The sequence below is a fragment of the Lissotriton vulgaris genome, chromosome 2_1, assembly GCF_964263255.1.
Source record: "Lissotriton vulgaris chromosome 2_1, aLisVul1.2, whole genome shotgun sequence".
Lineage (NCBI taxonomy): Eukaryota > Metazoa > Chordata > Amphibia > Caudata > Salamandridae > Lissotriton > Lissotriton vulgaris.
In genome coordinates this window covers 1,306,398,026-1,306,542,204 of record NC_141687.1, presented here as the reverse complement: position 1 = coordinate 1,306,542,204, position 144,179 = coordinate 1,306,398,026, and positions in this window count along the sequence as shown.

Below are 144,179 nucleotides of genomic sequence, written 5' to 3'. Positions count from 1 at the left end.
ACCTCATTCCAGCCTGAAAGATGGTAATTAACTCAGAGGACATATTGCCTGCACTAGTATCTAAAGAAGATTTTGTCAGCCACATAGACAGTCAAAGTCTTTGATAAACTATCATGATGGCCCTAGTGTCATCCATATTGCTACCGTCTTGGAAGATTATATTTATGCGGAAGACCCCACTAAAAGGCACTGAGAGCCATCAGATGCTATGAACTTTTTATTAATGGCACAATGATTGAATGAGATTTTGCCTTACCATATATATTGATCGAGGCATGGAGAAGGCTGAGGAATGAGCTTTCTTTTTTTTTTTTCTCAGCAAGCGGAGAAATATTCCTCTGCAACACTGCCTCTGCTGGCCATTCAGTATAATCTGCAGATGGAAAAGTCCACTGTTAGTCAATTTTTAGAACTTGAATATTTCCAAAGAAATGCAACACTACCAAAAAAATATTTTTATAAAGCGTCAATTAGTACTATGGCGTATAAAATATTGTGAAAATCTAAAGCTCACTAAAAATTATAATCTCAATTTAGATTTCAACCTAGCTGACTTCTTTCAATCCTATGCCTCATTTGCTGGTACTCACAACACAACTCTAGCACCTATATGAGGACTTCGATAGAAAGATCTCTTTGGCGGCCAAGAGATAGCGTACCCTTCTCACAGGAATTATTTGAGGTTATGGTACACTATAGCAATTCAGTGATCTGATAAGTTAAGGGAGGAAGGTTTATGCTATGGTTCGTGGGAATAATAACTACTATGAATAACAGATTCTAACATCTTCATTTTAGCACATCCCTATCAGTTAACCTATAGAGAATTCCAGAATGTTCTTATCAACCACTCCTTCAAACAAATGTATAAGTCTCAAATAATGGCCCAGGTCCTTTCATCTCACCACCTTAGTCTTCAGCTGGGCATCCCGTCTACATTGCTCCCTTTTCTATACCATGAAACATGTATCCTATTGCGTACTAGGCAACTGATTGGCACTCATGTCAGATTACATCCTGCTGTAGCTTTGTGATGTAATGGCACGACTTGACCAATCGCCCTGGGATACTATAACACCGGAGGACCAGACATCAGCAATTACACACTAGGTAAGTATCTGGGAATATGAATTCACAGCGAGTAGGAGGTGTAATGGGAATATACTCTGCACCATTGAAAGCATTGGGCGCCTATTTAAAGAGGTCTAGAGTTAGAAGCAACTGTTTGGCCCTCATGTCAGAAGACATCCTGCTGTAGCTTTGTGATGTAATGGCACCACTTGACCAATCGCCCTGGGAGACGATTACACCGGAGGACCAGACATCAGCAATTACACACTAGGTAAGTATCTGGGAATATGACTCCACAGCAAGTAGGAGGTGTAATGGGAATATACTCTGCACCATTGAAAGCATTGGGCTCCTATTTAAAGAGGGCTAGAGTTAGAAGAAGCAACTGATTGGCCCTCATGTCAGAAGACATCCTGCTGTAGCTTTGTGATGTAATGGCACCACTTGACCAATCGCCCTGGGAGACAAATACACCGGAGGACCAGACATTCGCAATTACACACTAGGTAAGTATCTGGGAAAATGACGCCACAGCAAGTAGGAGGTGTAATGGGAAAGTACTCTGCACCATTGAAAGCATTGGGCGCCTATTTAAAGAGGGCTAGAGTTAAAAGCAACTGTTTGGCCCTCATGTCAGAAGACATCCTGCTGTAGCTTTGTGATGTAATGGCACCACTTGGCCAATCGCCCTGGGAGACGATTACACCGGAGGACCAGACATCAGCAATTACACACTGGGTAAGTATCTGGGAATATGACTCCACAGCAAGTAGGAGGTGTAATGGGAATATACTCTGCACCATTGAAAGCATTGGGCTCCTATTTAAAGAGGGCTAGAGTTAGAAGAAGCAACTGATTGGCCCTCATGTCAGAAGACATCCTGCTGTAGCTTTGTGATGTAATGGCACCACTTGACCAATCGCCCTGGGAGACAAATACACCGGAGGACCAGACATTCGCAATTACACACTAGGTAAGTATCTGGGAAAATGACGCCACAACAAGTAGGAGGTGTAATGGGAAAGTACTCTGCACCATTGAAAGCATTGGGCTCATATTTAAAGAGGGCTAGATTTAGAAGAACACAGTTTCTAAAAAGCAGTCCATCTTGAGTATCAGAGTCCCACTCACAGAGAGCAGGGAAACAGGTTAAATAGCTTCCCTCCATCTAAAAGTAAGTCAATTGCTCTAACCTTAGACACCTCATTCCAGCCTGAAAGATGGTAATTACCTCAGAGGACATATTGCCTGCACTAGTATCTAAAGAAGATTTTGTCAGCCACATAGACAGTCAAAGTCTTTGATAAACTATCATGATGGCCCTAGTGTCATCCATATTGCTACCGTCTTGGAAGATTATATTTATGCGGAAGACCCCACTAAAAGGCACTGAGAGCCATCAGATGCTATGAACTTTTTATTAATGGCAAAATGATTGAATGAGATTTTGCCTTACCATATATATTGATCGAGGCATGGAGAAGGCTGAGGAATGAGCTTTCTTTTTTTTTTTTCTCAGCAAGCGGAGAAATATTCCTCTGCAACACTGCCTCTGCTGGCCATTCAGTATAATCTGCAGATGGAAAAGTCCACTGTTAGTCAATTTTTAGAACTTGAATATTTCCAAAGAAATGCAACACTACCAAAAAAATATTTTTATAAAGCGTCAATTAGTACTATGGCGTATAAAATATTGTGAAAATCTAAAGCTCACTAAAAATTATAATCTCAATTTAGATTTCAACCTAGCTGACTTCTTTCAATCCTATGCCTCATTTGCTGGTACTCACAACACAACTCTAGCACCTATATGAGGACTTCGATAGAAAGATCTCTTTGGCGGCCAAGAGATAGCGTACCCTTCTCACAGGAATTATTTGAGGTTATGGTACACTATAGCAATTCAGTGATCTGATAAGTTAAGGGAGGAAGGTTTATGCTATGGTTCGTGGGAATAATAACTACTATGAATAACAGATTCTAACATCTTCATTTTAGCACATCCCTATCAGTTAACCTATAGAGAATTCCAGAATGTTCTTATCAACCACTCCTTCAAACAAATGTATAAGTCTCAAATAATGGCCCAGGTCCTTTCATCTCACCACCTTAGTCTTCAGCTGGGCATCCCGTCTACATTGCTCCCTTTTCTATACCATGAAACATGTATCCTATTGCGTACTAGGCAACTGATTGGCACTCATGTCAGATTACATCCTGCTGTAGCTTTGTGATGTAATGGCACGACTTGACCAATCGCCCTGGGATACTATAACACCGGAGGACCAGACATCAGCAATTACACACTAGGTAAGTATCTGGGAATATGAATTCACAGCGAGTAGGAGGTGTAATGGGAATATACTCTGCACCATTGAAAGCATTGGGCGCCTATTTAAAGAGGTCTAGAGTTAGAAGCAACTGTTTGGCCCTCATGTCAGAAGACATCCTGCTGTAGCTTTGTGATGTAATGGCACCACTTGACCAATCGCCCTGGGAGACGATTACACCGGAGGACCAGACATCAGCAATTACACACTAGGTAAGTATCTGGGAATATGACTCCACAGCAAGTAGGAGGTGTAATGGGAATATACTCTGCACCATTGAAAGCATTGGGCTCCTATTTAAAGAGGGCTAGAGTTAGAAGAAGCAACTGATTGGCCCTCATGTCAGAAGACATCCTGCTGTAGCTTTGTGATGTAATGGCACCACTTGACCAATCGCCCTGGGAGACAAATACACCGGAGGACCAGACATTCGCAATTACACACTAGGTAAGTATCTGGGAAAATGACGCCACAGCAAGTAGGAGGTGTAATGGGAAAGTACTCTGCACCATTGAAAGCATTGGGCGCCTATTTAAAGAGGGCTAGAGTTAAAAGCAACTGTTTGGCCCTCATGTCAGAAGACATCCTGCTGTAGCTTTGTGATGTAATGGCACCACTTGGCCAATCGCCCTGGGAGACGATTACACCGGAGGACCAGACATCAGCAATTACACACTGGGTAAGTATCTGGGAATATGACTCCACAGCAAGTAGGAGGTGTAATGGGAATATACTCTGCACCATTGAAAGCATTGGGCTCCTATTTAAAGAGGGCTAGAGTTAGAAGAAGCAACTGATTGGCCCTCATGTCAGAAGACATCCTGCTGTAGCTTTGTGATGTAATGGCACCACTTGACCAATCGCCCTGGGAGACAAATACACCGGAGGACCAGACATTCGCAATTACACACTAGGTAAGTATCTGGGAAAATGACGCCACAACAAGTAGGAGGTGTAATGGGAAAGTACTCTGCACCATTGAAAGCATTGGGCTCATATTTAAAGAGGGCTAGATTTAGAAGAACACAGTTTCTAAAAAGCAGTCCATCTTGAGTATCAGAGTCCCACTCACAGAGAGCAGGGAAACAGGTTAAATAGCTTCCCTCCATCTAAAAGTAAGTCAATTGCTCTAACCTTAGACACCTCATTCCAGCCTGAAAGATGGTAATTACCTCAGAGGACATATTGCCTGCACTAGTATCTAAAGAAGATTTTGTCAGCCACATAGACAGTCAAAGTCTTTGATAAACTATCATGATGGCCCTAGTGTCATCCATATTGCTACCGTCTTGGAAGATTATATTTATGCGGAAGACCCCACTAAAAGGCACTGAGAGCCATCAGATGCTATGAACTTTTTATTAATGGCAAAATGATTGAATGAGATTTTGCCTTACCATATATATTGATCGAGGCATGGAGAAGGCTGAGGAATGAGCTTTCTTTTTTTTTTTTCTCAGCAAGCGGAGAAATATTCCTCTGCAACACTGCCTCTGCTGGCCATTCAGTATAATCTGCAGATGGAAAAGTCCACTGTTAGTCAATTTTTAGAACTTGAATATTTCCAAAGAAATGCAACACTACCAAAAAAATATTTTTATAAAGCGTCAATTAGTACTATGGCGTATAAAATATTGTGAAAATCTAAAGCTCACTAAAAATTATAATCTCAATTTAGATTTCAACCTAGCTGACTTCTTTCAATCCTATGCCTCATTTGCTGGTACTCACAACACAACTTTAGCACCTATATGAGGACTTCGATAGAAAGATCTCTTTGGCGGCCAAGAGATAGCGTACCCTTCTCACAGGAATTATTTGAGGTTATGGTACACTATAGCAATTCAGTGATCTGATAAGTTAAGGGAGGAAGGTTTATGCTATGGTTCGTGGGAATAATAACTACTATGAATAACAGATTCTAACATCTTCATTTTAGCACATCCCTATCAGTTAACCTATAGAGAATTCCAGAATGTTCTTATCAACCACTCCTTCAAACAAATGTATAAGTCTCAAATAATGGCCCAGGTCCTTTCATCTCACCACCTTAGTCTTCAGCTGGGCATCCCGTCTACATTGCTCCCTTTTCTATACCATGAAACATGTATCCTATTGCGTACTAGGCAACTGATTGGCACTCATGTCAGATTACATCCTGCTGTAGCTTTGTGATGTAATGGCACGACTTGACCAATCGCCCTGGGATACTATAACACCGGAGGACCAGACATCAGCAATTACACACTAGGTAAGTATCTGGGAATATGAATTCACAGCGAGTAGGAGGTGTAATGGGAATATACTCTGCACCATTGAAAGCATTGGGCGCCTATTTAAAGAGGTCTAGAGTTAGAAGCAACTGTTTGGCCCTCATGTCAGAAGACATCCTGCTGTAGCTTTGTGATGTAATGGCACCACTTGACCAATCGCCCTAGGAGACGATTACACCGGAGGACCAGACATCAGCAATTACACACTAGGTAAGTATCTGGGAATATGACTCCACAGCAAGTAGGAGGTGTAATGGGAATATACTCTGCACCATTGAAAGCATTGGGCTCCTATTTAAAGAGGGCTAGAGTTAGAAGAAGCAACTGATTGGCCCTCATGTCAGAAGACATCCTGCTGTAGCTTTGTGATGTAATGGCACCACTTGACCAATCGCCCTGGGAGACAAATACACCGGAGGACCAGACATTCGCAATTACACACTAGGTAAGTATCTGGGAAAATGACGCCACAGCAAGTAGGAGGTGTAATGGGAAAGTACTCTGCACCATTGAAAGCATTGGGCGCCTATTTAAAGAGGGCTAGAGTTAAAAGCAACTGTTTGGCCCTCATGTCAGAAGACATCCTGCTGTAGCTTTGTGATGTAATGGCACCACTTGGCCAATCGCCCTGGGAGACGATTACACTGGAGGACCAGACATCAGCAATTACACACTGGGTAAGTATCTGGGAATATGACTCCACAGCAAGTAGGAGGTGTAATGGGAATATACTCTGCACCATTGAAAGCATTGGGCTCCTATTTAAAGAGGGCTAGAGTTAGAAGAAGCAACTGATTGGCCCTCATGTCAGAAGACATCCTGCTGTAGCTTTGTGATGTAATGGCACCACTTGACCAATCGCCCTGGGAGACAAATACACCGGAGGACCAGACATTCGCAATTACACACTAGGTAAGTATCTGGGAAAATGACGCCACAGCAAGTAGGAGGTGTAATGGGAAAGTACTCTGCACCATTGAAAGCATTGGGCTCATATTTAAAGAGGGCTAGATTTAGAAGAACACAGTTTCTAAAAAGCAGTCCATCTTGAGTATCAGAGTCCCACTCACAGAGAGCAGGGAAACAGGTTAAATAGCTTCCCTCCATCTAAAAGTAAGTCAATTGCTCTAACCTTAGACACCTCATTCCAGCCTGAAAGATGGTAATTACCTCAGAGGACATATTGCCTGCACTAGTATCTAAAGAAGATTTTGTCAGCCACATAGACAGTCAAAGTCTTTGATAAACTATCATGATGGCCCTAGTGTCATCCATATTGCTACCGTCTTGGAAGATTATATTTATGCGGAAGACCCCACTAAAAGGCACTGAGAGCCATCAGATGCTATGAACTTTTTATTAATGGCAAAATGATTGAATGAGATTTTGCCTTACCATATATATTGATCGAGGCATGGAGAAGGCTGAGGAATGAGCTTTCTTTTTTTTTTTTCTCAGCAAGCGGAGAAATATTCCTCTGCAACACTGCCTCTGCTGGCCATTCAGTATAATCTGCAGATGGAAAAGTCCACTGTTAGTCAATTTTTAGAACTTGAATATTTCCAAAGAAATGCAACACTACCAAAAAAATATTTTTATAAAGCGTCAATTAGTACTATGGCGTATCTAATATTGTGAAAATCTAAAGCTCACTAAAAATTATAATCTCAATTTAGATTTCAACCTAGCTGACTTCTTTCAATCCTATGCCTCATTTGCTGGTACTCACAACACAACTCTAGCACCTATATGAGGACTTCGATAGAAAGATCTCTTTGGCGGCCAAGAGATAGCGTACCCTTCTCACAGGAATTATTTGAGGTTATGGTACACTATAGCAATTCAGTGATCTGATAAGTTAAGGGAGGAAGGTTTATGCTATGGTTCTTGGGAATAATAACTACTATGAATAACAGATTCTAACATCTTCATTTTAGCACATCCCTATCAGTTAACCTATAGAGAATTCCAGAATGTTCTTATCAACCACTCCTTCAAACAAATGTATAAGTCTCAAATAATGGCCCAGGTCCTTTCATCTCACCACCTTAGTCTTCAGCTGGGCATCCCGTCTACATTGCTCCCTTTTCTATACCATGAAACATGTATCCTATTGCGTACTAGGCAACTGATTGGCACTCATGTCAGATTACATCCTGCTGTAGCTTTGTGATGTAATGGCACGACTTGACCAATCGCCCTGGGATACTATAACACCGGAGGACCAGACATCAGCAATTACACACTAGGTAAGTATCTGGGAATATGAATTGACAGCGAGTAGGAGGTGTAATGGGAATATACTCTGCACCATTGAAAGCATTGGGCTCCTATTTAAAGAGGGCTAGAGTTAGAAGCAACTGTTTGGCCCTCATGTCAGAAGACATCCTGCTGTAGCTTTGTGATGTAATGGCACCACTTGACCAATCGCCCTGGGAGACGATTACACCGGAGGACCAGACATCAGCAATTACACACTAGGTAAGTATCTGGGAATATGACTCCACAGCAAGTAGGAGGTGTAATGGGAATATACTCTGCACCATTGAAAGCATTGGGCTCCTATTTAAAGAGGGCTAGAGTTAGAAGAAGCAACTGATTGGCCCTCATGTCAGAAGACATCCTGCTGTAGCTTTGTGATGTAATGGCACCACTTGACCAATCGCCCTGGGAGACAAATACACCGGAGGACCAGACATTCGCAATTACACACTAGGTAAGTATCTGGGAAAATGACGCCACAGCAAGTAGGAGGTGTAATGGTAAAGTACTCTGCACCATTGAAAGCATTGGGCTCATATTTAAAGAGGGCTAGATTTAGAAGACCACAGTTTCTAAAAAGCAGTCCATCTTGAGTATCAGAGTCCCACTCACAGAGAGCAGGGAAACAGGTTAAATAGCTTCCCTCCATCTAAAAGTAAGTCAGACACCTCATTCCAGCCTGAAAGATGGTAATTACCTCAGAGGACATATTGCCTGCACTAGTATCTAAAGAAGATTTTGTCAGCCTCATAGACAGTCAAAGTCTTTGATAAACTATCATGATGGCCCTAGTGTCATCCATATTGCTACCGTCTTGGAAGATTATATTTATGCGGAAGACCCCACTAAAAGGCACTGAGAGCCATCAGATGCTATGAACTTTTTATTAACGGCAAAATGATTAAATGAGATTTTGCCTTACCATATATATTGATCGAGGCATGGAGAAGGCTGAGGAATGAGCTTTCTTTTTTTTTTTTCTCAGCAAGCGGAGAAATATTCCTCTGCAACACTGCCTCTGCTGGCCATTCAGTATAATCTGCAGATGGAAAAGTCCACTGTTAGTCAATTTTTAGAACTTGAATATTTCCAAAGAAATGCAACACTACCAAAAAAATATTTTTATAAAGCGTCAATTAGTACTATGGCGTATCTAATATTGTGAAAATCTAAAGCTCACTAAAAATTATAATCTCAATTTAGATTTCAACCTAGCTGACTTCTTTCAATCCTATGCCTCATTTGCTGGTACTCACAACACAACTCTAGCACCTATATGAGGACTTAGATAGAAAGATCTCTTTGGCGGCCAAGAGATAGCGTACCCTTCTCACAGGAATTATTTGAGATTATGGTACACTATAGCAATTCAGTGATCTGATAAGTTAAGGGAGGAAGGTTTATGCTATGGTTCGTGGGAATAATAACTACTATGAATAACAGATTCTAACATCTTCATTTTAGCACATCCCTATCAGTTAACCTATAGAGAATTCCAGAATGTTCTTATCAACCACTCCTTCAAACAAATGTATAAGTCTCAAATAATGGCCCAGGTCCTTTCATCTCACCACCTTAGTCTTCAGCTGGGCATCCCGTCTACATTGCTCCCTTTTCTATACCATGAAACATGTATCCTATTGCGTACTAGGAAACTGATTGGCACTCATGTCAGATTACATCCTGCTGTAGCTTTGTGATGTAATGGCACGACTTGACCAATCGCCCTGGGAGACTATAACACCGGAGGACCAGACATCAGCAATTACACACTAGGTAAGTATCTGGGAATATGAATTCACAGCGAGTAGGAGGTGTAATGGGAATATACTCTGCACCATTGAAAGCATTGGGCGCCTATTTAAAGAGGGCTAGAGTTAGAAGCAACTGTTTGGCCCTCATGTCAGAAGACATCCTGCTGTAGCTTTGTGATGTAATGGCACCACTTGACCAATCGCCCTGGGAGACGATTACACCGGAGGACCAGACATCAGCAATTACACACTAGGTAAGTATCTGGGAATATGACTCCACAGCAAGTAGGAGGTGTAATGGGAATATACTCTGCACCATTGAAAGCATTGGGCTCCTATTTAAAGAGGGCTAGAGTTAGAAGAAGCAACTGATTGGCCCTCATGTCAGAAGACATCCTGCTGTAGCTTGACCAATCGCCCTGGGAGACGATTACACCGGAGGACCAGACATCAGCAATTACACAATTACACACTAGGTAAGTATCTGGGAATATGACTCCACAGCAAGTAGGAGGTGTAATGGGAATATACTCTGCACCATTGAAAGCATTGGGCTCCTATTTAAAGAGGGCTAGAGTTAGAAGAAGCAACTGATTGGCCCTCATGTCAGAAGACATCCTGCTGTAGCTTTGTGATGTAATGGCACCACTTGACCAATCGCCCTGGGAGACAAATACACCGGAGGACCAGACATTCGCAATTACACACTAGGTAAGTATCTGGGAAAATTACGCCACAGCAAGTAGGAGGTGTAATGGGAAAGTACTCTGCACCATTGAAAGCATTGGGCTCATATTTAAAGAGGGCTAGATTTAGAGGAACACAGTTTCTAAAAAGCAGTCCATCTTGAGTATCAGAGTCCCACTCACAGAGAGCAGGGAAACAGGTTAAATAGCTTCCCTCCATCTAAAAGTAAGTCAATTGCTCTAACCTTAGACACCTCATTCCAGCCTGAAAGATGGTAATTACCTCAGAGGACATATTGCCTGCACTAGTATCTAAAGAAGATTTTGTCAGCCACATAGACAGTAAAAGTCTTTGATAAACTATCATGATGGCCCTAGTGTCATCCATATTGCTACCGTCTTGGAAGATTATATTTATGCGGAAGACCCCACTAAAAGGCACTGAGAGCCATCAGATGCTATGAACTTTTTATTAATGGCAAAATGATTAAATGAGATTTTGCCTTACCATATATATTGATCGTGGCATGGAGAAGGCTGAGGAATGAGCTTTCAAGCGGAGAAATATTCCTCTGCAACACTGCCTCTGCTGGCCATTCAGTATAATCTGCAGATGGAAAAGTCCACTGTTAGTTAATTTTTAGAACTTGAATATTTCCAAAAAAATGCAACACTACCAAAAAAATATTTTTATAAAGCGTCAATTAGTACTATGGCGTATCTAATATTGTGAAAATCTAAAGCTCACTAAAAATTATAATCTCAATTTAGATTTCAACCTAGCTGACTTCTTTCAATCCTATGCCTCATTTGCTGGTACTCACAACACAACTCTAGCACCGATATGAGGACTTAGATAGAAAGATCTCTTTGGCGGCCAAGAGATAGCGTACCCTTCTCACAGGAATTATTTGAGGTTATGGTACACTATAGCAATTCAGTGATCTGATAAGTTAAGGGAGGAAGGTTTATGCTATGGTTCGTGGGAATAATAACTACTATGAATAACAGATTCTAACATCTTCATTTTAGCACATCCCTATCAGTTAACCTATAGAGAATTCCAGAATGTTCTTATCAACCACTCCTTCAAACAAATGTATAAGTCTCAAATAATGGCCCATGTCCTTTCATCTCACCACCTTAGTCTTCATCTGGGCATCCCGTCTACATTGCTCCCTTTTCTATACCATGAAACATGTATCCTATTGCGTACTAGGCAACTGATTGGCACTCATGTCAGATTACATCCTGCTGTAGCTTTGTGATGTAATGGCACGACTTGACCAATCGCCCTGGGATACTATAACACCGGAGGACCAGACATCAGCAATTACACACTAGGTAAGTATCTGGGAATATGAATTCACAGCGAGTAGGAGGTGTAATGGGAATATACTCTGCACCATTGAAAGCATTGGGCGCCTATTTAAAGAGGGCTAGAGTTAAAAGCAACTGTTTGGCTCTCATGTCAGAAGACATCCTGCTGTAGCTTTGTGATGTAATGGCACCACTTGACCAATCGCCCTGGGAGACGATTACACCGGAGGACCAGACATCAGCAATTACACACTAGGTAAGTATCTGGGAATATGACTCCACAGCAAGTAGGAGGTGTAATGGGAATATACTCTGCACCATTGAAAGCATTGGGCTCCTATTTAAAGAGGGCTAGAGTTAGAAGAAGCAACTGATTGGCCCTCATGTCAGAAGACATCCTGCTGTAGCTTTGTGATGTAATGGCACCACTTGACCAATCGCCCTGGGAGACAAATACACCGGAGGACCAGACATTCGCAATTACACACTAGGTAAGTATCTGGGAAAATGACGCCACAGCAAGTAGGTGGTGTAATGGGAAAGTACTCTGCACCATTGAAAGCATTGGGCTCATATTTAAAGAGGGCTAGATTTAGAAGAACACAGTTTCTAAAAAGCAGTCCATCTTGAGTATCAGAGTCCCACTCACAGAGAGCAGGGAAACAGGTTAAATAGCTTCCCTCCATCTAAAAGTAAGTCAATTGCTCTAACCTTAGACACCTCATTCCAGCCTGAAAGATGGTAATTACCTCAGAGGACATATTGCCTGCACTAGTATCTAAAGAAGATTTTGTCAGCCACATAGACAGTCAAAGTCTTTGATAAACTATCATGATGGCCCTAGTGTCATCCATATTGCTACCGTCTTGGAAGATTATATTTATGCGGAAGACCCCACTAAAAGGCACTGAGAGCCATCAGATGCTATGAACTTTTTATTAATGGCAAAATGATTGAATGAGATTTTGCCTTACCATATATATTGATCGAGGCATGGAGAAGGCTGAGGAATGAGCTTTCTTTTTTTTTTTTCTCAGCAAGCGGAGAAATATTCCTCTGCAACACTGCCTCTGCTGGCCATTCAGTATAATCTGCAGATGGAAAAGTCCACTGTTAGTCAATTTTTAGAACTTGAATATTTCCAAAGAAATGCAACACTACCAAAAAAATATTTTTATAAAGCGTCAATTAGTACTATGGCGTATAAAATATTGTGAAAATCTAAAGCTCACTAAAAATTATAATCTCAATTTAGATTTCAACCTAGCTGACTTCTTTCAATCCTATGCCTCATTTGCTGGTACTCACAACACAACTCTAGCACCTATATGAGGACTTCGATAGAAAGATCTCTTTGGCGGCCAAGAGATAGCGTACCCTTCTCACAGGAATTATTTGAGGTTATGGTACACTATAGCAATTCAGTGATCTGATAAGTTAAGGGAGGAAGGTTTATGCTATGGTTCGTGGGAATAATAACTACGATGAATAACAGATTCTAACATCTTCATTTTAGCACATCCCTATCAGTTAACCTATAGAGAATTCCAGAATGTTCTTATCAACCACTCCTTCAAACAAATGTATAAGTCTCAAATAATGGCCCAGGTCCTTTCATCTCACCACCTTAGTCTTCAGCTGGGCATCCCGTCTACATTGCTCCCTTTTCTATACCATGAAACATGTATCCTATTGCGTACTAGGCAACTGATTGGCACTCATGTCAGATTACATCCTGCTGTAGCTTTGTGATGTAATGGCACGACTTGACCAATCGCCCTGGGATACTATAACACCGGAGGACCAGACATCAGCAATTACACACTAGGTAAGTATCTGGGAATATGAATTCACAGCGAGTAAGTGGTGTAATGGGAATATACTCTGCACCATTGAAAGCATTGGGCGCCTATTTAAAGAGGGCTAGAGTTAGAAGCAACTGTTTGGCCCTCATGTCAGAAGACATCCTGCTGTAGCTTTGTGATGTAATGGCACCACTTGACCAATCGCCCTGGGAGACGATTACACCGGAGGACCAGACATCAGCAATTACACACTAGGTAAGTATCTGGGAATATGACTCCACAGCAAGTAGGAGGTGTAATGGGAATATACTCTGCACCATTGAAAGCATTGGGCTCCTATTTAAAGAGGGCTAGATTTAGGAGAACACAGTTTCTAAAAAGCAGTCCATCTTGAGTATCAGAGTCCCACTCACAGAGAGCAGGGAAACAGGTTAAATAGCTTCCCTCCATCTAAAAGTAAGTCAATTGCTCTAACCTTAGACACCTCATTCCAGCCTGAAAGATGGTAATTACCTCAGAGGACATATTGCCTGCACTAGTATCTAAAGAAGATTTTGTCAGCCACATAGACAGTCAAAGTCTTTGATAAACTATCATGATGGCCCTAGTGTCATCCATATTGCTACCGTCTTGGAAGATTATATTTATGCGGAAGACCCCACTAAAAGGCACTGAGAGCCATCAGATGCTATGAACTTTTCATTAATGGCAAAATGATTGAATGAGATTTTGCCTTACCATATATATTGATCGAGGCATGGAGAAGGCTGAGGAATGAGCTTTCAAGCGGAGAAATATTCCTCTGCAACACTGCCTCTGCTGGCCATTCAGTATAATCTGCAGATGGAAAAGTCCACTGTTAGTCAATTTTTAGAACTTGAATATTTCCAAAGAAATGCAACACTACCAAAAAAATATTTTTATAAAGCGTCAATTAGTACTATGGCGTATCTAATATTGTGAAAATCTAAAGCTCACTAAAAATTATAATCTCAATTTAGATTTCAACCTAGCTGACTTTTTTCAATCCTATGCCTCATTTGCTGGTACTCACAACACAACTCTAGCACCGATATGAGGACTTAGATAGAAAGATCTCTTTGGCGGCCAAGAGATAGCGTACCCTTCTCACAGGAATTATTTGAGGTTATGGTACACTATAGCAATTCAGTGATCTGATAAGTTAAGGGAGGAAGGTTTATGCTATGGTTCGTGGGAATAATAACTACTATGAATAACAGATTCTAACATCTTCATTTTAGCACATCCCTATCAGTTAACCTATAGAGAATTCCAGAATGTTCTTATCAACCACTCCTTCAAACAAATGTATAAGTCTCAAATAATGGCCCAGGTCCTTTCATCTCACCACCTTAGTCTTCAGCTGGGCATCCCGTCTACATTGCTCCCTTTTCTATACCATGAAACATGTATCCTATTGCGTACTAGGCAACTGATTGGCACTCATGTCAGATTACATCCTGCTGTAGCTTTGTGATGTAATGGCACGACTTGACCAATCGCCCTGGGATACTATAACACCGGAGGACCAGACATCAGCAATTACACACTAGGTAAGTATCTGGGAATATGAATTCACAGCGAGTAGGAGGTGTAATGGGAATATACTCTGCACCATTGAAAGCATTGGGCGCCTATTTAAAGAGGTCTAGAATTAGAAGCAACTGTTTGGCCCTCATGTCAGAAGACATCCTGCTGTAGCTTTGTGATGTAATGGCACCACTTGACCAATCGCCCTGGGAGACGATTACACCGGAGGACCAGACATCAGCAATTACACACTAGGTAAGTATCTGGGAATATGACTCCACAGCAAGTAGGAGGTGTAATGGGAATATACTCTGCACCATTGAAAGCATTGGGCTCCTATTTAAAGAGGGCTAGATTTAGAAGAACACAGTTTCTAAAAAGCAGTCCATCTTGAGTATCAGAGTCCCACTCACAGAGAGCAGGGAAACAGGTTAAATAGCTTCCCTCCATCTAAAAGTAAGTCAATTGCTCTAACCTTAGACACCTCATTCCAGCCTGAAAGATGGTAATTACCTCAGAGGACATATTGCCTGCACTAGTATCTAAAGAAGATTTTGTCAGCCACATAGACAGTCAAAGTCTTTGATAAACTATCATGATGGCCCTAGTGTCATCCATATTGCTACCGTCTTGGAAGATTATATTTATGCGGAAGACCCCACTAAAAGGCACTGAGAGCCATCAGATGCTATGAACTTTTCATTAATGGCAAAATGATTGAATGAGATTTTGCCTTACCATATATATTGATCGAGGCATGGAGAAGGCTGAGGAATGAGCTTTCAAGCGGAGAAATATTCCTCTGCAACACTGCCTCTGCTGGCCATTCAGTATAATCTGCAGATGGAAAAGTCCACTGTTAGTCAATTTTTAGAACTTGAATATTTCCAAAGAAATGCAACACTACCAAAAAAATATTTTTATAAAGCGTCAATTAGTACTATGGCGTATCTAATATTGTGAAAATCTAAAGCTCACTAAAAATTATAATCTCAATTTAGATTTCAACCTAGCTGACTTCTTTCAATCCTATGCCTCATTTGCTGGTACTCACAACACAACTCTAGCACCGATATGAGGACTTAGATAGAAAGATCTCTTTGGCGGCCAAGAGATAGCGTACCCTTCTCACAGGAATTATTTGAGGTTATGGTACACTATAGCAATTCAGTGATCTGATAAGTTAAGGGAGGAAGGTTTATGCTATGGTTCGTGGGAATAATAACTACTATGAATAACAGATTCTAACATCTTCATTTTAGCACATCCCTATCAGTTAACCTATAGAGAATTCCAGAATGTTCTTATCAACCACTCCTTCAAACAAATGTATAAGTCTCAAATAATGGCCCAGGTCCTTTCATCTCACCACCTTAGTCTTCAGCTGGGCATCCCGTCTACATTGCTCCCTTTTCTATACCATGAAACATGTATCCTATTGCGTACTAGGCAACTGATTGGCACTCATGTCAGATTACATCCTGCTGTAGCTTTGTGATGTAATGGCACGACTTGACCAATCGCCCTGGGATACTATAACACCGGAGGACCAGACATCAGCAATTACACACTAGGTAAGTATCTGGGAATATGAATTCACAGCGAGTAGGAGGTGTAATGGGAATATACTCTGCACCATTGAAAGCATTGGGCGCCTATTTAAAGAGGTCTAGAATTAGAAGCAACTGTTTGGCCCTCATGTCAGAAGACATCCTGCTGTAGCTTTGTGATGTAATGGCACCACTTGACCAATCGCCCTGGGAGACGATTACACCGGAGGACCAGACATCAGCAATTACACACTAGGTAAGTATCTGGGAATATGACTCCACAGCAAGTAGGAGGTGTAATGGGAATATACTCTGCACCATTGAAAGCATTGGGCTCCTATTTAAAGAGGGCTAGAGTTAGAAGAAGCAACTGATTGGCCCTCATGTCAGAAGACATCCTGCTGTAGCTTTGTGATGTAATGGCACCACTTGACCAATCGCCCTGGGAGACTATTACACCGGAGGACCAGACATCAGCAATTACACACTAGGTAAGTATCTGGGAATATGACTCCACAGCAAGTAGGAGGTGTAATGGGAAAGTACTCTGCACCATTGAAAGCATTGGGCTCATATTTAAAGAGGGCTAGATTTAGAAGAACACAGTTTCTAAAAAGCAGTCCATCTTGAGTATCAGAGTCCCACTCACAGAGAGCAGGGAAACAGGTTAAATAGCTTCCCTCCATCTAAAAGTAAGTCAATTGCTCTAACCTTAGACACCTCATTCCAGCCTGAAAGATGGTAATTACCTCAGAGGACATATTGCCTGCACTAGTATCTAAAGAAGATTTTGTCAGCCACATAGACAGTCAAAGTCTTTGATAAACTATCATGATGGCCCTAGTGTCATCCATATTGCTACCGTCTTGGAAGATTATATTTATGCGGAAGACCCCACTAAAAGGCACTGAGAGCCATCAGATGCTATAAACCTTTTATTAATGGCAAAATGATTAAATGAGATTTTGCCTTACCATATATATTGATCGAGGCATGGAGAAGGCTGAGGAATGAGCTTTCTTTTATTTTTCTCAGCAAGCGGAGAAATATTCCTCTGCAACACTGCCTCTGCTGGCCATTCAGTATAATCTGCAGATGGAAAAGTCCACTGTTAGTCAATTTTTAGAACTTGAATATTTCCAAAGAAATGCATCACTACCAAAAAAATATTTTTATAAAGCGTCAATTAGTACTATGGCGTATCTAATATTGTGAAAATCTAAAGCTCACTAAAAATTATAATCTCAATTTAGATTTCAACCTAGCTGACTTCTTTCAATCCTATGCCTCATTTGCTGGTACTCACAACACAACTCTAGCACCTATATGAGGACTTAGATAGAAAGATCTCTTTGGCGGCCAAGAGATAGCGTACCCTTCTCACAGGAATTATTTGAGGTTATGGTACACTATAGCAATTCAGTGATCTGATAGGTTAAGGGAGGAAGGTTTATGCTATGGTTCGTGGGAATAATAACTACTATGAATAACAGATTCTAACATCTTCATTTTAGCACATCCCTATCAGTTAACCTATAGAGAATTCCAGAATGTTCTTATCAACCACTCCTTCAAACAAATGTATAAGTCTCAAATAATGGCCCAGGTCCTTTGATCTCACCACCTTAGTCTTCAGCTGGGCATCCCGTCTACATTGCTCCCTTTTCTATACCATGAAACATGTATCCTATTGCGTACTAGGAAACTGATTGGCACTCATGTCAGATTACATCCTGCTGTAGCTTTGTGATGTAATGGCACGACTTGACCAATCGCCCTGGGAGACTATAACACCGGAGGACCAGACATCAGCAATTACACACTAGGTAAGTATCTGGGAATATGAATTCACAGCGAGTAGGAGGTGTAATGGGAATATACTCTGCACCATTGAAAGCATTGGGCGCCTATTTAAAGAGGGCTAGAGTTAGAAGCAACTGTTTGGCCCTCATGTCAGAAGACATCCTGCTGTAGCTTTGTGATGTAATGGCACCACTTGACCAATCGCCCTGGGAGACGATTACACCGGAGGACCAGACATCAGCAATTACACACTAGGTAAGTATCTGGGAATATGACTCCACAGCAAGTAGGAGGTGTAATGGGAATATACTCTGCACCATTGAAAGCATTGGGCTCCTATTTAAAGAGGGCTAGAGTTAGAAGAAGCAACTGATTGGCCCTCATGTCAGAAGACATCCTGCTGTAGCTTTGTGATGTAATGGCACCACTTGACCAATCGCCCTGGGAGACAAATACACCGGAGGACCAGACATTCGCAATTACACACTAGGTAAGTATCTGGGAAAATTACGCCACAGCAAGTAGGAGGTGTAATGGGAAAGTACTCTGCACCATTGAAAGCATTGGGCTCATATTTAAAGAGGGCTAGATTTAGAGGAACACAGTTTCTAAAAAGCAGTCCATCTTGAGTATCAGAGTCCCACTCACAGAGAGCAGGGAAACAGGTTAAATAGCTTCCCTCCATCTAAAAGTAAGTCAATTGCTCTAACCTTAGACACCTCATTCCAGCCTGAAAGATGGTAATTACCTCAGAGGACATATTGCCTGCACTAGTATCTAAAGAAGATTTTGTCAGCCACATAGACAGTCAAAGTCTTTGATAAACTATCATGATGGCCCTAGTGTCATCCATATTGCTACCGTCTTGGAAGATTATATTTATGCGGAAGACCCCACTAAAAGGCACTGAGAGCCATCAGATGCTATGAACTTTTTATTAATGGCAAAATGATTAAATGAGATTTTGCCTTACCATATATATTGATCGAGGCATGGAGAAGGCTGAGGAATGAGCTTTCAAGCGGAGAAATATTCCTCTGCAACACTGCCTCTGCTGGCCATTCAGTATAATCTGCAGATGGAAAAGTCCACTGTTAGTCAATTTTTAGAACTTGAATATTTCCAAAGAAATGCAACACTACCAAAAAAATATTTTTATAAAGCGTCAATTAGTACTATGGCGTATCTAATATTGTGAAAATCTAAAGCTCACTAAAAATTATAATCTCAATTTAGATTTCAACCTAGCTGACTTCTTTCAATCCTATGCCTCATTTGCTGGTACTCACAACACAACTCTAGCACCGATATGAGGACTTAGATAGAAAGATCTCTTTGGCGGCCAAGAGATAGCGTACCCTTCTCACAGGAATTATTTGAGGTTATGGTACACTATAGCAATTCAGTGATCTGATAAGTTAAGGGAGGAAGGTTTATGCTATGGTTCGTGGGAATAATAACTACTATGAATAACAGATTCTAACATCTTCATTTTAGCACATCCCTATCAGTTAACCTATAGAGAATTCCAGAATGTTCTTATCAACCACTCCTTCAAACAAATGTATAAGTCTCAAATAATGGCCCAGGTCCTTTCATCTCACCACCTTAGTCTTCAGCTGGGCATCCCGTCTACATTGCTCCCTTTTTATACCATGAAACATGTATCCTATTGCGTACTAGGCAACTGATTGGCACTCATGTCAGATTACATCCTGCTGTAGCTTTGTGATGTAATGGCACGACTTGACCAATCGCCCTGGGAGACTATAACACCGGAGGACCAGACATCAGCAATTACACACTAGGTAAGTATCTGGGAATATGAATTCACAGCGAGTAGGAGGTGTAATGGGAATATACTCTGCACCATTGAAAGCATTGGGCGCCTATTTAAAGAGGTCTAGAGTTAGAAGCAACTGTTTGGCCCTCATGTCAGAAGACATCCTGCTGTAGCTTTGTGATGTAATGGCACCACTTGACCAATCGCCCTGGGAGACGATTACACCGGAGGACCAGACATCAGCAATTACACACTAGGTAAGTATCTGGGAATATGACTCCACAGCAAGTAGGAGGTGTAATGGGAATATACTCTGCACCATTGAAAGCATTGGGCTCCTATTTAAAGAGGGCTAGAGTTAGAAGAAGCAACTGATTGGCCCTCATGTCAGAAGACATCCTGCTGTAGCTTTGTGATGTAATGGCACCACTTGACCAATCGCCCTGGGAGACGATTACACCGGAGGACCAGACATCAGCAATTACACACTAGGTAAGTATCTGGGAATATGACTCCACAGCAAGTAGGAGGTGTAATGGGAATATACTCTGCACCATTGAAAGCATTGGGCTCCTATTTAAAGAGGGCTAGAGTTAGAAGAAGCAACTGATTGGCCCTCATGTCAGAAGACATCCTGCTGTAGCTTTGTGATGTAATGGCACCACTTGACCAATCGCCCTGGGAGACGATTACACCGGAGGACCAGACATCAGCAATTACACACTAGGTAAGTATCTGGGAATATGACTCCACAGCAAGTAGGAGGTGTAATGTGAAAGTACTCTGCACCATTGAAAGCATTGGGCTCATATTTAAAGAGGGCTAGATTTAGAAGAACACAGTTTCTAAAAAGCAGTCCATCTTGAGTATCAGAGTCCCACTCACAGAGAGCAGGGAAACAGGTTAAATAGCTTCCCTCCATCTAAAAGTAAGTCAATTGCTCTAACCTTAGACACCTCATTCCAGCCTGAAAGATGGTAATTACCTCAGAGGACATATTGCCTGCACTAGTATCTAAAGAAGATTTTGTCAGCCACATAGACTGTCAAAGTCTTTGATAAACTATCATGATGGCCCTAGTGTCATCCATATTGCTACCGTCTTGGAAGATTATATTTATGCGGAAGACCCCACTAAAAGGCACTGAGAGCCATCAGATGCTATGAACTTTTCATTAATGGCAAAATGATTAAATGAGATTTTGCCTTACCATATATATTGATCGAGGCATGGAGAAGGCTGAGGAATGAGCTTTCAAGCGGAGAAATATTCCTCTGCAACACTGCCTCTGCTGGCCATTCAGTATAATCTGCAGATGGAAAAGTCCACTGTTAGTCAATTTTTAGAACTTGAATATTTCCAAAGAAATGCAACACTACCAAAAAAATATTTTTATAAAGCGTCAATTAGTACTATGGCGTATAAAATATTGTGAAAATCTAAAGCTCACTAAAAATTATAATCTCAATTTAGATTTCAACCTAGCTGACTTCTTTCAATCCTATGCCTCATTTGCTGGTACTCACAACACAACTCTAGCACCTATATGAGGACTTCGATAGAAAGATCTCTTTGGCGGCCAAGAGATAGCGTACCCTTCTCACAGGAATTATTTGAGGTTATGGTACACTATAGCAATTCAGTGATCTGATAAGTTAAGGGAGGAAGGTTTATGCTATGGTTCGTGGGAATAATAACTACTATGAATAACAGATTCTAACATCTTCATTTTAGCACATCCCTATCAGTTAACCTATAGAGAATTCCAGAATGTTCTTATCAACCACTCCTTCAAACAAATGTATAAGTCTCAAATAATGGCCCAGGTCCTTTCATCTCACCACCTTAGTCTTCAGCTGGGCATCCCGTCTACATTGCTCCCTTTTCTATACCATGAAACATGTATCCTATTGCGTACTAGGCAACTGATTGGCACTCATGTCAGATTACATCCTGCTGTAGCTTTGTGATGTAATGGCACGACTTGACCAATCGCCCTGGGATACTATAACACCGGAGGACCAGACATCAGCAATTACACACTAGGTAAGTATCTGGGAATATGAATTCACAGCGAGTAGGAGGTGTAATGGGAATATACTCTGCACCATTGAAAGCATTGGGCGCCTATTTAAAGAGGGCTAGAGTTAAAAGCAACTGTTTGGCCCTCATGTCAGAAGACATCCTGCTGTAGCTTTGTGATGTAATGGCACCACTTGACCAATCGCCCTGGGAGACGATTACACCGGAGGACCAGACATCAGCAATTACACACTAGGTAAGTATCTGGGAATATGACTCCACAGCAAGTAGGAGGTGTAATGGGAATATACTCTGCACCATTGAAAGCATTGGGCTCCTATTTAAAGAGGGCTAGAGTTAGAAGAAGCAACTGATTGGCCCTCATGTCAGAAGACATCCTGCTGTAGCTTTGTGATGTAATGGCACCACTTGACCAATCGCCCTGGGAGACAAATTCACCGGAGGACCAGACATTCGCAATTACACACTAGGTAAGTATCTGGGAATATGACTCCACAGCAAGTAGGAGGTGTAATGGGAATATACTCTGCACCATTGAAAGCATTGGGCTCCTATTTAAAGAGGGCTAGAGTTAGAAGAAGCAACTGATTGGCCCTCATGTCAGAAGACATCCTGCTGTAGCTTTGTGATGTAATGGCACCACTTGACCAATCGCCCTGGGAGACGATTACACCGGAGGACCAGACATCAGCAATTACACACTAGGTAAGTATCTGGGAATATGACTCCACAGCAAGTAGGAGGTGTAATGGGAAAGTACTCTGCACCATTGAAAGCATTGGGCTCATATTTAAAGAGGGCTAGATTTAGAAGAACACCGTTTCTAAAAAGCAGTCCATCTTGAGTATCAGAGTCCCACTCACAGAGAGCAGGGAAACAGGTTAAATAGCTTCCCTCCATCTAAAAGTAAGTCAATTGCTCTAACCTTAGACACCTCATTCCAGCCTGAAAGATGGTAATTACCTCAGAGGACATATTGCCTGCACTAGTATCTAAAGAAGATTTTGTCAGCCACATAGACAGTCAAAGTCTTTGATAAACTATCATGATGGCCCTAGTGTCATCCATATTGCTACCGTCTTGGAAGATTATATTTATGCGGAAGACCCCACTAAAAGGCACTGAGAGCCATCAGACGCTATGAACTTTTCATTAATGGCAAAATGATTAAATGAGATTTTGCCTTACCATATATATTGATCGAGGCATGGAGAAGGCTGAGGAATGAGCTTTCAAGCGGAGAAATATTCCTCTGCAACACTGCCTCTGCTGGCCATTCAGTATAATCTGCAGATGGAAAAGTCCAGTGTTAGTCAATTTTTAGAACTTGAATATTTCCAAAGAAATGCAACACTACCAAAAAAATATTTTTATAAAGCGTCAATTAGTACTATGGCGTATCTAATATTGTGAAAATCTAAAGCTCACTAAAAATTATAATCTCAATTTAGATTTCAACCTAGCTGACTTCTTTCAATCCTATGCCTCATTTGCTGGTACTCACAACACAACTCTAGCACCTATATGAGGACTTAGATAGAAAGATCTCTTTGGCGGCCAAGAGATAGCGTACCCTTCTCACAGGAATTATTTGAGGTTATGGTACACTATAGCAATTCAGTGATCTGATAAGTTAAGGGAGGAAGGTTTATGCTATGGTTCGTCGGAATAATAACTACTATGAATAACAGATTCTAACATCTTCATTTTAGCACATCCCTATCAGTTAACCTATAGAGAATTCCAGAATGTTCTTATCAACCACTCCTTCAAACAAATGTATAAGTCTCAAATAATGGCCCAGGTCCTTTCATCTCACCACCTTAGTCTTCAGCTGGGCATCCCGTCTACATTGCTCCCTTTTCTATACCATGAAACATGTATCCTATTGTGTACTAGGAAACTGATTGGCACTCATGTCAGATTACATCCTGCTGTAGCTTTGTGATGTAATGGCACGACTTGACCAATCGCCCTGGGAGACTATGACACCGGAGGACCAGACATCAGCAATTACACACTAGGTAAGTATCTGGGAATATGAATTCACAGCGAGTAGGAGGTGTAATGGGAATATACTCTGCACCATTGAAAGCATTGGGCGCCTATTTAAAGAGGGCTAGAGTTAGAAGCAACTGTTTGGCCCTCATGTCAGAAGACATCCTGCTGTAGCTTTGTGATGTAATGGCACCACTTGACCAATCGCCCTGGGAGACGATTACACCGGAGGACCAGACATCAGCAATTACACACTAGGTAAGTATCTGGGAATATGACTCCACAGCAAGTAGGATGTGTAATGGGAATATACTCTGCACCATTGAAAGCATTGGGCTCCTATTTAAAGAGGGCTAGAGTTAGAAGAAGCAACTGATTGGCCCTCATGTCAGAAGACATCCTGCTGTAGCTTTGTGATGTAATGGCACCACTTGACCAATCGCCCTGGGAGACAAATACACCGGAGGACCAGACATTCGCAATTACACACTAGGTAAGTATCTGGGAAAATGACGCCACAGCAAGTAGGAGGTGTAATGGGAAAGTACTCTGCACCATTGAAAGCATTGGGCTCATATTTAAAGAGGGCTAGATTTATAAGAACACAGTTTCTAAAAAGCAGTCCATCTTGAGTATCAGAGTCCCACTCACAGAGAGCAGGGAAACAGGTTAAATAGATTCCCTCCATCTAAAAGTAAGTCAATTGCTCTAACCTTAGACACCTCATTCCAGCCTGAAAGATGGTAATTACCTCAGAGGACATATTGCCTGCACTAGTATCTAAAGAAGATTTTGTCAGCCACATAGACAGTCAAAGTCTTTGATAAACTATCATGATGGCCCTAGTGTCATCCATATTGCTACAGTCTTGGAAGATTATATTTATGCGGAAGACCCCACTAAAAGGCACTGAGAGCCATCAGATGCTATGAACTTTTCATTAATGGCAAAATGATTAAATGAGATTTTGCCTTACCATATATATTGATCGAGGCATGGAGAAGGCTGAGGAATGAGCTTTCTTTTATTTTCCTCAGCAAGCGGAGAAATATTCCTCTGCAACACTGCCTTTGCTGGCCATTCAGTATAATCTGCAGATGGAAAAGTCCACTGTTAGTCAATTTTTAGAACTTGAATATTTCCAAAGAAATGCAACACTACCAAAAAAATATTTTTATAAAGCGTCAATTAGTACTATGGCGTATCTAATATTGTGAAAATCTAAAGCTCACTAAAAATTATAATCTCAATTTAGATTTCAACCTAGCTGACTTCTTTCAATCCTATGCCTCATTTGCTGGTACTCACAACACAACTCTAGCACCTATATGAGGACTTAGATAGAAAGATCTCTTTGGCGGCCAAGAGATAGCGTACCCTTCTCACAGGAATTATTTGAGGTTATGGTACACTATAGCAATTCAGTGATCTGATAAGTTAAGGGAGGAAGGTTTATGCTATGGTTCGTGGGAATAATAACTACTATGAATAACAGATTCTAACATCTTCATTTTAGCACATCCCTATCAGTTAACCTATAGAGAATTCCAGAATGTTCTTATCAACCACTCCTTCAAACAAATGTATAAGTCTCAAATAATGGCCCAGGTCCTTTCATCTCACCACCTTAGTCTTCAGCTGGGCATCCCGTCTACATTGCTCCCTTTTCTATACCATGAAACATGTATCCTATTGCGTACTAGGAAACTGATTGGCACTCATGTCAGATTACATCCTGCTGTAGCTTTGTGATGTAATGGCACGACTTGACCAATCGCCCTGGGAGACTATAACACCGGAGGACCAGACATCAGCAATTACACACTAGGTAAGTATCTGGGAATATGAATTCACAGCGAGTAGGAGGTGTAATGGGAATATACTCTGCACCATTGAAAGCATTGGGCGCCTATTTAAAGAGGGCTAGAGTTAGAAGCAACTGTTTGGCCCTCATGTCAGAAGACATCCTGCTGTAGCTTTGTGATGTAATTGGCACCACTTGACCAATCGCCCTGGGAGACGATTACACCGGAGGACCAGACATCAGCAATTACACACTAGGTAAGTATCTGGGAATATGACTCCACAGCAAGTAGGATGTGTAATGGGAATATACTCTGCACCATTGAAAGCATTGGGCTCCTATTTAAAGAGGGCTAGAGTTAGAAGAAGCAACTGATTGGCCCTCATGTCAGAAGACATCCTGCTGTAGCTTTGTGATGTAATGGCACCACTTGACCAATCGCCCTGGGAGACAAATACACCGAAGGACCAGACATTCGCAATTACACACTAGGTAAGTATCTGGGAAAATGACGCCACAGCAAGTAGGAGGTGTAATGGGAAAGTACTCTGCACCATTGAAAGCATTGGGCTCATATTTAAAGAGGGCTAGATTTAGAAGAACACAGTTTCTAAAAAGCAGTCCATCTTGAGTATCAGAGTCCCACTCACAGAGAGCAGGGAAACAGGTTAAATAGATTCCCTCCATCTAAAAGTAAGTCAATTGCTCTAACCTTAGACACCTCATTCCAGCCTGAAAGATGGTAATTACCTCAGAGGACATATTGCCTGCACTAGTATCTAAAGAAGATTTTGTCAGCCACATAGACAGTCAAAGTCTTTGATAAACTATCATGATGGCCCTAGTGTCATCCATATTGCTACCGTCTTGGAAGATTATATTTATGCGGAAGACCCCACTAAAAGGCACTGAGAGCCATCAGATGCTATGAACTTTTCATTAATGGCAAAATGATTAAATGAGATTTTGCCTTACCATATATATTGATCGAGGCATGGAGAAGGCTGAGGAATGAGCTTTCTTTTATTTTCCTCAGCAAGCGGAGAAATATTCCTCTGCAACACTGCCTTTGCTGGCCATTCAGTATAATCTGCAGATGGAAAAGTCCACTGTTAGTCAATTTTTAGAACTTGAATATTTCCAAAGAAATGCAACACTACCAAAAAAATATTTTTATAAAGCGTCAATTAGTACTATGGCGTATCTAATATTGTGAAAATCTAAAGCTCACTAAAAATTATAATCTCAATTTAGATTTCAACCTAGCTGACTTCTTTCAATCCTATGCCTCATTTGCTGGTACTCACAACACAACTCTAGCACCTATATGAGGACTTAGATAGAAAGATCTCTTTGGCGGCCAAGAGATAGCGTACCCTTCTCACAGGAATTATTTGAGGTTATGGTACACTATAGCAATTCAGTGATCTGATAAGTTAAGGGAGGAAGGTTTATGCTATGGTTCGTGGGAATAATAACTACTATGAATAACAGATTCTAACATCTTCATTTTAGCACATCCCTATCAGTTAACCTATAGAGAATTCCAGAATGTTCTTATCAACCACTCCTTCAAACAAATGTATAAGTCTCAAATAATGGCCCAGGTCCTTTCATCTCACCACCTTAGTCTTCAGCTGGGCATCCCGTCTACATTGCTCCCTTTTCTATACCATGAAACATGTATCCTATTGCGTACTAGGCAACTGATTGGCACTCATGTCAGATTACATCCTGCTGTAGCTTTGTGATGTAATGGCACGACTTGATCAATCTCCCTGGGATACTATAACACCGGAGGACCAGACATCAGCAATTACACACTAGGTAAGTATCTGGGAATATGAATTCACAGCGAGTAGGAGGTGTAATGGGAATATACTCTGCACCATTGAAAGCATTGGGCGCCTATTTAAAGAGGGCTAGAGTTAAAAGCAACTGTTTGGCCCTCATGTCAGAAGACATCCTGCTGTAGCTTTGTGATGTAATGGCACCACTTGACCAATCGCCCTGGGAGACGATTACACCGGAGGACCAGACATCAGCAATTACACACTAGGTAAGTATCTGGGAATATGACTCCACAGCAAGTAGGAGGTGTAGTGGGAATATACTCTGCACCATTGAAAGCATTGGGCTCCTATTTAAAGAGGGCTAGAGTTAGAAGAAGCAACTGATTGGCCCTCATGTCAGAAGACATCCTCCTGTAGCTTTGTGATGTAATGGCACCACTTGACCAATCGCCCTGGGAGACGATTACACCGGAGGACCAGACATCAGCAATTACACACTAGGTAAGTATCTGGGAATATGACTCCACAGCAAGTAGGAGGTGTAATGGGAAAGTACTCTGCACCATTGAAAGCATTGGGCTCATATTTAAAGAGGGCTAGATTTAGAAGAACACAGTTTCTAAAAAGCAGTCCATCTTGAGTATCAGAGTCCCACTCACAGAGAGCAGGGAAACAGGTTAAATAGCTTCCCTCCATCTAAAAGTAAGTCAATTGCTCTAACCTTAGACACCTCATTCCAGCCTGAAAGATGGTAATTACCTCAGAGGACATATTGCCTGCACTAGTATCTAAAGAAGATTTTGTCAGCCACATAGACAGTCAAAGTCTTTGATAAACTATCATGATGGCCCTAGTGTCATCCATATTGCTACCGTCTTGGAAGATTATATTTATGCGGAAGACCCCACTAAAAGGCACTGAGAGCCATCAGATGCTATGAACTTTTCATTAATGGCAAAATGATTAAATGAGATTTTGCCTTACCATATATATTGATCGAGGCATGGAGAAGGCTGAGGAATGAGCTTTCTTTTATTTTCCTCAGCAAGCGGAGAAATATTCCTCTGCAACACTGCCTTTGCTGGCCATTCAGTATAATCTGCAGATGGAAAAGTCCACTGTTAGTCAATTTTTAGAACTTGAATATTTCCAAAGAAATGCAACACTACCAAAAAAATATTTTTATAAAGCGTCAATTAGTACTATGGCGTATAAAATATTGTGAAAATCTAAAGCTCACTAAAAATTATAATCTCAATTTAGATTTCAACCTAGCTGACTTCTTTCAATCCTATGCCTCATTTGCTGGTACTCACAACACAACTCTAGCACCTATATGAGGACTTAGATAGAAAGATCTCTTTGGCGGCCAAGAGATAGCGTACCCTTCTCACAGGAATTATTTGAGGTTATGGTACACTATAGCAATTCAGTGATCTGATAAGTTAAGGGAGGAAGGTTTATGCTATGGTTCGTGGGAATAATAACTACTATGAATAACAGATTCTAACATCTTCATTTTAGCACATCCCTATCAGTTAACCTATAGAGAATTCGAGAATGTTCTTATCAACCACTCCTTCAAACAAATGTATAAGTCTCAAATAATGGCCCAGGTCCTTTCATCTCACCACCTTAGTCTTCAGCTGGGCATCCCGTCTACATTGCTCTCTTTTCTATACCATGAAACATGTATCCTATTGCGTACTAGGAAACTGATTGGCACTCATGTCAGATTACATCCTGCTGTAGCTTTGTGATGTAATGGCACGACTTGACCAATCGCCCTGGGAGACTATAACACCGGAGGACCAGACATCAGCAATTACACACTAGGTAAGTATCTGGGAATATGAATTCACAGCGAGTAGGAGGTGTAATGGGAATATACTCTGCACCATTGAAAGCATTGGGCGCCTATTTAAAGAGGGCTAGAGTTAGAAGCAACTGTTTGGCCCTCATGTCAGAAGACATCCTGCTGTAGCTTTGTGATGTAATGGCACCACTTGACCAATCGCCCTGGGAGACGATTACACCGGAGGACCAGACATCAGCAATTACACACTAGGTAAGTATCTGGGAATATGACTCCACAGCAAGTAGGATGTGTAATGGGAATATACTCTGCACCATTGAAAGCATTGGGCTCCTATTTAAAGAGGGCTAGAGTTAGAAGAAGCAACTGATTGGCCCTCATGTCAGAAGACATCCTGCTGTAGCTTTTGTGATGTAATGGCACCACTTGACCAATCGCCCTGGGAGACAAATACACCGGAGGACCAGACATTCGCAATTACACACTAGGTAAGTATCTGGGAAAATGACGCCACAGCAAGTAGGAGGTGTAATGGGAAAGTACTCTGCACCATTGAAAGCATTGGGCTCATATTTAAAGAGGGCTAGATTTAGAAGAACACAGTTTCTAAAAAGCAGTCCATCTTGAGTATCAGAGTACCACTCACAGAGAGCAGGGAAACAGGTTAAATAGATTCCCTCCATCTAAAAGTAAGTCAATTGCTCTAACCTTAGACACCTCATTCCAGCCTGAAAGATGGTAATTACCTCAGAGGACATATTGCCTGCACTAGTATCGAAAGAAGATTTTGTCAGCCACATAGACAGTCAAAGTCTTTGATAAACTATCATGATGGCCCTAGTGTCATCCATATTGCTACCGTCTTGGAAGATTATATTTATGCGGAAGACCCCACTAAAAGGCACTGAGAGCCATCAGATGCTATGAACTTTTCATTAATGGCAAAATGATTAAATGAGATTTTGCCTTACCATATATATTGATCGAGGCATGGAGAAGGCTGAGGAATGAGCTTTCTTTTATTTTCCTCAGCAAGCGGAGAAATATTCCTCTGCAATACTGCCTTTGCTGGCCATTCAGTATAATCTGCAGATGGAAAAGTCCACTGTTAGTCAATTTTTAGAACTTGAATATTTCCAAAGAAATGCAACACTACCAAAAAAATATTTTTATAAAGCGTCAATTAGTACTATGGCGTATCTAATATTGTGAAAATCTAAAGCTCACTAAAAATTATAATCTCAATTTAGATTTCAACCTAGCTGACTTCTTTCAATCCTATGCCTCATTTGCTGGTACTCACAACACAACTCTAGCACCTATATGAGGACTTAGATAGAAAGATCTCTTTGGCGGCCAAGAGATAGCGTACCCTTCTCACAGGAATTATTTGAGGTTATGGTACACTATAGCAATTCAGTGATCTGATAAGTTAAGGGAGGAAGGTTTATGCTATGGTTCGTGGGAATAATAACTACTATGAATAACAGATTCTAACATCTTCATTTTAGCACATCCCTATCAGTTAACCTATAGAGAATTCCAGAATGTTCTTATCAACCACTCCTTCAAACAAATGTATAAGTCTCAAATAATGGCCCAGGTCCTTTCATCTCACCACCTTAGTCTTCAGCTGGGCATCCCGTCTACATTGCTCCCTTTTCTATACCATGAAACATGTATCCTATTGCGTACTAGGCAACTGATTGGCACTCATGTCAGATTACATCCTGCTGTAGCTTTGTGATGTAATGGCACGACTTGATCAATCTCCCTGGGATACTATAACACCGGAGGACCAGACATCAGCAATTACACACTAGGTAAGTATCTGGGAATATGAATTCACAGCGAGTAGGAGGTGTAATGGGAATATACTCTGCACCATTGAAAGCATTGGGCGCCTATTTAAAGAGGGCTAGAGTTAAAAGCAACTGTTTGGCCCTCATGTCAGAAGACATCCTGCTGTAGCTTTGTGATGTAATGGCACCACTTGACCAATCGCCCTGGGAGACGATTACACCGGAGGACCAGACATCAGCAATTACACACTAGGTAAGTATCTGGGAATATGACTCCACAGCAAGTAGGAGGTGTAGTGGGAATATACTCTGCACCATTGAAAGCATTGGGCTCCTATTTAAAGAGGGCTAGAGTTAGAAGAAGCAACTGATTGGCCCTCATGTCAGAAGACATCCTGCTGTAGCTTTGTGATGTAATGGCACCACTTGACCAATCGCCCTGGGAGACGATTACACCGGAGGACCAGACATCAGCAATTACACACTAGGTAAGTATCTGGGAATATGACTCCACAGCAAGTAGGAGGTGTAATGGGAAAGTACTCTGCACCATTGAAAGCATTGGGCTCATATTTAAAGAGGGCTAGATTTAGAAGAACACAGTTTCTAAAAAGCAGTCCATCTTGAGTATCAGAGTCCCACTCACAGAGAGCAGGGAAACAGGTTAAATAGCTTCCCTCCATCTAAAAGTAAGTCAATTGCTCTAACCTTAGACACCTCATTCCAGCCTGAAAGATGGTAATTACCTCAGAGGACATATTGCCTGCACTAGTATCTAAAGAAGATTTTGTCAGCCACATAGACAGTCAAAGTCTTTGATAAACTATCATGATGGCCCTAGTGTCATCCATATTGCTACCGTCTTGGAAGATTATATTTATGCGGAAGACCCCACTAAAAGGCACTGAGAGCCATCAGATGCTATGAACTTTTCATTAATGGCAAAATGATTGAATGAGATTTTGCCTTACCATATATATTGATCGAGGCATGGAGAAGGCTGAGGAATGAGCTTTCTTTTTTTTTTTCTCAGCAAGCGGAGAAATATTCCTCTGCAACACTGCCTCTGCTGGCCATTCAGTATAATCTGCAGATGGAAAAGTCCACTGTTAGTCAATTTTTAGAACTTGAATATTTCCAAAGAAATGCAACACTACCAAAAAAATATTTTTATAAAGCGTCAATTAGTACTATGGCGTATCTAATATTGTGAAAATCTAAAGCTCACTAAAAATCATAATCTCAATTTAGATTTCAACCTAGCTGACTTCTTTCAATCCTATGCCTCATTTGCTGGTACTCACAACACAACTCTAGCACCTATATGAGGACTTAGATAGAAAGATCTCTTTGGCGGCCAAGAGATAGCGTACCCTTCTCACAGGAATTATTTGAGGTTATGGTACACTATAGCAATTCAGTGATCTGATAAATTAAGGGAGGAAGGTTTATGCTATGGTTCGTGGGAATAATAACTACTATGAATAACAGATTCTAACATCTTCATTTTAGCACATCCCTATCAGTTAACCTATAGAGAATTCCAGAATGTTCTTATCAACCACTCCTTCAAACAAATGTATAAGTCTCAAATAATGGCCCAGGTCCTTTCATCTCACCACCTTAGTCTTCAGCTGGGCATCCCGTCTACATTGCTCCCTTTTCTATACCATGAAACATGTATCCTATTGCGTACTAGGCAACTGATTGGCACTCATGTCAGATTACATCCTGCTGTAGCTTTGTGATGTAATGGCACGACTTGACCAATCGCCCTGGGATACTATAACACCGGAGGACCAGACATCAGCAATTACACACTAGGTAAGTATCTGGGAATATGAATTCACAGCGAGTAGGAGGTGTAATGGGAATATACTCTGCACCATTGAAAGCATTGGGCGCCTATTTAAAGAGGGCTAGAGTTAAAATCAACTGTTTGGCCCTCATGTCAGAAGACATCCTGCTGTAGCTTTGTGATGTAATGGCACCACTTGACCAATCGCCCTGGGAGACGATTACACCGGAGGACCAGACATCAGCAATTACACACTAGGTAAGTATCTGGGAATATGACTCCACAGCAAGTAGGAGGTGTAATGGGAATATACTCTGCACCATTGAAAGCATTGGGCTCCTATTTAAAGAGGGCTAGAGTTAGAAGAAGCAACTGATTGGCCCTCATGTCAGAAGACATCCTGCTGTAGCTTTGTGATGTAATGGCACCACTTGACCAATCGCCCTGGGAGACGATTACACCGGAGGACCAGACATCAGCAATTACACACTAGGTAAGTATCTGGGAATATGACTCCACAGCAAGTAGGAGGTGTAATGGGAAAGTACTCTGCACCATTGAAAGCATTGGGCTCATATTTAAAGAGGGCTAGATTTAGAAGAACACAGTTTCTAAAAAGCAGTCCATCTTGAGTATCAGAGTCCCACTCACAGAGAGCAGGGAAACAGGTTAAATAGCTTCCCTCCATCTAAAAGTAAGTCAATTGCTCTAACCTTAGACACCTCATTCCAGCCTGAAAGATGGTAATTACCTCAGAGGACATATTGCCTGCACTAGTATCTAAAGAAGATTTTGTCAGCCACATAGACAGTCAAAGTCTTTGATAAACTATCATGATGGCCCTAGTGTCATCCATATTGCTACCGTCTTGGAAGATTATATTTATGCGGAAGACCCCACTAAAAGGCACTGAGAGCCATCAGATGCTATGAACTTTTCATTAATGGCAAAATGATTAAATGAGATTTTGCCTTACCATATATATTGATCGAGGCATGGAGAAGGCTGAGGAATGAGCTTTCTTTTATTTTCCTCAGCAAGCGGAGAAATATTCCTCTGCAACACTGCCTCTGCTGGCCATTCAGTATAATCTGCAGATGGAAAAGTCCACTGTTAGTCAATTTTTAGAACTTGAATATTTCCAAAGAAATGCAACAAAACCAAAAAAATATGTTTATAAAGCGTCAATTAGTACTATGGCGTATCTAATATTGTGAAAATCTAAAGCTCACTAAAAATTATAATCTCAATTTAGATTTCAACCTAGCTGACTTCTTTCAATCCTATGCCTCATTTGCTGGTACTCACAACACCACTCTAGCACCTATATGAGGACTTAGATAGAAAGATCTCTTTGGCGGCCAAGAGATAGCGTACCCTTCTCACAGGAATTATTTGAGGTTATGGTACACTATAGCAATTCAGTGATCTGATAAGTTAAGGGAGGAAGGTTTATGCTATGTTCGTGGGAATAATAACTACTATGAATAACAGATTCTAACATCTTCATTTTAGCACATCCCTATCAGTTAACCTATAGAGAATTCCAGAATGTTCTTATCAACCACTCCTTCAAACAAATGTATAAGTCTCAAATAATGGCCCAGGTCCTTTCATCTCACCACCTTAGTCTTCAGCTGGGCATCCCGTCTACATTGCTCCCTTTTCTATACCATGAAACATGTATCCTATTGCGTACTAGGAAACTGATTGGCACTCATGTCAGATTACATCCTGCTGTAGCTTTGTGATGTAATGGCACGACTTGACCAATCGCCCTGGGAGACTATAACACCGGAGGACCAGACATCAGCAATTACACACTAGGTAAGTATCTGGGAATATGAATTCACAGCGAGTAGGAGGTGTAATGGGAATATACTCTGCACCATTGAAAGCATTGGGCGCCTATTTAAAGAGGTCTAGAGTTAGAAGCAACTGTTTGGCCCTCATGTCAGAAGACATCCTGCTGTAGCTTTGTGATGTAATGGCACCACTTGACCAATCGCCCTGGGAGACGATTACACCGGAGGACCAGACATCAGCAATTACACACTAGGTAAGTATCTGGGAATATGACTCCACAGCAAGTAGGAGGTGTAATGGGAATATACTCTGCACCATTGAAAGCATTGGGCTCCTATTTAAAGAGGGCTAGAGTTAGAAGAAGCAACTGATTGGCCCTCATGTCAGAAGACATCCTGCTGTAGCTTTGTGATGTAATGGCACCACTTGACCAATCGCCCTGGGAGACAAATACACCGGAGGACCAGACATTCGCAATTACACACTAGGTAAGTATCTGGGAAAATGACGCCACAGCAAGTAGGAGGTGTAATGGGAAAGTACTCTGCACCATTGAAAGCATTGGGCTCATATTTAAAGAGGGCTAGATTTAGAAGAACACAGTTTCTAAAAAGCAGTCCATCTTGAGTATCAGAGTCCCACTCACAGAGAGCAGGGAAACAGGTTAAATAGCTTCCCTCCATCTAAAAGTAAGTCAATTGCTCTAACCTTAGACACCTCATTCCAGCCTGAAAGATGGTAATTACCTCAGAGGACATATTGCCTGCACTAGTATCTAAAGAAGATTTTGTCAGCCACATAGACAGTCAAAGTCTTTGATAAACTATCATGATGGCCCTAGTGTCATCCATATTGCTACCGTCTTGGAAGATTATATTTATGCGGAAGACCCCACTAAAAGGCACTGAGAGCCATCAGATGCTATGAACTTTTTATTAATGGCAAAATGATTAAATGAGATTTTGCCTTACCATATATATTGATCGAGGCATGGAGAAGGCTGAGGAATGAGCTTTCTTTTTTTTTTTTCTCAGCAAGCGGAGAAATATTCCTCTGCAACACTGCCTCTGCTGGCCATTCAGTATAATCTGCAGATGGAAAAGTCTACTGTTAGTCAATTTTTAGAACTTGAATATTTCCAAAGAAATGCAACACTACCAAAAAAATATTTTTATAAAGCGTCAATTAGTACTATGGCGTATCTGATGGAGCTGGGATTCGCGTGCAAGCGCCCTGCTCTCATACAAAACCCTTGCCTAAATCGTATAATCATATTAACACTATTGTTCGTCATTTATTAAGTGTTCTCCCAAACACGCGGGTGTCCCCAGGATGCTTGCTTGTATGTCTTTTTTCATACTAACGAAGCTTGCACTAAAAACGGCTGCTTCGCTGAAATTCAGTCTGCGCATGCGTCGGTCATACCCATGTGATGTGACGCACTCGCATTCTGGAGGGAGTTTGTGCTCATGCGCACTGTTGCAAACATGGCCGCTTGTCTCTCACCTCGCTCTCCGCTTGCCACCGCTGCTTCAGCCTATCTGTCTTTTCGCATTAAACCAATAATGCTATAGTCATTATAAAATAAGGGTTGGTTAGTATTTTATCATGGTATACAGTGTAATCGTTTTATATGTGATTTTAATTCGTTCTCGCTTACTTTTCATGTACCGCGTCTTTGGGGCTGGGAAATCGGGAGCGGAGCCATACTTGAGGCTCTGCTGGGCACCGTCACATGACCGGAGAAAAACCTCCACTGCGCAGAAGCTGAAACAAGCCAGCTGGCTCCTGAAGCACAATACGCCTGGGAACATCTCTGGGAAGACGAAATCTTACCTTGGAAGAAGCAATACTGTTGCTACCTATTGTGAACTTTTTCTATATTGCTGTATTCTATGCATGGGAACGTGAACCCAAGGGGCGGGTAGGAAAATTTTAATATTTGGGATGAGAAAATTGAATTCTAGGAGGTGGTAATGACCGCACCACCTCTCCTGACCTATCATAATGTGGGAAACTGTCACTTGCAACATTAGTGGGTGGTCTAAGGGCCCCCAAAACAGTATAATTGCCCTAGTTTAGCTTAGGAAAATTGTCCGACTTGTCCGAGTAGCAGACCTGTCACTGACCCTACGAACTCTATAGGTGCTCAATCTGAAGTGCTGCGGAGCACTCTGTCCATACTTTCCACAAACTCCTAAGGGGTGGAAATAATCCTAAGTGCTGGCGAAGCACTTTGCTGGGGAAATTCGAAAACCCAATCGGGGTTATTGGCGGATTACTTGCAGAGAGGGGTAACGCTGGCGTTGCTTCTGAAACTGTGGGTGTTGGTCGTACCTTGGTGAGCCCAGTCCTGATCCCAAATCCTGAGGGGTATCCCGTCCTTACTGTCCGTGAGCTGTACCTGCTCGCATTCTGGCATTCCTTCCTGAGGGCCCTTGTCCCCGTCCTTCCAACTGACCCGTGGCCAGGGTTAGTCTTTTCTCAGACCTAGGTAAATATTAACCTGTGGGTTTGCGTCTCTCTCTCTCCCTCTCCTCTCTCTATTTCCTTAATAAAGCACTCTTGCCTGTGATATTGCTCTATCACCTTGAGAACGAGTTATATGCAATTGTTTTAGAATTGTTCCACTTCTCTCCCCTCCCTTAGAAAATTACTAACTGTTATATTGTATTAGTATGTTCCAATTTTTCCCTTACCTTTAGCCTGATTGCGGTGAACACAGTAAGAATAGTTTAATCACTTAGGTTAAGTACGTGTTCTAGGTCCCATCCACATCCTATGTTCTAGTATAACGTTGCAGTGACTAGTTTTGTTCTAAAATTCCTACCTTCTAGTCTTCCCATATACCCAAATGGTCATGGCATTAATCTATAGCTATTTTATGGTGTTGATTTTGATGTTAGACGCATTATTCTGCCTATCACTTATTACCTTGTCATATTCTCTCTGAACTTTACATAAAGTTTTAAACATCCTCAGGTGTCTGGTCATTTTACAGAAATTGTGGATAAGTATTGTACTGATTATAAAGAGTATCTGATTTTAGGCCTGTCTGCTATTTCCCTTATAGCTCCAGATCCGTCATAAGAATTGTGCCTGTGGTAAGTCGGGTACATGGTATGCAGAGATGAAACCAAACCTTAATTACTCATAGCAGCGTGCAGGAGGAGAAATCAAGTAATCCTCTCCCGGCTCACCCAAATTATTAGTGTGGTATTTGGAAAATTCGCACGACAGGGCCCAGTGCGTGTAAAGAATTGGTAACCCAGGTGGCCCGGGAGAATTGCGCGCTCTATCATATCTAATATTGTGAAAATCTAAAGCTCACTACAAATTATAATCTCAATTTAGATTTCAACCTAGCTGACTTCTTTCAATCCTATGCCTCATTTGCTGGTACTCACAACACAACTCTAGCACCTATATGAGGACTTAGATAGAAAGATCTCTTTGGCGGCCAAGAGATAGCGTACCCTTCTCACAGGAATTATTTGAGGTTATGGTACACTATAGCAATTCAGTGATCTGATAAGTTAAGGGAGGAAGGTTTATGCTATGGTTCGTGGGAATAATAACTACTATGAATAACAGATTCTAACATCTTCATTTTAGCACATCCCTATCAGTTAACCTATAGAGAATTCCAGAATGTTCTTATCAACCACTCCATCAAACAAATGTATAAGTCTCAAATAATGGCCCAGGTCCTTTCATCTCACCACCTTAGTCTTCAGCTGGGCATCCCGTCTACATTGCTCCCTTTTCTATACCATGAAACATGTATCCTATTGCGTACTAGGCAACTGATTGGCACTCATGTCAGATTACAGCCTGCTGTAGCTTTGTGATGTAATGGCACGACTTGACCAATCGCCCTGGGAGACTAGAACACCGGAGGACCAGACATCAGCAATTACACACTAGGTAAGTATCTGGGAATATGAATTCACAGCGAGTAGGAGGTGTAATGGGAATATACTCTGCACCATTGAAAGCATTGGGCGCCTATTTAAAGAGGTCTAGAGTTAGAAGCAACTGTTTGGCCCTCATGTCAGAAGACATCCTGCTGTAGCTTTGTGATGTAATGGCACCACTTGACCAATCGCCCTGGGAGACGATTACACCGGAGGACCAGACATCAGCAATTACACACTAGGTAAGTATCTGGGAATACGACTACCCAGCAAGTAGGAGGTGTAATGGGAATATACTCTGCACCATTGAAAGCATTGGGCTCCTATTTAAAGAGGGCTAGAGTTAGAAGAAGCAACTGATTGGCCCTCATGTCAGAAGACATCCTGCTGTAGCTTTGTGATGTAATGGCACCACTTGACCAATCGCCCTGGGAGACAAATACACCGGAGGACCAGACATTCGCAATTACACACTAGGTAAGTATCTGGGAATATGACTCCACAGCAAGTAGGAGGTGTAATGGGAAAGTACTCTGCACAATTGAAAGCATTGGGCTCATATTTAAAGAGGGCTAGATTTAGAAGAACACAGTTTCTAAAAAGAAGTCCATCTTGAGTATCAGAGTCCCACTCACAGAGAGCAGGGAAACAGGTTAAATAGCTTCCCTCCATCTAAAAGTAAGTCAATTGCTCTAACCTTAGACACCTCATTCCAGCCTGAAAGATGTTAATTACCTCAGAGGACATATTGCCTGCACTAGTATCTAAAGAAGATTTTGTCAGCCACATAGACAGTCAAAGTCTTTGATAAACTATCATGATGGCCCTAGTGTCATCCATATTGCTACCGTCTTGGAAGATTATATTTATGCGGAAGACCCCACTAAAAGGCACTGAGAGCCATCAGATGCTATGAACTTTTTATTAATGGCAAAATGATTAAATGAGATTTTGCCTTACCATATATATTGATCGAGGCATGGAGAAGGCTGAGGAATGAGCTTTTTTTTTTTTTTTTTCTCAGCAAGCGGGGAAATATTCCTCTGCAAAACTGCCTCTGCTGGCCATTCAGTATAATCTGCAGATGGAAAAGTCCACTGTTAGTCAATTTTTAGAACTTGAATATTTCCAAAGAAATGCAACACTACCAAAAAAATATTTTTATAAAGCGTCAATTAGTACTATGGCGTATCTAATATTGTGAAAATCAAAAGCTCACTAAAAATTATAATCTCAATTTAGATTTCAACCTAGCTGACTTCTTTCAATCCTATGCCTCATTTGCTGGTACTCACAACACAACTCTAGCACCTATATGAGGACTTAGATAGAAAGATCTCTTTGGCGGCCAAGAGATAGCGTACCCTTCTCACAGGAATTATTTGAGGTTATGGTACACTATAGCAATTCAGTGATCTGATAAGTTAAGGGAGGAAGGTTTATGCTATGGTTCGTGGGAATAATAACTACTATGAATAACAGATTCTAACATCTTCATTTTAGCACATCCCTATCAGTTAACCTATAGAGAATTCCAGAATGTTCTTATCAACCACTCCTTCAAACAAATGTATAAGTCTCAAATAATGGCCCAGGTCCTTTCATCCCACCACCTTAGTCTTCAGCTGGGCATCCCGTCTACATTGCTCCCTTTTCTATACCATGAAACATGTATCCTATTGCGTACTAGGCAACTGATTGGCACTCATGTCAGATTACATCCTGCTGTAGCTTTGTGATGTAATGGCACGACTTGACCAATCGCCCTGGGAGACTAGAACACCGGAGGACCAGACATCAGCAATTACACACTAGGTAAGTATCTGGGAATGTGAATTCACAGCGAGTAGGAGGTGTAATGGGAATATACTCTGCACCATTGAAAGCATTGGGCGCCTATTTAAAGAGGTCTAGAGTTAGAAGCAACTGTTTGGCCCTCATGTCAGAAGACATCCTGCTGTAGCTTTGTGATGTAATGGCACCACTTGACCAATCGCCCTGGGAGACGATTACACCGGAGGACCAGACATCAGCAATTACACACTAGGTAAGTATCTGGGAATATGACTACCCAGCAAGTAGGAGGTGTAATGGGAATATACTCTGCACCATTGAAAGCATTGGGCTCCTATTTAAAGAGGGCTAGAGTTAGAAGAAGCAACTGATTGGCCCTCATGTCAGAAGACATCCTGCTGTAGCTTTGTGATGTAATGGCACCACTTGACCAATCGCCCTGGGAGACAAATACACCGGAGGACCAGACATTCGCAATTACACACTAGGTAAGTATCTGGGAAAATGACGCCACAGCAAGTAGGAGGTGTAATGGGAAAGTACTCTGCACCATTGAAAGCATTGGGCTCATATTTAAAGAGGGCTAGATTTAGAGGAACAAAGTTTCTAAAAAGCAGTCCATCTTGAGTATCAGAGTCCCACTCACAGAGAGCAGGGAAACAGGTTAAATAGCTTCCCTCCATCTAAAAGTAAGTCAATTGCTCTAACCTTAGACACCTCATTCCAGCCTGAAAGATGGTAATTACCTCAGAGGACATATTGCCTGCACAAGTATCTAAAGAAGATTTTGTCAGCCACATAGACAGTCAAAGTCTTTGATAAACTATCATGATGGCCCTAGTGTCATCCATATTGCTACCGTCTTGGAAGATTATATTTATGCGGAAGACCCCACTAAAAGGCACTGAGAGCCATCAGATGCTATGAACTTTTTATTAATGGCAAAATGATTAAATGAGATTTTGCCTTACCATATATATTGATCGAGGCATGGAGAAGGCTGAGGAATGAGCTTTCTTTTTTTTTTTTTCTCAGCAAGCGGGGAAATATTCCTCTGCAACACTGCCTCTGCTGGCCATTCAGTATAATCTGCAGATGGAAAAGTCCACTGTTAGTCAATTTTTAGAACTTGAATATTTCCAAAGAAATGCAACACTACCAAAAAAATATTTTTATAAAGCGTCAATTAGTACTATGGCGTATCTAATATTGTGAAAATCTAAAGCTCACTAAAAATTATAATCTCAATTTAGATTTCAACCTAGCTGACTTCTTTCAATCCTATGCCTCATTTGCTGGTACTCACAACACAACTCTAGCACCTATATGAGGACTTAGATAGAAAGATCTCTTTGGCGGCCAAGAGATAGCGTACCCTTCTCACAGGAATTATTTGAGGTTATGGTACACTATAGCAATTCAGTGATCTGATAAGTTAAGGGAGGAAGGTTTATGCTATGGTTCGTGGGAATAATAACTACTATGAATAACAGATTCTAACATCTTCATTTTAGCACATCCCTATCAGTTAACCTATAGAGAATTCCAGAATGTTCTTATCAACCACTCCTTCAAACAAATGTATAAGTCTCAAATAATGGCCCAGGTCCTTTCATCTCACCACCTTAGTCTTCAGCTGGGCATCCCGTCTACATTGCTCCCTTTTCTATACCATGAAACATGTATCCTATTGCGTACTAGGCAACTGATTGGCACTCATGTCAGATTACATCCTGCTGTAGCTTTGTGATGTAATGGCACGACTTGACCAATCGCCCTGGGAGACTAGAACACCGGAGGACCAGACATCAGCAATTACACACTAGGTAAGTATCTGGGAATATGAATTCACAGCGAGTAGGAGGTGTAATGGGAATATACTCTGCACCATTGAAAGCATTGGGCGCCTATTTAAAGAGGTCTAGAGTTAGAAGCAACTGTTTGGCCCTCATGTCAGAAGACATCCTGCTGTAGCTTTGTGATGTAATGGCACCACTTGACCAATCGCCCTGGGAGACGATTACACCGGAGGACCAGACATCAGCAATTACACACTAGGTAAGTATCTGGGAATATGACTACCCAGCAAGTAGGAGGTGTAATGGGAATATACTCTGCACCATTGAAAGCATTGGGCTCCTATTTAAAGAGGGCTAGAGTTAGAAGAAGCAACTGATTGGCCCTCATGTCAGAAGACATCCTGCTGTAGCTTTGTGATGTAATGGCACCACTTGACCAATCGCCCTGGGAGACAAATACACCGGAGGACCAGACATTCGCAATTACACACTAGGTAAGTATCTGGGAAAATGACGCCACAGCAAGTAGGAGGTGTAATGGGAAAGTACTCTGCACCATTGAAAGCATTGGGCTCATATTTAAAGAGGGCTAGATTTAGAGGAACAAAGTTTCTAAAAAGCAGTCCATCTTGAGTATCAGAGTCCCACTCACAGAGAGCAGGGAAACAGGTTAAATAGCTTCCCTCCATCTAAAAGTAAGTCAATTGCTCTAACCTTAGACACCTCATTCCAGCCTGAAAGATGGTAATTACCTCAGAGGACATATTGCCTGCACAAGTATCTAAAGAAGATTTTGTCAGCCACATAGACAGTCAAAGTCTTTGATAAACTATCATGATGGCCCTAGTGTCATCCATATTGCTACCGTCTTGGAAGATTATATTTATGCGGAAGACCCCACTAAAAGGCACTGAGAGCCATCAGATGCTATGAACTTTTTATTAATGGCAAAATGATTAAATGAGATTTTGCCTTACCATATATATTGATCGAGGCATGGAGAAGGCTGAGGAATGAGCTTTCTTTTTTTTTTTTTCTCAGCAAGCGGAGAAATATTCCTCTGCAACACTGCCTCTGCTGGCCATTCAGTATAATCTGCAGATGGAAAAGTCCACTGTTAGTCAATTTTTAGAACTTGAATATTTCCAAAGAAATGCAACACTACCAAAAAAATATTTTTATAAAGCGTCAATTAGTACTATGGCGTATCTGATGGAGCTGGGATTCGCGTGCAAGCGCCCTGCTCTCATACAAAACCCTTGCCTAAATCGTATAATCATATTAACACTATTGTTCGTCATTTATTAAGTGTTCTCCCAAACACGCGGGTGTCCCCAGGATGCTTGCTTGTATGTCTTTTTTCATACTAACGAAGCTTGCACTAAAAACGGCTGCTTCGCTGAAATTCAGTCTGCGCATGCGTCGGTCATACCCATGTGATGTGACGCACTCGCATTCTGGAGGGAGTTTGTGCTCATGCGCACTGTTGCAAACATGGCCGCTTGTCTCTCACCACGCTCTCCGCTTGCCACCGCTGCTTCAGCCTATCTGTCTTTTCGCATTAAACCAATAATGCTATAGTCATTATAAAATAAGGGTTGGTTAGTATTTTATCATGGTATACAGTGTAATCGTTTTATATGTGATTTTAATTCGTTCTCGCTTACTTTTCATGTACCGCGTCTCTGGGGCTGGGAAATCGGGAGCGGAGCCATACTTGAGGCTCTGCTGGGCACCGTCACATGACCGGAGAAAAACCTCCACTGCGCAGAAGCTGAAACAAGCCAGCTGGCTCCTGAAGCACAATGCGCCTGGGAACATCTCTGGGAAGACGAAATCTTACCTTGGAAGAAGCAATACTGTTGCTACCTATTGTGAACTTTTTCTATATTGCTGTATTCTATGCATGGGAACGTGAACCCAAGGGGCGGGTAGGAAAATTTTAATATTTGGGATGAGAAAATTGAATTCTAGGAGGTGGTAATGACCGCACCACCTCTCCTGACCTATCATAATGTGGGAAACTGTCACTTGCAACATTAGTGGGTGGTCTAAGGGCCCCCAAAACAGTATAATTGCCCTAGTTTAGCTTAGGAAAATTGTCCGACTTGTCCGAGTAGCAGACCTGTCACTGACCCTACGAACTCTATAGGTGCTCAATCTGAAGTGCTGCGGAGCACTCTGTCCATACTTTCCACAAACTCCTAAGGGGTGGAAATAATCCTAAGTGCTGGCGAAGCACTTTGCTGGGGAAATTCGAAAACCCAATCGGGGTTATTGGCGGATTACTTGCAGAGAGGGGTAACGCTGGCGTTGCTTCTGAAACTGTGGGTGTTGGTCGTACCTTGGTGAGCCCAGTCCTGATCCCAAATCCTGAGGGGTATCCCGTCCTTACTGTCCGTGAGCTGTACCTGCTCGCATTCTGGCATTCCTTCCTGAGGGCCCTTGTCCCCGTCCTTCCAACTGACCCGTGGCCAGGGTTAGTCTTTTCTCAGACCTAGGTAAATATTAACCTGTGGGTTTGCGTCTCTCTCTCTCCCTCTCCTCTCTCTATTTCCTTAATAAAGCACTCTTGCCTGTGATATTGCTCTATCACCTTGAGAACGAGTTATATGCAATTGTTTTAGAATTGTTCCACTTCTCTCCCCTCCCTTAGAAAATTACTAACTGTTATATTGTATTAGTATGTTCCAATTTTTCCCTTACCTTTAGCCTGATTGCGGTGAACACAGTAAGAATAGTTTAATCACTTAGGTTAAGTACGTGTTCTAGGTCCCATCCACATCCTATGTTCTAGTATAACGTTGCAGTGACTAGTTTTGTTCTAAAATTCCTACCTTCTAGTCTTCCCATATACCCAAATGGTCATGGCATTAATCTATAGCTATTTTATGGTGTTGATTTTGATGTTAGACGCATTATTCTGCCTATCACTTATTACCTTGTCATATTCTCTCTGAACTTTACATAAAGTTTTAAACATCCTCAGGTGTCTGGTCATTTTACAGAAATTGTGGATAAGTATTGTACTGATTATAAAGAGTATCTGATTTTAGGCCTGTCTGCTATTTCCCTTATAGCTCCAGATCCGTCATAAGAATTGTGCCTGTGGTAAGTCGGGTACATGGTATGCAGAGATGAAACCAAACCTTAATTACTCATAGCAGCGTGCAGGAGGAGAAATCAAGTAATCCTCTCCCGGCTCACCCAAATTATTAGTGTGGTATTTGGAAAATTCGCACGACAGGGCCCAGTGCGTGTAAAGAATTGGTAACCCAGGTGGCCCGGGAGAATTGCGCGCTCTATCATATCTAATATTGTGAAAATCTAAAGCTCACTACAAATTATAATCTCAATTTAGATTTCAACCTAGCTGACTTCTTTCAATCCTATGCCTCATTTGCTGGTACTCACAACACAACTCTAGCACCTATATGAGGACTTAGATAGAAAGATCTCTTTGGCGGCCAAGAGATAGCGTACCCTTCTCACAGGAATTATTTGAGGTTATGGTACACTATAGCAATTCAGTGATCTGATAAGTTAAGGGAGGAAGGTTTATGCTATGGTTCGTGGGAATAATAACTACTATGAATAACAGATTCTAACATCTTCATTTTAGCACATCCCTATCAGTTAACCTATAGAGAATTCCAGAATGTTCTTATCAACCACTCCATCAAACAAATGTATAAGTCTCAAATAATGGCCCAGGTCCTTTCATCTCACCACCTTAGTCTTCAGCTGGGCATCCCGTCTACATTGCTCCCTTTTCTATACCATGAAACATGTATCCTATTGCGTACTAGGCAACTGATTGGCACTCATGTCAGATTACAGCCTGCTGTAGCTTTGTGATGTAATGGCACGACTTGACCAATCGCCCTGGGAGACTAGAACACCGGAGGACCAGACATCAGCAATTACACACTAGGTAAGTATCTGGGAATATGAATTCACAGCGAGTAGGAGGTGTAATGGGAATATACTCTGCACCATTGAAAGCATTGGGCGCCTATTTAAAGAGGTCTAGAGTTAGAAGCAACTGTTTGGCCCTCATGTCAGAAGACATCCTGCTGTAGCTTTGTGATGTAATGGCACCACTTGACCAATCGCCCTGGGAGACGATTACACCGGAGGACCAGACATCAGCAATTACACACTAGGTAAGTATCTGGGAATACGACTACCCAGCAAGTAGGAGGTGTAATGGGAATATACTCTGCACCATTGAAAGCATTGGGCTCCTATTTAAAGAGGGCTAGAGTTAGAAGAAGCAACTGATTGGCCCTCATGTCAGAAGACATCCTGCTGTAGCTTTGTGATGTAATGGCACCACTTGACCAATCGCCCTGGGAGACAAATACACCGGAGGACCAGACATTCGCAATTACACACTAGGTAAGTATCTGGGAATATGACTCCACAGCAAGTAGGAGGTGTAATGGGAAAGTACTCTGCACCATTGAAAGCATTGGGCTCATATTTAAAGAGGGCTAGATTTAGAAGAACACAGTTTCTAAAAAGAAGTCCATCTTGAGTATCAGAGTCCCACTCACAGAGAGCAGGGAAACAGGTTAAATAGCTTCCCTCCATCTAAAAGTAAGTCAATTGCTCTAACCTTAGACACCTCATTCCAGCCTGAAAGATGTTAATTACCTCAGAGGACATATTGCCTGCACTAGTATCTAAAGAAGATTTTGTCAGCCACATAGACAGTCAAAGTCTTTGATAAACTATCATGATGGCCCTAGTGTCATCCATATTGCTACCGTCTTGGAAGATTATATTTATGCGGAAGACCCCACTAAAAGGCACTGAGAGCCATCAGATGCTATGAACTTTTTATTAATGGCAAAATGATTAAATGAGATTTTGCCTTACCATATATATTGATCGAGGCATGGAGAAGGCTGAGGAATGAGCTTTTTTTTTTTTTTTTTCTCAGCAAGCGGGGAAATATTCCTCTGCAACACTGCCTCTGCTGGCCATTCAGTATAATCTGCAGATGGAAAAGTCCACTGTTAGTCAATTTTTAGAACTTGAATATTTCCAAAGAAATGCAACACTACCAAAAAAATATTTTTATAAAGCGTCAATTAGTACTATGGCGTATCTAATATTGTGAAAATCAAAAGCTCACTAAAAATTATAATCTCAATTTAGATTTCAACCTAGCTGACTTCTTTCAATCCTATGCCTCATTTGCTGGTACTCACAACACAACTCTAGCACCTATATGAGGACTTAGATAGAAAGATCTCTTTGGCGGCCAAGAGATAGCGTACCCTTCTCACAGGAATTATTTGAGGTTATGGTACACTATAGCAATTCAGTGATCTGATAAGTTAAGGGAGGAAGGTTTATGCTATGGTTCGTGGGAATAATAACTACTATGAATAACAGATTCTAACATCTTCATTTTAGCACATCCCTATCAGTTAACCTATAGAGAATTCCAGAATGTTCTTATCAACCACTCCTTCAAACAAATGTATAAGTCTCAAATAATGGCCCAGGTCCTTTCATCCCACCACCTTAGTCTTCAGCTGGGCATCCCGTCTACATTGCTCCCTTTTCTATACCATGAAACATGTATCCTATTGCGTACTAGGCAACTGATTGGCACTCATGTCAGATTACATCCTGCTGTAGCTTTGTGATGTAATGGCACGACTTGACCAATCGCCCTGGGAGACTAGAACACCGGAGGACCAGACATCAGCAATTACACACTAGGTAAGTATCTGGGAATATGAATTCACAGCGAGTAGGAGGTGTAATGGGAATATACTCTGCACCATTGAAAGCATTGGGCGCCTATTTAAAGAGGTCTAGAGTTAGAAGCAACTGTTTGGCCCTCATGTCAGAAGACATCCTGCTGTAGCTTTGTGATGTAATGGCACCACTTGACCAATCGCCCTGGGAGACGATTACACCGGAGGACCAGACATCAGCAATTACACACTAGGTAAGTATCTGGGAATATGACTACCCAGCAAGTAGGAGGTGTAATGGGAATATACTCTGCACCATTGAAAGCATTGGGCTCCTATTTAAAGAGGGCTAGAGTTAGAAGAAGCAACTGATTGGCCCTCATGTCAGAAGACATCCTGCTGTAGCTTTGTGATGTAATGGCACCACTTGACCAATCGCCCTGGGAGACAAATACACCGGAGGACCAGACATTCGCAATTACACACTAGGTAAGTATCTGGGAAAATGACGCCACAGCAAGTAGGAGGTGTAATGGGAAAGTACTCTGCACCATTGAAAGCATTGGGCTCATATTTAAAGAGGGCTAGATTTAGAGGAACACAGTTTCTAAAAAGCAGTCCATCTTGAGTATCAGAGTCCCACTCACAGAGAGCAGGGAAACAGGTTAAATAGCTTCCCTCCATCTAAAAGTAAGTCAATTGCTCTAACCTTAGACACCTCATTCCAGCCTGAAAGATGGTAATTACCTCAGAGGACATATTGCCTGCACAAGTATCTAAAGAAGATTTTGTCAGCCACATAGACAGTCAAAGTCTTTGATAAACTATCATGATGGCCCTAGTGTCATCCATATTGCTACCGTCTTGGAAGATTATATTTATGCGGAAGACCCCACTAAAAGGCACTGAGAGCCATCAGATGCTATGAACTTTTTATTAATGGCAAAATGATTAAATGAGATTTTGCCTTACCATATATATTGATCGAGGCATGGAGAAGGCTGAGGAATGAGCTTTCTTTTTTTTTTTTTCTCAGCAAGCGGAGAAATATTCCTCTGCAACACTGCCTCTGCTGGCCATTCAGTATAATCTGCAGATGGAAAAGTCCACTGTTAGTCAATTTTTAGAACTTGAATATTTCCAAAGAAATGCAACACTACCAAAAAAATATTTTTATAAAGCGTCAATTAGTACTATGGCGTATCTGATGGAGCTGGGATTCGCGTGCAAGCGCCCTGCTCTCATACAAAACCCTTGCCTAAATCGTATAATCATATTAACACTATTGTTCGTCATTTATTAAGTGTTCTCCCAAACACGCGGGTGTCCCCAGGATGCTTGCTTGTATGTCTTTTTTCATACTAACGAAGCTTGCACTAAAAACGGCTGCTTCGCTGAAATTCAGTCTGCGCATGCGTCGGTCATACCCATGTGAAGTGACGCACTCGCATTCTGGAGGGAGTTTGTGCTCATGCGCACTGTTGCAAACATGGCCGCTTGTCTCTCACCACGCTCTCCGCTTGCCACCGCTGCTTCAGCCTATCTGTCTTTTCGCATTAAACCAATAATGCTATAGTCATTATAAAATAAGGGTTGGTTAGTATTTTATCATGGTATACAGTGTAATCGTTTTATATGTGATTTTAATTCGTTCTCGCTTACTTTTCATGTACCGCGTCTCTGGGGCTGGGAAATCGGGAGCGGAGCCATACTTGAGGCTCTGCTGGGCACCGTCACATGACCGGAGAAAAACCTCCACTGCGCAGAAGCTGAAACAAGCCAGCTGGCTCCTGAAGCACAATGCGCCTGGGAACATCTCTGGGAAGACGAAATCTTACCTTGGAAGAAGCAATACTGTTGCTACCTATTGTGAACTTTTTCTATATTGCTGTATTCTATGCATGGGAACGTGAACCCAAGGGGCGGGTAGGAAAATTTTAATATTTGGGATGAGAAAATTGAATTCTAGGAGGTGGTAATGACCGCACCACCTCTCCTGACCAATCATAATGTGGGAAACTGTCACTTGCAACATTAGTGGGTGGTCTAAGGGCCCCCAAAACAGTATAATTGCCCTAGTTTAGCTTAGGAAAATTGTCCGACTTGTCCGAGTAGCAGACCTGTCACTGACCCTACGAACTCTATAGGTGCTCAATCTGAAGTGCTGCGGAGCACTCTGTCCATACTTTCCACAAACTCCTAAGGGGTGGAAATAATCCTAAGTGCTGGCGAAGCACTTTGCTGGGGAAATTCGAAAACCCAATCGGGGTTATTGGCGGATTACTTGCAGAGAGGGGTAACGCTGGCGTTGCTTCTGAAACTGTGGGTGTTGGTCGTACCTTGGTGAGCCCAGTCCTGATCCCAAATCCTGAGGGGTATCCCGTCCTTACTGTCCGTGAGCTGTACCTGCTCGCATTCTGGCATTCCTTCCTGAGGGCCCTTGTCCCCGTCCTTCCAACTGACCCGTGGCCAGGGTTAGTCTTTTCTCAGACCTAGGTAAATATTAACCTGTGGGTTTGCGTCTCTCTCTCTCCCTCTCCTCTCTCTATTTTCTTAATAAAGCACTCTTGCCTGTGATATTGCTCTATCACCTTGAGAACGAGTTATATGCAATTGTTTTAGAATTGTTCCACTTCTCTCCCCTCCCTTAGAAAATTACTAACTGTTATATTGTATTAGTATGTTCCAATTTTTCCCTTACCTTTAGCCTGATTGCGGTGAACACAGTAAGAATAGTTTAATCACTTAGGTTAAGTACGTGTTCTAGGTCCCATCCACATCCTATGTTCTAGTATAACGTTGCAGTGACTAGTTTTGTTCTAAAATTCCTACCTTCTAGTCTTCCCATATACCCAAATGGTCTTAGCATTAATCTATAGCTATTTTATGGTGTTGATTTTGATGTTAGACGCATTATTCTGCCTATCACTTATTACCTTGTCATATTCTCTCTGAACTTTACATAAAGTTTTAAACTTCCTCAGGTGTCTGTGGTCATTTTACAGAAATTGTGGATAAGTATTGTACTGATTATAAAGAGTATCTGATTTTAGGCCTGTCTGCTATTTCCCTTATAGCTCCAGATCCGTCATAAGAATTGTGCCTGTGGTAAGTCGGGTACATGGTATGCAGAGGTGAAACCAAACCTTAATTACTCATAGCAGCGTGCAGGAGGAGAAATCAAGTAATCCTCTCCCGGCTCACCCAAATTATTAGTGTGGTATTTGGAAAATTCGCACGACAGGGCCCAGTGCGTGTAAAGAATTGGTAACCCAGGTGGCCCGGGAGAATTGCGCGCTCTATCATATCTAATATTGTGAAAATCTAAAGCTCACTACAAATTATAATCTCAATTTAGATTTCAACCTAGCTGACTTCTTTCAATCCTATGCCTCATTTGCTGGTACTCACAACACAACTCTAGCACCTATATGAGGACTTAGATAGAAAGATCTCTTTGGCGGCCAAGAGATAGCGTACCCTTCTCACAGGAATTATTTGAGGTTATGGTACACTATAGCAATTCAGTGATCTGATAAGTTAAGGGAGGAAGGTTTATGCTATGGTTCGTGGGAATAATAACTACTATGAATAACAGATTCTAACATCTTCATTTTAGCACATCCCTATCAGTTAACCTATAGAGAATTCCAGAATGTTCTTATCAACCACTCCATCAAACAAATGTATAAGTCTCAAATAATGGCCCAGGTCCTTTCATCTCACCACCTTAGTCTTCAGCTGGGCATCCCGTCTACATTGCTCCCTTTTCTATACCATGAAACATGTATCCTATTGCGTACTAGGCAACTGATTGGCACTCATGTCAGATTACAGCCTGCTGTAGCTTTGTGATGTAATGGCACGACTTGACCAATCGCCCTGGGAGACTAGAACACCGGAGGACCAGACATCAGCAATTACACACTAGGTAAGTATCTGGGAATATGAATTCACAGCGAGTAGGAGGTGTAATGGGAATATACTCTGCACCATTGAAAGCATTGGGCGCCTATTTAAAGAGGTCTAGAGTTAGAAGCAACTGTTTGGCCCTCATGTCAGAAGACATCCTGCTGTAGCTTTGTGATGTAATGGCACCACTTGACCAATCGCCCTGGGAGACGATTACACCGGAGGACCAGACATCAGCAATTACACACTAGGTAAGTATCTGGGAATATGACTACCCAGCAAGTAGGAGGTGTAATGGGAATATACTCTGCACCATTGAAAGCATTGGGCTCCTATTTAAAGAGGGCTAGAGTTAGAAGAAGCAACTGATTGGCCCTCATGTCAGAAGACATCCTGCTGTAGCTTTGTGATGTAATGGCACCACTTGACCAATCGCCCTGGGAGACAAATACACCGGAGGACCAGACATTCGCAATTACACACTAGGTAAGTATCTGGGAATATGACTCCACAGCAAGTAGGAGGTGTAATGGGAAAGTACTCTGCACCATTGAAAGCATTGGGCTCATATTTAAAGAGGGCTAGATTTAGAAGAACACAGTTTCTAAAAAGAAGTCCATCTTGAGTATCAGAGTCCCACTCACAGAGAGCAGGGAAACAGGTTAAATAGCTTCCCTCCATCTAAAAGTAAGTCAATTGCTCTAACCTTAGACACCTCATTCCAGCCTGAAAGATGTTAATTACCTCAGAGGACATATTGCCTGCACTAGTATCTAAAGAAGATTTTGTCAGCCACATAGACAGTCAAAGTCTTTGATAAACTATCATGATGGCCCTAGTGTCATCCATATTGCTACCGTCTTGGAAGATTATATTTATGCGGAAGACCCCACTAAAAGGCACTGAGAGCCATCAGATGCTATGAACTTTTTATTAATGGCAAAATGATTAAATGAGATTTTGCCTTACCATATATATTGATCGAGGCATGGAGAAGGCTGAGGAATGAGCTTTCTTTTTTTTTTTTCTCAGCAAGCGGAGAAATATTCCTCTGCAACACTGCCTCTGCTGGCCATTCAGTATAATCTGCAGATGGAAAAGTCCACTGTTAGTCAATTTTTAGAACTTGAATATTTCCAAAGAAATGCAACACTACCAAAAAAATATTTTTATAAAGCGTCAATTAGTACTATGGCGTATCTAATATTGTGAAAATCCAAAGCTCACTAAAAATTATAATCTCAATTTAGATTTCAACCTAGCTGACTTCTTTCAATCCTATGCCTCATTTGCTGGTACTCACAACACAACTCTAGCACCTATATGAGGACTTAGATAGAAAGATCTCTTTGGCGGCCAAGAGATAGCGTACCCTTCTCACAGGAATTATTTGAGGTTATGGTACACTATAGCAATTCAGTGATCTGATAAGTTAAGGGAGGAAGGTTTATGCTATGGTTCGTGGGAATAATAACTACTATGAATAACAGATTCTAACATCTTCATTTTAGCACATCCCTATCAGTTAACCTATAGAGAATTCCAGAATGTTCTTATCAACCACTCCTTCAAACAAATGTATAAGTCTCAAATAATGGCCCAGGTCCTTTCATCTCACCACCTTAGTCTTCAGCTGGGCATCCAGTCTACATTGCTCCCTTTTCTATACCATGAAACATGTATCCTATTGCGTACTAGGCAACTGATTGGCACTCATGTCAGATTACATCCTGCTGTAGCTTTGTGATGTAATGGCACCACTTGACCAATCGCCCTGGGAGACTATTACACCGGAGGACCAGACATCAGCAATTACACACTAGGTAAGTATCTGGGAATATGAATTCACAGCAAGTAGGAGGTGTAATGGGAATATACTCTGCACCATTGAAAGCATTGGGCTCCTATTTGAAGAGGGCTAGAGTTAGAAGAAGCAACTGTTTGGCCCTCATGTCAGAAGACATCCTGCTGTAGCTTTGTGATGTAATGGCACCACTTGACCAATCGCCCTGGGAGACGATTACACCAGAGGACCAGACATCAGCAATTACACACTAGGTAAGTATCTGGGAATATGACTCCACAGCAAGTAGGAGGTGTAATGGGAATATACTCTGCACCATTGAAAGCATTGGGCGCCTATTTAAAGAGGGCTAGAGTTAGAAGCAATTGTTTGGCCCTCATGTCAGAAGACATCCTGCTGTAGCTTTGTGATGTTATGGCACCACTTGACCAATCGCCCTGGGAGGTGATTACACCGGAGGACCAGACATCAGCAATTACACACTAGGTAAGTATCTGGGAATATGAATTCACAGCGAGTAGGAGGTGTAATGGGAAAGTACTCTGCACCATTGAAAGCATTGGGCTCATATTTAAAGAGGGCTAGATTTAGAGGAACACAGTTTCTAAAAAGCATTCCATCTTGAGTATCAGAGTCCCACTCACAGAGAGCAGGGAAACAGGTTAAATAGCTTCCCTCCATCTAAAAGTAAGTCAATTGCTCTAACCTTAGACACCTCATTCCAGCCTGAAAGATGGTAATTACCTCAGAGGACATATTGCCTGCACAAGTATCTAAAGAAGATTTTGTCAGCCACATAGACAGTCAAAGTCTTTGATAAACTATCATGACGGCCCTAGTGTCATCCATATTGCTACCGTCTTGGAAGATTATATTTATGCGGAAGACCCCACTAAAAGGCACTGAGAGCCATCAGATGCTATGAACTTTTTATTAATGGCAAAATGATTAAATGAGATTTTGCCTTACCATATATATTGATCGAGGCATGGAGAAGGCTGAGGAATGAGCTTTCTTTTTTTTTTTTCTCAGCAAGCGGAGAAATATTCCTCTGCAACACTGCCTCTGTTGGCCATTCAGTATAATCTGCAGATGGAAAAGTCCACTGTTAGTCAATTTTTAGAACTTGAATATTTCCAAAGAAATGCAACACTACCAAAAAAATATTTTTATAAAGCGTCAATTAGTACTATGGCGTATCTAATATTGTGAAAATCTAAAGCTCACTAAAAATTATAATCTCAATTTAGATTTCAACCTAGCTGACTTCTTTCAATCCTATGCCTCATTTGCTGGTACTCACAACACAACTCTAGCACCTATATGAGGACTTAGATAGAAAGATCTCTTTGGCGGCCAAGAGATAGCGTACCCTTCTCACAGGAATTATTTGAGGTTATGGTACACTATAGCAATTCAGTGATCTGATAAGTTAAGGGAGGAAGGTTTATACTATGGTTCGTGGGAATAATAACTACTATGAATAACAGATTCTAACATCTTCATTTTAGCACATCCCTATCAGTTAACCTATAGAGAATTCCAGAATGTTCTGATCAACCACTCCTTCAAACAAATGTATAAGTCTCAAATAATGGCCCAGGTCCTTTCATCTCACCACCTTAGTATTCAGCTGGGCATCCCGTCTACATTGCTCTCTTTTCTATACCATGAAACATGTATCCTATTGCGTACTAGGCAACTGATTGGCACTCATGTCAGATTACATCCTGCTGTAGCTTTGTGATGTAATGGCACCACTTGACCAATCGCCCTGGGAGACTATTACACCGAAGGACCAGACATCAGCAATTACACACTAGGTAAGTATCTGGGAATATGAATTCACAGCAAGTAGGAGGTGTAATGGGAATATACTCTGCACCATTGAAAGCATTGGGCTCCTATTTGAAGAGGGCTAGAGTTAGAAGAAGCAACTGTTTGGCCCTCATGTCAGAAGACATCCTGCTGTAGCTTTGTGATGTAATGGCACCACTTGACCAATCGCCCTGGGAGACGATTACACCAGAGGACCAGACATCAGCAATTACACACTAGGTAAGTATCTGGGAATATGACTCCACAGCAAGTAGGAGGTGTAATGGGAATATACTCTGCACCATTGAAAGCATTGGGCGCCTATTTAAAGAGGGCTAGAGTTAGAAGCAACTGTTTGGCCCTCATGTCAGAAGACATCCTGCTGTAGCTTTGTGATGTTATGGCACCACTTGACCAATCGCCCTGGGAGGTGATTACACCGGAGGACCAGACATCAGCAATTACACACTAGGTAAGTATCTGGGAATATGACTCCACAGCAAGTAGGAGGTGTAATGGGAATATACTCTGCACCATTGAAAGCATTGGGCTCCTATTTAAAGAGGGCTAGAGTTAGAAGAAGCAACTGATTGGCCCTCATGTCAGAAGACATCCTGCTGTAGCTTTGTGATGTAATGGCACCACTTGACCAATCGCCCTGGGAGACAAATACACCGGAGGACCAGACATCAGCAATTACACACTAGGTAAGTATCTGGGAATATGAATTCACAGCGAGTAGGAGGTGTAATGGGAATATACTCTGCACCATTGAAAGCACTGGGCGCCTATTTAAAGAGGGCTAGAGTTAGAAGCAACTGTTTGGCCCTCATGTCAGAAGACATCCTGCTGTAGCTTTGTGATGTAATGGCACCACTTAACCAATCGCCCTGGGAGACAAATACACCGGAGGACCAGACATTCGCAATTACACACTAGGTAAGTATCTGGGAAAATGACGCCACAGCAAGTAGGAGGTGTAATGGGAAAGTACTCTGCACCATTGAAAGCATTGGGCTCCTATTTAAAGAGGGCTAGAGTTAGAAGAAGCAACTGATTGGCCCTCATGTCAGAAGACATCCTGCTGTAGCTTTGTGATGTAATGGCACCACTTGACCAATCGCCCTGGGAGACAAATACACCGGAGGACCAGACATTCGCAATTACACACTAGGTAAGTATCTGGGAATATGAATTCACAGCAAGTAGGAGGTGTAATGGGAATATACTCTGCACCATTGAAAGCATTGGGCTCCTATTTGAAGAGGGCTAGAGTTAGAAGAAGCAACTGTTTGGCCCTCATGTCAGAAGACATCCTGCTGTAGCTTTGTGATGTAATGGCACCACTTGACCAATCGCCCTGGGAGATGATTACAGCGGAGGACCAGACATTCGCAATTACACACTAGGTAAGTATATGGGAAAATGACGCCACAGAAAGTAGGAGGTGTAATGGGAAAGTACTCTGCACCATTGAAAGCATTGGGCTCATATTTAAAGAGGGCTAGATTTAGAAGAACACAGTTTCTAAAAAGCAGTCCATCTTGAGTATCAGAGTCCCACTCACAGAGAGCAGGGAAACAGGTTAAATAGCTTCCCTCCATCTAAAAGTAAGTCAATTGCTCTAACCTTAGATACCTCATTCCAGCCTGAAAGATGGTAATTACCTCAGAGGACATATTGCCTGCACTAGTATCTAAAGAAGATTTTGTCAGCCACATAGACAGTCAAAGTCTTTGATAAACTATCATGATGGCCATAGTGTCATCCATATTGCTACCGTCTTGGAAGATTATATTTATGCGGAAGACCTCACTAAAAGGCACTGAGAGCCATCAGATGCTATGAACTTTTTATTAATGGCAAAATGATTAAATGAGATTTTGCCTTACCATATATATTGATCGAGGCATGGAGAAGGCTGAGGAATGAGCTTTCTTTTTTTTTTTTTTCTCAGCAAGCGGAGAAATATTCCTCTGCAACACTGCCTCTGCTGGCCATTCAGTATAATCTGCAGATGGAAAAGTCCACTGTTAGTCAATTTTTAGAACTTGAATATTTCCAAAGAAATGCAACACTACCAAAAAAATATTTTTATAAAGCGTCAATTAGTACTATGGCGTATCTAATATTGTGAAAATCTAAAGCTCACTAAAAATTATAATCTCAATTTAGATTTCAACCTAGCTGACTTCTTTCAATCCTATGCCTCATTTGCTGGTACTCACAACACAACTCTAGCACCTATATGAGGACTTGGATAGAAAGATCTCTTTGGCGGCCAAGAGATAGCGTACCCTTCTCACAGGAATTATTTGAGGTTATGGTACACTATAGCAATTCAGTGATCTGATAAGTTAAGGGAGGAAGGTTTATGCTATGGTTCGTGGGAATAATAACTACTATGAATAACAGATTCTAACATCTTCATTTTAGCACATCCCTATCAGTTAACCTATAGAGAATTCCAGAATGTTCTTATCAACCACTCCTTCAAACAAATGTATAAGTCTCAAATAATGGCCCATGTCCTTTCATCTCACCACCTTAGTCTTCAGCTGGGCATCCCGTCTACATTGCTCCCTTTTCTATACCATGAAACATGTATCCTATTGCGTACTAGGCAACTGATTGGCACTCATGTCAGATTACATCCTGCTGTAGCTTTGTGATGTAATGGCACGACTTGACCAATCGCCCTGGGAGACTATAACACCGGAGGACCAAACATCAGCAATTACACACTAGGTAAGTATCTGGGAATATGAATTCACAGCGAGTAGGAGGTGTAATGGGAATATACTCTGCACCATTGAAAGCATTGGGCGCCTATTTAAAGAGGGCTAGAGTTAGAAGCAACTGTTTGGCCCTCATGTCAGAAGACATCCTTCTGTAGCTTTGTGATGTAATGGCACCACTTGACCAATCGCCCTGGGAGACGATTACACCGGAGGACCAGACATCAGCAATTACACACTAGGTAAGTATCTGGGAATATGACTCCACAGCAAGTAGGAGGTGTAATGGGAATATACTCTGCACCATTGAAAGCATTGGGCTCCTATTTAAAGAGGGCTAGAGTTAGAAGAAGCAACTGATTGGCCCTCATGTCAGAAGACATCCTGCTGTAGCTTTGTGATGTAATGGCACCACTTGACCAATCGCCCTGGGAGACAAATACACCGGAGGACCAGACATTCGCAATTACACACTAGGTAAGTATCTGGGAATATGAATTCACAGCAAGTAGGAGGTGTAATGGGAATATACTCTGCACCATTGAAAGCATTGGGCTCCTATTTGAAGAGGGCTAGAGTTAGAAGAAGCAACTGTTTGGCCCTCATGTCAGAAGACATCCTGCTGTAGCTTTGTGATGTAATGGCACCACTTGACCAATCGCCCTGGGAGATGATTACAGCGGAGGACCAGACATTCGCAATTACACACTAGGTAAGTATCTGGGAAAATGACGCCACAGCAAGTAGGAGGTGTAATGGGAAAGTACTCTGCACCATTGAAAGCATTGGGCTCATATTTAAAGAGGGCTAGATTTAGAAGAACACAGTTTCTAAAAAGCAGTCCATCTTGAGTATCAGAGTCCCACTCACAGAGAGCAGGGAAACAGGTTAAATAGCTTCCCTCCATCTAAAAGTAAGTCAATTGCTCTAATGTTAGATACCTCATTCCAGCCTGAAAGATGGTAATTACCTCAGAGGACATATTGCCTGCACTAGTATCTAAAGAAGATTTTGTCAGCCACATAGACAGTCAAAGTCTTTGATAAACTATCATGATGGCCCTAGTGTCATCCATATTGCTACCGTCTTGGAAGATTATATTTATGCGGAAGACCTCACTAAAAGGCACTGAGAGCCATCAGATGCTATGAACTTTTTATTAATGGCAAAATGATTAAATGAGATTTTGCCTTACCATATATATTGATCGAGGCATGGAGAAGGCTGAGGAATGAGCTTTCTTTTTTTTTTTGTCTCAGCAAGCGGAGAAATATTCCTCTGCAACACTGCCTCTGCTGGCCATTCAGTATAATCTGCAGATGGGAAAGTCCACTGTAAGTCAATTTTTAGAACTTGAATATTTCCAAAGAAATGCAACACTACCAAAAAAATATTTTTATAAAGCGTCAATTAGTACTATGGCGTATCTAATATTGTGAAAATCTAAAGCTCACTAAAAATTATAATCTCAATTTAGATTTCAACCTAGCTGACTTCTTTCAATCCTATGCCTCATTTGCTGGTACTCACAACACACCTCTAGCAGCTATATGAGGACTTAGATAGAAAGATCTCTTTGGCGGCCAAGAGATAGCGTACCCTTCTCACAGGAATTATTTGAGGTTATGGTACACTATAGCAAATCAGTGATCTGATAAGTTAAGGGAGGAAGGTTTATGCTATGGTTCGTGGGAATAATAACTACTATGAATAACAGATTCTAACATCCTCATTTTAGCACATCCCTATCAGTTAACCTATAGAGAATTCCAGAATGTTCTTATCAACCACTCCTTCAAACAAATGTATAAGTCTCAAATAATGGCCTAGGGCCTTTCATCTCACCACCTTAGTCTTCAGCTGGGCATCCCGTCTACATTGCTCTCTTTTCTATACCATGAAACATGTATCCTATTGCGTACTAGGCAACTGATTGGGACTCATGTCAGATTACATCCTGCTATAACTTTGTGATGTAATGGCACCACTGGACCAATCGCCCTGGGAGACTATTACACCGGAGGACCAGACATCAGCAATTACACATTAGGTAAGTATCTGGGAATATGAATTCACAGCAAGTAGGAGGTGTAATGGGAATATACTCTGCACCATTGAAAGCATTGGGCTCCTATTTGAAGAGGGCTAGAGTTAGAAGAAGCAACTGTTTGGCCCTCATGTCAGAAGACATCCTGCTGTAGCTTTGTGATGTAATGGCACCACTTGACCAATCGCCCTGGGAGATGATTACAGCGGAGGACCAGACATTCGCAATTACACACTAGGTAAGTATCTGGGAAAATGACGCTACAGCAAGTAGGAGGTGTAATGGGAAAGTACTCTGCACCATTGAAAGCATTGGGCTCATATTTAAAGAGGGCTAGAGTTAGAAGCAACTGTTTGGCCCTCATGTCAGAAGACATCCTGCTGTAGCTTTGTGATGTAATGGCACCACTTGACCAATCGCCCTGGGACACGATTACACCGGAGGACCAGACATCAGCAATTACACACTAGGTAAGTATCTGGGAATATGACTCCACAGCAAGTAGGAGGTGTAATGGGAAAGTACTCTGCACCATTGAAAGCATTGGGCTCCTATTTAAAGAGGGCTAGAGTTAGAAGAAGCAACTGATTGGCCCTCATTTCAGAAGACATCCTGCTGTAGCTTTGTGATGTAATGGCACCACTTGACCAATCGCCCTGGGAGACAAATACACCGGAGGACCAGACATTCCCAATTACATACTAGGTAATTATCTGGGAAAATGACGCCACAGAAAGTAGGAGGTGTAATGGGAAAGTACTCTGCACCATTGAAAGCATTGGGCTCATATTTAAAGAGGGCTAGATTTAGAAGAACACAGTTTCTAAAAAGCAGTCCATCTTGAGTATCAGAGTCCCACTCACAGAGAGCAGGGAAACAGGTTAAATAGCTTCCCTCCATCTAAAAGTAAGTCAATTGCTCTAACCTTAGACACCTCATTCCAGCCTGAAAGATGGTAATTACCTCAGAGGACATATTGCCTGCACAAGTATCTAAAGAAGATTTTGTCAGCCACATAGACAGTCAAAGTCTTTGATAAACTATCATGATGGCCCTAGTGTCATCCATATTGCTACCGTCTTGGAAGATTATATTTATGCAGAAGACCCCACTAAAAGGCAATGAGAGCCATCCGATGCTATGAACTTTTTATTAATGGCAAAATGATTAAATGAGATTTTGCCTTACCATATATATTGATCGAGGCATGGAGAAGGCTGAGGAATGAGCTTTCTTTTTTTTTTTTTTCTCAGCAAGCGGAGAAATATTCCTCTGCAACACTGCCTCTGCTGGCCATTCAGTATAATCTGCAGATGGAAAAGTCCACTGTAAGTCAATTTTTAGAACTTGAATATTTCCAAAGAAATGCAACACTACCAAAAAAATATTTTTATAAAGCGTCAATTAGTACTATGGCGTATCTAATATTGTGAAAATCTAAAGCTCACTAAAAATTATAATCTCAATTTAGATTTCAACCTAGCTGACTTTTTTCAATCCTATGCCTCATTTGCTGGTACTCACAACACAACTCTAGCACCTATATGTGGACTTAGATAGAAAGATCTCTTTGGCGGCCAAGAGATAGCGTACCCTTCTCACAGGAATTATTTGAGGTTATCGTACACTATAGCAATTCAGTGATCTGATAAGTTAAGGGAGGAAGGTTTATGCTATGGTTCGTGGGAATAATAACTACTATGAATAACAGATTCTAACATCTTCATTTTAGCACATCCCTATCAGTTAACCTATAGAGAATTCCAGAATGTTCTTATCAACCACTCCTTCAAACAAATGTATAAGTCTCAAATAATGGCCTAGGGCCTTTCATCTCACCACCTTAGTCTTCAGCTGGGCATCCCGTCTACATTGCTCTCTTTTCTATACCATGAAACATGTATCCTATTGCGTACTAGGCAACTGATTGGGACTCATGTCAGTTTACATCCTGCTGTAACTTTGTGATGTAATGGCACCACTTGACCAATCGCCCTGGGAGACTATTACACCGGAGGACCAGACATCAGCAATTACACACTAGGTAAGTATCTGGGAATATGAATTCACAGCGAGTAGGAGGTGTAATGGGAATATACTCTGCACCATTGAAAGCATTGGGCGCCTATTTAAAGTGGGCTAGAGTTAGAAACAACTGTTTGGCCCTCATGTCAGAAGACATCCTGCTGTAGCTTTGTGATGTAATGGCACCACTTGACCAATCGCCCTGGGAGACGATTACACCGGAGGACCAGACATCAGCAATTACACACTAGGTAAGTATCTGGGAATATGACTCCACAGCAAGTAGGAGGTGTAATGGGAAAGTATTCTGCACCATTGAAAGCATTGGGCTCATATTTAAAGAGGGCTAGAGTTAGAAGAAGCAACTGATTGACCCTCATGTCAGAAGACATCCTGCTGTAGCTTTGCGATGTAATGGCACCACTTGACCAATCGCCCTGGGAGACAAATACACCGGAGGACCAGACATTCGCAATTACACACTAGGTAAGTATCTGGGAAAATGACGCCACAGCAAGTAGGAGGTGTAATGGGAAAGTACTCTGCACCATTGAAAGCATTGGGCTCATATTTAAAGAGGGCTAGATTTAGAAGAACACAGTTTCAAACAAGCATTTACAATGCAACGGTTTCGCCTTTGGAAAAGTTAGAGCCATTAGCATTGTAAATGACAAAATTTGTATTTATGTGTTGGTTTTGAAAACAGATAAATAAATGGCATTGTCATTTACATTGCGAATAGCTTAATCTCTAGCAAATGTGAGACCTATTGTACCCTACGGACGAGCTCAGCAGACAGCAATTACTAGCACACACACCCAGAGCCAGACACACACACCCAGAGCCAGACACACACAGATTTATCCCAGATAATCCCATGACATTCCTAGAATGTGTCTACTGTTATCTTTGTGTAGCACTATCTCAAATGGTAGCTTAACTTTTTACAAGCCATACAAAATGTTTTAAGTCATCATGTTTAATTACATATACTTAGCAAATAAAGAGATACAGAGTAATTCAAACTAACCACCCACTACAAACACAATGACCTTTTATTTGAAAGGCCCATTTTTCATATTTAAAATAAGGCTCCTGTTGTATAACAAAGGGCTTCATAATATAGAAGGTATCAGTCATATTGAATCCTCCTTGGAAGAAGACATACAACAGCGAGTTTTAAAAACGCTGTCACACGTTTCGGTGGAAATCTTCCTCTACTCCCCCATCTTCCTCAGGACTATACTGGATGAAGAAAGATAATGTACTAGACAAACTGGAGTCGTGCCAGTTATTGTAGGGGTCGGGCAATACGGCCAAACATTGAATTACCCCTTTGGCGACAGGCCTTCAGAAACAGCACTCTCAAAAAGACCTGAGACACTAGCTACTGCTGGGACTAATATGCTGCAAGAAACATGCAGTCAAGTTTTCACGGCTGTAAATTTCAATCCCTGTCCCCATCTGGTGGCTAAAGGGTCTTCAAAACAATATAGGACATTACACCCATGTTACATGAATTTTCCAAAAAGGGTGGCTTGAAGCTTGTTCAAATATAGATCTTCGTGCTGTGCTCTACTATGGTAAACTATGGTGTGTCCTATTATGTTTTGTTGTTTTTGTGTAATGCATTATGTTTTCTGACATGTGCTATTAAATATTGTTTGTTATATTTTTTGTGTTACGATATTACAAGTGTTTTGTGCTTGGTTGTGTTTTATGGTATGAGCTATATTTCATGTTGTGCGTTATTTAATGCTCTTTTATGTTTCATGTTATTGCAATTATAATATGTTATGTAATGTTACGTTATGTTATTACATTTTCAAAAAAAACAATATGCAAAGGGGCCCCAAACTATTACTATTTAGTAGTCAGATTTGATGTCATGCCTTCACTGTCAAGAATCATAAATCTTCTCTGTCAACATGCTCTTCTCTCATTGTCAGTCAATACTTGGGTCTGCAGATATTTAGATTTGGTCACCCGCACTACTTTTAAAAGCTTGCAACATTTAAGGATTCATGTATTGACATAACAGTCGAAAACACAATTGGCAAAACCAATAGGTCTTGCCCATGCTAGAGCTTTTAGCTTTGCCAATGTGTTTCAGCCATGTTGTTCACCAGCGTGGCTGCTGTTCAGCATGTCAAAAAGTGAGTTAAGTACAGCAGAGTTGCGTAGAGTGGAATGGTGAGATAGGGTGTTACAAAGTGGAGTGGCAGAGAGTGTTGTGTATAGGAGTGGCATGGTGTTGAGTTGCGTATAGTGACATGCATTGGAGCGGCACTGAGTAGAGTGGACAGGTGTAGAGTGCATTGACAGAGTGTTGCAGAGTATGGTGGCACAGAGTTAAGTGGTGTTGAATTCAGCAGCATACAATGCAGCATCATAGAAGGCAGTAACATAGATTAGAGCAGTACACAGTAGAGTGCAGCTGTGCAGAGTGGAGTGGCGCAGAGTACAGTGGCACAGAGTGCAGGGCGTAGAGTAAAGTGGCTTAGAGTAGAGTGATGTAGAGTGGTGTGGAGTGGTGTAGATTTTTGTGATACAGAGGGAAGTGGCACAAAGTAGAGTCGAGTGGCATAGAGTGCGGAATAGAGAGCACAGTACAGTGTAATGGCATGGCATGGACTGCAGTGGTGCAGAGTAGAGTAGCATAGAGCGGTGCAGAGTAGAGTATAGTTCAGCAGAGTGCAGTGGCCTAGAGTGCAATGTAGTATAATGGAGTAGCATAGAGTGGAGTAGTGCAGAGGGGAATGGCAGAGTTCAGAGAGAGCAGTGTTGCAGAGTAGAGTGTGAGAGTGCAATGGTAGATTGTAGTAGAGTGGCGCATAATACATTGATGCAGAGTAGAGTGCAATGGCATAGAGTGCAGTGACAGAGTGCAGCTGTGTAGACTGCATTGGCATAGAGTACACTGGTTAAGAGTGTAGTGGCGTAGACTGCAGTGGCATAGAGTAGATTGTGTCAGAGTAGAGTGAAGTGGCGTAGTGTGGAGTAGTGCAGGGTAGAGAGCAGTTGCATAGCGTGGCATAGAGTGTAATGGAGTAGAGTAAAGTGGTGCAAAGTGCATTGGCATAGAGTGCACTGGTTAAGAGTGTAGTGGCATAGACTGCAGTGGCATAGAGTAGATTGCGTCAGAGTAGAGTGAAGTGGCGTAGTGTGGAGTAGTGCAGGGTAGAGAGCAGTTGCATAGCGTGGCATAGAGTGTAATTGAGTAGAGTAAAGTGGTGCAAAGTGCATTGGCATAGAGTGCACTGGTTAAGAGTGTAGTGGCGTAGACTGCAGTGGCATAGAGTAGATTGCGTCAGAGTAGAGTGAAGTGGCGTAGTGTGGAGTAGTGCAGGGTAGAGAGCAGTTGCATAGCATGGCATAGAGTGTAATGGAGTAGAGTAAAGTGGTGCAAAGTGCAGTGGCATAGAGGGCAGTGGTGCTGAGTAGATTAGAGTGGCGTACAGTGGATTGGTGTAAAGTGCAGGGGCATAGGCCTGAATGTTACAGTGTAAAATGCATTGGCATAGAGTATACTGCCTAATAGTGCAGTGCCGTAGAGTGCAGTGTTGCAGAGTGGCATAGAGTACAGTGGTGCAGAGTGGAGTTGTGCAGAGCAGATAGGTGTAGCCTAGAGTAGAGCGGTGTAGAATGCAGTGGCAAGGAGTGAAGTGGTGTAGAGAGGCAAACAGTGCATTGGCATAGAGTAGAGAGGTACAGGGTAGATTAGAGCAGCATAGCGTGAAGTGGCATAGAATGTAGTGGCAAAGAGTGGAGCGATGCAGAGTGCAGTGATGTGGAGTGGTGTAAAGTGGAGTGGTGCAGAGTAGAGTGCAGTGGTGTGGAATGGTGGAGAGTAGATTGGCGTAGAGCGGAGTATGCACGGTATAGTAGCGCACTGCCATTACAGACAAATGTTTACAGTCATACAATTTTACTATTAAAACTATACAGTGCACAAACTAAAATGTGTTGAAATTGCATCACCTAGTTTATTGATTTATTTTGATCATATTAAAGTATATGATTCCAACACACTTAAAAAAATGCTTAATTTGTGTTCCTAATTCCGATATATTCTGAAATACTTACATACTTCATTTAAATGTTGTCCTGTGCAAGAAACAAAACTCTTTCCTACCCCCAGTATCCAGCAAGATTTTCAGGTAAATCCTCTCACTTTGAAGTCAGAGAAAGAAAACTAAACTAGCACCCTTTGGTGAAGACAGTATCTGACATTTGACCTCAGTCTTCAAATGCACAGCAAATGTGACAAGATAGGAACAACATTTAAAGGCTTGTTTCCAGAAATAGAGTTTTTGGAAGAATACAATCAACAGGTTTTAGGCAATGAGAGGGAGCAACTGAACTTGGAGAACCTAAAGCACATAAACCAGCAAATAGAAAGCAAGAAATTGTGAGTTACAAACCACAAAGTCACTCGCAATCAACGAGCGGAATGCATTCCTAGGTCAACTTTCTGAATGTCGCCATCATATCTTTAGCAAACCAGACAGCTGCACTGTCTGGTAGGCTGTGAGTCTGGTTTGCTTTGAACTAAAAATGAAACAGTGTTTTAAGAGCAACTGGATGGCAAAATATAAGTGTCTATACCACAACTGAATCATTAACTAAAGTGCAGAAAGGATGAACCACATGCTGACTGCTGAGTTATATGATTCTGGGAAATGAAAGAATTAATTAGACAATCCTGGTGACTTAAGAGTAATAATTTGGAAAGCGTCCTTGTATGAATTTCCATATTCTCAATTCACCATGAATTGCTGGTACGGGATAGAGTGAAAAGAAAGCAAGTATAAAAGTCAAGTTAAAAGGGCAATTCTAAGTGAATGAAAAAGCTTATACCATTGGTTCCATTAGTCAAATGTACATATAGATTATTTACAGAATGTTACAGCAATTCGTGACATTACATGTTAAATTGATTTTAAATATTCCTTAGTAGTACATTACTCAATATGTTTAAATACTGTTTTTAATGTGAAGCCTTTTTCTGTTAAGCAATGGGCAGTTCCCTAAAATATTCCACAGGATGATGAATACAGATGCCACCTCACACTTTAGTGCCAACGCGAGTTCTGTGATATATGTTGCCATCACAAAGGCTGAAGAGGTGATATCACATAGTGGCTGTGAAGGTGAGCAGGAAAACTCTGCTGGTGCTTGTGTCAATGTCAGAAGATTATTGGGCAGACCTATCCTTTCCCGTGACCTATAGAAGTAGTTCTAGAAATCTCAATGGAATTTGTGGTCTCTAGAATATTACAGGGCACACTGTGGGTAATTGTATCCATTACAGGGAAATCTGGAGTATTAGTGAGTATTCTGAAATTGATGATTCGATAATCCCTTGGACAAATCTCCCTGAGACTGAGACAATTACCAACACATCTCCCTGGAATTGGGACTTAGATAAAAATACCAAGGCATACTAAGTTTGCAAGCAAGGGAAATGAGTCCCCTGGCTGCAGAACATCTAGCAAAATGCAGCAACGAGCAGGGTTAAGTGTACCCTTCAGGTCTCTAGGCCCTTGTGCCACTGCACCTGCTGCACTCCTGATGCCTATTCTCCTTAGTAAAGTTATAAAACGTATGTTTGACAGGTGCTCCAACTGCTTTGAAGCTGTTCCCCGTCCCCGGGCTCTCGGCGGGCACAGGTCAGTGCTCAGCTGCAGACATTCACTGGGTGGGAATGCTCGTCACTGCCCCTGCCTCTACCTTATGGCAGCAGAGAGCTGTGCTCAGGTAGCAATGAATCACAGTGACACACGGAACGCAGCCTTCATTTAGGAGATCACACACAATATGTAAACATTTCTATTAAACACGCTCCTGGAATGTCAACAAAGCTAAGAGCAACGAAAGTTTTAACTCGCTGTGTTGTAAATGCACATGAAAACTATGTAGCGGGGGTCACGCCTTTCCTCATAGTCAAGAAAGGCTCAAGTGTAAACAAAGGGGGAAAAACGGTTTTTTCAAGCGCCAGCTGAAAAGCTTCTAACCCTCCTACCAGTCTGCAGTTAGCCTGAACTGCTGTCAGCATTATTTACTACCCGAGCAGAGTATAAAAAACGTTAAACAATGTTTTTTATTGCTCGCGGTACACGCGGTGTTTCAGCTGCAAGTGAATTGGGACATTCTTTAAAACTGTCTGCAGGGCGGTATTCCTCGGCCAGGACTCATAATAAGGGGAAAGGCCTTCCAGTGGTCTGAAACCAAATACCTAAAGAAAGGCCTTATCGGAGCCTGGCGTTTTTGCGGGTCTAGGCGTGTAGTGTACCGGCCTAGGCGCTTCTGACGGGCGCCCCCACTTATCTAATGCCGGCTGGACTATCGACTGAGTACCGCGGAGGGGCTGCCAGTGGAAGTTTCAGGTTTTCACTTGCTGTGATTAGTGGTCTTGGTGCATTCAAAGGAAATACTCTGGCTGAAGCAATAGACCACTTCAGAGCAACATGCCACAAGCGTTGTATGGTATCACGTCACGAGGCATGCTACTGCGCGTGTGTTTTGTGTGTGTCTCTGCATCTGGATGTAAGTCAGTGTGGGGCTCCGGTCATGTTTGTGTGTTCTCTTCCTTTACTCTACCACTTTGCAGCCTCCTCGATTTGGATTTATGTTTGTATTCATCTGTGTATTTGTCGATGTTGTGTCGATCTGTGTGTGCGCGCGCGTTGAAAGAGTATTTGTGTGTTTACGTTTCTGCTCATTGGCACTTGTGCAGTATGAGCTTGTGTGGGTTTGATTGTTTGCGTGGGTCTCTGCGAGTTTTAGGTGCTGGTGCGTTTTCGAGTCTGGCGATTGATTAAGTGAGCCCCTTCGCATACATTGCTTGGAAAGCGGGACATTGCCGCCCTTCCTCTCCCGGGCGTTTACCTGGTTCGATCAGGCGACGGCCGCACAGGTACCGAGCTTCCCGAGTGCTGAGTGAGGACAAAGGCCAGTCTGCTCGGTGTCCTGCGCAGCAGGGCCTGGCTTCGGGCTCTTTTGATCGCCCTCCCTCTCCATGTACCGCAGCTCTGATAAGAGGCTGATCTGGGGCTCGTCTTTGATCAGCGGGCCTGGCAGCCTGCAGGTGCCGCGTGTCACCAGATTAGAGAGCAGCAGCTTTAATCTGCGCAGCTCACGTAAATTATCTGCGTTACCCACGCCATTCACAAAACGCGTGCGAGTGGCCACTCTGCCTGGACCTTATGTTTTTTACGTCGTTTAGCACTCCCGGGTAATGCTAAATCCAACACTTGGTTAAAATGTTTTATTGATGAGTGCTTTGACTTTCCGCATATTTTTATTACAAAGGGTTATAGTTAAGTATTCTAGATTTCCAAGAACATCTTTCAGGGCAGTTTCAAAGTACATTAGCGGGGAATGATGACGTGGGTGTCCCGGGCCGGCAGATTCGGGGGCGTGTTTTTCGTGCTCTCCCCTTCCCATTGGCTGGAAGGTAAAATTCCAGCGAAGAGGAGAGGGCGGGACTTAAAAAAAGACACGGAAACGCCCCCGAATCGCGTTCCGACGGGGAAAGAATGATTGACAGCCACTCTCTTCCAATGGCTAGCCTCCATTTATGGAGCCAGCCAATGAAAGACAGAGGCGGGACGAAGCCCCATACTGTCTCTAACATTAGATTTCGCCCTGGGCGTAGCACTCGCAGTGCTACGGCCAGGCCGAAACCTAAAAAGCAGTCCATCTTGAGTATCAGAGTCCCACTCACAGAGAGCAGGGAAACAGGTTAAATAGCTTCCCTCCATCTAAAAGTAAGTCAATTGCTCTAACCTTAGACACCTCATTCCAGCCTGAAAGATGGTAATTACCTCAGAGGACATATTGCCTGCACTAGTATCTAAAGAAGATTTTGTCAGCCACATAGACAGTCAAAGTCTTTGATAAACTATCATGATGGCCCTAGTGTCATCCATATTGCTACCGTCTTGGAAGATTATATTTATGCGGAAGACCCCACTAAAAGGCACTGAGAGCCATCAGATGCTATGAACTTTTTATTAATGGCAAAATGATTACATGAGATTTTGCCTTACCATATAGATTGATCGAGGCATGGAGAAGGCTGAGGAATGAGCTTTCTTTTTTTTTTTTCTCAGCAAGCGGAGAAATATTCCTCTGCAACACTGCCTCTGCTGGCCATTCAGTATAATCTGCAGATGGAAAAGTCCACTGTAAGTCAATTTTTAGAACTTGAATATTTCCAAAGAAATGCAACACTACCAAAAAAATATTTTTATAAAGCGTCAATTAGTACTATGGGGTATCTAATATTGTGAAAATCTAAAGCTCACTAAAAATTATAATCTCAATTTAGATTTCAACCTAGCTGACTTCTCTCAATCCTATGCCTCATTTGCTGGTACTCACAACACAACTCTAGCACCTATATGAGGACTTGGATAGAAAGATCTCTTTGGCGGCCAAGAGATAGCGAACCCTTCTCACAGGAATTATTTGAGGTTATGGTACACTATAGCAATTCAGTGATCTGATAAGTTAAGGGAGGAAGGTTTATGCTATGTGTTAGAACCGGCTGTCTCTAGTTGGCAGAGGTATACACTTCTGACAAATAGGGACACTCCTTTTCTAGTCAGGGCAAGGGGATCACACCCTTCGATAACCCCTGCTCATCCCCTTGGTAGCTTGGCAGAGCAGAACAGGCTTATCTCAGAGGCTGTGTGTTAAGCAATTATGACCACATACAGTAATAAAGTGAATACACTACAAATGGACACGACACCGTAGTATTATAAAAATAAGTATTTTTATATAAGGCTGAGCACAAGACCAAATAACGACAAAACTGTACACAATCGGAATAAATACGTTCAGGAAGGAAAAAGGGATAGTTCAAAGGTAGTTTCTTCTTTAGCACAAAAGTCTTTTAGTATCAAGCAAATCTTCTTCTTGGAAACACAGTTCTTAGCAACAGGGTAACTCACACGGGAGCTACACAACGTCGAGGCAAAGTTAATACACAGGTATGGCGTCGACCGCGAGGAGCGCTACGTCGGGCCTGGAGTCACACGGACCCCCAACAACACAGTACCTTAAGAAAATGAAGCACACGATGATCAGCGGCGTCGAGCAATCCGGCGTCGCGTCTTCGGTGTCGATCAGGCCTCAGCAGGCGTTGTCGATGATGCAGTTGCACAGAGTGAGCAGCACTCACGGCGTCGAAGGGCACACGGTTGATGCGATCAGCAGCGGGGCAGACACGAGGTCCTCTGGAGTTAGAGCCGTACTCCTACTCACTGGCGTTGCTGCTGGCGTCGGTTGGGACCAGCGTCCGATCGTCGTGGTTGCTGGTTCTTTCAGAGGTGCTGGATTCACACTTCCAGCAAATAGCACTTTTAGCAGGTGAAGTCCTTTAGCCCTGTGACTTCAGCAGGAGACTGGCACTCTTCCAGTCCTTGGAGATTTTCTTAGCAAGCGTGAGAGTACACACAAAGTTCCTCTCTCCTGGTTCCTTGGCAAAAATAAAGAAGCACTGCAGGATTCCCCCAACAACAGCACACTGGCAGAAGGGGTAGGCAGTCCTTTAGATCAACAGGCTTCTTGTCCTTGGTTACAGGGTTCCTTGTCAGAAGTGATCTGATTTCCTAGTTCAGGGGTCCTTCGCTTATACCCCTTTTTGTCTTTGATCCCTTTGTCTATGCCGGGGGTTTCCCAACATCCTGGGTCTGTGGTGGGTGGAGCTAGGCAGTAGCACCTGGCCTATTCATTGAGCCGGGCTGAGTCCTCAGACGCCCCGCAGGAGGTGGAGCCAGCATTGATACTGGCAGGAGCAGAGCTATCGCCCTCCCGGCAGGAGGTGGGGCTAGGATCGTCCATGGCAGGCACAGAGCCATCAGTCGCTTGGCAGGAGGTGGAGCCAGCATTGTATCAGGCAAGGCAGGCTATCAACAACTACTCTCCCCCTACTCTCAACGTAAATGTCCCACTCATCCCATACTGACTCATCCAGACCTCTTGGAGCCACCCAGCTCCTGTCACACACACGTAAGACCAGCAGAGACCAGATCTGGTTAGACAAGAAAATAGGCACTTTCTAAAAGTACTATTTTCGAACCCAGAGTCCAAAAACCATCCACACCAACGGATGCGTAATTAAACCCCGAGTTCAGGGATACCAAACTCGACATTGCACCGTACTCTCCGAGCCAGCTAGGATCATCGTATTAACAAACCCGGCGGCCCATTCTAAGCAATGGAGAGTAGGCTACCTCGCAATAGTGAAGCACGAAGATGGCGGCACTTCACCATCAGGACATGCCAACTTGGTCAGGCTTGTCCTACCTTACGCTTACAATGCACCCTGCCAACGGGCCTACCATAGGGGTGACTAACATGAAGTGAAGGGAAGGTTGGAGGGGCTGGCAAGTAGGTATACCTGCGCAGCCGGCGTGACAGTACAAGACTGCACGTGGGTCTCGCAATGACCGACCCGTAGACATTCTTTTACGAGGCCGCTCCTGTGGGTGGCACAACACGTGCTGCAAGCCCACGAGCGGCATTTGTATTTACAAGCCCCGGCACTCCTGGTGCACTAGACTAGGGACTGACAGTAAACCAAATAAGCCAAACATGGATACAATAGATACATCATTTTAACATAGGGAGCACTTGCGCTATGGCACTGATCAGCAGTGACACGGCGCCCAAAGCATATACCAGCAAAACATCGTAAAACAGTAGAGGCAAACAGAAAAAATGGAGGAGAGACTCAAGCCAATGATGTCAGGTCTAACACGTGTCCCCTCCAGCTGAAATGTGGGGAGAACTACCCTTAACCTAGGGAGTCCTCATCACTAAGGCGGAAAAATCTGGACAGACCATCAGCATTGGCGTGATCTGTACCAGGGCGGTGTTCCACCGTAAAGTCCATCCCCTGTAGAGCAATGGACCACCTCAACAGTTTTGGATTCTCACCCCTCATTTGCATCAACCATCTGAGGGGCCTGTGGTCTGTCTGAACCCGGAAGTGAGTCCCAAACAGGTAGGGTCTTAGCTTCTTCAGCGCCCAAACCACAGCAAATGCTTCTCTCTCTATCGCACTCCACCTCGTTTCCCTGGGCAGTAACCTCCTACTGATGAAGGCTACAGGCAAGTCTCGGCCCTCTTCATTCACCTGAGCTAGAACAGCCCCCACGCCATGCTCTGAAGCGTCCGTCTGAACAATGAATTCTTTCGAAAAGTCGGGTGCCTGGAGTATAGGTGCTGTGCACATGGCAGTTTTCAGGGTGTCAAAGGCCGTTTGACAGGCATCAGTCCAGATCACGTTTCGTGGCTGCTTCCTGGAAGTCAGCAAAGTCAAGGGGTGCACAATGTTGCCGTAATCCTTGACAAACCTCCTGTAGTAACCCGTGAGTCCTAAGAAGGCTCTCACCTGAGTTTGGGTTTTGGGCGGTGCCCAAGCCAGGATGGTATCAATCTTGGGTTGTAGGGGGGCCACCTTGCCGCTCCCTACTTGGTGCCCCAAGTACACCACAGAACCCTGCCCAATCTGGCACTTACTGGCTTTGATTGTGAGGCCTGCTCCGCGCAGGGCCAACAACACTTCCTGGAGGTGGCGCAAGTGTTCCTCCCAGCTGGCGCTGAACACTGCGATGTCGTCCAGGTAGGCGGCACTGAATTCCTCCAGCCCAGCCAAGACCTGGTTGACCAACCTCTGGAAGGTGGCAGGGGCATTCTTCATCCCATAGGGCATCACCCGGAACTGGTATAGCCCATCTGGTGTGGAGAATGCTGACCTCTCTTTTGCCCCATCAGTCAAGGCGATCTGCCAGTACCCCGACGTTAAATCAAACGTACTAAGGTACCGGGCAGCCCCCAACCGATCGATGAGCTCATCAGCTCTGGGGATGGGGTGCGCGTCAGTCTTCGTGACCGAATTGAGTCCTCGGTAATCCACGCAGAACCGGAGTTCTGGTGAAGCACCAGGCGCTGCAGCCTTCGGGACCAAGACCACTGGGCTGGCCCAAGGACTGCTAGAGGACTCAATCACCCCTAACACGAACATTTTGGAGACCTCCTCCTTAATGTACGCTCTGACCTTGTCAGTCACCCTGTAAGCCTTGTGCTTCACAGGAGGGCTGTCTCCGGTGTCAACGCCATGGACACACCAATGCGTGACACCCGGAATCAAGGAAAACAGATCCGGGAATTGTCCCAACAGGTGGCGACAATCCTGTTTCTGCTCAAGGGTCAGTGTGTCAGAGAGAACCACACCATCCACTGACCCGTCTTGCTCTTTAGCATACAGGAGGTCAGGAAGAGGCTCACTCTCCTCCTCCGTTCCGTCATCTGTAGCTAGAAGCATGCCCACTTCGGACCTTTCTAAGTGGGGCTTCAAACGGTTGACATGCAGGACCCGCAAGGGGTTCCTGGGAGATTTCAAGTCCACCAGGTAGGTGACATCGCTCTTTTTCTCCACAACCTTAAACGGTCCAGTCCACCTGTCCTTGAGCGCACAAGGTTCCACAGGGGACATGACCCACACTTCCTGACCAGGCTGAAGCTCTACCAGAGTGGCATTCCGGTCGTACCATCGCTTCATCTCCTCCTGGCTGGCCTCCAGATTTGCCTGAGCAAGTTCTCTAAAGCGCCGAGTCTGGTTCCGAAAGGCCAGCATGTAACTGTATACATCCTGGGGAGGTTTCCTGGGAGATTGCTCCTAGCCTTCCTTGACCAGACTCAAAGGTCCTCTTACCGGGTGACCGTATAAGAGCTCAAAGGGGCTGAACCCTAGAGCCTTCTGCGGCACCTCACGGTAAGCAAACAACAGGCATGGCAAGAGGACGTCCCATTTCCGCCTCATTGGTTCTTCAAGACCCATAATCATGCCTTTCAGGGTCCGGTTGAATCTTTCAACCAGCCCATTTCCTTGAGGGTGGTAAGAAGTGGTGAACTTGTAGGTTACCCCACACTCCTTCCACAGAGACTTCATATAGTTCGAAATGAAGTTGGTGCCTCGGTCGGACACCACCTCTCTGGGGAACCCCATCCGGGAGAAAACACCCATCAGTGCCCGTCCCACCACGGGGGCCGTCACTGTCCTGAGAGGGATGGCTTCCGGGTACCTCGTGGCATGGTCCACCAAGACCAGGATGAACCTGTTGCCCAGGGCTGTCTTGGGGTCCAGGGGCCCAACAATGTCAATACCCACCCGGTCAAAGGGGGTGCTGACCACCGGAAAAGGTTGGAGGGGAGCCTTCTGCTTCCTTCCGCTTTTCCCACTTGCCTGGCAAGTGCGACAAGTCTTGCAATGGATGTCTACATCCCTACGCATCTGAGGCCAATAAAAATGGGTGACAAGCCTGTCGTAGGTCTTGTCCTGCCCCAGATGTCCAGCTAACGGTACGTCATGAGCCAAACCCAGTAGGAAGGCTCTGAAGCGCTGGGGTTCCACCAGCACACGGGCTGACCCAGGTTCAGCAGCCTTAGGCTCGCTATACAGGAGGTCGTTCTCCCAGTACACAAAATGTGACCCTGACTGGTCACCTGAGGATTGGGCTGAGGCCTGCTGCCTCATGCCCACAAGAGAAGGGCACACTTTCTGTTCCGCACAGAATTCCTCCCTGGAGGGACCACCATCCTGCTGCCAGTGGGTCAGCTCGGGCAGATCTCCCAGTTCGGCAATTTGTTCCCCGGTGGGCTCCAGGGAATCCCCTTCAGGGTCTACCTCCTTCTGGACCACGGGAACAACGGGGGCCGGTTTCCCGCGCCTCCTGCCTCTTCTCTTCACAGCTGGGTCCTGGGCCGTACTTTCAGGCTCCGGGACCCCATCAACACCCTTACTCGCTGTCATGGATCGAGTGGTTGCACACACCCACTCTGGCACACCCAACATTTTCAAGTGCGCCGCTCGCTCCACCTTAGCCCAAGGGGAGTCTTCCAAATCATTGCCCAGGAGACAGTCGACAGGCATGGCGGGCCTCACAGCAACCTGAAGAGTACCTGAAACTCCCCCCCATTCAAAGGAAACCTGAGCCACCTCACACTCTTTCTGGGAGTTATCGGCAGCTATCACGGGGTAGAATGCGTGGGGAACCACCTGCTCTCTGGACACCAGGTGACACTTGACGGCTGTCACACTCGCTCCGGTGTCTCTGAGAGCTTCCACTCTATGGCCATTAATGGTCACCCACTGCCTATATTTACTAGTGTTACTAGGCAGAGGGGGTGGAGGGACCATTTGCATGTCTCCTAGCGAGACCAGGGACATTTCTGCAGGACCCCTCCCACCATGGACAACCATCTCCTCCCCTCCCAAGGCTACACTTGCCAACTGACGAGGGGGTGCACGCGGCGGTGCATTCGAATCCTTTTTGGGACACTGGGGGTCATAAAACCGGTGTCCCACCTGCCCACAACCGTAGCAGGTTAGGGGGCCCCTATGAACAGGTTTACCCGTCGGGGCCCCTGGCTTCTTCTCAGGGGGAGGCTGGGAACCTTTCCCTTGGTTCCCTTGGGGATTACTTTGGGGCCCTTTCTGAGACTCCTTCTGTTTACCCTTGTCCCCCCCACTCTTCTGCTGGGGACCCTGCCCACCTTTGGCTGAGTCTCCCACTGGACCCTTGTGGACCCTGGTACTGACCCAGCGGTCCGCCTCCTCAGCAAGTTTTCTAGGGTTAGATATCTTGCTATCAATCAGGTGCTGGCGCAGCTCTGGAAAACAGTTATTAGACAAGTGCTCCCACGCAAACAAATCATAAAGAGCTTCATAACTTTCCACTTTGCTGCCCTTTACCCAACCATCCATGGCTCTGCAAAAATAAGACACATATTCAACCCACGTCGTACCAGGCAACTTCTTACATTCTCTAAAAGCTTGTCTGTACTGCTCGGGGGTTAAACCATATCGCAACATTAAAGCATCTTTCATATGAGCATACGACATCCTATCCGCAACAGGCATGTCTAACAGGGTATCTCTTCCCTCATTCACAAAGCGACCCCACAACCCCGCTCCCCAATTCTTCTCAGGGACCTGGTGGGCCAACAATGCTAACTCATATGCTTTAAACCATTGACCAATATCTTCATTCTTATTGTAATCTTTGATCACATCTTTCGGGAAGTAAAACTTACTTTCTGCAGGCTCGGATGGAATGCTGCCACCAGAGGGATTCAGCTCTAACTTTTTAGCTTGGATATCCAGTTCCCTCAACCTGGCTTCACGCTCCAAAGCTAACTTCTCTCGCTCAAACTCCAACTTTTTGATCTCTAAATCAGCTTCCCTTCTACCTCTTGCATTTTCTAACTCCAACTGCCCATTTATCTTTAGCCTTGCCATCTCCATGTTGTAAGCTCGCTCTTTCGCCCTTTCTTCTCTTTCTTCAGGGGAAAGACCTTTGGAGGAAACACTGCTTCCGGGAGAGGGCACAGGTCCATTCACTGGCACCTCCTCATCCCCTTCCTCTGTGGGTACCACCACCACATCAGAGGGATTTCTGGACTCCCACCAGGCCTGCAATGCTTTATAAAAATCATCTTTTCTCGAGAGGCCGGTGGTAGGAACTTCAAACTGGTTGCAAAAGTGTTTCAGCTCATCTTTCTTGTATTTCTTTAGCTTACTCCTCTCGAACTCTTCCACAACAACGATAGCAGGGGCAGTGACTCCGTTGTCACTCATGATGAAACTGGCAGTGTTCAGAAAATCAAGTTTCAGAAAAGCGGAGAACAAAAATAGGATCCTTCCGAATCAGATTGTGACTGCGTTATGGTCTGCTTTCACTACGTAGCGCACACTAATCACTGTACATGGGTCATAAATGCAAGGTCCAAATCCTCACCGCTGCATCCAATGTTAGAACCGGCTGTCTCTAGTTGGCAGAGGTATACACTTCTGACAAATAGGGACACTCCTTTTCTAGTCAGGGCAAGGGGATCACACCCTTCGATAACCCCTGCTCACCCCCTTGGTAGCTTGGCAGAGAAGAACAGGCTTATCTCAGAGGCTGTGTGTTAAGCAATTATGACCACATACAGTAATAAAGTGAATACACTACAAATGGACACGACACCGTAGTATTATAAAAATAAGTATTTTTATATAAGGCTGAGCACAAGACCAAATAACGACAAAACTGTACACAATCGGAATAAATACGTTCAGGAAGGAAAAAGGGATAGTTCAAAGGTAGTTTCTTCTTTAGCACAAAAGTCTTTAGTATCAAGCAATCTTCTTCTTGGAAACACAGTTCTTAGCAACAGGGTAACTCACACGGGAGCTACACAACGCCGGGGCAAAGATAATCCACAGGTTCGGCGTCGACCGCGAGGAGCGCTGCGCCGGGCCTGGAGTCAGACGGACCCCCAACAACACAGTACCTTAGGAAAATGAAGCACACGATGATCAGCGGCGTCGAGCAATCAGGCGTCGCGTCTTCGGTGTCGATCAGGCCTCAGCAGGCGTTGTCGATGATGCAGTTGCACAGAGTGAGCAGCGCTCACGGCGTCGAAGGGCACACGGTTGATGCGATCAGCAGCGGGGCAGACACGAGGTCCTCTGGAGTTAGAGCCGTACTCCTACTCACTGGCGTTGCTGCTGGCGTCGGTTGGGACCAGCGTCCGATCGTCGTGGTTGCTGGTTCTTTCAGAGGTGCTGGATTCACACTTCCAGCAAATAGCACTTTTAGCAGGTGAAGTCCTTTAGCCTTGTGACTTCAGCAGGAGACTGGCACTCTTCCAGTCCTTGGAGATTTTCTTAGCAAGAGTGAGAGTACACACAAAGTTCCTCTCTCCTGGTTCCTTGGCAAAAATAAAGAAGCACTGCAGGATTCCCCCAACAACAGCACACTGGCAGAAGGGGTAGGCAGTCCTTTAGATCAACAGGCTTCTTGTCCTTGGTTACAGGGTTCCTTGTCAGAAGTGATCTGATTTCCTAGTTCAGGGGTCCTTCTCTTATACCCCTTTTCGTCTTTGATCCCTTTGTCTATGCCGGGGGTTTCCCAACATCCTGGGTCTGTGGTGGGTGGAGCTAGGCAGTAGCACCTGGCCTATTCATTGAGCCGGGCTGAGTCCTCAGAGGCCCCGCAGGAGGTGGAGCCAGCATTGATACTGGCAGGAGCAGAGCTATCGCCCTCCCGGCAGGAGGTGGGGCTAGGATCGTCCATGGCAGGCACAGAGCCACCAGTCGCTTGGCAGGAGGTGGAGCCAGCATTGTATCAGGCAAGGCAGGCTATCAACAACTACTCTCCCCCTACTCTCAACGTAAATGTCCCACTCATCCCATACTGACTCATCCAGACCTCTTGGAGCCACCCAGCTCCTGTCACACACACGTAAGACCAGCAGAGACCAGATATGGTTAGACAAGAAAATAGGCACTTTCTAAAAGTACTATTTTCGAACCCAGAGTCCAAAAACCATCCACACCAACGGATGCGTAATTAAACCCCGAGTTCAGGGATACCAAACTCGACATTGCACCGTACTCTCCGAGCCAGCTAGGATCATCGTATTAACAATCCCGGCGGCCCATTCTAAGCAATGGAGAGTAGGCTACCTCGCAATAGTGAAGCACGAAGATGGCGGCACTTCACTATCAGGACATGCCAACTTGGTCAGGCTTGTCCTACCTTACGCTTACAATGCACCCTGCCCACGGGCCTACCATAGGGGTGACTAACATGAAGTTAAGGGAAGGTTGGAGGGGCTGGCAAGTAGGTATACCTGCGCAGCCGGCGTGACAGTACAAGACTGCACGTGGGTCTCGCAATGACCGATCCGTAGACATTCTTTTACGAGGCCGCTCCTGTGGGTGGCACAACACGTGCTGCAAGCCCACGAGCGGCATTTGTATTTACAAGCCCCGGCACTCCTGGTGCACTAGACTAGGGACTGACAGTAAACCAAATAAGCCAAACATGGATACAATAGATACATCATTTTAACATAGGGAGCACTTGCGCTATGGCACTGATCAGCAGTGACACGGCGCCCAAAGCATATACCAGCAAAACATCGTAAAACAGTAGAGGCAAACAGAAAAAATGGAGGAGAGACTCAAGCCAATGATGTCAGGTCTAACGCTATGGTTCGTGGGAATAATAACTACTATGAATAACAGATTCTAACATCTTCATTTTAGCACATCCCTATCAGTTAACCTATAGAGAATTCCAGAATGTTCTTATCAACCACTCCTTCAAACAAATGTATAAGTCGCAAATAATGGCCCAGGTCCTTTCTTCTCACCACCTTAGTCTTCAGCTGGACATCCCGTCTACATTGCTCCCTTTTCTATACCATGAAACATGTATCCTATTGCGTACTAGGCAACTGATTGGCACTCATGTCAGATTACATCCTGCTGTAGCTTTGTGATGTAATGGCACGACTTGACCAATCGCCCTGGGAGACTAGAACACCGGAGGACCAGACATCAGCAATTACACACTAGGTAAGTATCTGGGAATATGAATTCACAGCGAGTAGGAGGTGTAATGGGAATATACTCTGCACCATTGAAAGCATTGGGCTCCTATTTGAAGAGGGCTAGAGTTAGAAGAAGCAACTGTTTGGCCCTCATGTCAGAAGACATCCTGCTGTAGCTTTGTGATGTAATGGCACCACTTGACCAATCGCCCTGGGAGACGATTACACCGGAGGACCAGACATCAGCAATTACACACTAGGTAAGTATCTGGGAATATGAATTCACAGCGAGTAGGAGGTGTAATGGGAATATACTCTGCACCATTGAAAGCATTCGGCGCCTATTTAAAGAGGGCTAGAGTTAGAAGCAACTGTTTGGCCCTCATGTCAGAAGACATCCTGCTGTAGCTTTGTGATGTAATGGCACCACTTGACCAATCGCCCTGGGAGACAAATACACCGGAGGACCAGACATTCGCAATTACACACTAGGTAAGTATCTGGGAAAATGACGCCACAGCAAGTAGGAGGTGTAATGGGAAAGTACTCTGCACCATTGAAAGCATTGGGCTCATATTTAAAGAGGGCTAGATTTAGAAGAACACAGTTTCTAAAAAGCAGTCCATCTTGAGTATCAGAGTCCCACTCACAGAGAGCAGGGAAACAGGTTAAATAGCTTCCCTCCATCTAAAAGTAAGTCAATTGCTCTAACCTTAGACACCTCATTCCAGCCTGAAAGATGGTAATTACCTCAGAAGACATATTGCCTGCACTAGTATTTAAAGAAGATTTTGTCAGCCACATAGACAGTCAAAGTCTTTGATAAACTATCATGATGGCCCTAGTGTCATCCATATTGCTACCGTCTTGGAAGATTATATTTATGCAGAAGACCCCACTAAAAGGCACTGAGAGCCATCAGATGCTATGAACTTTTTATTAATGCCAAAATGATTAAATGAGATTTTGCCTTACCATATATATTGATCGAGGCATGGAGAAGGCTGAGGAATGAGCTTTCTTTTTTTTTTTTCTCAGCAAGCGGAGAAATATTCCTCTGCAACACTGCTTCTGCTGGCCATTCAGTATAATCTGCAGATGGAAAAGTCCACTGTTAGTCAATTTTTAGAACTTGAATATTTCCAAAGAAATGCAACACTACCAAAAAAATATTTTTATAAAGCGTCAATTAGTACTATGGCGTATCTAATATTGTGAAAATCTAAAGCTCACTAAAAATTATAATCTCAATTTAGATTTCAACCTAGCTGACTTCTTTCAATCCTATGCCTCATTTGCTGCTACTCACAACACAACTCTAGCACCTATATGAGGACTTAGATAGAAAGATCTCTTTGGCGGCCAAGAGATAGCGTACCCTTCTCACAGGAATTATTTGAGGTTATGGTACACTATAGCAATTCAGTGATCTGATAAGTTAAGGGAGGAAGGTTTATGCTATGGTTCGTGGGAATAATAACTACTATGAATAACAGATTCTAACATCTTCATTTTAGCACATCCCTATCAGTTAACCTATAGAGAATTCCAGAATGTACTTATCAACCACTCCTTCAAACAAATGTATAAGTCTCAAATGATGGCCTAGATCCTTTCATCTCACCACCTTAGTCTTCAACTGGGCATCCCGTCTACATTGCTCCCTTTTCTATAACATGAAACATGTATCCTATTGCGTACTAGGCAACTGATTGGGACTCATGTCAGATTACATCCTGCTGTAACTTTGTGATGTAATGGCACCACTTGACCAATCGCCCTGGGAGACGATTACACCGGAGGACCAGACATCAGCAATTACACACTAGGTAAGTATCTGGGAATATGACTCCACAGCAAGTAGGAGGTGTAATGGGAAAGTACTCTGCACCATTGAAAGCATTGGGCTCCTATTTAAAGAGGGCTAGATTTCGAAGAACACAGTTTCTAAAAAGCAGTCCATCTTGAGTATCAGAGTCCCACTCACAGAGAGCAGGGAAACAGGTTAAATAGCTTCCCTCCATCTAAAAGTAAGTCAATTGCTCTAACCTAAGACACCTCATTCCAGCCTGAAAGCTGGTAATTACCTCAGAGGACATATTGCCTGCACAAGTATCTAAAGAAGATTTTGTCAGCCACATAGACAGTCAAAGTCTTTGATAAACTATCATGATGGCCCTAGTGTCATCCATATGTACTTTGATATTCATACTTCCTTAGAAGTACAACGTCTCTCCTTGGCTGATAATATTCCCCCAGGCATAAGCTCTTTTGTGGCACTGGATATAGCCCCTTCCAGCCTCCTCTCTGATTTTTCTTCTATGTCTCTGGAGGGATTGAATCTTCTTCTAGACAAGACGAAATCCTCCTCTCCACTAGATCCATTGCCTCTCAAAAAGCTAAAAGAGTGTAGGAACAGCCTCTTTCCTCCCCACTTGAGGTGATGAATAAGGTAATTGTCCAAGGCACCTTTCCATCAATATGGAAGAAGGCCATTGTGAAGCCGCTCCTCAAGAAGCCTTCACTCGATCCCGGCCTCTTGAAAAATTTTAGACCCATTTCCCTGCTCCCTGCACCTGCTAAAATTTTGGAAGCACACCTGAATCGCCATTTATCTTCTTTCCTTGAAGCTTCGGAGTATCTTGATATTACCCAGCATGGATTTCGAAAACATCATAGCACAGAATCTGCTCTCACCTCTGTAGTCGATAACATCCGACGCAAGGTTGATGCTGGACAAACTACTGTTCTTGTGCTATTGGACCTCACGGCCGCATTTGACACTCTGTCTCCTGCCATTCTAACATCTCGGCTTAGGGAGGCAGGTGTCACTGGCTCGGCCCTGAGTCTCCTCAACTCCTTTCTCCTTGATAGGGAACAGAGAGAGATACTCGACAACCACCTCTCCCCAGCAAAGTCTTTGCAATGTGGGGTGCCACAGGGGTCGGCATTAAGTCCGACCCTGTTCAACATCTACGTGGCCCCCCTTGCTAGGCTTGTAAGATCGCAGGGGATGGAGGTGGTATCATACGCCGATGACACCCAGATCATGGTTTCACTCACTCAGTCCTCTGTCATAACATCTGCCTCTAGCTTCAGGTCCTGTATGCAACATGTTGCAGATTGGATGGTTACCAACTCCCTGAAGCTAAATGGCGACAAGGCTGAGGTCTTGGTCTTTGGGAAGGACCAAGATATCTGGTCGAGTGAGTGGTGGCCCTCCTCTCTTGGCACCTGCCCCACTCCCTCTCAATCTGCCAGAAATCTGGGTGTGATGTTCGATACTTCACTCTCGATGTCCTTACAGGTGAATCGGACTGTTTCGACCTGCTGGGGCGTGATCAGGACGCTCAATAGAATTCGCAGCTATCTGTCTCTTCAAGCACGCAAGCAGATTGCAGTCGCCCTTGTCGGTTCCAGGTTAGACTATTGCAACTCTCTCTACATGGAATCCAACAAGGGCCTCATACATCGACTCCAAATCGTGCAGAGTGCTGCTGCACGTTTTGTCCTGGATCTTCCCAGGGCCTCTTCTGCTACTGCTGCGAGGAGAGACCTTCATTGGCTGCCTATTCAGCACAGAATTTATTTAAAAATTCTGTGTCTGACCTATAGAGCACTCGAGAATGGACCTAAAGGCGCTATCAGCTCCTTGCTTACCCGTTACCACCCCACAAGGTGTCTGCGCTCTTCGGGACTATTCCAACTTGTTGTCCCTCGCTTTAAGCTCACCAGATGGGGAGCCAGGGCCTTCTCCGTCGTTGCTCCACAGCTCTGGAACATCCTGCCGATGGAGATGAAGACTTTACCCTCTCTAGCGCTGTTTAAAAAGGCGCTAAAAACGTGGTGTTTTTCTAGAGCTTACACAGGTTGAGCTGCATGGTCTTCGTTATGAGCTGGATTTGGAATTAGGCACCTTGACGCCCATTGGGCTATGTTTGCGCATGATAAGATCCCTTTAAATTAAAATATTGCTACCGAATTGGAAGATTATATTTATGCAGAAGACCCCACTAAAAGGCACTGAGTGCCATCAGATGCTATGAACTTTTTATTAATGGCAAAATGATTACATGAGATTTTGCCTTACCATATATATTGATCGAGGCATGGAGAAGGCTGAGGAATGATCTTTCTTTTTTTTTTCTCAGCAAGCGGAGAAATATTCCTCTGCAACACTGCCTCTGCTGGCCATTCAGTATAATCTGCAAATGGAAAAGTCCACTGTTAGACAATTTTTAGACCTTGAATATTTCCAAAGAAATGCAACACTACCAAAAAAAATATTTTTATAAAGCGCCAATTATTAGTACTATGGCGTATCTAATATTGTGAAAATCCAAAGCTCACTAAAAATTATAATCTCAGGTTAGATTTCAACCTAGCTGACTTCTTTCAATCCTATGCCTCATTTGCTGGTACTCACAACACAACTCTAGCACCTAAATGAGGACTTAGATAGAAAGATCTCTTTGGCGGCCAAGAGATAGCGTACCCTTCTCACAGGAATTATTTTAGGTTATGGTACACTATAGCAATTCAGTGATCTGATAAGTTAAGGGAGGAAGGTTTATGCTATGGTTCGTGGGAATGATAACTATGAATAACAGATTCCAACATCTTCATTTAGCACATCCCTATCAGTTAACCTATAGAGAATTCCAGAATGTTCTTATCAACCACTCCTTCAAACAAATGTATAAGTCTCAAATAATGGCCTAGGTCCTTTCATCTCACAACCTTAGTCTTCAGCTGGGCATCCCGTCTACATTGCTCCCTTTTCTATACCATGAAACATGTATCCTATTGCGTACTAGGCAACTGATTGGCCCTCATGTCAGATGACATCCTGCTGTAGCTTTTTGATGTAATGGCACCACTTGACCAATGGCCCTGGGAGACTATTACACCGGAGGACCAGACATCAGCAATTACACACTAGGTAAGTATCTGGGAATATGAATTCACAGCAAGTAGGAGGTGTAATGGGAATATACTCTGCACCATTGAAAGCATTGGGCTCCTATTTAAAGAGGGCTAGAGTTAGAAGAAGCAACTGATTGGCCCTCATGTCAGAAGACATCCTGCTGTAGCTTTGTGATGTAATGGCACCACTTGACCAATCGCCCTGGGAGACGATTACACCGGAGGACCAGACATCAGCAATTACACACTAGGTAAGTATCTGGGAATATGACTCCACGGAAAGTAGGAGGGCTAATGGGAATATACTCTGCACCATTGAAAGCATTGGGCTCCTATTTAAAGAGGGCTAGAGTTAGAAGAAGCAACTGTTTGGCCCTCATGTCAGAAGACATCCTGCTGTAGCTTTGTGATGTAATGGCACCACTTGACCAATCGCCCTGGGACATGATTACACCGGAGGACCAGACATCAGCAATTACACCGAAGGGAAGTATCTGGGAATAGGACTCCATAAAAAGTAGGAGGTGTAATGGGAATATACTCTGCACCATTGAAAGCATTGGGCTCCTATCTAAAGAGGGCTAGATTTAGAAGAACACAGTTTCTAAAAAGCAGTCCATCTTGAGTATCAGAGTCCCACTCACAGAGAGCAGGGAAACAGGTTAAATAGCTTCCCTCCATCTAAAAGTAAGTCAATTGCTCTAACCTAAGACACCTCATTCCAGCCTGAAAGATGGTAATTACCTCAGAGGACATATTGCCTGCACAAGTATCTAAAGAAGATTTTGTCAGCCACATAGACAGTCAAAGTCCTTGATAAACTATCATGATGGCCCTAGTGTCATCCATATTGCTACCGTCTTGGAAGATTAGATTTATGCGGAAGACCCCACTAAAAGGCACTGAGAGCCATCAGATGCTATGAACTTTTTATTAATGGCAAAATGATTAAATGAGACTTTGCTTTACCATATATATTAATCGAGGCATGGAGAAGGCGGAGGAATGAGCTTTCTTTTTTTTTATTTCTCAGCAAGCGGAGAAATATTCCTCTGCAACACTGCCTCTGCTAGCCATTCAGTATAATCTGCAGATGGAAAAGTCCACTGTTAGTCAATTTTTAGAACTTGAATATTTCCAAAGAAATGCAACACTACCAAAAAAATATTTTTATAAAGCGTCAATTATTAGTATCTAATATTGTGAAAATCCAAAGCTCACTAAAAATTATAATCTCAAATTAGATTTCAACCTAGCGGACTACTTTCAATCCTGTGCCTCATTTGCTGGTACTCACTACACAACTCTAGCACCTATATGAGGACTTAGATAGAAAGATCTCTGTGGCAGCCAAGAGATGGCGTACCCTTCTCAAAGGAATTATTTTAGGTTACGGTACACTATGGCATTTCAGTGATCTGATAAGTTAAGGGAGGATGGTTTATGCGATGGTTCGTGGGAATAATAACACCTATGAATAACAGATTCTAACATCTTCATTTTAGCACATCCCTATCAGTTTACCTATAGAGAATTCCAGAATGTTCTTATCAAGCACTCCTTCAAACAAATGTATAAGTCTCAAATATTGGCCTAGGTCCTTTCATCTCACCACCTTAGTCATCAGCTGGGCATCCTGTCTACATTGCTCCCTTTTCTATACCATGAAACATGTATCCTATTGCGTACTAGGCAACTGATTGGCCCTCATGTCAGATGACATCCTGCTGTAGCTTTGTGATGTAATGGCACCACTTGACCAATCGCCCTGGGAGACTATTACACCGGAGGACCAGACATCAGCAATTACACACTAGGTAAGTATCTGGGAATATGAATTCACAGCAAGTAGGAGGTGTAATGGGAATATACTCTGCACCATTGAAAGCATTGGGCTCCTATTTAAAGAGGGCTAGAGTTAGAAGAAGCAACTGTTTGGCCCTCGTGTCAGAAGACATCCTGCTGTAGCTTTGTGATGTAATGGCACCACTTGACCAATCACCCTGGGAGACGAGTACACCGGAGGACCAGACATCAGCAATTACACACTAGGTAAGTATCTGGGAATATGACTCCACAGCAAGTAGGAGGTGTAATGGGAATATACTCTGCACCATTGAAAGCATTGGGCTCCTATTTAAAGAGGGCTAGAGTTAGAAGAAGCAACTGATTGGCCCTCATGTCAGAAGACCTCCTGCTGTAGCTTTGTGATGTAATGGCACCACTTGACCAATCGCCCTGGGAGACGAGTACACCGGAGGACCAGACATCAGCAATTACACACTAGGTAAGTATCTGGGAATATGACTCCACAGCAAGTAGGAGGTGTAATGGGAAAGTACTCTGCACCATTGAAAGCATTGGGCTCCTATTTGAAGAGGGCTAGAGTTAGAAGAAGCAACTGTTTGGCCCTCATGTCAGAAGGGGAAACAACCATTACAACGCAAGTATTACAACGCAGTGCTATTACAACGCAAGTATTTCAACGCAAGTATTACAACGCAAGTTTTATTACAACGCATGTTTTTACAACGCATGCTTTTACAACGCAAGTGCTATTACAACGCATGTTTTTATATCGTAAATATTTATTAATAAATTTAATTTGAAGAATTAATCTTTTATTTTTGAGATTTTAAAATGTAAGTAAAATGGTTTTATTTATTAGAATTAATACTCAGGTATTCTATAAGAACATATTTTGTTTTTACTATTTTTATTATAATTTCTATTATTGGAAATAGTGATATAAAAAAATTAACTAATTAATATTAATTTTCAGATGGAAATTATGGTAATAAAATATAAGTATTTATATTTATTATATGTATTTAATTTATTTTAATATTTTGAAATAATTTTGGTAAAATGAATATAATTTGATGATTATATACTCAGTTATCTTTTTAGGAAATATTAAAATATGAAAAAAAATAATATTAACATTTGTTGGAAAAATGGATATTAAAAGAAGTATTAATACTCAGGTATTTTTTTAGCAAATATATTTCTTTAATCTATCTTTATTTTCTAGTAATTTTTTTAAGAAATATTTTAAAAAAATTTAAATGTAAAGTTTAATATAAGAAATATAAATTATAATAAAATATAATTAGCTTTATATATTTGTTATATAAATATCAGTATTTTTAATTTTAAAAAATAATACTCTTGTAATTTTTTTAAACAAAAAAAAATATTTTTTTGAATGAAAAAAAGGTTATTAAAAAATAGTTTTATTATTTAAATAATTTTTATAATATTTTGCATTTTATAAAATTGAAAGGAATATTTTTAGATGTATTTTTAGAAAATTTCCCACGGTTTTGCATTGATTTCAATGAATGGTTTAGTCCTTCATTTATTTCAATGACTACTCTATATTAAACCGCGGAACTGAATTGTAAGGTCGAAAAACAAAAGAAGCAGGAGGGAGAAGATGGAAACAAGACTAGCATATTGGTAAGTGATAATAAACATAATTTTTAGTACTTATAATATAATTTAAAACGTTACATTTAATAAAAATAAAAGTAGAAAGACCATGAGTTTTTTTTACTTATTTTGTAAAAAATGGGTAAAAAAAAATATATTTTTATTTACATTTTCAATATTTTTGTAACATTTTAACTTTGGAAATAATATTTTGAATACATTTAAATATAAGTATAATAAAAGTTAAATAAATAGTCCTTTTTTTATCTTGCTAGATTTTGATCACGTTGTTACGTTTACGTCGACGTAAGCGGCCATCTTGGATTGCATCGATTGCTGGAAGCAGCTGGAAGCTGATCTGCGCTCAAGGTAGGAAACTTAAATAACTTTATTTAAAGTAAAACACAGATAAAAATGTATATATATTGTAATGAAAGGATAAGGAGAGGTTGCGGTTTAAAAAAAAGTTGTATTGTGTTTGAATTCAACATGTCGCCGAACATTTTACTTGTATATGCCTTAGTCGGGTTATGTTACGATTAAAGTTATGGGTAAAGATAGATAAATAAGTTATTGTTAAATTATTTGAAAACATTTTGAACGTTAAATGTTTTGTGTAGAGATAGACATGTATTGCTATTGAAAGTTTGTAGAAGAGTAATAGGATAGTTTTGATATTTTTGAAAAATGATTGCTTTTGGCTTGGTTCGTAAAAAAGAAAACTTTTTTTGAATTGCTAGTGTGAAAACCGAAGAGAGATGCATTTAGATTAAAATGTTGATATTTTCGTTTATGTGGTTTGATTGGTTGCTTTGGTTTTATATTTAATAGGCCAGGAATTAAAAGGAATTATTTTGCGTGTTGTTTTAAAGAAAAAATTGATTGAAATATAAAATGATTTAGTCAGCGAGAAAAAATCGAGTTAGGATGTGATGTAACATAACCTTAAAAATTATTTTACAGGTTGCCAACATCAAATTTTGTTTTAAGGGATTTTTTCAAAAATAGATGAATGCCAATGGATTTGGGTTTCGAAGACGGTTTTGTTGGAATATGATAAAATATTATTTAGTTAGCGAGAAAAAATCCAGTGATGTTGTGATGTTACTTAACCTTGAAAAAATAACTTACAGGTTGGGAACGTCACATTTAGCAGTAAAGGATTTTCCGAAAATAGAAGAATGCAAAAGGATTTCGGAAAGGAAGATGGATTTGTTTTCAAGATCGAAATTTTTCTGTTTGAAAAAGTACAGAAAAAAGGAAAAAAAAATTAGGGAAAATTAACGAGGAATGCTTTACTCTGAAAATGCTTTAAAGTAACGATTTATTAATTTCAAAATGAAAAAGAATTGATTCAAAATATTTTGTTACATTTGTCATTTTTGGAGGTAAAAATTTTACAAATAAGAACATTGTTCTTTTTTTTCCTATTCAGGAAAATATGTCAAATATATAATTGAACACATTTTTTAAAAACTAGTTTTTTTTTACAAATTAACTTCAAGCCAGCATCACTTTTGAAAAATTAAGTGGTGAGGAAAATTTGGTTATTTTAAATGGAACGTTCAAAATGTTTTCAAAAGTAAATATATTCCATTTTAAATTTAATGGAATAAAAATGGTTTGAAAAATATAAAAGAAGGAGAAGAGTGACTTATCAATGGATTGTAAGGGTTTTTTTTTGCAAAGAAATTCTTAATGGATTTGTCTCCATTTGTAAATGCTACAGCAGAAAAAAAAGACTTCTTAAGGTAAGGGAACCCGACAAATATTAATTAAAAAAATGTTTTAAAAAAATGCCAATTGAATTAAATGTGTAAATAATAATTTTAGGACAAAGCAGGAAAGTAAGTTTGTGTTTATTGATTAGAAATGTAATAGGTTAGCAACATTTTCCAGGTAGTCTAATGCCACACTCAACGAAAATTGTTGAAGTACTGCCAATAGTCTCTCGGACATCTCCTTTGTTTGTCTTGAAGGTCGTGGATTTAGGCTACCTGTTAATGCCTGTGCAAGTCTCATTTCTTGAAAACTTTGCTCCTTCTTCAAAGTTTTCAAAAAAAGAGTAGAAATTTGGATGATGTTTGCCAATTGTATGACTGAAGGAGTTGTGCCATCCCTCTATGGCATTGTTTGTTTTGGCACCTCCTTCCAAGCAGGTTGAGTAGCAGTTCCACCACTCCACATGGAAACGTGGCTTCCTCCTGCGACCCGATCTGCTTAGACGCCCAATCCATGTGTCCTCAAAGTAATTTAACAAGGGTGCCAGTTTTTCTTCGTTTGACAAAATATTCTAATTCAGAAATTGCAGTGTAGTACTCATCTACACTTTCAGGAGGTACAAAACAAAGTGCTGTTAATTTCTTTAATTCAACCTGTAGTTTGCAATCTGAGCAGTAATCTGAAACCAGGGATGTTTTTTGAAGTTTACGCCAATATGCCTGGGAAAAATGAAAAAACATCCCTGAATTTGGGTATCCACGTACAATTTGTTGATCACATTGATCATAGTCAATTCAAAATCTATAATGATTTTCCTAGGACTTTTTCCGGATGTTTTCTCTTTAATCACTGACAAAAATTCAGTGTAGGTTGCAGATTGCTTATCTGGTAGCAAACTATACACTAAGGGAACTACATTTTTGTTAATCTGTGCATGAATGCTGTAAATTTGGGTGAAAGGATGGGGCGTACATTTAAACGTCCCATCCATCATCCAAATTTCAGTATTCTCTAATTTAAAAAGGTTACGGGGAGTGCTAAATATTAGAATACGTTTAAGAGGGTCTTGGTTGTCATAGAGTAAGAAAGGTTCATTAGAGAAAGAAATAGTTAAATCATGAGGAATAATTATGTCAGCAAAGGTTTGAGGAGTAACTGTGTGAGTGTTACTTACCTGCTTTTTACGTTGAATAATTCTACGCAAATTGGGTATAGTAGGCATATTACAAGCAATATGTCCAGGGACATGTTGTGCAACCTCTCTTAAAATTTGACCAGGAGTTTCATTGGAGGTGGATGCAATATCTTTCATTTTGTTTATTGTTTCGCGTATTTCTATCTCCATTGCAGAGGCAAAGTGGTTATGTTCAGTTGTTTTGATTACGTTGTCACCAACAGTAACCGCTCTGCCGCTGCAACGGGAAGAATAATATTGCACACACCTCCAATCTCTCCTTGGTTCACTTATCCTTTCATTACCATGTATATATCCACAATGTTTAAGAAGTCTGTATCCTTTCCTTGATTTTGTGTAAGATGCTGTGGCCTGGCTTGACATCTGTAGAAAAAATGAAGAGATAATAAAAATTACTATGTTTTTCTTTAAAATTTTAAACTGTATATTTATTTATTTTTTCTCATTTTTGGAGTTAGAATAGTAAGTGACACCTCTTCACTATCCAGCACTTACCCTACTCATGCACTTTCCTGGAGTAAGAATAGTAATTGGCACCCCTACACTATCCAGCACTTAACCTACTCATGCACTTTCCTGGAGTTAGAATAGTAAGTGGCACCTCTACACTATCCAGCACTTACCCTACTCATGCACTTTCCTGGAGTTAGAATAGTAAGTGGCACCCTTACACTATCCAACATTTATCCTACTCATGCACTTTCCTGGAGTTAGAATAGTAAGTGGCACCCCTACACTATCCAGCACTTACTCTACTCATGCACTTTTCTGGAGTTAGAATAGTAAGTGGCACCCGTACACTATCCAGCACTTTTCCTACTCATGCACTTTAAAGGAGTTTTAATATTAAGTGTTTCTCTTACACTATCCAGCACTTACCCTACTCATGCACTTTCCTGGAGTTAGAATAGTAATTGGCACCCCTACACTATCCAGCACTTACCCTAGTTATGCACTTTTCTGGAATTACAATAGTAAGTGGTACCCCTACACTATTCAGCTTTTACCCTGCTTATGTACTTTCCTGGAGTTAGAATAGTAAGTGACACCCTTACACTATCTAGCACTTACGCTACGCATGCACTTTCCTGGAGTTAGAATAGTAAGTGGCATCCCTACACTATCCAGCACTTACGCTATTCATGCACTTTACTGGAGTTAGAATAGTAAGTGGCACCTCTTCACTATCCAGCACTTACCCTACTCATGTACTTTACTGGAGTTAGAATAGTAATTGGCACCCCTACACTATCCAGCACTTACCCTACTCATGCACTTTCCTGGAGTTAGAATAATAAGTGGCATCCCTACACTATCCAGCACTTACGCTACTCATGCACTTTCCTGGAGTTAGAATAGTAAATGGCACCTCTTCACTATCCAGCACTTACCCTACTCATGCACTTTCCTGGAGTAAGAATAGTAATTGGCACCCCTACACTATCCAGCACTTAACCTACTCATGCACTTTCCTGGAGTTAGAATAGTAATTGGCACCTCTATACTATCCAGCACTTACCCTACTCATGCACTTTAAAGGAGTTTTAATATTAAGTGTTTCTCTTACACTATCCAGCACTTACCCTACTCATGCACTTTCCTGGATTTAGAATAGTAAGTGGCATCTCTACACTATTCAGCTTTTACCTTAAAGTATTATTTGCAATTTATTTTGCAGATGAGATGTGTTTATATTTAAAAATTACCTTTGGGTTTTGGAGTTTGCTTCGTTGTTTTCTTTCTGGTCTTGTAACTTGTTTTTGTATGGTTTTTTTTTCCGATTGCTCTTTCGTTTTTTTCCTTTTCTGCTTTGGTCCTAAAACAACGATTGGAGAATGTGTTATATGTTTTCAAACTGTTTTATTTGTTTTTCTTTTTTGAAGTTTTTGATGGTGTGCATATTTACAACATTATTGTGCTTTTATTTAATTTTACACACTGTTTAATCACTGTTTCTTTTTTTAAAATATTGCTTCATCTTTCTGGAATTTTAATACTTAGTGGCATCCTTACACTATCCAGCACTTACCGTACACATGCACTTTCCTGGAGTTAGAATAGTAAGTGGCACCCCTCTATTATCCAGCACTTACCCTACTCATGCACTTTCCTGGAGTTAGAATAGTAAGTGGCACCTCTACACTATCCAGCACTTACCCTACTCATGCACTTTCCTGGAGTTAGAATAGTAAGTGGCACCCTTACACTATCCAACATTTATCCTACTCATGCACTTTCCTGGAGTTAGAATAGTAAGTGGCACCCCTACACTATCCAGAACTTACTCTACTCATGCACTTTTCTGGAGTTAGGATAGTAATTGGCACCTCTATACTATCCAGCACTTACCCTACTCATGCACTTTAAAGGAGTTTTAATATTAAGTGTTTCTCTTACACTATCCAGCACTTACCCTACTCATGCACTTTACTGGAGTTAGAATAGTAAGTGGCACCTCTACACTATCCAGCACTTACCCTACTCATGCACTTTCCTGGAGTTAGAATAGTAATTGGCACCTCTATACTATCCAGCACTTACCCTACTCATGCACTTTGCGGGAGTTACAATAGTAAGTGGCACTCATACACTATCCAGCACTTACCCTACTCATGCACTTTCCTGGAGTTACAATAGTAAGTGGCACCCTTACACTATGCAGCACTTACCCTACTCATGCACTTTCCTGGAGTTAGAATAGTAAGTGGCACCTCTATACTATCCAGCACTTACCCTACTCATGCACTGTGCGGGAGTTAGTATAGTAAGTTGGAACCCCTACACTATCCAGCACTTACCCTAATGATGCACTTTCCTGGAGTGAGAATAGTAATTGGCACCTCTATACTATCCAGCACTTACCCTACTCATGCACTGTGCGGGAGTTAGTATAGTAAGTTGGAACCCCTACACTATCCAGCACTTACCCTAATGATGCACTTTCCTGGAGTGAGAATAGTAAGTGGCACCCTTACACTATCCTGCACTTACCGTACTCATGCACTTTTCTGGAGTTAGAATAGTAAGCGGCTCCCGTACACTATCCAGGACTTTCCCTACTCATACACTTTAAAGGAGTTTTAAAATTAAGTTTTACTATTACACTATCTGGCACTTATCGTACACATGCACTTTCCTGGAGTTAGAATAGTAAGTGGCACCTCTACACTATCCAGCACTTACTCTACTCATGCACTTTCCTGGAGTTAGAATAGTAAGTGGCACCTCTACACTATCCAGCACTTACCCTACTCATGCACTTTCCTGGAGTTAGAATAGTAATTGGCACCTCTATACTATCCAGCACTTACCCTACTCATGCACTTTGCGGGAGTTACAATAGTAAGTGGCACTCATACACTATCCAGCACTTACCCTACTCATGCACTTTCCTGGAGTTACAATAGTAAGTGGCACCCTTACACTATCCAGCACTTACCCTACTCATGCACTTTCCTGGATTTAGAATAGTAAGTGGCATCTCTACACTATTCAGCTTTTACCTTAAAGTATTATTTGCAATTTATTTTGCAGATGAGATGTGTTTATATTTAAAAATTACCTTTGGGTTTTGGAGTTTGCTTCGTTGTTTTCTTTCTGGTCTTGTAACTTGTTTTTGTATGTTTTTTTTTCCGATTGCTCTTTCGTTTTTTTCCTTTTCTGCTTTGGTCCTAAAATAACGATTGGAGAATGTGTTATATGTTTTCAAACTGTTTTATTTGTTTTTCTTTTTTGAAGTTTTTGATGGTGTGCATATTTACAACATTATTGTGCTTTTATTTAATTTTACACACTGTTTAATCACTGTTTCTTTTTTTAAAATATTGCTTCATCTTTCTGGAATTTTAATACTTAGTGGCATCCTTACACTATCCAGCACTTACCGTACACATGCACTTTCCTGGAGTTAGAATAGTAAGTGGCACCCCTCTATTATCCAGCACTTACCCTACTCGTGCACTTTCCTGGACTTAGAATAGTAATTGGCACCTCTTCACTATCCAGCACTTACCCTACTCATGTACTTTACTGGAGTAAGAATAGTAAGTGGCACCTCTTCACTATCCAGCACTTTCCCTACTCATGCACTTACCAGGAGTTTGATTAGTAAGTGGCACCCATTCACTATCCAGCACTTACCCTACTCATGCACTTTCCTGGAGTTAGAATAGTAAATGGTACCCTATACTATCCAGCACTTACCCTACTCATGCACTTTCCTGGAGTTAGAATAGTGAGTGGCACCCTTATAGTATCTAGCACTTATCCTACTCATGCACTTACCTGGAGTTTGATTAGTAAGTGGCACCCCTTCACTATCCAGCACTTACTCTACTCATGCACTTTCCTGGAGTGAGAATAGTAAATGGCACCCTATACTATCCAGCACTTACTATTCTAACTCCAGGAAGGTGCATGAGTAGGGTAAGTGCTGGATAGTATAGGATGCCATTTACTATTCTAACTCCAGGAAAGTGCATGAGTAGGGTAAGTGCTGGATAGTATAGGATGCCATTTACTATTCTAACTCCAGGAAAGTGCATGAGTAGGGTAAGTGGCACCCTTATAGTATCTAGCACTTATCCTACTCATGCACTTACCTGGAGTTTGATTAGTAAGTGGCACCCCTTCACTATCCAGCACTTACTCTACTCATGCACTTTCCTGGAGTGAGAATAGTAAATGGCACCCTATACTATCCAGCACTTACTATTCTAACTCCAGGAAAGTGCATGAGTAGGGTAAGTGCTGGATAGTATAGGATGCCATTTACTATTCTAACTCCAGGAAAGTGCATGAGTAGGGTAAGTGGCACCCTTATAGTATCTAGCACTTATCCTACTCATGCACTTACCTGGAGTTTGATTAGTAAGTGGCACCCCTTCACTATCCAGCACTTACCCTACTCATGCACTTTCCTGGAGTTTGAATAGTAAGTGGCACCCTTACACTATCCAGCACTTACCCTACTCATGCACTTTCCTGTAATAAGAATTGTTAGTGGCACTTTTACACTATCCAGCACTTACCTTATTGATAGTCCTAGTTTTTTTATATGTTTTTCTTTGACGTGCTTTGTCGACTGGTATTCTCTGTTTTTTTTCTACTTGGCAGTGCTTCGGAAGATAAATTCGAGTATCTAAAATATATTTCAAACATTTTAAGGAAATCAATGAGTGGTTTTGCTTCAAAAGCAAAGGACATGAAAAGACATATAACGCTTCACTGGCAAACTCTGTAAGGTGGCGCTAATGTTTTGAGTCTAGATTAAACCAATCTGGCCACTGTGTGACCACTCTGTCTTGCTTTATTTAGTTATGTATTCATTGGTTGTTTTTTCAGGGTGTGGGGGGGGAGGCTTAGTAAACTGGCATGTGTTTTTGCTTATGCTTATGCATTTACTCTACTAATGCACATTACTGGAATAAGAATTGTTAGTGGCACTTTTATACTATCCAGCACTTACCTTACTGATAGTCCTAGTTTTTTGATATGTTTTTCTTTGACGTGCTTTGTCGACTGGTATTCTCAGTTTTTTTTCTACTTGGCAGTGCTTCGGAAGATAAATTCGAGTATCTAAAATATATTTTAAACATTTTAAGGAAATCAATGAGTGGTTTTGCTTCAAAAGCAAAGGACATGAAAAGAAATATAACGCTTCACTGGCAAACTCTGTAAGGTGGCGCTAATGTTTTGAGTCTAGATTAAACCAATCTGGCCACTGTGTGACCACTCTGTCTTGCTTTATTTAGTTATGTATTCATTGGTTGTTTTTTCAGGGTGTGGGGGGGGGAGGCTTAGTAAACTGGCATGTTTTTTTGCTTATGCATTTACTCTACTAATGCACATTACTGGAATCAGAATTGTTAGTGGCACTTTTACACTATCCAGCAATTATCTTACTGATAGTCCTAGTGTTTTGATATGTTTTTCTTTGACGTGCTTTGTCGACTGGTATTCTCAGTTTTTTTTTCTACTTGGCAGTGCTTCAGAAGATAAATTTGACTATCTAAAAAATATATTAAACATTTAAAGGAAATCTGTTTTCGATTGATTGTGATCTAGTAATAACTGACAAGTTTTAAATAAAAAAAAATCTACATTATTTCACACTTTCTGTACTGTTGTATTTTCAACTAGTATTTAGAATTAAAAAATCTGTTTGTAATGGCATTATTTCATGTTTTATTAATACTTTAATTACATTTATTAAAAATTACCTTCTTTAAATCTTGATGATTGTATTTCGAAAAGAATGTGGTTTTTTTAAACCAACTTCGCTTTTCTGTGAGAAAAGAATTTTAAGGAATGGATTATTTAATCGGATGGAATATAAGGTCTTTACTTCTGTTTTTTTGTAAATTCGTAAAAAAAGTACCTTTTTTCAATTGTGCGGAGTAATCTCGTTGTTTAGAATATAAGCTTTATTATGAAAAGCTGGTTTATCGTCTCACTTGGTTGGAGAACTGTTTAAAAATGAAATAAATATTGTGTCGTTTTTTAAAAAATATAGTATATTTCTGAATAGAACATTTTCTTAAAAAAAATTAAATCGTTTTTATATTATTAACGTTTATTTATTTTTCAGAATCGTTACAGGATTTTGTCAATATTTTCAAGTATTTCCTTAGTTAATGGTTAATATTCCATTATTTATTCTATTTTAATATATTTTTTTAACATATTGCTGCTGAAGTGCTATAATTAAACATTTCATAACGTCGTTTTATTAACTTACTTCAATGTGATTGATAAATGCTTCAAAGTTCGCTTTGGTTGATATTAAGTTGAAGAGGTCAGAGGGTCAGGTTTTCACGTCTGGTCACTCTGCTAGTTGATAATCAACTGACTTAAAAATGGTGGCTTGCATGTATTTATACCTTTTCGAAAGTAGCATCATTATTTCTCTAATTTACACCGTTACGTTTACAATTTTATTTTCATTCATATGATGTGAAAACGTATAATTTAAAATGTTTTGTTTTGAAGTAAAGTTTTGACAGTTTCGTTCCGTTCTGGCATCCATTTTGAAAGTATTGTTAATATTTTATGTCATGGAAATGGTAGATGGACTTAATTTTATTCTACTATGCTTAAAATGGCGGTTCTCTGTAATTAAAATATTTCTGTTTCTCTTCAAAGTTTGTTGTTCTTTTATTTATTAATCGTTTTCACGTACTTTTTTAAAGTAAATCATTATCTCTGTGAAATATGTCAATTTTCATAAATATGAGTATTTATTTTGTTACTCAAATATTTATTATGTTACTCTAGTATTAATTTGAATATTTCTATGATTTTGCAGCATTTCCGTGCAGTTTATTACTACATTTTAATACACTTCCCCACCCAAAACCCCTAATTTCCCTGCTTTCCATCCCAGTATTTATTTTACTATTTAAAAAAAAAATTTATTTATTTAATTTATTAAATAAATAAATTATCTGATTAAAATGTAAGTATTTTTTTTTAGAAATTCTGTGCTTTTCCGTGTAGTTTATCACCATATTTTAAAACACTTCCCCACCCAAAACCCGTAATTTCCCTGCATCCCGTGCCAGATTTTATATTACAAAAAATATATATATATATATATATATATATATATATATATATATATATATATATATATAATTTAAATGCGTTGTAATGGTATGCGTTTTAATAGATTTTGTTGTTTTGGTACTTTTTCATTAGTTACTCTATATTGCGTTGTAATGGTATTCGTTGTAAAATATTGCGTTGTAATATATTTTGAGTTGTAAAAAATGCGTTGTAAAAGCATGCGTTGTTATAACATGCGTTGTACCATCATACATCCTGTCAGAAGTCATCCTGCTGTAGCTTTGTGATGTAATGGCACCATTTGACCAATCGCCCTGGGAGAATATTACACCGGAGGACCAGACATCAGCACTTGCACACTAGGTATGTATCTGGGAATATGAATTCACAGCAAGTAGGAGGTGTATGGGAATATACTCTGCACCATTGAAAGCATTGGGCTCCTATTTAAAGAGGGCTAGAGTTAGAAGAAGCAACTGATTGGCCCTCATGTCAGAAGACATCCTGCTGTAGCTTTGTGATGTAATGGCACCACTTGACCAATCACCCTGGGAGACGATTACACCGGAGGACCAGACATTCGCAATTACACACTAGGTAAGTATCTGGGAATATGACGCCACAGCAAGTAGGAGGTGTAATGGGAAAGTACTCTGCACCATTGAAAGCATTGGGCTCCTATTTAAAGAGGGCTAGATTTAGAAGAACACAGTTTCTAAAAAGCAGTCCATCTTGAGTATCAGAGTCCCACTCACAGAGAGCAGGGAAACAGGTTAAATAGCTTCCCTCCATCTAAAAGTAAGTCAATTGCTCTAACCTAAGATACCTCATTCCAGCCTGAAAGATGGTAATTACCTCAGAGGACATATTGCCTGCACAAGTATCTAAAGAGGATTTTGTCAGCCACATAGACAGTCAAAGTCTTTGATAAACTATCATGATGGCCCTAGTGTCATCCATATTGCTACCGTCTTGGAACATTATATTTATGCGGAAGACCCCACTAAAAGGCACTGAGAGCCATCAGATGCTATGAACTTTTTATTAATGGCAAAATGATTAAATGAGATTTTGCCTTACCATATATATTGATCAATTCATGGAGAAGGCTGAGGAATGAGCTTTCTTTTTTTTTTCTCAGCAAGCGGAGAAATATTCCTCTGCAACACTGCCTCTGCTGGCCATTCAGTATAATCTGCAGATGGAAAAGTCCACTTTCCAAAGAAATGCAACACTACCCAAAAATATTTTTATAAAGCGTCAATTATTAGTACTATGGCGTATCTAATATTGTGAAAATCCAAAGCTCACTAAAAATAATAATCTCAAGTTAGATTTCAACCTAGCTGACTTCTTTCAATCCTATGCCTCATTTGCTGGTACTCACTACACAACTCTAGCACCTATATGAGGACTTAGATAGAAAGATCTCTTTGGCAGCCAAGAGATCGCGTACCCTTCTCACAGGAAATATTTTAGGTTATGGTACACTATTGCAATTCAGTGATCTGATAAGTTAAGGGAGGAAGGTTAATGCTATGGTTCGTGGGAATAATAACAACTATGAAAAACAGATTCTAACATCTTCATTTTAGCACATCCCTATCAGTTAACCTATAGAGAATTTCAGAATGTTCTTATCAACCACTCCTTCAAACAAATGTAGAAGTCTCAAATAATGGCCTAGGTCCTTTCATCTCACCACCTTAGTCTTCAGCTGGGCATCCGGTCTACATTGCTCCCTTTTCTATACCATGATACATGTATCCTATTGCGTACTAGGCAACTGATTGGCCCTCATGTCAGATGACATCCTGCTGTAGCTTTGTGATGTGCCTGTTATTACAATGCATGCTTCTACAACGCAAGTGCTATTACAACGCATGTTTTTATATCGTAAATATTTATTAATAAATTTAATTTGAAGAATTAATATTCTTTTTTTGAGATTTTAAAATGTAAGGAAAATGGTTTTATTTATTAGAATTAATACTCAGGTATTCTATAAGAAAATATTTTGTTTTTACTATTTGTATTATAATTTCTATTATTGGAAATAGTGATATAAAAAAATTAACTAATTATTATTAATTTTCAGATGAAAATTATGGTAATAAAAAATAAGTATTTATATTTATTATATTTCTTTTGGTTTGATTTATTGGAATTAATACTCAGGTATTCTATAAGAAAATATTTTGTTTTTACTATTTTTATTATAATTTCTATTATTGGAAATAGTGATATAAAAAAAAATAACTAATTATTATTAATTTTCAGATGGAAATTATGGTAATAAAAATTAAGTATTTATATTTATTATATTTAATTTATTTTAATATTTTGAATTAATTTTGGTAAAATGAATATAATTTGATGATTATATACTCAGTTATCTTTTCTGGAAATATTAAAATATGAAAAAATATATAATAATATTTGTTGGAAAAATGGATATTAAAAGAAGAATTAATACTCAGGTATTTTTTTAGAAAATATATTTCTTTAATCTATCTTTATTTTCTAGTAATTTTTTTAAAAAATATTTAGAAAAAATTTAAATGTAAAGTTTAATATAAGAAATATAAATTATAATAAAATATAATTAGCTTTATATATTTGTTTTTATTTTTTAAAAATAATACTCTTGTAAATTAAAAAAATATATATATATATATTTTTTTTGAATGAAAAAAGGTTATTAAAAAATTGTTTTATTATTTAAATAATTTTATAATATTTTGCATTTTATAAAATTGAAAGGAATATTTTTAGATGTAGTTTTAGAAAATTTCCCACGGTTTTGCATTGATTTCAATTAATGGTTTAGTCCTTCATTTATTTAAATGACTACTCTATAGTAACCCGCGGAACTGAATTGTAAGGTCAAAAAACAACAGAAGCAGGAGGGAGAAGATGGAAACAAGACTAGCATATTGGTAAGTGATAATAAACATAATTTTTAGTACTCATAATATAATTTAAAACGTTACATTTAATAAAAATAAAAGTAGAAAGACCATGAGTTTTTTTATTTATTTTGTTTTATTTTGTAAAAATAAAAGTTAAATAAATAGTCCTTTTTTTATCTTGCTAGATTTTGATCACGTCGTTACGTTTACGTCGACGTAAGCGGCCATCTTGGATTGCATCGATTGCTGGAAGCAGCTGGAAGCTTATCTGCGCTCAAGGTAGGAAACTTAAATAACTTTAAAGTAAAACATAGATAAAAATGTATATATATTGTAATGAAAGGACAAGGAGAGGTTGCGGTTTTAAAAAAAGTTGTATTGTGTTTTAATTCAACATGTCGCCGAACATTTTACTTGTATATGCCTTCGTCGGGTTATGTTACGATTAAAGTTATGGGTAAAGATAGATAAATAAGTTATTGTTAAATTATTTGAAAACATTTTGAACGTTAAATGTTTTGTGTAGAGATAGACATGTATTGCTATTGAAAGTTTGTAGAAGAGTAATAGGATAGTTTTGATATTTTTGAAAAATGATTGCTTTTGGCTTGGTTCGTAAAAAAGAAAACTTTTTTTGAATTGCTAGTGTGAAAACCGAAGAGAGATGCATTTAGATTAAATGGTTGATATTTTCGTTTATGTGGTTTGATTGGTTGCTTTGGTTTCATATTTAATAGGCCAGGAATTAAAAGGAATTATTTTGCGTGTTGTTTTAAAGAAAAAATTGATTCAAATATAAAATGATTTAGTCAGCGAGAAAAAATCTAGTTAGGATGTGATGTAACATAACCTTAAAAATTATTTTACAGGTTGCCAACATCAAATTTTGTTTTAAGGGATTTTTTTCAAAAATAGATGAATGCCAATGGATTTGTGTTTCGAAGACGGTTTTGTTGGAATATGATAAAATATTATTTAGTTAGCGAGAAAAAATCCAGTTAGGTTGTGATGTTACTTAACCTTGAAAAATTAATTTACAGGTTGGGAACGTCACATTTAACAGTAAAGGATTTTCTGAAAAAATAAGAATGCAAAAGGATTTCGGAAAGGAAGATGGATTTGTTTTCAAGATCGAAATTTTTCTGTTTGAAAAAGTACAGAAAAAAGGAAAAAAATTTGGGGAAAATTAATGAGGAATGCTTTACTCTGAAAATGCATTAAAGTAACGATTTATTAATTTCAAAATGAAAAAGAATTGATTCAAAATATTTTGTTACATTTTTGTCATTTTTGGAGGTAAAACTTTTACAGATAAGAACATTGTTCTTTTTTTTCCTATTCAGGAAAATATGTCAAATATATAATTCAACACTTTTTTAAATAACTAGGTATTTTTTACAAATTAACTTCAAGCCAGCATCACTTTTGAAAAATTAAGTGGTGAGGAAAATGTGGTTATTTTAAATGGAACGTTCAAAATGTTTTCAAAAGTAAATATATTCCATTTTAAATTTAATGGAATAAAAATTGTTTAAAAAATATAAAAGAAGGAGAAGAGTGACATCAATGGATTGTAAGGGTTTTTTTTGCAAAGAAATTCCTAATGGATTTGTCTCCATTTGTAAATGCTGCAGCAGAAAAAAAGAAGACTTCTTAAGGTAAGGGAACCCGACGAATATTAATTTTAAAATTGTTTTAAAAAAATTCCAATTGAATTAAATGTGTAAAAAATAATTTTAGGACAAAGCAGGAAAGTAAGTTTGTGTTTATTGATTAGAAATGTAATATGTTAGCAACATTTTCCAGGTAGTCTAATGCCACACTCAACGAAAATTGTTGAAGTACTGCCAATAGTCTCTCGGACATCTCCTTTGTTTGTCTTGAAGGTCGTGGATTTAGGCTACCTGTTAATGCCTGTGCAAGTCTCATTTCTTGAAAACTTTGCTCCTTCTTCAAAGTTTTCAAAAAAAGAGAAGAAATTTGGATGATGTTTGCCAATTGTATGACTGAAGGAGTTGTGCCATCCCTCTATGGCATGGTTTGTTTTGGCACCTCCTTCCAAGCAGGTTTGGTAGCAGTTCCACCACTCCACATGGAAACGTGGCTTCCTCCTGCGACCCGATCTGCTTAGAGGCCCAATCCATGTGTCCTCAAAGTAATTTAACAAGGGTGCCAATTTTTCTTCGTTTGACAAAATATTCTGATTCAGAAATTGCAGTGTAGTACTCATCTACACTTTCAGAGGTACAAAACAAAGTGCTGTTAATTTCTTTAATTCAACCTGTAGTTTGCTATCTGAGCAGTAATCTGAAACCAGGGATGTTTTTTGAAGTTTACGCCAATATGCCTGGGAAAAATGAAAAAAACATCCCTGAATTTGGGTATCCACGTACAATTTGTTGATCACATTGATCATAGTCAATTCAAAATCTATAATGATTTTCCTAGGACTTTTTCCGGATGTTTTCTCTTTAATCACTGACAAAAATTCAGTGTAGGTTGCAGATTGCTTATCTGGTAGCAAACTATACACTAAGGGAACTACATTTTTGTTAATCTGTGCATGAATGCTGTAAATTTGGGTGAAAGGATGGGGCGTACATTTAAACGTCCCATCCATCATCCAAATTTCAGTATTCTCTAATTTAAAAAGGTTACGGGTAGTGCTAAAAATTAAAATACGTTTAGGAGGGTCTTGGTTGTCATAGAGTAAGAAAGGTTCATTAGAGAAAGAAAGAGTTAAATCATGAGGAATGATTATGTCAGCAAAAGTTTGAGGAGTAACTGTGTGAGTGTTACTTGCCTGCTTTTTACGTTTAATAATTCTACGCAAATTGGGTATAGTAGGCATATTACAAGCAATATGTCCAGGGACATGTTGTGCAACCTCTCTTAAAATTTGACCAGGAGTTTCATTGGAGGTGGATGCAATCTCTTTCATTTTGTTTATTGTTTCGCGTATTTCTATCTCCATTGCAGAGGCAGAGTGGTTATGTTCAGTTGTTTTGATTACGTTGTCACCAACAGTAACCGCTCTGCCGCTGCAACGGGAAGAATAATATTGCACACACCTCCAATGTCTCCTTGGTTCACTTATCCTTTCATTACAATATATATATCCACAATGTTTAAGAAGTCTGCTTCCTTTCCTTGATTTTGTGTAAGATGCTGTGGCCTGGCTTGACATTATCTGTAGAAAAAATGAAAAGAGATAATAAAAATGACTATGTTTTTCTATGTTTTTCTTTAAAAAATTTAAACTGTATATTTTTTTTTTTTTCATTTTTGGAGTTAGAATAGTAAGTGGCACCTCTCCATTATTCATCACTTCCCATTCTCATGCACTTTTCTGGAGTTAGAATAGTAATTGGCACCCCTACACTATCCAGCACTTACCCTACTTATGCACTTTTCTGGAATTACAATAGTAAGTGGTACCCCTACACTATTCAGCTTTTACCCTACTTATGTACGTTCCTGGAGTTAGAATAGTAAGTGACACCCTTACACTATCTAGCACTTACCCTACTCATGCACTTTGCTTGAGTTAGGATACTAAGTGGCACCCCTACACTATCCAGCACTTACGCTACGCATGCACTTTCCTGGAGTTAGAATAGTAAATGGCACCTCTTCACTATCCACCACTTACCCTACTCATGTACTTTACTGGAGTTAGAATAGTAAATGGCACCCCTACACTATCCAGCACTTACCCTACTCATGCACTTTCTTGGAGTTAGAATAATAAGTGGCATCCCTACACTATCCAGTACTTATGCTACTCATGCACTTTCCTGGAGTTAGAATAGTAAGTGGCACCCTTACACTATCCAACATTTATCCTACTATTGCACTTTCCTGGAGTTACAATAGTAAGTGTCACCCCTACACTATCCAGCACTTACCCTACTCATGCCCTTTCCTGGAGTTAGAATAGTAAGTGGCACCCCTACACTATCCAGCACTTACTGTACTCATGCACTTTCTGGAGTTAATATAATAATTAGAACCCCTACACTATCCAGCACTTACCCTACTCATGCACTTTCCTGGATTTAGAATAGTAAATGGCACCCCTACATTATCCAGCACTTACCCTACTTATGCACTTTCCTGGAGTTAGAATAGTAAGTGGCACCCTTACACCATCCTGCACTTACCGTACTCATGCACTTTTCTGGAGTTAGAATAGTAAGTGGCTCCCGTACACTATCCAGCACTTTCCCTACTCATACACTTTAAAGGAGTTTTATTATTAAGTTTTACTCTTACACTATCTGGCACTTATCGTACACATGCACTTTCCTGGAGTTAGAATAGTAAGTGGCACCTCTACACTATCCAGCACTTACCCTACTCATACACTTTCCTTGAGTTAGAATAGTAAGCGGCACCCCTACACTATCCAGCACTTTTCCTACTCATGCACTTTAAAGGAGTTTTATTATTAAGTTTTACTCTTACACTATCCAGCACTTACCCTACTCATGCACTTTCCTGGAGTTAGAATAGTAATTGGCACCTCTATACTATCCAGCACTTACCCTACTCATGCACTTTCCTGGAGTTAGAATAGTAATTGGCACCTCTATACTATCCAGCACTTACCCTACTCATGCACTTTGCGGGAGTTACAATAGTAAGTGGCACTCATACACTATCCAGCACTTACCCTACTCATGCACTTTCCTGGAGTTAGAATAGTAATTGGCACCTCTATACTATCCAGCACTTACCCTACTCATGCACTTTCCTGGAGTTAGAATAGTAATTGGCACCTCTATACTATCCAGCACTTACCCTACTCATGCACTTTCCTGGAGTTAGAATAGTAAGTTGGAACCCCTACACTATCCAGCACTTACCCTACTGATGCACTTTCCTGGAGTTAGAATAGTAAGTGGCACCCTTACACTATCCTGCACTTACCGTACTCATGCACTTTTCTGGAGTTAGAATAGTAAGTGGCTCCCGTACACTATCCAGCACTTACCCTACTCATGCACTTTCCTGGAATAAGAATTGTTAGTGGCACTTTTACACTATCCAGCACTTACCTTATTGATAGTCCTAGTTTTTTGATATGTTTTTCTTTGACGTGCTTTGTCGACTGGTATTCTCTGTTTTTTTTCTACTTGGCAGTGCTTCGGAAGATAAATTCGAGTATCTAAAATATATTTAAAATATTTTAAGGAAATCAATGAGTGGTTTTGCATCAAAAGCAAAGGACATGAAAAGAAATGAAACACTTCACTGGCAAACTCTGTAAGGTGGAGCTAATGTTTTGAGTCTAGATTAAACCAATCTGGCCACTGTGTGACCACTCTGTCTTGCTTTATTTAGTTATGTATTTATTGGTTGTTTTTTCAGGGTGTGGGAGGGGGGAGGCTTAGTAAACTGGCATGTTTTTTTGCTTATGCTTATGCATTTACTCTACTAATGCACATTACTGGAATAAGAATTGTTAGTGGCACTTTTACACTATCCAGCACTTACCTTACTGATAGTCCTAGTTTTTTGATATGTTTTTCTTTGACTTGCTTTGTCGACTGGTATTCTCAGGTTTTTTTTCTACTTGGCAGTGCTTCAGAAGATAAATTTGACTATCTAAAAAATATATTAAACATTTAAAGGAAATCTGTTTGATTGATTGTGATCTAGTAATAACTGACAAGTTTTAAATTAAAAAAAATCTACATTATTTCACACTTTCTGTACTGTTGTATTTTCAACTAGTATTTAGAATTTAAAAATCTGTTTGTAATGGCATTATTTCACGTTATATTAATACTTTAATTACATTTATTAAAAATTACCTTCTTTAAATCTTGATGATTGTATTTCGAAAAGAATGTGTTTTTTTTCAACCAACTTCGTTTTTCTGTGAGAAAAGAATAATTTTAAGTAATGGATTATTTAATCGGATGGAATGTAAGGTCTTTACTTCTGTTTTTTTTGTAAATTAGTAAAAAAAAGTACCTTTTTTTCCAATCATGCTGAGTAATCTCGTTGTTTAGAATATAAACTTTATTTTGAAAAGCTGGTTTTATCGTCTCACTTGGTTGGAGAACTGTTTAAAAATGAAATAAATATTTTGTGTCGTTTTTTAAAAAATATAGTATATTTCTGAATAGAACATTTTCTTTAAAAAAATTACATCGTTTTTATATTATTAACGTTTATTTCTTTTTCAGAATCGTTACAGGATTTTGTCAATATTTTCAAGTATTTCCTTAGTTAATGGTTAATATTCCATTATTTATTCTATTTTAATAATATATTTTTTTAACATATTGCTGCTGAAGTGCTATAATTAAACATTTCATAACGTCGTTTTATTAACTTACTTCAATGTGATTGATAAATGCTTCAAAGTTCGCTTTGGTTGATATTAAGTTGAAGAGGTCAGAGGGTCAGGTTTTCACGTCTGGTCACACTGCTAGTTGATAATCAACTGACTTAAAAATGGTGGCTTGCATGTATTTATACCTTTTCGAAAGTAGCATCATTATTTCTCTAATTTACACCGTTACGTTTACAATTTTATTTTCATTCATATGATCTGAAAATGTATAATTTAAAATGTTTTGTTTTGAAGTAAAGTTTTGACAGTTTCGTTCCGTTCTGGCATCCATTTTGAAAGTATTGTTAATATTTTATGTCATGGAAATGGTAGATGGACTTAATTTTATTCTACTATGCTTAAAATGGCGGTTCTCTGTAAGTTAAATATTTGTTTCTCTTCAAAGTTTGTTTTTCTTTTATTTATTAATCGTTTTCACGTACTTTTTTAAAGTAAATCGTTATCTCGGTGAAATATGTCAATTTTCATAAATATGAGTATTTATTTTGTTACCCGAGTATTTATTACGTTACTCGAGTATTAATTTGAGTATCTCTATGATTTTGCATCATTTCCGTGCAGTTTATTACTACATTTTAATACACTTCCCCACCCAAAACCCCTAATTTCCCTGCATCCCGTCCCAGTATTTATTTTACTATTTTAAAAAAAATATTTATTTATTTAATTTATTAAATAATTTAATTATCCGTTCTAAATCTAAAAATTTTTAAGAAATTCATTGCTTTTCCGTGTAGTTCATCACCATATTTTAAAACACTTATGCCCCAAAACCCCTAATTTCCCTGCTTCCCGTCCCAGTATTTATTTTACTATTTAAATTTTTTTTTTTTATTATTTAATTTATTAAATAAATAATCTGATTAAAATGTAAGTATTTTTTAGAAATTCAGTGCTTTTCCGTGTAGTTCATCACCATATTTTAAAACACTTATGCCCCAAAACCCCTAATTTCCCTGCATCCCGTGCCAGATTTTATATTACAAAAAAATATATATATATATAATTTAAATGCGTTGTAATGGTATGCGTTTTAATAGATTTCGTTGTTTTGGTACTTTTTCATTAGTTACTCTATATTGCGTTGTAATAGTATTCGTTGTAAAATATTGCGTTGTAATATATTTTGCGTTGTAAAAAATGCGTTGTAAAAGGATGCGTTGTAATAACATGCGTTGTATCATCATACATCCTGTCAGAAGACATCCTGCTGTAGCTTTGTGATGTAATGGCACCACTTGACCAATCGCCCTGGGAGACGATTACACTGGAGGACCAAACATCAGCAATTACACACTAGGTAAGTATCTGGGAATATGACTCCACAGCAAGTAGGAGGTGTAATGGGAATATACTCTGCACCATTAAAAGCATTGGGCTCCTATTTAAAGAGGGCTAGAGTTAGAAGAAGCAACTGGTTGGCCCTCATGTCAGAAGACATCCTGCTGTAGCTTTGTGATGTAATGGCACCACTTGACCAATAGCCCTGGGAGACGATTACACCGGAGGACCAGACATCAGCAATTACACACCAGGTAAATATCTGTGAATATGACTCCACAGCAAGTAGAAGGTGTAGTGGGAATATACTCTGCACCATTGAAAGCATTGGGCTCCTATTTAAAGAGGGCTAGAGTTAGAAGAACACAGTTTCTAAACAGCAGTCCATCTTGAGTATCAGAGTCTCACTCACAGAGAGCAGGGAAACAGGTTAAATAGCTTCCCTCCATCTACAAGTAAGTCAATTGCTCTAACCTAAGACACCTCATTCCAGCCTGAAAGATGGTAATTACCTCAGAGGACATATTGCCTGCACAAGTATCTAAAGAAGATTTTGTCAGCCACATAGACAGTCAAAGTCTTTGATAAACTATCATGATGGCCATAGTGTCATCCATATTGCTACCGTCTTGGAAGATTATATTTATGCGTAAGGCCCCACTAAAAGGCCCTGAGAGCCATCAGATGATATGAACTTTTTATTAATGGCAAAATGATTATATGAGATTTTGCCTTACCATATATATTGATCGAGGCATGGAGAAGGCTAAGGAATGAGCTTTCCTTTTTTTGTTTTTTTCTCAGAATGCAGAGAAATATTCCTCTGCAACACTGCCTCTGGCAAAGTTTTGTCCGTTCTTAATTGAAAAGACTTGTTAAGTTATACAAAGAAAAGCACTGGCAACAATTCCATGGCAGCCGTGGCAACATGTGCTGCCACTATCCTTCCTACTCGTAGTGTCCCTAGGTGATCACAAAAGAAGGAGTCAGCTAATATAATTAGAAGGAATTAAAAACAGACACCTAACTTTGGGGCAGCGGTAACTGTGCATTTGTACTCTTCCAACAAATTCTCTCACTATATCACATAAATAGAAATCGATTATAGTTAGGGCCTCTGGAATTATGCAATTCTGCAGCATAACATTTTATACGTAATTCTGGATTTGTAACATTTGCCTCATAATCCATCATCAGCTCATGGGTGATCTCAGCCGTGAAGGTGAGGCTAAAAGAAGAGAGTGAGGTGGAGGGAGAGAAGGATGAAGTGAAGAGAGGGGACGGTGAAGCAGAGACGTGAGTGTAATTAGGGGCATCTGAGGCACAAGGGATGACAGTGAGTCAGAAGGACCGAGGAGGGCAAGCAAGAAGGAGAGCAGGGTGAGAAGGAGAGGAGGGCGAGAAAGAGAGAAGGGCGAGAAAGAGAGAAGGGCGAGGAAGATGGAAAAGGGCAAGGAAGAGAGAGAAAGGTAAGGTGTAGAGAGGAGGGTGAAGTGGAGTTAACAGTAAATTGATGCACAGTGAGAGGATGGCGAGGTCAGGAGAGAGTGAAAGTAGGATAAGGCAGAGAAATCAGAGGATGACTGCAGAGATATACGAGAGTGAAATGGAGAAAGAAGGGTGCTGCAGGGAAACAGGCGGATAGGAAAGACTGAGATGGGAGGAAGTAGAGAGTGGGTGAGCAGGACAATAGAGTGAAGCATAGAGAAAGGAAAGGAAATTCAGGAGAGGGAAGGGACGGACAGAGAGAGAAGGGTGAGGTGGAGAAAGCAGATGAGATACAGTCAGTAACTTTACACCTCTACAAATAAAAGGTTAAAATGAGTGGACAGATGCCAGCAGTAGATATGGTATGCCGCCCACAAGACCACCCGCCATGCCATGACCCAGCTCTCAGACACCATACCTGGGAGACTCTGGGCAAAACCACTTGGCTTTATGGCCCACCCATGCTTCCCCATGGCCCTCCCAGTTCCCAAGTCCTGGAACCGGGCCTGGAGGAGACTCAGATTTGGGACACAGTGTGGTTCTCTCTCAAGCGTGCCCGGGCTCCTCACACCTCGTGGCCTTGCTCTGAGCCGCTCCCACACTCCTCACACTTCCAAGAGAGTAGAAGGTGGGCGTCTCGGCGCCGTAGGTCACGTAGTTGCCTTAGCCCGGCGCAGAGGAGTAGGGGCTGCCTTAGACCCCCAGGGCGGCCGCCGTGGCCAGCAGACTGCTCTCATACACCAGGCAGTAGACTGGGATCTGCCCCGAGGCCTTCCCTCGACATGCCCCTGCCGCCAGTCAGACTCCCAGCAGGTGGTCGGGTAGTTGGTGGTCATCAGGAACAAGAGGGGGAGAGAGAGAGGCGTGAAGGGAGAGCGGAGACATGGCCTGAGCATAGACCACCCTACCGACACACTCAGGGAGGCGAGACGGGGCAAGCTGCAGGCTCAGAGGGCGCGATCAAAGTTGAGGCAGGTGAGAGGGGAAGGAGTACTGGGGAGATTAGAGCGGTGCAGGCAGCGAGGGCACACTGGCACATCTTGGGCATGAGGGGGGCGGTAAGAGCAGAGAGCGCCATTAAGCCGATCCATAGTGAGGTCACATTAGGACAGCAGAGAAGGTGGGGAGTGGCAGGGAGAGGGTGAGTTAGAAAGTAAGCGCTGCAACCACTAAGACTACCAGAGAGAGGGCCTGGTGGCAGAGAAAGAGGAAGGATACACTGAGAACGCCCGGCCACGGCAAACTCGGACGGGGGGGGTGGCGAGAGGAGTCCGAGGCATGCAGCAGATCCGTGTCAGTGTCATGCTAAGGTGGAAGGGGAGGGCGGGTGGTGAGAGAAAGAGGTGTGGCACTCACTAAAAGATTGCCGAGTGATGGAGAGAGAGGGGTGCCAGTGACTGGGGCAGAGAGAGCACATTGGCACACTCGGGCAGAGAGGGGTTAAAGAAGCAGCACGCAGCGGGTCGCTGGCACTGACAAACCTGGACAGCTGATGAAGGGCGAGGCAGAGATGGGGGAAAAAAGTGTCATGAGAGAGGATTAGGGTAGAGGTGTTGTCCGAGACACAGCAAGAGCTCCCTAGCATGGACTCACTCAGTCAGAAGAAGAGGACAGAGAGGAGGGGAGAAAACCAGGTGTGGTTTGCACCAATATTTCACTGTCAGCACACACCTGTGGAGCACAGGCAGGGCCAGACTGGCTACCAGACGTTTTGCCATGCTGCCGAGCTGGGGGCTGATTTCCTTGATGGGGACCTGCGTGTGCTGAACAAAATTCGCTTTGCTTTGTTTATTTCGAAGCACACGCAGGTCTCCAACAAAATTAGCTCCCACTGCAGTGACATCAGCCCCCAGCTTGGCAGCATGCCAAAACGCCCGGTAGCTAGTGCCGCCATGAGCACAGTGAGTCCAGGGAGTTATAGAAAGGTGCTAGAAGCTTGCAAAATAAGCTCACTAGTGCTGACAGACTAGGACAGGAGGTGGCAGAGAAAGAGATGTGTGGTCTGAAATACAGTGGGGGCTTTGTGGCACACTCTTGCAGCAGAAAGCACCAGGGGTTAGATTCTAGAAAGAGGGGTCTAGAGAAGAAGGGTGACGTGCAAGTCAACTAGCTCCGGCGGACGGGGGTGAGGCAGAGACATGACATGCACAGAGAGGCTGTTAAGACTGACACACACGTCCTGCAGGGAGAGGCAGAGGGAGATGGGTGGCCTGCAGCAAGGAATTGCGGGCAGCGACACACAGGGAGGAGAGAGTGACAGGGAGAAAAGGTGAACGCAGACAGGCACCCTGAAGCTACTGCCAGTGAAACACAAACAGAGAGGGGCCAAGGGGCCTTAAAGTGAGGCCAAGAGCAGAGTTCAGTGGTGCTAACTCTCTAGGCAGACTGAAAATTGGGGCACGGAGGTCTGAGGTCACAGACCTGGCATAAAGGGGGGCCACAGTGAGAGTAACACACTTCAACAGTTACGAGTGGCACAAAGATGGTGCGGTCAGAGTCGTGACCTTCTGGAATCTGAGGAGGGCGGCGTCCAGGCCTGGTCAGTCAGCCTGCCTCCACGGTAATTACCCAGCGCCGCAGCTCGCGGCCTGGAAAGCGGAGTCAGATTCTGCACTGCAGGCTGCAGCACGTGTTAACAATAATTTGCTTTTTTGTGAAAACTGCAGCGCGCAATCAGCTGCCTGCCAGTAGTGTTACTAGTTAAATATCCCTTGCCAGTTTCAGACTACCTTTAAATGTAGAGAGTTCATGAGGATTTCATTGTTCATAAACCACGTGGACACATGTACCCCATGGGTGATATTTTTTGCACACTCGGCTCTTAGACTCAAGCGGGTCTCAGCATTAGGGCACAACGCATAAAGGCGCAGCCAGAGCTGCATGGGTGAGTTTTCTGCAGTCCTACATTTACTGTTTAAGGTGTACAAAGACTCCTCCACGGAGGGCTAGCAGGTGCCACCGGAGTGGGCTGGAGTTATGAGTGTGTGACATCCAAACTTTGCCAGTGGTGTGTCCAAACTTGAATGTGCAGATAAAGTGTATTTGAAAAACGCACATTTACCCAATTGTATCTTTGTGCTGAATTACAGATATTTATCTTTACCCAACTCAATGGAACTCATTTTATCGACCTCAGAAGGATAAAAGGTCTGCTGGGGTTTAAACCTGTGACCACAAGGACACAGGCCCCCACAGTGGATGTATTAATCCACTAAGCCACCAGGCCCAGCTTCAGTTACTTAAGGGGACGTGGACTAGGGTGTAAACAAAGAACCAACAGGGCCTTGCAAGTTTGCGGAGTGGGTAGAAAAGGGGTGGGAAAGGCACAACGCACGATACACCGGTCACAAAGCCTTAACATTGACACTGTACACGTGTAGGGTCTGGGGACTCACTCAGCCAGGAGCCTCAATCTGGAGATTATTTGGGTATAGTCTGGAATAATTCTGCAAAACTACAAAAAACAAATACATCGGTTCAATCTCACCAGTGAAATGTAAACCTCACAGACGTAATCTATACCTTGTTAATGGAGACCTTTGGGAATATCTAGTGAGGATGTTGTCCGTTCATTGCCTGTGATGCCATTGTGGGCTCTGCTGACGTCTGATCCGGCCAGCATAGAGTACAGAGACGTACACCCATCCTAGCATGAACCACCTCGTGGTGAGAGGGGCTCGGATGAATTCCCCGGCGAGGCCTTGCCGCTGGAAATGGAAACATTCATCCAGACGCACACACCTCTTTTGAGGTTTCCAAAAATGAACGGAGACCCTCTACTGTTCCAGCAATATCTCCTAGGACGAATTGTGCTATTGAAAACCTAGGATTCTAAGTCTAAAACACTTTTGTCCGATTCAATCACATAGATTTGCACATATTTGTCCTTTATATAAAGCGCTTGCCTTGGTCACAACTGGGTCTGGTAGGCACTAAATGAAACTACAAATGATCAACACGACAAAGAGTAAGGAACGGTAGCTGACCTGGGCCCTCCATAGGTCTGCATTACCGACTCAGAGTTCGAGAGAACCTGTTTTTTGGTTTGCATCTGCTGCTTTCAGTTTGATATTCCTATTTGAATCAGATAATGTTTATTGAAAGCACTGATGCCAATGCCGAGGTACACTATGCGGGGGACTGGGGACTGGTGAACATGATAGAAAACATGGCCATGTCATGCTGAAGTCAAATCAAAATATACTAGAGTTCTGGGAGGTAAGGCAAAGTGGTAGGTTGTCGGCCAGGCCGCCATGGAGGTGCCCCCTCCATGTGCTTTGCAGGGGGGCCCCCTAAAGTTTTGTTACGCCACTGGGTTTTTTGCGAATGATCAATGTTTTCGTGGCACCACAAAAGTTATTCCCGATAGGCGATCATACAGTGTTAGTCATACCATGAAGTACACTTCAAACAAATAGTCACAGAACATGATCAGGCTTCGAGACATAAAAGTCCACTGCCACACTCCTTTCGAATTGAAGTTCCACAATCAACCATTTTCAGATCGACTCCCACATACACACTTTAACATTAATAAACCATGAACTTTAACGGAGCCTGCCCCACTGGTGTTTAAAGGCAACCTCGTTGTGAGAAGTTGGCCTGATATGTGATGTTTCCAATTCTGGAACCACCTTGTATCAGTCCAAACAATCCCTTATGGTGTCTGGTTGTAAGTCAACCTTATTAGACAAGCTATCCTAGTGGTAGCATGGAATAAGCAGCCTTAAAGGCTAAACTCAAGAGGTCGTGTTAGGCGAGCTGTTTTACCAATCACAATACTTTAATACCATATGAAAGGAACCCACACAAGTATATATTATAAAAATATATGTACTAGAATAATCCCCAGTACTCTTTATGAGCAAAGGGGCACAAGCGTTAAAACAAAAGCACAGTTAAACATATGAAAGTTGCACAATTATGGATGAGGGCGGGTGGCCACTCAAACCATATATTAAGAAAGTGGTATAAGAGATACCAATCGAACAGTGGTTAGGCCTAGGGCATCGCTGGGAGCAGTCGGGACTAGCAATGCTGAAGTCGGAAAAAGCCCACGGGATTCAGGTGCAGGGCTTAAAGCACACACATGCACCAATGCAAAGTCAATGGTGTATAAAAGTTATAAAGTTACTGTTTAAGGAGACTTCCACTTAACCTAGAAGGACGAAATTTAAGACACATACACTAGAGGTGTGTACCAGTGTGGGAACACCGGCGTTGTTGAGTTACCTCACCCACAGGAACCGGGTGCATAGGGTCGAAGTTGTGTCGGGTTTCGTCACCAAGTGTCCGGTGTGATCCAAGGGTGGATCAGAGTTGTAGAGTGCCTGAAAGCAGAGGGTACAGAGTCTGGGTCACTCAGCAGTGACCAGGATGGAACCAGGCAATGTCGGGCGCAATCAGCTGGTTGTCGAGGAGCTTCTCTCCGCTGCCACGTGGGCTCTAGGGCATCTGCGACGTCCAGGAGCGGGTCACGAGCTGTCCCACAAAGGCTCTCGCCGTCGGCGCTGTCGGCTTCAGGATTGGAGCAAACAGCACTTGGCAAGAGCAATCCACGCAGGACTGGAAGATTGCTTCTCACTCGGACCAGGAGGGTCAGAGCGGGTGCTCCTTTTCAGAGGAGAGGGTGCAAGTCTGGAGCAACCAGAATCACAAGTTAGATTTTGTAGTTCGTCAGCACAGGGGCCACAAGCCAGCGGGCAAGTGACCGGGCCAACGTGTTGAGCCAAAAGAAGCAGAAGGGCCCCACGCAGCACTCGGTGAGTGTAGAGGGGTGAGTTTCGGTGCAAAAGTGGCTCAGGGCTGGCGCTTCTCAAACCCCAATGTACAGCTTCGAGGGTCACTCGTGGGCTGCACGGTCAGCGTCTCGTGGTTTTTCCAAGATGGCAGGCCCCACGCTTCCGGTCGCCTCCACGGGTCTCAGCTCTGCAGGGACTGTGGATCGGGCTGTTATAAGGCAGGCACGCTTGGTCTTGTTGGTCTCTGTCGCTTGAGTTCCAGCGGGACCTGCAACAAAGCAAACATCGAGGTGCTGGATGGTGCCTGTTTGCACAGGGTGGTCCCTCCTTGACCACAAGGGAGATTCTTCAGTCTTCTACGTCGAGTAGGATGTTGAAGGGTCCAGAGTTTCATTTCTTATGTTTCGTCAGGATAATCTGAGTGCGTTGGCACTGCTCCCATTCTTATACCAATCTAAGGGGCTGGATTACCTGCTAGGCCCCCTCCTATGGGTGGGACCCAGGAAGGGGGTAGTTACAGCCCTTTCCCTTTGTCCAGGTCATGCTGGGACTGGGACTGGGACTGGGACTAGGGCTGGGATGCACCAGAACCGGTTTGACCGGATTACGCAAGGGGAAGCCTTGTGCTCCCCAGGCAGTGTTTGGTTTCTTTCAAACCTCCCTGCTACAATCCACTATCTACTGTCTGGGGTGGTGTGACACCTCCCTGCGACAGGAAAGCCTTTGTTATGTTATGTTATGTTATGTTATGTTATACGGGTTTTTTGTACAGCGTACGGCTACTCGAAAGTGTCCCGACGCTTTGAATTGCACACTAATCTCATAACACAACAGGGAAAAATGAACAGAAACAGAAAAAAGAGGAAACCTAATAGGACCTGAAACTAAGAAGTAAAAAGCCAAGTTTTAAGCCCCTTCCTAAAGGCCAGCAAGTTAGGAGTGCTGCGCAAGGACACAGGCAGTTTGTTCCACAGCTGAGGCGCTAATAATTTAAAGGAGCGACCACCGATGCGAGCTCTCTTCACACGGGGCACTACAGCAAGAAACAAGGCTTCAGACCTAAGAGACCTGGCAGGAAGGTAAAAGGACAGCCTTTTCTGAAGATATTTTGCTCCGGAGGTGTGCAAGGCTTTGTGTGCCAGGGTGAGAGTTTTGAAAACTATCCGCTTCCGGACGGGAAGCCAGTGCAGAGCCTCCAAGAGGCCCGAGGCTCGGGCACGGCGAGATAGTCCAAAGATAGCACGTGCTGCCGAATTCTGAACAACCTGTAATCGTTGAAGCAGGTATTCTGGCAGGCCGAGATAGAGGACGTTGGAATAGTCTATTCTCGAGCCTATAATCGCCTGCACCGTGATCTTCCTGTGTTCTTCCGATAACAAGGGAAGGAACTTGCGAAGCATCCGGAGTAAGCCAAAGCAGGTGCCAGTGAGACCGATTACCTGCGAGCGTAGAGTGAGGCCATTGTCTATCTTAATCCCAAGGTTTTTAGCTACCTGGGACGAACTTGCTGGTGGAAACATGTTCTCAGGCCACCACTCTTTCCAATCCGGGTCCGCACTGCACCCAAAAAAGAGGACCTCGGATTTATCCAAGTTGCACTTGAGGCTGTTATGATGGAACCACTGAAACACAGCCTCAAGGCAACCCTGGATCCTACCTCCATCGAAATCCGCACCCCTCTCACAGGTGAAGAGGAGCTGGGTGTTATCGGCGTAAGAAACGATCTGGGCCCCGAAGGACTCCGCCAGAGCCGCCAGAGGGGTCATAAAGATATTAAATAGAGTTGGGCTCAGGACAGAGCCCTGAGGAACTCCGACACCCAATGGCGACATCTCGGCGGAGCAAGCAGAAGCCCAGACCGTTTGTCGACGGCCTGCCAGGAAAGATCGAAACCACTGGAGCACCGTCCAGGCCTCCTCGGCTGAGTTTCGGTCAGCAGCAGGAGGTCAGACTCGTGTCTGTGGCAGAAGCATCCATTTTGTGGATCTGAGGCGCTTTTAAAAATCAACCGCGTTTCAGTAAAGTAACATGTCTTCACCCTCTAGAGGGGTGGAATGTTATCCCCGTCGACAGGACTGTCGAGGGGATAGTATTCTAAATCGTATGACACCTTACACGACATGATTTAATAAAGGCAAACCAAAGTTAACATATAACCGCGGGATTATAATGCACTTTATAGTATATGGTATGGCATTATCCAGGAACAGCTTAGGGAGTTGTTCCCGACAGCTGCAGACAGGCTCAGCTCATGCTAGAGCACCATCTCTCATTAAACCACACACTCTGCCTCCAGGATTGATAAGGCCTTCCATAGGAGTGACTCACAGGTTTATATGTGTCCAGATATAGGTTTAAATATAGGTATACTATATCTAAGCAAGGGGTGATTGCACCACCTTGCCCCAGCTGAGTGATCAGCCAGTTGTGTCAATTTTGGACAGCCAGCCAGGGGTGGCAAAAGATATGCTGCAGCCCCTGGTAGGCCTTGGATGCACCTATGCCTTGGGCACCTATAGTGCTCTGTACATGGGCTGATAAGGTGACCCAAGCCAATCTAGTTATGCACCTAGGGTACATGGAATCCATTTTACAGAGAGAGCAGATGGCCTGGTTCCCTGCTAATCAGGGCCCCAGGCTAACTAAGTCGAAAACCAGCTAAACACTAGGCAAAAAAATCTGGGGTAACCATAGTCAGGTAGACACCTTCCTACACTCGTACACCCCTCTCAATAAAAGTGGACGTGCCACAGACTGCTCCATGTGAAGTCTTCCTGGAAACTCAAACTGAAACGATCCGAGCTTTCACAGGAAGAGATTTAGTCTAGTGACTAAACATGCCAACGCTGCATAATTTGGTGAACCCTAGCCCATAATTTGGTCCTTACTTGCCACATGATCCCAGTGGCCTTGGGGATCATCAAGGTGAGTTCTCCTTGGAATGTAGAAATCAACAGAGATGGCAGTGCTGGTATACTTACAACATGACAACAGGATGAGGAATGCCAACATACCTGGTGGCACATTTATGACGCGTCAAACCGCATATTCTCTAGGCCCTGATGACAAGCCCTGTGTATGCATGTGACTTGACAGCACAAACCTAGCTACAAACACCAGAGCACTGTGCACAATGCGGATTGAGGGGAGGGTTGGGTTAACAATAGGTACAGCATAGGAGAAAAGGACAGGAGTTTCACCTCTGTTCATGTTACCGAACATTTCAACCTTGGAAGCATGAGATGTTTAGTTTACAAAAAGACCTCATTGGTTGCAGTTTCCCACAAAGCTATCTTCTCGGATATATAAAAAATAAAAATGTTACACACAATTATCAACACCTGCAAAATCAAAAAACAGCTCTGAATATAGTAGAGGGAGAGGGGGGGGGGGGGGGGGTCTTTCGCCACCAGGACAAAACTCACCACTCAAAACAAACATGGGTAAATTCTCACAGCATCAGAATAATCAAACTGTAGACACATACAAGACCAGTCATTCACAACACTAACAATAACTCACGGCATCACAAGGACCACAACCAAAGGATGCACACGTCATTAGAACACACACAGCATTCAAAAGGTGGAAACGTAAATCAAAACTCCGGAGATGAAACACGTCCATCTCCAAACTCCTGTTCTTGATTCAGCACTTTTCAAAACTCCAAATGTAAACAAGTGCCCATAGCGCATAAATGCACACTAGTTTGAAGTATGTGAAATACTTTTTGGGGCATTTGATACTTCAGTTTGTGGCTCCTGGAGGGTCTCGACCCGACGCTGCTGCCCTGCTGTGCCCTTGTCCTCCCGCCGCCGCACATACCATCACGGCCGCAGTGAGGAGGACTACGTCATGGAGACTCCTCAGCGGCTGAGCCCGCCCTCGCCAATCACCGCGCCCGGAGGCGCTTTAAATTCCGCTTACCTCCGGTGGAGCGGGTTGTGTGAAATACTTTTTGGGGCATTTGATACTTCACTTCGTGGCTCCTGTTGGCTCCTGGAGGGTCTCGACCCGACGCTGCTGCCCTGCTGTGCCCTTGTCCTCCCGCCGCCGCACATACCATCACGGCCGCAGTGAGAAGGACTACGTCATCCTGACTCCTTAGCGGCTGAGCCCGCCCTCGCCAATCACCGCGCCCGGAGGCGCTTTAAATTCCGCTTACCTCCCGTATTGCGGGAACGCACGCGGGACGAGCCAGGTGACGGAGGAGGACGGGACAGGCCACCCCGCTAATATCTCTCCACCACCATAGGAACTGTTATCTATATAAAGGTACTCTGGGAGCTTTACGATTTTGGACTTTGTTTCATAAATGTAATAGGACCTGGTGGCAGCACTATCACACATCGCCATAAGCTACTTGTAATATTCAGGGGTTGAAGCGATATGTACAGTGCCTAGTGGGACTTAGTAACAGTGTAGCAGTGTTTAACCAAAGGGAAATGTCAAAATCTGTCTCCTCATGCCGTATCACCAGGCTTCAGGCCACTAAGGCACAACCCCTACCTAGTCTTACGGCCATTGACAAAATGCTCCAGAAGACCATTGGGGTTGTTGCTTCTGCAATAGAGAGCACGGAACGGCGACTATCCATCACCCCTGCGGTTTCTTCCACCCAGGCAGAGGGGGACCTGACGGCGGGCACCGTCATCCCACCGGATTTTAGTTCTTCGCTTATGTGTTCCTTTTCAGACCTACCATGTGCACAAATCGCCCATGATGTAACTGATATGCCTGTGCTCCCTATCTCGCCCCCACATCCCATAGCTAGAAGGGCACCTACATTTAACTTGAAAAGGAAAAATAAAAAACCTGCCACAAAATTAACGACTACATCTGCTGGAACCCAGGCCACCGCGGGACCCCCGCTGCGTAATCTATGTACTCCTGTGTGGGCCACACATATTTTATCTGATCTAGAAGCCCACATTGACCAGATTATCAGTTCTTATCTCAAACCCTTGACGTCTAAGCTTGACCGATTGACTTCTGCAATTAACACACTAGGTCAAGGGAGACCTCAGCCTGCGGGTCTATCGGGGAAAGCAATTATTGGAACACCACCTAACCCTAGTGACCCCAAACCCCCATCACTAGGAGTAAACAAAACAGCTGAATCGGCTAAGGTAATAGCAAATCCTTCATTGATCTCTGTTGCACCCACGATAGGGGAGGGAAAAGCGGCTGCTGGGAAACCCCAAGTGACAAAAGCTTCCATTGGAAACAAGCTAGGGTCCTCGAATCCCCACCCCCACTCTAATAGTAAAAATACGGAAGAGGGGACTTTACCAGCTTTGTCCACCCTTAACCTTCCAGTTGAGTCCTTACCATACGTGGTGGTTTTGCGGGGGTTCCTCCCTTAAGACAGGGTAAAAGTGAGGATCATTCCGAACTAAAAAACAAATGCATACAATGGCTGAATGTAAATAGGCCCCTTCCTCCCAATGTTTTGGGGGACAGGATCCTTTGACCAACTCTGGTAGCGGCGGGGCAAAAACGACAAATCCCTTGGGGAGCAACGGTGACAGTAGTTCACTCCCGAGGCCAACAAGTCTCATAGTAGACACCACTGAGCTAATTCTTTGTGAGCAGGGTGGGAATAAGGGAGTTACACTAGACTTGCCCTCTACGGTTCACAGGGTGCTACACTTGCTATCTTGGAATGCCGCAGGGCTGCAAAAAAAGTTGGTTTTACCAGAGTGGAAGCGTTTATCAAGAAGTTCGATATCTGCATGTTCCAAGAGACTTGGAGTTTGCTCCCAGTGTACAAATCAGGGTATGCAACCTTCTTCTCGCCCGCACTAAGCTCCGGGAAGGTGCAGACCCGCGGGGGGCCTTCATATGTGGATAAAGATTGCACTGAATTGGGATATCACTGTCCATGAACCAATGAGCGAGGATATTTTACATCTTTCATTCGCAGGGCACAATAAGGAGAGTAGGATAGACCTATTCAATGTTTATGCAAGAGGGTCCCCAGGGGAGCAAATGTCAAGTACCATAGCGACCCTTGCGCAGGTACTAGCTAAATGCCCCCCGCTCTCCAAAATCATAGTGGGAGGGGATTTCAACTGTACATTTGAAACCCTAAGTAGGGATGATCCCCTGGGTATAGAGGAGGAGGACTCTAGATGGTCTATACCGGCCCTGTCATTAGCACCAATCAGAAAATGGTCTACAAGGGCAATACAGATTAATGCCCTGACCATGGAATACAACCTAAGAGTGCTAAATGGCAGGACAAGCTCAGACCGCGACGGGGCAAACACCTTTAACAGGCCTATCGGCCCATCGAGAATAGATTATATCCTACTTGACGTCACCTTGTGGCGAGATCTAATTGATATGGAGGTAGTACCTTCTCAGGACAGTGACCACAACCCCTTATGTACGAAGCTATGGTGGGGCACTTTAAATGGAATTGGGAATAAAGCCCCCTGAGGACAACCAAGGAGGTCATCCCCTTTAAATCCAATCGTAGGCTGAAATGGGATAAGGTTCAATCCCAGGAAGGGAACCTTGATAGGATTAAGGCTCACTTAGCAGATCTAATTGTAGACCTGGAGGAACTCGAATTAGCAAATGGCAGTGTCCAGGGCCCGCCTTTCTCGCTGGCATATAAAAATGCAATAGAGAAAGTGGGCCACTATTTCTCCATTCAGGGCAATAAGTGTAAACTGAACCACAAACATGCAAAACCCAGTAACCCTTGGTACACAGACCAGTGCAGGGAAAAAAGGAAGGAGCTATCAGCCGCCCTGCTTAAAAAGAATCCTTCACTAGTTAGAGCAGCTAGGAAGGATTATGCCAGGTCATTAGTGTTAGCCAAACGTGAGTGAGATGAACAACATTAGCAGGACCTTAAATATGCAGCCCATATGAAGAATTCTTCACTGTTCTGGGATTTGATTAATAAAGCCAGGCTGCGGAGCATGGCTCCCATTAGTAATCATATAACCGAACAACAATGGTATTCCCACTTCCTTGCTTTGTATGGTGGAGCAGATGCGACACGCCCCTCTCCCTCAGCCTCTGACAGCGAGGGCCAAGTGCCATCGGTGTTTGTAGAACCATTTTTGACCACAGAGGAAACAATGGCCATTAAACATCTAACCCCGGGGAAGGCGGCAGGTCCCGACGGGCTACCTGGGGACCTCCTCCTGGACGAACCTGTAGTCTGGGCCAGACTCATTGCCCCAATAATGAATTTGATCTCTAAGGGCTACCCGGTGCCGGATTCGTGGAAGGGAGCAGAGGTTGTAACCGTGTATAAGAAGGGGGCGAGAGATGACCCTGCCAACTACAGACCGATCAGTCGAATAGACGTGATCCAGAAGGTGGTGGGCAGGGTCATCATCTTCAGGGTGGATGTCTGGATGGAAGAGGAGAATATTCTTTCCCATTTTCAAGCGGGTTTTAGACAAAAAGTGGACACGATGGATGAGGTCTTCGATTTTTTGCGATCTATTGGAAGGCCGTGACCATCGGTAAGGGCAGCCTGTACCTGGCATTTATTGATCTCAAAAGAGCTTTTGATCTAGTTCCTCGTGCCAGGCTGTGGGATATTCTAGAGAAGATGGGTTTCCCGGGGTCTCTCGGGTTTTATTGTGAAACTTCATGAGGGTAATTATTCTAGGATCAGATGGGGCTCCCAGGGGCAACTGACAGAGGGTGCCTGTGAGGAGTGGAGTCCGTCAGGGATGTGTTATGGCGCCAACCCTGTTCTCCCTCTTTGTGAATGGTGTAGTGGATTACCTGAGGGAGGAAGCGGCCGAAGCCCCATCCCTGGCAGGGGAGAAAACACCTACCCTGCTCTTCGCGGACAACACTCTGCTGATCTCTAAAACCCCCATAGGCCTTCAAAAGCTCTTGGATCGTTTTAGTGCGTTCTGCAAGGATAGAGGCCTTACCATCAATACCTCCAAGACAAAGCTTATGGCCATCTCACCCTCCAAAAGATTCAGGAACAATGTTTCGCTTAACGGTGCCCCCTTGGAGTTGGTAGATTCACTCAACTATTTGGGGGTCAGGGTTAATAGTCTGATGAATTGGAAAGATCATTTGGCCAAAATGCTTTTAAATAACAAAAGAGTGTCAGGGGCTATTTTGAGGGAACAGCAGGAGTCAACGAGTAAACCGGTAGCACCGGCTCTCGCTGTGTATGAAGGCCAAGCATTACCATCGGCACTATATGGATCCGAGCTGTGGGGGTTCGAGAACATAATTGATCTAGTTACATCTGAAAATAGGTTCTTTAGAGACCTGGTGTCCCTTCCAGTCTCTACCCCGCTAAATCCACTATGGCAAGACATGAGCAGGCGCTCTTTAAGAGATGTAGTTCGCTTGCGGCCGCTACTTTTCTGGGTACGACTCAGAAGGACCCAGGAGCTCCATAACTACGCAGCAGTTCTAGACGAACTTCTTTTGCTCAACCCGGGGGAATAAGATCAAGTGGCTGAGCAATTTGAGGCAGCTGGTTTTAAAATTGGGCCTGAGTGTATCATGGACGAGCCAAACACCCCCCTCTAAGCTAGTGATTAAGAAACTTTACTGGATTGGGTTCAGGAGGCCACATCTAGGAGGTGCAGAGGTTCCCCTTACAGAGCCGTTCCTTGAGTTTAAATTGGCAAGGAAACTTGAACCTTTCCTAGATTTTATAGAAAAACCATTGGATAGATCACTCTACCTAAAACTCAGGTTTGGGACCCTCCCGGTGAATGATTTCACCTCTGGGTGGAACAACCCAGGCAGTGTACCCAAATCCTGTCTAGGGTGTGCAGCCCCTAAAGAGTCTGTGGCTCATTTCCTTTTTGCTTGCCCGGCCTACAGGGGCGCAAGGAAGATATGGTTAAAACCAGTATGCTTGGGGCTGGGCCTCAGGTGCCATAAAATGGCCTTGCGGGTCCTCAGCACCGATAAGTCTTCCCTTGCCATGGTGTGTGGGGTAGCCAAATTCTTGGGTAGTGCTTGGCAGACATGTATGCGGAGGGAAAAATCCACCCCCTTATCAACCTGATTGTTTGATGGATTTTTGTTAGGATGACTTTAGGCTGCCATGTATCTGTTTTTATTGTATATCTTATTGCTTTTAGCATTGTGTGAGAAGTTGGCCTGATATATGATGTCTCCAATTCTGGGGGCACCTTGTATCAGTCCAAACAATCCCTTATGGTGTCTGGTTGTAAGTCAACCTTATAGACAAGCTATCTTAATGGTAGCATAGACTAAGCAGCCTTAAAGGCTAAACTCAAGAGGTCGTGTTAAGCGAGCTGTTTTACCAATCACAATCCTGTAATATCAAATGAAAGGACACCACACAAGTTATATATTATAAAAACAAATGTATTTCTTACTAGAATAATCCCCTAGACCCTTTATGAGTATAGGAGCACAAGCGTTTAAACAAAAGCAGTTAAACATATGAAAGTTGCACAATTATGGATGAGGCCGGGGGGCCACGCAAACCATATATTAAAAAAGTGGTATAAGTATCACTAATCGAACAGTGGTCAGGCCTAGAGCCTGGGGAATCGCTGGGACCAATCGGGACTAGCAATGCTGAAATCAGGAAAAGCCCGCGGGACTCGGGTGCAGCGCTTAAAGCACACACATGCACCAATGCAATGTCAATGGTGCGTAAAAGTTATCGAGTTACTGTTTTAAGAGTCTTCAGACTCACCTAGAAGGACCAAACTTTAGACTTAGACACTAGAGTTGTATACCAGTGTAGGAACACCGGCGTTGCGGAGTTACCTCACCCACAGGAAGCGGGTGCATAGGTGCGAAGTAGTGTCGGGTTTCGTCACGCAGTTAGATGGTGCCTGAAGATGAAGATGCTGCAGGCGGCCAGAAGGGAAGTGTCCGGTGCGATCCAAGGGTGGATCGAAGATGTAGAGTACCTGAAAGCAGAGGGGACAGAGTCTGGGTCACTCAGCAGTGACTAGGGAGGAACCAGGAAGGAACCAGGCAATGTCGGGCGCAATCAGGTGGTTGTCGAGAAGCTTGTCTCCGCTGCCACGTGGACTCTGGGGCACCGAGGATGTCCAGGAGTGGATCACGAGCTGTCCCACGAAGGCTCTCGCTGTCGGCGGTGTCAGCTTCCGGATTGGAGCAAACAAACCTTGGCAAGCGCAACCCACGGAGGATTCGTAGGTCAGAGCGGGTGCTCCTTTTCAGGGGAGCGAGGGCCAGTCCAGAGCAACCGGACTGGCAGGTCAAATTCAAAGGTTCATCGGTACTGGGGCCGCAAGCCAACGGGCAAGCGACCGGACCAACGCATTGAGCCAAAAGATGCAGAAGGGCCCCACGCAGCACTCGGTGAGTGTAGAGGGGTGAGCTTCGGTGCAAGAGTAGCTCAGGGCTGTGGCTTCTCAAACCCCAATGCACAGCTTCGAGGGAGCCTCGGGAGCTGCACGGTCAGCACCCCGTGGTCTTTTCAAGATGGCCGGCCCCACGCTTCAGGTCGCCTCCACGGGTCTCAGCTCTGCAGGGACTGTGGATCAGGCTGTTAGAATGCAGGCACGTTGGGTCTTGTTGATCTCCGTCGCTCGAGTTCTGGCGGGAACTGCAACAAAACAAACGTCGAGGTGCTGGATGGTGCCTGTTTGCACAGGGTGGTCACTCCTTGACCACAAGGGAGATTCTTCCGTCTTCTACGTCGAGTAGGATGTTGAAGGGTCCAGAGTTTCATTTCATAAGTTTCAGTCAGGATAATCTGAGTGCTTTGGCACTGCTCCCACTCTTATACCAAACTGGGGGGCTGGAACCTGCTAGGTACCTCCTATGGGTGGGACCCAGGAAGGGGGTGGTTACACCCCTTTCCCTTTGTCCAGGGTCACGCTGGGACTGGGGCTGGTGTGCCCCAGAACTGGTTTGACCGGATTATGCAAGGGGAAGCCTTGTGCTCCCCAGGCAGTGTCTAGTTTCTTTCAAACCTCCCTGCTACAATCCACTATCTCCTGTCTGGGGTGGTGTGACACCTCCCTGTGACAGGAAACTCTTTGTCCAGGCCTCCTCTGCCAAGTTTCGGTCAGCAGCAGGAGGTCAGACTCGTGTCTGTGGCAGCAGTATCCATTTTGTGATGCTGAGGCTCTGGTTGGAATCAACCGCGTTTTAGCAAAGTAACATGTCTTCTCCCTCTAGAAGGGTGCAATGCTACCCCCGCCGCCAGGACTGGCGAGGGGATAGTATTCCAAAGCGTATGACACCTTACACGACATGTTTTGATAAAGCCAAACCAATGTTAGCACATAACCGCGATGGATTATAATGCACTTAAGAATGTATGGTATGGCAATATCCCGGAACAGCTTAGGGAATTGGTCCAGACAGCTGCAGGCAGGCTCAGCTCATGCTAGAGCACCATCTCACATAAAACCAAGCACTCTGCCTCCAGGATTGTTAAGGCCTGCCATAGGAGTGACTTATAGGTATAAGTGTGTCCAGATAGGTTTAGATATAGATATACTATATCTAAGCAAGGGGTGATTACACCACCTTGCCCCAGCTGAGTGATCAGCCAGTTGTGTCAATTTTGGATAGCCAGCCAGGGGTGGCAAAAGATATGCTGCAGCCCCTGGTAGGCCTTGGATGCACCTATGCCCTGGGCACCTATAGTGCACTGTACATGGGCTGATAAGGTGACCCAAGCCAATTTAGTTAAGCACCTAGGGTACATGGAATCCATTTTAAAGAGAGAGCAGATAGCCTGGGGCCCTGATTAGTAGGGAGCCAGGCCAACTAAGTCGAAAACCAGCTAAACACAAGGCAAAAAATCTGGGGTAACCATAGTCAGGTAGCCACCTTCCTACACATTGTGGTTTTAACGTGTTGATGTTTGTACACAAGGATTGGTGGATTCTTGTTTTTATTCTTTTAACTGTATAAGACTGTATACTTTTATGATGAAATTTTATCGAATAAAGTACTTCTACTAGTATGTGCCATATACAAGAAAATATACATTAAAACATACATACACAGTACTCAGACCAGGACACTCGAAACATGTATTTTTTCGCATGTATGCACCAAGACGCACAACTGTGCAACATAAGCCTGTGCACAAATGTGTGCAAACTGTTTTAGCAAATATATATCCTTGTGCACACAAACATGCTCTCCATACTGTAGGAGCTGCCCAGTATCACACTACCATGCACACGTTTGCACTTCTGTATTGCAGACAACTCCACAATCTTTACTGATGCTCATTTTTACTTACACTGTGTACTATCATGCACAAGGGAGTATCCAGAAAATTAAAATACCCCCTACTTCGAACCAAAGGTCTTCAGGCACCAAGCAAATGAAGCACGTCATCCCAATCCTACGCAGACAAGCTCTAGTCTTTCATTGAAGCATTCATCCACTTTCTGAATACCATTTCTCCTGTACATTCTATTTATCATTCCGTCTTTCCCCATTCAGCCTGCCCGTCCATATCCAAACCCATCCATCTTTCCACCCATTTAATTCAACTATCCTTTCAGTTATTCCTCCAAACATCCTTTCAGTCATTCATCCATCCTTTCACTCCATCCACCCATCCATCAATCATTACACTCAACCATCCATTCCGCCCACTCATCAACCCATGCGTACACTTGTGCTCATCCATCCACCCACCTACCTACCTATCCACTCACTCACCCACCCACCCCTTTATCCTTTCACTCATCCCGTTCCATCCTCACTCTCATCATCCATGCTTTCTCTCAACTTCAAACCTTTCGCTCATACATTCTCTCACCCATTCTTTCAACATCCCATTAACCCTCCATTTCTCGCATACATTCATTTTCTTACTCATCCATCCATTCTCCAAACCATCGACCTTTTCACTCACATCCATCCAATCACTCACCTTTGTCTGGCAAATTGCAGACAGAAGAGAACCTTCAAGATCTTCACCCCAGTGTAGCTACTTCAGCACTTCTTCCACCCACCCATTCATCCATCCATCCATCCATCCATCCATCCTTTCCCTCAGCTATCCATACACTCTCCCAAGCATCCATTCATACTTTCACTCAGCCATCCATTCTCTCTTTCAATTATTGTAGGAAAGTGCCCCCTTACGCATGGTTACCCCCACTTTTTGTTTGATATCGGATGCACTTTCACCGAGTGGGCCCTGGATTCCTGCCAATCAGGTAACCCAGGGCCTGTGCTCTTTCCTAAAACTGTACATTTGTTTTCACAATTGGCACACCTCTGGTCCACATACAAGTCCCTTGTAAAATGTATTGCTGTTACCAAGGGTCTTGTGATCAGACAGGCCTTCTGAGGGTTCCAGCATGGATTGTGCCACCCTCACTTAACATATACACACTGCTGTTACAGACTGTGTGTGTTGGTTGCGACAAAACTGAAGAGTCAACATGGTAAACATTCCTTGTGCCATGCCCACAAACCACTGCTTGTGGCAAATGTAAGTCACCCCTCTAGAAGGCCTTCCAGCCCTAGTGCAGGGTGCACTATACCACGGGTGAGGGCATAGCTGCATGTGCAATATGCCCCTACAGTGACTATGCTGTTCACAGACATTGTAAGTGCTTTGGAGCCATATTGGAAACATAAGCGGGGAGTTTGTCAATACAAACTCAACAGCTCCATGATGGTTTTACTGAAAGCTAGGAAGCTTGGTACCAAACTAAGCATGAGCGAATTTTGCGGATCTCGCGTTCGCGAATTTTGCGGATTTGCGGATTCGCAATCCACAAAATCCGCGAATTCCCGCGAATTTGCGGATTTTTTTTTTTTTCTGTTCGCCCGTGTTTCTGCCAGTTCGCGAGGGTTTTGTACACTTTCGCAAATTGCGAACTTACCTGTCGGGTCGCAAGTTTCGCGAACTTGTTGTTTCTACGTGTCCAGCCTGTTTGGGACACTCTTCTTCATCACTGCCACTCTCTGTCACCACTGCCACTCTCTGACTACTCATGCCACCCTCTGGCCCACCCATGCCACCCTCTGTTTCATCACCACACCCTCTGGTTGTCCAGTGTACATTATTTTCGGCAAAGCAAAGCACACCTTCCCTGCCTCAAGTGACCTGAATTAATTTGGGGCTGATTAATGTGTCACAGAATATTTTTTTAGCTGGCACCTGCTTCCTTAGTGCGCCCTGATTAGTGATCTTTTGCACTTGCTAAGTGCTTTCATTGTTGCAAAATTAGTTACAACACCTGCCCTGCCCCAACTGACAATAATGAATTAGGGGCTGATTAATGGATTTTAACTTCCAGCCTGGCTCCTGCTTGTCTCCCTTAGCTGTAATTCAGGACCTTTGTGGCATATGTGTAACTATTCTGAGGTTCAGAGCAGGGTCACATAATAGTTTCAACTGGCAACTGAACTCTGGAGGGGCCCCTCAGGAAGCACTACAGGAAATGGCTACTAATGATGAGCCTGAACTTTTGAACCTGGTAAGTAGTTACTTTCAGTTTTGCTAAGATCGTATTTCTGCAATTTTGCACTTATTCGCGGGGCGCGAACTCACGCGAACAGTGCGAGCAGTGCGAGCAAAATCCGCTGCTCGCGGATTTGCGATTTTGCGGGAAATTCGCAAATCTCGCGGATTGCGGATTTCCCGAAAATCCGCAAAATCCGCGAGCGGAACGGATTTTCCGCCCATGCCTATACCAAACCCCTTGGCACAATAAACCAAAATGTATGACTGTGTTGGATTCATTGAAAAATGCGCTCAGAGGGCATCTGAAAAACGACCAACTCCCTTGTGTCCAGTTGACTGGTCTGCGCAGACATGCCACACACAGACATGTTTTTGCCCGCCTGGAGGTGAGCGCCTGTGTGCTCTTGTGGGTCAGGAACAAAGCCTGCTTGGGATGAGATGCTTCTCACCTAGCCCCTAGCAGGAATAGCATTCAGGGCAGTGAGCCTCAAAGGCTCCCTACTTTTTGTAACGCTAGCCAGGTCCACTCCAGCCAGTGGAGATGCCCGCCCCATGACCAAGCCCCACTTTTGAGGAGAAGATAAGTAGTCAGGAGAGGTGTGTCCACCCTCTGCCAGGAACCCCCCTAATGTGCCCTGGAGTGGGGGGAACCATCCTTTAGAATCCTCCATCTTGAATGGAAGGATTCTACCCAATCATGTTAGAGGAATGCGCTCTCCCCAAAGGGAGGAAACATTCAAAGGGTGTACTCACCCTAAAGGCAAGTAGCCCATTGGCTACCAGCTGCCAGACCAGGAATGCCCCTAAAATCAGTATTTAGGGGTATCCCTGAACCTTGATCCTCAGATTTCTATGATCTAAGAAGAAAAGGACGAAGACTATGTCTAACCGAGCCTGGAAGACTACTACTAATTTGGACCCAGCCTACCAGCCTGTCACCTGCTCAAGGACCCTGCAAAGACAGCAACATCTGTTCTGTGGCCAGCGATTTCCAAGAACCTCAGGAAGACTGCCACTTTTCAACAAAGACCAGATCTCCTGAGGACAGCAGCCCTGCCCAGAAAACCTCCAAACTTCAAGGACTCCTGATCTGTGACCCCTGCCCACTCTGCAACAGACACCCATGGCCAGAGTCTGAGAGACTTACTTGTCCATTGATGTTTCTCCAGTGATCCAGACTTCAGCATCATTGGTGGTTGACCTCTCCTGGACCCCACACAGTCACCGGCAGTCTCTACATGCAGGGTCCCCCTAACTGTGACCAGTTCCAACCAAGAAAATCAGACACCGAACATATCCTTGCATCCTCAGCCCCTTGGCCTTAGGGAGCCAAACAGATGGTGCCCCAAACTTCCCATATACTCCAGCTTATCTGCCCAGCCGGTGGTCACCTTAAGCCAGCCTCCTGGCCTAAGCCTGCAGCCTCTTTGTGCGACGAGACCCTCCATTTGCTTGCATTGGGCACCTGACGCAGATTTGTACCTTGCCCCAGGGCCACTGGTAGTGTATTTTTGGTGCTGTTATGTGCCCCCAGCACCTCTTGTGGGTGCCCACAGTCTCCCTTGACTAACATGGAGCTCAGTGACCTCTGCACCCGGCTGCCCCAGCGCTGCTGGTGGTGCAGTACTTACCGTAAACTGAACCTTGCTCAGTGATGGTCTAAACCCCCAAAGACTGAAAGAGTATGTTGTATACTTACCTTTTAATGCATAACACCATTGTCCTCCCAAAGGACTGCACTGCATTTTCATACTATTGCACACACAATTGTAACTACTTCTATTGCAAAGTCCTACTGTTCTATTACAAATGCATTTCTATTATTGTAAAGCATTGTTTACTGCCTTGGAAAACAATTCCTACTGCATTTGAAAAGTGTTGCTACATTTAAAGTGTTACTTACCTGCAATGGAGTTCCTCTTGGTTCTAAAGGAGCATAAAGTAAAATTTTTTATACAAAACAATTGATCTGGTCTCATCCTTTGAGTGTGTGTAATCATTTCTTGCCTGAGTGTAGAACAAATACTTAAAACAGCCTTCTGATAAGCTTAAGTGCTTGACCACACTACCACAAATAGAGCTTTTAGGATTATCTACTTACACCTCTGTAAGCCTCTGGGGATCCGCTGGACTCCGTACATTATACCTTACTTTGGAATAGTATACACAGAGCCAGCTTCCTACAGTCATCCATCCTTTCACTTATCCATCCTTACACATATTCATCCATCCATCTTCGAATCCACTCCTTCACTCAACCATCCTTTCACATTATTTAGGAGTTTCTATAGCCAGTTTGCACATACAGCAGGCTAATCGAGAACTCCACCCCCGCTGTAACTTCTAAAGAAGTGGGGTTGATGATGCCTATGAGCATGCACATAAAACCGTTATGCACAAAGTCCAGATTGAACATATGTTCTTTGGTCTGGCCAGAATCTCTTCTATAAATACGAATTCATGCATGTGTCCACACATTTATTGCATATGCACTTGTACCGGCAGCTATTTTTTGGTCGAGCCCAGGAAGCGCTTGCACTCTCTCTCAAAATTCTGCATCTCCTTCTGGGGCCTTCATCACGCCCACCATCACTTTCATTGACTCCCTGGGTAGCCCTTCGAAATTCCTTTGGTTTAGTAGGCAAGTGCTTTTTTTTGTCCCGCCTTTTGGATGTTGGTTCCTTCCCTGCAGACTGACCTTGTTGCGTGTATTATTTCACCATGGGCTATGTATAGTATTAGTGCTCTACTTTCTCTTTTGCCACGCCTTCTTAGCTTGGTTTCCTGCATGTGTTCCAAGCTCTGCTCCAATCTCCATACGCCGCACCCATTGTAAGTGTTTACTTTGCTCCTGCCACCTCCCTCTTCCTCTTTTTTTTTATGTGTGGTGTTTTTAAGAATACACAAGCCTCTCGCTGCTCCATTTCCTTCCCCTTGCAACACACGTGCAACCTGCTGCTGGTGATTTATGTGCTGATTAGAAGTGTTAACCTGCCCGCCCTCTGCACCTTTGCCTTCGGATGCCTCCTTTGTGTGCATGGCTTTCCTTCTACTTGCATTCCAAGCTCTGCTACGGGTGTCACACGTTGTCCGTGCTGCCTTTGCTCAAGCCGCTCTTCAGTTGTCTGGGTTGACCAGCTCCCTCTGTCCCTCCCCCTCCTCTCACTTTCTGTGAACGTGGGATTGTTTTATTTTTAATAAATGCATTTTTTTTAAATTAAATTCGAAAACATGGGCTGTTATGTCGTGGGGCCCTAGGCCCACATGGTGGAAGGACTGCGACACAGACACCAGTTTGGTAGATGGTTAGTGAGCCACGAGCACGTGCGCTCGGCTCCTTTTATTAACTGTGTCACGTGATCTCGTGACATCAGTGGTGGGTGGGTGTTAAGTGTAGGCTTTACAATTTAACCCTTGCCTGTGTCTGCTAGGACACAAGATTCCTCCCAAAATTTGATAAAAATTAAGGAAAGACAAAAGTCCGACTCTGTGGGAGGAAATACACAATAATTACAAATTTACATTGAGTCTCTTCAGCTGCTTGCTTGATGACAACGATGGAAGTTGCTGCTGAAACTTTAATTCTTCTTGGCTTGACGTCTTGGTTCTTGGTGGGCGTGCGCTTGTGGACTTGCGCCGTGGAAGTGTGTTGGTCAGTCCACTGAGATGTTGTTTTTGAGTATGACGTCAACAGGATGACCAGATGTTCGACTGGGATGATGTTGTCTTCCGCTGGTCCGTTGATTTCTTCACTGTCAGCAGCTTGGTTTCACATTACAAAGATGGAGTGTCTAAAGGACATTCTTCTCACTAGGACGCCTCTCTCTCGGTTGTTCTCCTGCCACGAGATGTACCGGAGGGCCTTTACATCAGGTTTCCACTGGGCCGGGTATTATTCCACAGCGTAGCTCCAACTCCACAGTCTGCGAGTGAATGGAGGAGACGATGGGGGTACTACCTCTCAAAGTCCGTAGCTCCACCTGGAGGGTAGTTGTTGACTCCTGCCTTTGCGCACAAGTTTCTCTTCTTCCTGGGACGTGCAGGTTAGACGGCGATGGTCCATCTCTCGTGTCGGGACCCTCTGCCACCGGTGTCCCTGAGGCCTTTGCCCCTTGGATCTCCACGGGCTTGAGTGGAATGGTCAGTTCTCTTTGTTCAGGCCATCTGAGCTCCCTCCGCTTCCAGACTTCTGCTCAATCCCAAAGGTGGGTGTTGCCAATGGTCCGGCCTGTGCTCTCCTACCGTCCACGGGTCGTCAGGGTCTTGTGAATAGATGCCTGATCTGTTCCTGGTGCTCTCAGTGTTCTCCTGGACGTGTGGTTCACTGTACACAGTGTTGTGGTGTGTGTCACCTCTTCTTCTTGTAGGTGTGTGGACTTGTTACACCTCTCTTCACCTTTTCCAGATGTTCCTGATGGCGTCGTGCCACATGACTTCTTACTTCAGTTCTTTTCTTCATGGCATCGTGCCACTCTTCTCCCTTTCCTTTTCGCGACACAGTGCGGTCACCTTTCTCTCTTTGTCTTGCTGACCAGGCTTCTTCAAGCAGCGTGCACTACCACCTGTTTCCGTCTGGTCTTGTCCTGTCTTTAGGATACGGTCTTCTCTCCTTTCTTCGGTGACTGGACCGGTCATTACGATCTTCTCTCTTTTCTTCCTCTTACTTATTTTCTTGTGAGAGTGTTGCGTCCGTCTCTCCGGGTCTTCTTTCGGACATTCTCCTGATCTCTCAGTTCACGGACATCTTCTGCAGGACATGTTCATTCTGACTTGGCAGAATTTCTCCTTTCTTCCTTTGGTGACCATTTTGGGTGATCAGCTTTTGTTTGGGGGCCCCTCTGGCTTGTCGGATCATCCTTTTTTCTTGGGCGATATTCTTTGCTACCAGATGGGGTGGACAGCTTCCTCTTCGTGAGTCTTCTCGCTATCCGCGATCATTGGGATCGCCATGTGCTTCTGCTGCAGTGCTTTTCGTTGGCACGTTTTCTCCTGCGCTCTTCGTTTGCTCTGCTTTTTTTTTTTTTTTTTTTTTGGAGGGTTAACTTCACCTCTCCGCGGACCTTCTCCGGTGAGTGCTCTTTCCGTGCGCGCTTCCGGTGAGGGTCTTTAGCTTCTCGGGGCGTTGACCGTGCTTGGTTACGTCGCCTCCTTTTGGCTGCGGAGTAACTTTGCGTTACGCTTCCATTGCACGTCAGTGTGCATTGCAGTGGCAAGTTCTGGCTTCACTTGGTACCGTCGTGATATATCTTCAGTGTAGCTTTGTTCCTTGCGGTTCATTAGATTCTTTGGCGTTGTCGCTCTTCCACTTGCGTGTCACACTTTTCTTCTTCACACTTGGGTACTTGCCTCGCACGTCTTCTGGTGCTTTGGGTGTGGCTTCCTTTCTGTTAGGAGCTGTCCTGTACTGTCCACGTCTGGAGTACACTTGCGCTCTTCCATAGGTGTCCTTTGAGTCTTGCTGCTTGCGGTAGACGTCTTGACTCTTCCTCTCCGTCCAGCGTGAGGTTGTCTTCTGCGAATACGGTGAGCACCTGTGGCCACAGGCGTCACTTCCACAGTGATGATGGGTCTCCCTCTTCGTCCGCGTCGCTGCAGGCTTGCTTCACCTCTGTAGGCTTTCCCTTGTGCTGTCTTGTGCTTGTTTCCTTCTTTGTGCTTCTTGGGCTGCAGTACCATCCAGTTTCCACTAGATGGCAGTGTAGGCTGGGTTCCCTTCAGCAGTAGCTTCCTCCTCTCGACAACTTTCTTCCCGTGTTCCCTCTCCTGCTGTTACAGCTTGTGGGTCCAGCTGTCCATGGAGTGTGCAGGAGAGGAGGGGGCTGGAGTCTCTGCTGACCAGGTAAGTCATTTTCTTTAGCCTTGGGTTGGCTGCTGGCAGGCACTTCATGCTTCTCCTTTTGTTTTACACAGCCCTGGCTGCTTGCAGACTGTTCATTCCTGCGGGGACCCAGGCAGTGGGGCACATTTACTTTTCCTCTGAGCGGCGATATTCCACATCTTCTTCGCCCTCCCTGCCCGGCAGCCTCTCAGTCCTCGCACGGGCAGGGGGGCTATGGGCCATATTTATTTATGCGGGTGTCGGTACCTGCTGGCTCTTTCATTTATTCTTGTCCTCTCCGCCCGCAGCAGCCTTAGTGTCTAGGCTGCGCTGGGCGGGGGAGAGCCAGTACTGCTGCAGGGGCCGGTCCTCTTGGTGTGCGGGTGGGCTCCGCCGTGGTTCACAGCGCTCCTTGCGTGTCAGGGCGCTTCCTTGCGGCACTGGCTGGTGGCCGCCATAACTTTTCAGGGACCGGCAGCTGTCCTTTCAAGTTTATTCACCCGTTGCCGCACTCCACACACGCTGCGTAGCGGGGGACGCTGCTGGCAGGCCGCGGGTGGACTCCGCTGGTGCTGCTTTGTGTTAATGTTTATAGGGGGGGGGTCGCCTCACACCAACGCGGCCCCCCATGTACTTCTCGGCGCTCCGGCTCTTCTCCGGCTGGTGCGCGACTATCGCGGGTGGGCTCCGCTTAGAGTGCAGGCACAAAGGGCTTCCGCTTTTCCTCTCCCCGCCCGCGGCAGCTCCTTTCTCACACGCTGCGCGGGGCAGGGGATGGTTCAGGCAGGCCGTGGGTGGGCTCCGCTGGCACTGCTTTATATTAAGTTTAAGTTCGGCCGCGTCTCTCGCGACAAGGCGCCATGGCCATGCGGGTGGGCTCCGCTCCGTGTATTGACATAAGGGGGGGATCGCTCCTGGCATCTGCGACCCCCCAGGGCCATTTGCAGCTCCTAGGCTCACCTCCGGCCTACGGGCCTATTCTTTCACTGCGGCCGTGGCGAGTGGGCTCCGCCCGGCCGGCACTCGTCTCCGGAGCACCGTCGCGGCCGACAGGGTGGGCTCCGGTCGGTCAGCTTATTCTCCTGGGCACTCCTGCAGCACGGCAGCGCCCGGCGGGGCTCCCGGTCACCTTCGCATCGACGGCTAGGCCCGGGGCAATGCACACACCCCTCGGGCCTCTCGGCGGCCGGCGCCACCTCGTCAGGGGGTGCCCTTCACACGGGCAGCATTCTCCTCCCCCTTTTAGCAGTGGCTGCGTCGCGTGGGTGTTGGACCACTCCTCGTCGCCAAATGGTATGTCGTGGGGCCCTAGGCCCACATTGTGGAAGGACTACGACACAGACACCAGTTCGGTAGATGGTTAGTGAGCCACGAGCACGTGCGCTCGGCTCCTTTTATTAACTGTGTCACGTGATCTCGTGACATCAGTGGTGGGTGGGTGTTAAGTGTAGGCTTTACAATTTAACCCTTGCCTGTGTCTGCTAGGACACAACAATGGGCCTCTCGCCACGCCATGTTCCCCCTTACCAAACATGCACAGCATGCTGCCAGCGCTTTATGATTTTGGTAGAGCGCCTAGTTACTCAAATCGGAGTGTTCTCACACTAGAATCTCTCACAGAAAACCTTACCATCAGTTTTGCCTGATAAACCAGGTGTTTAATTTATTTCAAATCAGGACCTTGGAAGGCTCCATTCGGAGGTCCACAGGCATGGAGTTCCAGAGTTTAACAGCCAGGAGTTTAAAGGAGCTGCCACCAAGGAAAATTATATTGACCATAGGAATAACTGTCCTCGCAGTGCCCGAGGACCTGAGATGCATTTTGGGAAGATATGGTTTGATCAGTGGAAAGAGGTAGCAGGGTCCTTTCTGGTTGAGGATTTTGTGACAGAAGCAGAGTGCTTTAAAGGATATTCCATCCTTGATGGGAAGCTAGTGAAGTTGTGCAAGCACAGTGTCCAGAGCAGAGTATTTCAGGATGTTCAAGAGCAGACGGGTAGCAGTATTTTGTACTCTTTGAAGCTTTCTCAGTCTACTTTTTGAGAACCCTGCTCCGTGGGCCACCACACAGAGGACCAGATTTGAGGGTCGTTTGCCTACCACTAGGACTTCTGTATCCCCTGCATTAAGTCGCAGGCAGCTAAGATCCATCCATTTAGTCAGGTCTGCCAAACAAGCTTTAAAGTGGTCTGCAGCACTGCATCACAGTGAGGATCAACTGAGTATCTTCAGCGTAAGACACTATCCGGTCACTGTATCGCTCAGTCACATCTGCCAGCAAGTGCATATAAAGATTAACACCTTGGCTGCTATGGCTTTTCCCCTCCTGTGCTGGGAGGCTTTGAATCCCCATTGTTCATGACGAGCTCAGCTCGTCATAAGCACAGCTCCAGTGTGCCTCATGACGAGCTGAGCTCGTCATGAGCAGCGAAGGGGTTAAACAGTGTTGAGCTTAGAGTAGAGCCCTGTGGCACTCCCTGCTGTAGGGAGAGAGTTTCAGAAGTACCGGGTTTCTGTAAGACCTGAAAGGTACGGTTTTGAAAATCAGCGAGCCAGTTGAGTGCACTTGCCCCCAACGCCCTGCATCCATAGCCGATCCAGGAGTAGGCCACGAGACATGATATCGAAACACGCACTTAGTTCTACCAGCACTAAGGCACTAGTGCCCTCATCAGAAGTGCAGTGGAGGGACTCAGAAACTAAAAGAACAGCTGATTCAGTGGTGAAAAGGGGTCTAAATCCAAACTGAGTCTCATGGAGAACTTTTGTACCCCAGCCCTCCCCCCCTCCCCTCCCTCCCTCCCTCCCCCACCCCTCCCCCGCCCCCCTGATTTGTCTGCGATACTCCTTTCAGCGCATTCAGTTAAGCAATTTTATCAGCAGTATGATAACTCTTGTGCCACACATGTTCGAATCGCTTACAGGAATCTTTCGCGGATAGCAGATCCTCCGTAAATCATTTGGCTGTGGTTTTCAAATGGGAGATAATACGTGCAGACAGAGAGGCTAGTGAGTCTAGCGCCTCATTTATCCATGCTGTCGTCTGGCAGTACAAGGGCAGGCATCTAACTGAGGGTATTTACAGGTCAGAGCCATGGATGAAGCAGGGGACGTGATCAGGGACTATCTGTGTGCTTTGATAGAAAGGGTTTTAGGACAGCCAGAGATGGACGAAGTGTCACTAATCTTAAAAGGAATAAGAAAGTGGTCTGACCATGCAGTGGGCATCTGGGCCGTCAAGCTGATCTAAGCATTGTTGGCAAATATAGATTCAAGGGTGTTGCCTAGAACGTGGGTTGGGGCTAGCACTAGCTTGTTAAGCTAAGTGACCAGGGTCTTCTACAAGGCGAACGACAGTGTGGCAGCTCTTCTCTCCAAAGTGCAGATTGAGGTTGCCTAATACATGAAAGCTGGAGTATCATAAGGTGTATGATGGAATAAAGGTCAGCAGAGGCAGGTCCAGGTGGGCAGTAGATCAAAAAGTGTTTGGGAGCAACAGCTTTTCAAAGATAAGAAAACATCCGCCTCGCAAAGTGTGATCTTTGCCTCCGAGAAACTGCATGAGAGATGCTGTTTAAAAAGGACTGCCAGGGGGTGTGGCCAATAAGGCGACCAAGTATGATGTGCCTGCTTGTTGCTCCGTTTTGCCGACTGGGCCCACCAGTCAAGAAACTCCACCTCAAAACATCCAGCTCTAGTACAGACACTTTTGCGTCCCCTCCAGAAACACAAGCACCCTATCGATCCTGGCGACACAGAGGCCCTGCTCACCTGTTCCTTCATTTAAATGATTTTTGCCTCCCTGTGAGATGACTTACAAACCATGAAGGAACTTGCTCAAGAAATCAGAGCAGGGAGAAAAGATGTAGATGCGCTGGGAGAAAGTGTAGACACACTAGAGTCGCAGAGCACAACTAGAGCCAAGGAGATCTAAACACTCCAACACGAGATGGTCCACCTTAGAGACCAGCATTTAGATCTCCAGGTACATGCCGAAGATTTAGAGAATCACTCGCGAAGAAATAACCTATGCATCCAGGGAACCCACATGGAATGGAGTGCCAAAACATCACCTTATTTGTGGGAGATCTCTTCTGATCGATCCTGGGGGCTCCTCCTGATCTCAGGATCAAAGTAGATCATAAACATTGTGTTTGCCCGATGAGGCCTTCCCCCACACTCCCGCTGACATGCTCACTTGCATTCATGACTTCCAAATAAAGAAACGCATTGTCCAAAACTTTAGTAACAGTCACCCAATTCTGTTTCAGGGAAATATGCCCACTCAAGACCTTACTCCCCCCACGCTGCAAAAAAGTAGTGAATTCCGGCCACAAAGTCTCATCTCCATCGAAGTCCTGTACTCCTGGGTCACCCTTTTAACTTAATCTTCAGCCTAAGGGTCCACCAGACCCGTCAGTGAAGGAGGCCCGCTAACTGTTGAACTTTACCGATGACCCCCCAGAGAACCTTCAATAGACTTCCAGCACAGGCAGAGACCTGGCGACTCATAACTGGAAGTTGACAGGCAGCGCCTCAGCCCAGCCACGCCCAGAGACAATAGCCAGATAACGTAAGGCTGTCGTACCTCCCTGGGAGACGACACTGCCGGTCCGGCGTGAACTGATCCCTGTTCCTTTACCAAATCATCAACGCTAAACCAATCTGGACCTCCTATGGTCCTGTATTAGCCTTCGTTCAGAGGGGGGATGGGCCAGGCAGGACTGAGGGCAGGGTGCTGCCGACCTCTTCCACCCTCTCTCATGGGCCTTACCACCTACAACATTAAAATTACATTTTGTAAAATGTTGTTTGTTGGACCTACGCCCCTCCTGGGTTCCTTCAGTCTTGACTCGTGGACAGCCTCATCGCTAAGCCTCTGGCCTCAGACTGACTATCCTCCAAAACTTGGTCATTGCATTTCTCCATCCTTCAAACAGCAAATTCCAATAGATTCACATAGTGACCCCTGTAATGACCCAGACTCTTAAAATAAACACACTAAATGTGAAAGGGCTCAATGATCCAATTAAACAGCGTGCCATCCTTTCCTACCGTGAAGACTCTGGAGCACACATTCGCCTCCTCCAAGAAACTATTCTCCTTCCTGGAGATACACATACGCTGTGATCCAAGTCATTCCCCCAACAGCTTTTTACCTCTCATTCCACCAAAACCGTAGGGGTTACCATTCTGGTCTCTTCTAATTTCCCTGGAAAGCTTGGTTCTAAACAAGCAGAACTTAAGGACAGACTACTGGCCTACTCCTTTCTGTTAGGCTCCCACACTCTTAAAATAGGCTCGGTCTATGCCTCAAATGAGGGTCAAGAGGGATTTCTGCGAAAGGCAATGACTGAGATTACTAGATCAACTGATCAGATGCTGTAACGGGGGGGGCAACCTGAACCTGGCCTTCAATAATGCTCTAGATAGATCGGCCCAACGTCAGGGACAATTAAGGGCTCTCTCTGAGGAGGGACTTCAGACGCTAAATGAGAACCGCTTAATGGACATCTGGAGAGCCATGCACCCCGAGAATATACCTTTTACTCTCATTCCCATAAGACTTATGTGAGAATTTACTATTTTTGGGGCACTCAAAGCAAAAAATCCCACACCCAACAAATAGATGTACTGACCTGCACACTGTTGGACCACTCAGTGGTAATACTGGCCCTCTCACGCTGATTCACTTGCCCTCCACTACAAACCTAGCACCTTAGAGACACAGTATTATATCCCCTTGAGGTGATACAGCAGATTTCGAAGACATTACAAGTTGACTTGTCGACAAATGACACTGAGACTCCCATAGGTACACTTTGGGATACCCTGAAGGTGGTGATTAGAGGGGATTTTTTTGCGATTGCCTCCTTGGATAATAAGATTCTTAGACACAAGAGGGACCTCCTGACAAAACAGGTACAGGAGCTAGAGCGCATATACCAGAGGACTAGTGCACCCTTGTCTGGGAACAGCTAGAGGATGCACAAGCGCAACTAACCAGCACCGCTTAGTCTTTTCCACACTTTCTACAACGGAGGGACATGTGTGAAAGATTGCTGGCCAATAGGCTAAGAGTACAGAGACAAACATCTGGGATCACATTGGTGCTTACCTCGATGGGAGAGGAACAGGTCACAGACCAGGAGATTGCTGAAATGTTTCACCAATATTACACTGGGTCTACGATGTGCAAGATCTCCTACAACACCCTGCCCTGATACGTTCGAGGAGCAGCAACCACTAAAATAGCACAAGACAAGGCTGAGTCTTTAGAGTCCCCTA